At 38.5% G+C, this 123105-nt stretch overlaps 14 protein-coding genes across 14 annotated transcripts; 6 read left to right on the top strand and 8 right to left on the bottom strand.

Annotated features, from left to right (window-relative positions):
• Positions 1-2939: 2939 nt before the first annotated feature.
• Positions 2940-4364, bottom strand: PG986_010444 (hippurate hydrolase; the record flags this gene model as incomplete). The annotated part of the gene is made up of 1 exon (XM_066846666.1): positions 2940-4364. One exon carries the CDS (start codon positions 4362-4364, stop codon positions 2940-2942), a length of 1425 nt encoding a protein of 474 aa, XP_066696157.1.
• An 883-nt stretch (positions 4365-5247) lies between these two features.
• Positions 5248-6117, bottom strand: PG986_010443 (uncharacterized protein; the record flags this gene model as incomplete). The annotated part of the gene is made up of 3 exons (XM_066846665.1): positions 5248-5277; positions 5393-5969; positions 6029-6117. 3 exons carry the CDS (start codon positions 6115-6117, stop codon positions 5248-5250), a joined length of 696 nt encoding a protein of 231 aa, XP_066696156.1.
• Positions 6118-9585: 3468 nt separating this feature from the next.
• Positions 9586-10211, bottom strand: PG986_010442 (uncharacterized protein; the record flags this gene model as incomplete). The annotated part of the gene is made up of 2 exons (XM_066846664.1): positions 9586-9968; positions 10151-10211. The coding sequence occupies 2 exons, from the start codon at positions 10209-10211 to the stop codon at positions 9586-9588; spliced, it is 444 nt and encodes a 147-aa protein (XP_066696155.1).
• A 1345-nt stretch (positions 10212-11556) lies between these two features.
• On the top strand, positions 11557-13320 carry PG986_010441 (uncharacterized protein; the record flags this gene model as incomplete). The annotated part of the gene is made up of 1 exon (XM_066846663.1): positions 11557-13320. One exon carries the CDS (start codon positions 11557-11559, stop codon positions 13318-13320), a length of 1764 nt encoding a protein of 587 aa, XP_066696154.1.
• Positions 13321-16202: 2882 nt separating this feature from the next.
• PG986_010440 (C6 finger domain-containing protein) lies at positions 16203-18081 on the bottom strand (the record flags this gene model as incomplete). The annotated part of the gene is made up of 3 exons (XM_066846662.1): positions 16203-17569; positions 17627-17740; positions 17973-18081. 3 exons carry the CDS (start codon positions 18079-18081, stop codon positions 16203-16205), a joined length of 1590 nt encoding a protein of 529 aa, XP_066696153.1.
• A 3481-nt stretch (positions 18082-21562) lies between these two features.
• PG986_010439 (uncharacterized protein) lies at positions 21563-22122 on the top strand (the record flags this gene model as incomplete). Its single annotated transcript, XM_066846661.1, has 2 exons — positions 21563-21857; positions 21992-22122. The coding sequence occupies 2 exons, from the start codon at positions 21563-21565 to the stop codon at positions 22120-22122; spliced, it is 426 nt and encodes a 141-aa protein (XP_066696152.1).
• A 2791-nt stretch (positions 22123-24913) lies between these two features.
• On the bottom strand, positions 24914-27812 carry PG986_010438 (uncharacterized protein; the record flags this gene model as incomplete). Its single annotated transcript, XM_066846660.1, has 3 exons — positions 27654-27812; positions 27377-27491; positions 24914-26732 (listed from the first exon to the last, which is right to left on the bottom strand). Exons 1-3 carry the CDS (start codon positions 27724-27726, stop codon positions 24914-24916), a joined length of 2007 nt encoding a protein of 668 aa, XP_066696151.1. The 5' UTR covers positions 27727-27812.
• Positions 27813-29379: 1567 nt separating this feature from the next.
• Positions 29380-31048, top strand: PG986_010437 (UBX domain-containing protein; the record flags this gene model as incomplete). The annotated part of the gene is made up of 2 exons (XM_066846659.1): positions 29380-29520; positions 29597-31048. 2 exons carry the CDS (start codon positions 29380-29382, stop codon positions 31046-31048), a joined length of 1593 nt encoding a protein of 530 aa, XP_066696150.1.
• A 688-nt stretch (positions 31049-31736) lies between these two features.
• Positions 31737-33387, bottom strand: PG986_010436 (Pre-mRNA splicing; the record flags this gene model as incomplete). The annotated part of the gene is made up of 2 exons (XM_066846658.1): positions 31737-33284; positions 33322-33387. 2 exons carry the CDS (start codon positions 33385-33387, stop codon positions 31737-31739), a joined length of 1614 nt encoding a protein of 537 aa, XP_066696149.1.
• Positions 33388-34750: 1363 nt separating this feature from the next.
• Positions 34751-37845, top strand: PG986_010435 (Dolichyl-phosphate-mannose--protein mannosyltransferase 1; the record flags this gene model as incomplete). Its single annotated transcript, XM_066846657.1, has 3 exons — positions 34751-34983; positions 35066-37106; positions 37270-37845. 3 exons carry the CDS (start codon positions 34751-34753, stop codon positions 37843-37845), a joined length of 2850 nt encoding a protein of 949 aa, XP_066696148.1.
• Positions 37846-38618: 773 nt separating this feature from the next.
• Positions 38619-39229, bottom strand: PG986_010434 (uncharacterized protein; the record flags this gene model as incomplete). Its single annotated transcript, XM_066846656.1, has 2 exons — positions 38619-38891; positions 38954-39229. The coding sequence occupies 2 exons, from the start codon at positions 39227-39229 to the stop codon at positions 38619-38621; spliced, it is 549 nt and encodes a 182-aa protein (XP_066696147.1).
• Positions 39230-39792: 563 nt separating this feature from the next.
• On the bottom strand, positions 39793-41837 carry PG986_010433 (uncharacterized protein; the record flags this gene model as incomplete). The annotated part of the gene is made up of 5 exons (XM_066846655.1): positions 39793-40360; positions 40426-40548; positions 40624-40876; positions 40969-41579; positions 41671-41837. 5 exons carry the CDS (start codon positions 41835-41837, stop codon positions 39793-39795), a joined length of 1722 nt encoding a protein of 573 aa, XP_066696146.1.
• A 3834-nt stretch (positions 41838-45671) lies between these two features.
• On the top strand, positions 45672-46386 carry PG986_010432 (uncharacterized protein; the record flags this gene model as incomplete). Its single annotated transcript, XM_066846654.1, has 4 exons — positions 45672-45745; positions 45798-45869; positions 45980-46190; positions 46282-46386. The coding sequence occupies 4 exons, from the start codon at positions 45672-45674 to the stop codon at positions 46384-46386; spliced, it is 462 nt and encodes a 153-aa protein (XP_066696145.1).
• Positions 46387-46431: 45 nt separating this feature from the next.
• On the top strand, positions 46432-47083 carry PG986_010431 (uncharacterized protein; the record flags this gene model as incomplete). The annotated part of the gene is made up of 2 exons (XM_066846653.1): positions 46432-46602; positions 46706-47083. 2 exons carry the CDS (start codon positions 46432-46434, stop codon positions 47081-47083), a joined length of 549 nt encoding a protein of 182 aa, XP_066696144.1.
• Positions 47084-123105: the final 76022 nt, after the last annotated feature.

Below are 123105 nucleotides of genomic sequence, written 5' to 3'. Positions count from 1 at the left end.
TTTTCTGCTATATGTCGTGCTACTCTACCAAGCAAGATGGATTTGCGGATTGGGAACGAATGGATGGATTGCAGTGCAGTGCAGTGCAGTGCTTTGCAGCAAGCAGCAGGTAAAGTAGGATCCGGCTGAGGTTCGGGTTCCCAGCCCAGCATCCATCCATCCATCCATCACCACCACATCATCATATTCCGTCACGCCCCTCCCTTCGCCCCCCTTCTCTCGCCCTTCTCCTCTGGCCCTCCCCCTCCTGCTACATGACTGCCGTGAGTGGTTGCCAAACCAGCGGGATGGGGTAGAGTCGCAAAGAGAACTTCAGTATGAGGGATTTCGGACATCCATTCATTCATTCCCTAGGTATCATGATGAACGCGACGACAAGCAACGCTGGGCCCAGCCAGTTCGTTTCCCGTCGCTTGCAGCCGCCGCATGGTTCGTCCACGCGAAACGGAAACTGGTCATCGCTCGGACAAGTGTCGAGGCTAGCGCCAAGCCCGGGGCTGTTGATTCGTGCCCGCAGCTGAAGCCCGGTAAAGCGATCAGCCGGTGAGGAAAGAAGGGCTGCAGCGCAGTTGGTGGTTTCTGTGCTTAGTTCGGCTGCTGCTGCTGCTACTGCTACTGCTACTCCTGCAGCATCACTTTTGGGCGTTTCGTTTTCTTCGCTCTAATACAGTATCTCACCGGCGCCCGCGGGGGTAGAGGGAGGGAGGGATCAGCTTCCTTCCTACCTACTATACAAGCCTCCCTTATGTATTACGATGCAGTCGATGCAGTCGATGCGGTCGATGCGGTCGATGCAGTGGTGGGTGGTGGAGGGGTGGGGGGGGGGGAGGGTATGTATCAGCCATCCAGCCCATGCCCCCGTCAGAGCTAACATTCTGCATGGGAAAGCCCGGAAGAAGCTTGGAAAAGCTTGGTGAAGCTTGTTTCTACACCCACCTGGCGTGTATACATGTATTATCATCTGGTGCGATGTTCCCGGTACCTTTTCGTGCTGTCGTTGCTGATGTCGGAGTTGGTTGGAGGGGCAAGGGAGCGAGCGGGCCTTGTTCCATGGTTGTCATCGCGACAACAGCCAGACAGACAGTCAGCCGCCCGATGCGGCTGTCATGTGTGTACTTGTATCTGCATTCTTTTTCGGGACTGTCAGGTATGCACTTATCCTAACGTCCACCCTGATATGCAACTACCCATCGGTCCATACATACGTGCATACCTCCCGTCTTGTTACACGTGTATTGCACAAACATTGTGGAGAGAGAGACATACACATAAAAGAAAGAAAAGAAAAGAAAAGAAAGGGGGTCTGCGGCCAGCAAGCAGATGCTGCTTCTGCATCGTCGTCGTCGCACGTAACCCACACCCCGATTGTTAGTAGTACCGTCCGCTGTGAAGATATGGCACAGACGCCACGACGCTCGCTCGAACTCCCAATCGTGCATCTACACGTGTGCATCTACGCATCTACACATCTACACGGACGGGATATCCCGTACAGTATGTCCGATTCGGAGGGGGCTGCCGTGCCGGGGCGAGCAACCCCGTGGTCGAGTGAGGGGGCGGTGACTCGCCGATGCTGCGGCCTGATGGATAGCATGCAACAGAAGAAAAAGGAACCGTCGCCGTAAGAACATCTTCGGCCGGGCTGGCCGGGGATCCCCCATTTGTCAAGTGTATTGATTCAGATGCTAGCCCACAACATCATACCTACATTATGCTTGTACCAATTGTCAGCCTCATCTTCTCCAAAAGAAGAAGAAAAACCCCCAAGAGTGAATCAGACGAACGAAACGGCCTTGAAATGTCCGTCAAATGTCCGATCCGTGTGCGTTGGAAGAAAGCTGGTCGGTCTGCCTGCGTCTGAGTGACCCCCAAACTACAAAAAGTGTAATGCCGCCCGTCGGAGACAGCGCATGGCGTTTTCATGGCTTGGCTGCAGTTGTAATGGTCACGCGACTCAATCAAATTTTCCCCCTCGCTTTCGTCGCCCTGCCGCCCCGGGGAGGCTTAAGCCCCTTCCGACCAGCTTCCAGCCAGGCCGGGCCCCCTTATGTCGCTCGCTAGACGCTGCATGCAGTAAAGAAACGGGTTTCTTCAGGCTTGGCGGCAGATTCGATGGGCAGGGCCAGCTTGCATCAATAGCCAGTCGTTTCGCCATGTGCGCGAGCTCGTCTCTATGACTGGACTGGGGGAGCTTCGTCCATGGCTCCCTGACTTCACGATGGCTTCGTCCCATCGCTCTACCGCTCGCTCTTTGCGAACTCTAAAGGGCATCACCGGGCATGGCGACTACGGCGGCGCCGAACAGAACGGGCCAGGTCACAATCGCGGTGCATACTGGGCATTCTTGGCTTGCGTTGGAGTGTCCGGGTGACGATGCAATGTGACAAGAGTGAGAGCGGATGCTGTCGATAAGGGCTTTTTGCGTAGTCGCTCGCGTAAGCCTCACTCGGGGTCTTTCGGGGAAGATGCCTGTGGGGGCGAGCTCTCTGGGATGACGCTGTTCTGTTAACCAGAGCTTCATTCATTCGCAATTTTGCCCATCCTGAAGATGGCGAAGGTAAGAGGGCGATCCCGGCGGCTTGGGCTCATCGACGCCTACCGATGTAGCTGATACCGTTCGCTTGCCTCGACTGTCTAATGCCGCATTCGAAGAACCGGGTCGCGAGCCATTGGGGGGTGTTACTTGATTAGGAGAAGGATATGATGGTAGACTTTAAATATTCCATACATGTACTTTTGCCCTTGGCGGTATAATCATGCCAGAGAAAAGGGGTGTGATATCGAAGCTGAGCTTAATCTACGGGCGATGCGAATGGTGTGTTTGGAGTTTCTCAGGGGCAGTCCAGGCGTTGTTATTCAAGAAAGGTAAAAATCCTAACATAACGTATGCCTGCCTAGCATCCTATCAAGTAATGACAATTTGGCACCCGGTTCTGGTATCAGTTCCCCTTCTTCCCCAGGAACGTCAAGGCAGCCGCCGCGTACCCGTCCAGGCCCACTCGCAGCGTCGGCATGACGGCCGGCGCGAAGAGCGCCGAGTGGTTCGACGGGATGCTCTCCGCCAGTGTCCCCCGAGCCTCGGCCCGGTCCCACGCCTCTCCGTCCACGCCGCCGTACATGAAGAAGCAGTACGGCTTCCCCACCGCCGTCGCCAGGATGCTGAAGTCCTCGCTGGCGGCGAACCGCGGGATATCCCTATCGTACCGACAGCACTCGTGGGCCATGCCCTTCTCCTCCCCTTGCTCCTTCTCGTTTGCCCCTTTTTTGTCCACGACCGTCGGCTGTCCCTTCCCCTCCCCAAAGTGCGCCGCAAACGTCGCCTCCACCCGCGCCGTCACCTCCTCGTCATTGATCGTCAGCGGAAACGCCCGCGTCGTCTCGAACGTCGGCTCCCGCGTCGCCTGCGCGCCCAGGCACTCGGCCCGCACGATCTCGCGGATGCGCCGCAGCGTCCGGTCGCGCGTCCGCTGCGTCACGGCCCGGCTCTCGACCGACAGCCGCGCCTCGTCCGCGATGATGTTCTCGGCGTCCCCCGCGTGCACGCTCGCGACCGTGACGACGGCGCTGTCGGCCGGGTCCGTCTCGCGCGAGACGATGGTCTGCAGCTTCAGGATCGTGCTCGCCGCCATCAGCACCGGGTCCACGGCCGCGTGCGGCATCGAGGCGTGCCCGCCCCGGCCGTGCAGCGTCACGCGCAGGCTGTCGGCCGAGGTCGCCATGAGCCCGCGCCGGGTCCCGACCACGCCCGTCCGCGCGGCGCCCGTGACGTGCGCGCCCAGGACCACGTCCGGGACGGGGACGGCGTGTCGGGCCGGGGAGTACAGGCCGTCGTCCACCATGGCTTGCGCGCCCGTGCCGCGCTCCTCGGCGGGCTGGAACGCGAGGACCAGCGTCCCGCGCCAGAGGGCGCGGCTGGAGACGAGGGTCCGCGCGGCGCCGAGAAGGCTGGTGATGTGCATGTCGTGGCCGCAGGCGTGCATGACGGGCTTCTCGACGCCGTCGAGGACGTCGCGCATGCGCCGCGTGCTGGCGTAGGGCAGGCCCGTCCGCTCGAGCACGGGGAGGGCGTCGATGTCGGCGCGGAGCAGCACCGTCGGACCTCCTTCTCCTTCTCCTTCTCCTCCTCCGTTTTCGTCAACGCCGCCGCCGCCGTTGTTGCGCAGGATGGCCGCGAGGCCGTGGCCGCCTATGCCCATCTTGATGTCGAAGTCGGGCGAGATGTTGCCTAGTTCCGCCGCGATGGCCGCGGCCGTCTCCTTTTCCTGGTTCGAGAGCTCGGGGTGCTCGTGGAAGTGTTTGTAGAGGTCCTGCAAAGGGCCCAGGTCGGGCCGGTGCTGGGCCACTATGGACGATATGGAAGCCATGACGAGAAGTTCTGAGTAGTCTGATATACTAGGCTGGGTCTGTACTTCCAGACAAGATGTGGTAGTTATGTGCGATACACGACTGGCTCTCCGACGCTCCCCGTTTAACCCACTGCTGATGAAAACACGCAACGTCGACCTTCGATGAGCCAGGACTCAACAAGTTCTAATGACTCACCGACGGATCAGCATAAACATCAGCAGTAGAATACATACATGTCGAGTAGACGAAGTGGTTGATGCGAGTATGACCAAGAGGGTATAAGCCGCAAACAGTGGAGTAGATAGATGACTATTAACCTCTCGGTCCATACCGAAGCCGGAAGGTACAGACCCTGCCCGCGTCCGGCTTCGGGGCGGAGGCGAATGATTGGTAGTAACATGGACTTCGGTAGTCAGCTATTTAAACTACGTTTCTGATGTTGATGAGTATCTTCTCTTACGATCAAGTTAATTCGCTGAGACGCAATTATGGCTTTGCCATTACGATGCAGTTAATTGTAGTAATTCTTACATCAACGGAGAGTGGATAGATAACATGTTGGGGGTTCGCAATAACACCTTGTGACGTCCCGAGAAGTCTGTCAGTCATCCGGCCCTGACTTCGGCGGACTTTATCTGACCGGATGGATGGATGCCCGATCATTGATGAGAGGAAGGGAGCCATGTCTTTCGTTGCTTTGTGTGCAAGAAAGAAATGCATTGCTTGAATGAGGTACCACTGAGTTTTCGCCGCGAGTGCAGCTGATCCAGACATCGAGGTGATGTGTCGTAAGGGCTTCTTTGTTGTGAGTATGTCGGAGTAGTGATGGCTCGGACAGACCAAAACCAGATGGGAACACTGACCCATACGCGAATGTATTCACCACATCTCAACGATAGTCTACAGACCTTCGCTTTCAACGCCAAATTGCTATAAATATGTAGCACATTGCCATGTTGCCCCATGAAGGAAAACCCCTGAACACCCAGAACAACAGAAATCCACACACAGAAGCAAACACAAACATATACCACCACAAACTGACCAAGACACCATATCCGAAACCGACACCATGTGCAAATCCTACGTATTCCAAACGCAATGCGTATGCAAGTCCTGCGGTCACCAGACCGAACCCCCCAGCCAACCCATCGTCTTCCCCAACGACCGGTGCGATCAGGTCGCCCCCGGCGTCCCCTCCAAAGAATGCCCCCGTCTCGAGCCGCCAATCATAACCACCCACTACCAGGGCCTCTCCCCGTCGTCGCCCTCGTGCCGGCGCACAGTCGAGATCCAGCTCACGAACGCGGCCCGGGACCTGTCCGCCGCGCTGACGGTCCTCGGCGGTCTCGTCCAATTTGAGGCCCGGGTCGAGTCCGACGAGGTGGCCGCGGCGCGCGGGAGACAGCGGCTCGCGCTCCGGAACCTCAAGGAGGCCTTGGGGGATGACGGCGAGGAGGGCGAGGTGGATCTGCCGCGGGCGAGGAGTCTCCAGGCAGATTTGACTCGGGACGCTATCATCATGAGAGACAGGTCCGAGGCATTCGAGATGGTTCGCGAAGACATCTCGAGGCGCTTGCAAAGCATAATAGACGAGGCACGCGAGGCCAGAGATAGGGCGGCTGCTCTTTTCGAGGGGTGATAATCACTAGGTAGCAAACGAAACCATCAACATGCAGACGGCAATAGTCGGTTGTAGATAGGGGTGATACGAACACCATCAAACTGGCTTGACGTGGTTGGAGAAACCTGGAAACTGTAGTCAGCCATACTCTAAAATAACATACGACTAGGATATGTAGATATGCAATACTATGACCTAGTTCTGAGTCTGTTTCATGTGTGATGTTTGCATTGGACAGATACGACAAGATGTCGAATCCAAGATAACTGCCCCGTAAGCCCAAAGCGGACTCGTAAAAGTTCGATAACTTGGCTCTATATCCCTTTCTCTTCGTGTGGTCTCTATTACTAAAGATTCATACGTAGGCACCCCGGCAGCAGGGGCATTGAAGCCCTCGTTGATCAGTCGTCTGCCCGGGGGCAAGGAGGATGGACGCCCAGACAAGCCATGTGAACTGGTCCGTTCCATTGGGTAATCGAAGATCAGCTCTCTAGTATATCGGAAGCCATCCAGCTGAATACTGGATCTCGTCCATACTAGATCCGTCATGAAGCCACGTCCCTATGAGTTACAGCGGGATTCAACCCTTGCTGAGATTTAGGCCATACCCCTATCCACACTCCCATTAGTGGCACATGCAAGACAAGGAATCGGTATTGCCAAACACATCGTATATCTCCTTCCGTTGCAGGCAGCACACCGTTCGGACAATGAACCAGCTCGGCATGTCTTCGCCTTGTCGGCTACCCACTACGTGGGATCTTTGGTGTCTCCCGGCTCTCGATCCACAGCCATATGACATCGGTGACCATACCAGACCAGACCAGACCCCAGATGAAGTCTATCAAGAGCCAGCATCTGGATGTTGGAGGGATGATCCCGTTCGCACCAGAATCACAGAACAGGGTGCAGTCTCTGCTGGACGCGGAAGGGAAAGCACGCACAACGTCAACTGGTGTACACGAACGGTTAGATGAGCTGAGGTGGAACCACCATTCTTCTCGTTCGTGACATGTGAATCGAATCCTGCTCTACAAGTAACCACAAACCACTGAGGCATTATCGCTGGCTATGTGTTGCCCCTGCGCCGGTCAAGGCAATGGAATGTGATGTGGCCCCCATCAAGAGAGCAAGGCAAGGTACTGCCTCATTGGGAGGTGACTGGTTGTGCGTCTCCTGAGTTTCGCCCAGCTATTCAGAGTATCCATGAGAAGTATACAAAAAGGGGGACTTGTATTCCACTGCAAATCTGGCATAAGGCGCCCCCTATTCTCGGAGGTAGTCGTACTACGCAGTGTCGGTTGCTCCGTATCACGAGAGCTTCAACAATCCCCAGGCGAGCTTCACGAGCTAACTGGGGCCCCAAACAACGTACTTACCGACGTGGTAAACAACAACAGCCTCAACGGCTTGCTACCTCACGGCGCTACCGGCAGCCCCTTTAGTCGAGCGACCAACTAACCGATCGTCCCATGGGGTCGCGCGAAATGAGACGAGAGCCGCATCTACTGGTATGGAACAGGCAGCACCGGTATATTAAACCAAACCAGCATGGCAGATCGGTCACCTGACGACCATCTCCCGCCGATCGAATTATTCTCCTCCTTCGCTCCACGAAATGCCTTGAGCGCGGTTGAACCCCTCTCATGTGCTTTTTCTTCTTACGAACTGCCCACGAGCGATGAGACGGCAAACGGGCTAGCCCCCCATAGTCACGATAAGTAACGTTCTAGAAGGGGGCTAGAAGATGCGGGGCCCCGCGATAGCACCGACAATTTCACACTCGGTCCTTCTACAGCGACGGGCGCCAGTGGGAGGAATGAGCATTACCAAGTCGAGCAGTAGACTCATTCTCTCGCATGCGGCTAACGCTGCGAACTTGTCTTGGTGAGCTCGACGCTATGTTTGATAGCGTGCTCACCGTTCTTTCCGCCCGGGCTTAATACGGTGAAACCCAACGACGACGTATGGAGGGAAGGGAGAGAGGGAGGTACTTTTGTCGCCAGCTTGTCGGACGAGTTCCGTGAGGGAAAAGGGAGGAGAGAGCAGATCGCAAAGTGGATATTCGGAGAGCGCACGCCGCAGAGCCTGACCGAACGAAAGCGCGTCGTTGCGGTGAGCTTGCTTGGAAACACGTCTAGCCTGCGCTGGCTGGGCTGGGCTGGCCAAGCAAGGTGGATACAGGAGTATGCCAACACATCACCTGCATAAGAGATTTTCTTTTTGTCGCTCTCGAAAATTCCTGTCCCCTGGCAAACCGAAGCGAGGGGAAGCCAGCCACCGCATTAGCAACAGTAGTATTGCGGCCAATTTGGAAATCATCGTGAGATCCAAGATGGAAGATGGGGCAACGGGGAAAAAGTGCAAACAAGTGGCTCTCGCTCCACCACGCACACGCGGGGTCGTACTGTAGTTGGCCTACTGGTTGGCAACATGGGAAAGGCGAACACCTTTTCCATAATATATCGTTCGACCGTTTGCATGTCCATCCATACATGGAATATGCACGGAAAAGACGGAGCTGTGGTTGACTACTGTAGAGTTCTCCAATCCTCCCACTCCGCCTCTTGGTTTTGCCTTCCTGATGTATGATGATGCACGTGGCAAAGAGCGAGTCAACATATGTACATTGCTGGCGCGGGTTGATTCACCTCCGCGATCCACGAAGCCAGCGAAGTAGCGCCGAGAGTGAGAGAAGAGAAGCGAGCAGGCGAGGGAGAGATAATGCAGTCGCGCACCCGCACCCAACTCCGACTTTCCGAGGCAGGGATCTGCTGATATCTCGGCTGGAGACTGGGCTCCGCTGTGAGGTGGAAAATGCGAAGGCCAAGTGAAGAGCCTCATGCAATTTCAGGCATCTGATAATCGACGAGAAGAATATCGAGACTCATTGGCAGGATTTGGGGGCGGCCAAGATTTCTCCAACGACCCCACGACCTGGCTGATTCTATTTACCCGTCCTATGCGCAGTCAGCCTGTCCGCAATCGGTTGGAAGAGGGCCCCAGGCCAGGGCCCGAGGGGAATGCGGCCAGGGTCCTTGGGCGGCGCATAGGACCCTGACAGTCTGTTCGTTACTAGTCGGGTAAGGCAAGGATGGGCTAGAAATGCAACTTTTTTTTTGTCGCCCGTGATCCGCGACGATGCGATGACTAAATGTCGACGGATTAGGACGGCCTCCATGATCGAATCAGCATGGCACCCAAGTCATCGGGTTTGAGGCCCGGGGCACACTTCCTTCGGCGCAGAGCAAACCAATTGGGAAATGGGCGAGGATCTGCGGGAGAGAAAAGGGGAATGCAGAGGGCCAGTTGACCCAAATGGGATGCGTCTAATTGGAGGGTCCTCAAACCAGTCTCGCGTCACCAAGGATCAAGGCCGGGGACGTCGAAGCTGAACCCGCGGGCCGTCCCTGTTGCGAAACAGCCCTGCTTGCTTGTTTGGCTGTTCTGTCTGACCTGTAAATTTCCAAAATGCATGTAGATTCAGCTGTAGATAGATAGATAGATAGATAGATGTGAGCACGCATAAAATAATGCGAATTGGCCCGTGGCGGATAGGTGGCCACGCACGCAATCAATTAATCGTGGACGGAAAAGGAAAGGTAAGGAAGGGTCTAAAGATAGGTGAGTTGGGCGTCAGCGCAGCGCAGCAGCAGAGGAAGGACAGGCCGTGGCTCATCTGCTTCGCTCGCTCGCTCGCTAGCAAAGCTGGCAGCTTGCAAGTGGCTGGCTGGCTGGCTGGCTCGAAGGAGGAGGAGGCGCATACCGCCTTGGTCAACAACGTTGTACGTATGGCCAGCAAGCACGACGAGCAGAATGACGGTAAAAAAACCGAGAGGGTCTGCCTGTCTGCCGAAATGGTCCTGGTCCTTTTTCAGCTGCCAGCCAACTTCCTGTCCGACCGACCAACCACAATACTCCCACGATAGAGCCGGTGCAGCCAGACACAATTGACATTCAGGGCACAGGGTTCCGGAGCTGAGGGTGAGCGAGGTTGCTTTGGAGGTCAGTAAGGTTGCAATATATTGGTCTCAAAACCTCCCGACCCCAGTCCGTCACTGACAGACAGGAAAACTTGGGGTAGGGCAATTAAGCAACGTGGCGGATGCCCGGTGGCCTGAAGTAGCGGCCAGGTATCGCCGAGCGCGGCGGCTGGGCGGAAGAGTACCTCCGGTCTACCGCCCCAAAAGCCCAAAGTGGATTGCGAGGGTGTGCAGATGGACGTGTTGCTGTGCCGCATGTTCCCAATTTGGTGAGCAACAGCAGGGGGGTGTGAGGGTGTGAGAGCCAGCGGGTGTGACTGGGCTAGCTGGGCTGGGCGAGCAGGGACCTAAGGACCTAAGGACCTATGTACTGTAAAGACCTAAAGACCTAGGGACCTAGGGACCCTTTTTCCCGCCTGGAGGTCCCAGACGTCAAAAACCCACATCCTGGATTGATCCGTGATGTACGTACAACGGACAGCAGATCACTCCGTCAGTCCCGTCAATAGTAGGCCAACCCGGCCGCTGGTACCTGATCTCACTCCCACCCAAGCCTTGCAGACTCGGTACCTTGCTTTTGGGAGGTGGTAATGGATGGCGGGATTTTGGTCTTCCTTCTGGTCCCTAAGTAACAAACTGGATCATTGATCTATGACCCAACTCCCCCCGTTCCGCTACTGGGCAAGATTCAACATAGATTCATCTCTTTTCTTCTTCTCTCTCTCTCTCTCCCGCTACCCAACTCGCCCAAGTCCAAGTCCAAGTCTGGCTTCTAGCATCTCCAAGTAGCCCGCTGCGCTAGCTAGACAAGCGGGTGAGACTACCTGCTACATTGAATCACCGACACTGAATCATACCAATCACAACCAAGCTTCCAATACTCCCATAGCCGAGGCGCCAGTCCCCTCCGCCGCTGCTCTCGTCTTATTTACTTGACCCAACCTGGTCGCATGTCACAGGTTGACAGCACCCTACCCGATCTTGTCGACAATCCCGCCTGCCCGCCGCCCGCTTCTTCCATCGCTGACATCAGATCCTCGTTGGGAAACGGAATTATACCTACTGCCTGCTTCCAGCCAGACCTCGCCTTGCGGTCAGTTACTTAGACGCCGAGCTGTTGTTACACCGGACAGGCAGACAGCTTTTGCCGAAGCTCCTGGTACCTGGCAGAAGAGACGGCTGTTCCCGCTCTCCGTTGTATTGCACCGTACCATCGACTCCAGCCCAGCCCAGCCCAGCCCAGCCCAGCCCTGGCACATGAAAAGCGCACGGCGAGCCTGACGCAACGCACCCGCACAACATTACCATCCACCCTCGTCACTCGGGCCAACAAAATCACCTGTCAAGGCGCGCCTGCCCTCCCGAAACCTTAACCCTTCCAAGTCCGACCCGGCCTTGGTTTGTTACAAAGAGCTCGGATCCTCACAGTCCTTCCTGCCTCGATTATCCTTCCCGCACAACGGGAAATCTAGGAACAGGAAACCATCAACAACACCTCGTCATCTGCAGGTGACACACTACCAAGCACGCCGCTGCTCTTTTTTCTCCTTCTTCGTTGTTGTGCGGCGACCCTCGTCGCAGCTGCCACAAATGACGCTCACCATGTCGAGGTTACCACTCGATTCCTTCCTGCCGTCAGGCGCCATATCCGACCCCAATGAGTATCCTCTTTCATATGCGAAGCGCGCCAACGGTGTCTCGCCATACTCGGTTATCTCGCCATTGGCTTTGCCGCGTTCCCTTAGCCAGGCATCGTACTTCGACGACGCGCAGCTTACAGCCCAAGCCCTCCATCGCTCGCGCCCAACGGCAACTAACGGCGCTGGTGGCGTTTCCACCCAATTACCTACCTCCCTCCACCACCAACGCCAGTCACGCCCATCCGACCAACAACCTCGCCAGAGCCTCCAGCATCAGCCAGAGCGCTATCTTTCTCCCAACCGCAGCTCGTCTGCTACCAGAGACAGGAATGCCATGAGCCCAAGCCTCGCAGGCCTCAGCCATATTTCCGAAACTGGCTCTGGGCTTATCTCGCCATCTCTCGTGCCCTTCAACGACCTCTCCTTGCCGGAACAGACAACTCTACAGCTGCGCCGCGTGACCGCGCAGAATCGGAGGCTGCTAGAAAACTGGGAAGCCGAGCGCGCACACCTCGAAGCCAACCGCGGACGAGCCGAGGAAATCTACAAAGAAGAGCGTGCCATCATGGACGAGGAGAGACTGGTCTGGGCCGAGATGGAGGCGCAGCTACGAGCTCAAATCCGGCAACTTCAGCAAGAGAACCAAGACCTTCGACGTCAGCTGGAGCAGCAGGACGCGGGCCGAAGTCATCCCGTACCGGACATCAGGGGCGGAGGTTCTGCGTGTTCAGAGAAAATGAGCAGCCCCGCAAATGGCGGCATTCCAGCAGTCAATTTCCCGACATTCTCGGCGGCCGGTTCTCCGAGTTCCTGTCCTCCGGGTCACACAATGCCCGAATCCAACCCTTTCGTGCCTCTCGACCCGCGGTTGCAGAGCATGTCCCCGCAGAATGAATCTGGTGGTTCGGGAACCCCTACTCAGGAGCATGTTCCCTCCATTGATGTCAAGGAGATTCTCCCACACTTGGAAGGTATTCCCCTGAAGACGACAGCGGTTCAAAAGGCCACTTTCACCGACGGGAACAGTTCCAGGAAGGAGTCGCCGACAGGTTCCAACTCGGATTCGCCATCTGGCACCAAGTCCTCTAAAGTGTCCCCGGCCGAAGTCACCCAGAGTGCTCTGCGGGCACCGGAGCAGGCACGCCTCATCATGCATGCTGGCCACACCCCGAACCACTCCATCTCTCTTCTTTCAACCGCTGCGTCCACTGTGGTCCCCAACACTGCCGGTAACACTGCCGGTAGCTCCGGTGCTGCTACTCCTGTACAAGACCGTCCAGATGCCACGCTTCCCGAGTTCCCCAGAGCTCCCCAAGCCTCTACGAACGAGGTCCCTCAGACCGGGGGAGACCAAGATGCCGAGGAAGACCGGCAGCTCTTTGAGCCCAGTGACGAGGACCGCCCGCTGACTGGGCCTCTTATGATCAGGAACATGCCAGCGAAGGACGAGATATTCCTCCAGTGTGTCACGGACAAACTGACTAGCTCCCTCAACGAGAATGGCGCAACCCCGAGTGTTCTGAAAGGAAACCCTATGGAGGACTACGAACCAGAGGAAGCTCAGCCCGGGCTATCAGAGAACGTGCCAGCCGGAAACGTGCCAGCTGAAGGAGGCAATGATTCGAATTCTTTGGGGGATGACGAGCCCTCAGATATACCCCTAAAGCTGAAAAGCACTCGGAACTTCGGCGCCCCACTCGGCTCGATTGGCAACACCGGGTTCTAAAGCACTGCTCACATCACTTGATGCACAGCAGAGGAAGATCATTCCGACCTGTTAACTGGCTGGGCCTCCGATTGGCCACTGCATACAATTCCGCCCTTTTTGGGTTTCGACCCGCTCGATCTTACCTTACCGTACAAACCCACCGTTCCGGCATATCCTGCCGGAGCCTTCATTTCTTTTGTCTCACATGCTTAGCTCTATTGAATCCGGATGCCGGAGAGCTTGGCGGGAGTTGCAGTTTTTTTTAGTTTTTTTTACATGATTTAATCAGGCGATGAACGGGATTGTTTCACAATGAGTTCAGTTGAATACCCCCTTTTTGATACCTTTTGCCCCTTTTTGGCCCCTAGATTGGCCTATCACGGTGTTTGGATTTCGGGTTGATGAGCATGGCATGGTATGGCGTGGCGCACACTATTAGACAAACAAGATACACAAATTCCCCCTCTCGCAGAGAAAGCGATGACTATACTATCATTGACGGCTACACTGCCTATTTTTCTTTTCCCTCCTTCCCCTCATCTCTATTTCTGCATTCTCAACAGGCGCATAAACTCAAACATGGAACAAACGTACTGGTAGATTACCTGTTAAGCAACGGCGACGGTCGGGTCAGGTTCAACAGGGGAAAGCCTTTGTCAGAATGTCTGGAAGGGATGAACGGAAAAGAGTCGGGCCCCGAATCTTCTGAGTGATTGGGGCCACAGCGATTTACTCTGTCGGCTTTTGGAGAAATAGAACCCCCGGGGATGGTTGGGTTCTTGGTGCGTGGATGAACATTACAGAGATCGCTACATCATAACCCCCAATGATATCAATACAACTTTTTGACAATGGCACATGTATATCTCTGACATTCCTTGTATGGTGTAGTTGTGCCCTCTGGTGATGGTTCAGGCTTTACTTACCTGATCTAGTCGACGGTGTTGGTTGGCCCGTCATGTAGAGCTTAGCCACCTGTGCTGTTCTTCCTTGACTTTTTCGCCGTACGAGGCCTACCCTCTTGCATTGATGCAATGATGGATGGGATTCGCCCTGTTTTCGACGGCTGCTTCATGCTTATCCAACCCGCACCAAAAGCGCCTCGCGGTAAGCAAGCAAGTGGCTTCGCAATCCCAAAGTTGGCCACACGGAAGAGCTGGGAGGGCGGGCGGAGCGGGCTTGCACCAATGGCAGTGCACTCAGTTACTTCCCTCTCTCGGCGCTCCCGGCAGCGGCAGCGGTGGAAGCAGTCAGCTTATGTTAATCAATTGGATAGGATGGGTACCTCAACTCTCCCACCACTGGGATTGCTTGTGCTTTTGGAAGCGATGGATGATATGATATGCAGATGCGAAGACGGTGGGAAGGCTGGTTACTGGGGACATGATGGTCCGACGATGCGTATCTACGTTGGACTGGAATCAGAGTGGAAGGGTGACTTCAGGCTTCGGGAGTGAACTGTCGACGAGTTATCGGTTCAAAGTACAATCGAAGATTGAAGCGACATATGTGTGGTCTTGCCGTGTAAAGCCGCCGTTCCGAACAACAATGGCCAGAGAAGCTGGAAGAAAAAAAAAGCCTTCCAAACCCCCAGCGATACGAGCTCATCCGCCGCCAATGAGAAATGCATGATGTATGATGATGATGATGATGATGATGACACCAGGAGCACCCATCTATCTCAAAGGAAGCTTGATACCTCATCGCAGCTCATACGAGCAAAAATATCCATCCCAAGCCATTCAGCAAGGCTATCCAAGCCATCCAAGCATGTCCCCCAAGCAAGCACAGGCAGAAGAACCAGGGCAAACTACAAACAACCGAATGGTCCTCGCATTGTAACGCGTCGTAATGTCCGCGAGTAAATCTTTGTTTCTGGTCACCATCGGTTTTGATCTACGGGAAGCCGACTCAAACCAACCCCGCCCCACCGTCGATCAACGATCCCAGGGCATCCATCGCCAAGGGCGCCCGCTGCAGTGCCGCAGTTGATCCCGTACGTATGTAGCTTCATTTGCTGTTGCCATCTGATATTTATGTAGTTAGAGATCCTCCCCAGGAGGTTTCGCCACCCCCTTTTCTTCCCCCAGTATTTCGTCCGTTTTGGGTGAGATGTCCATCAATGGCACCCAAGAAGGTCTGGTTCATCTATAGTTCGTGGTAGTAGTTCCCTTCTGTAGTAATCGTTCATGAGCACTCACGCTCACCTCACGACGAAGATCCGCATATCCGTTGACAAGCGACGACAAGGAGAGAGATCAATGGCGTCCAAAAGGGGCTAGCTAGTGACCCATCGACATCCGCCTACTCAGCGGAATGAATGGCCCTTCAACATGCTTGCTTACCTCCTTAGAAATCGCAAGACGAAGTCATATGCAAGAGCCCTGAAAGCAGGGAGTTGCGTATATTCAGCCTTTGACGACGTACGCCATTTTAGAAGGATGCCTATCGTGGTACTTCCAGGTATCCATTCAGTCGGTTATTGTCGATAAACATCGGGCAGTTTTCACTCATCTCAACTTTTGCCGACGCAATATGACTTGTCACGGATTAGACGGAGACAATAAACAGCAGGATAGTCGACGATAGAATGAACTGCTGGGAAATAGACACAGTAGGAACTGGTACAGATACCAGATGTCATGAAGAGAATATATTCGAATAATCGGTATTGGGGTACAGCCCCTTTACCCGTAACTCGCACGCTACTGCTTGTAACTATGTTACAATGAATTGTCGACCCTCAGGCCATTGAATAAAGGAACAACATCGCTGTACTCAATCATTATCATCCATCACTACACCTGCCACTGGGGTGTGGACCTATCGGGCAGCGACTGCCTCTACGCCTGTCGAAGCTCCAGCGAGTTGCGCGGCGGTAACAAGGGGCGCAGCAATGACTAGGAGCCGTGCAACACGCCGTCACGCACCGCGGCAGCAGCCTCCGCCGCCGCCGAAGCGGCAGACGCCATGTGGCTCAGCATCGTGTGTTCCCGGGGCGGCCTCTCCGTCTCGACCGTCGGTATCAGTGGTCCCGTGTCCCGCGGGTCAAGGTCGAGATCCATGGACAGGAGACGCGGGCCTCGGGGGCCTTTCCTCCAGATTTCGTCGACGTGGCGGCCTATCGCAATGCGGTTTGTAGATGATGATTTGACGCTAGCCGCCTCTTCGCCGCCGTGAGCGGTAGAAGGCCGAGAAGTGTCGTGTGCCTGAGAGGTATGATTGGAGAGTGTAAGTCCCGAATCCCCCACGATCTCGTCGGATTCCTCGATCCTGTTGCTGTGCTCCCCCTTGAGACGCGCAACCTCGTCGTCAGTGATTTTCTCCCACATGCACCGTGCATGCTTCTTGGTGCAGCCCTGACAGGCCGTCTGGTTCTTGAGACATGGCGTCTTTAGGCGCCGGCATCGATCGCACGGCGGATTAATAGGGTCCCCGCGTCCTACTTTATCTATATGGGCCGTGACAAGTGCTCGGTGTTCCTCATGAATATCGCGATTAAGCGGCTCCGAAGAATAGCTAGGCGACGGCCGGTTACTGCTCATGGGTGGAGGTTGGGGCGCAGAGATTCGAGGTGTGGACGAAGCAGTGGCCAAAGTCCCCGGTGTAGGCGGTAACGATACCCGATGGTTGTGCGGGTGATTAGGATTAATTGGCTGGCCGGGGGCCATGGCCAGATATTGTTGCAACAGGTCCGCGTTGAGATCGTAGCCGGGCGCCGGTGCGGCGGCAGCGCGGACTATGTGGTTCACCGCCTGAAAGCCCGGAGTCGAGGACTGTGGCGAGCGTCTCGCGTTGATGGCGGCCTTGCGTCCACTCAGTTGATAGTTAAGCTGCCGAGCTCTGCGGGCCACCTCGTCAGCCTTCCTATACAGCATCTGCAGGCGCTGCTCCAGGATCTCGAGCGTGGCGAACTCGACATTTTCGTCTTCCTCGAGGGGCTGGGCTGGCACCAGCCTGAACCTGTCCATGGCACCCGACACGATCAGACGCCAGTCATCCTCGGAGATTTCAACGGTAACCCCCTTGAGGCGAAACTGGCAGATCCGGTGCCCGGCGTGCGACAGCGTCAATACGAACTCCGAAGGGTTGGATTTAGCGAACTCGACAATGTCCAGCCATGTAACAGGGTCCTGGGTAAATGCAGTTTGCGGCGGCCTGGTTATGATTGTTCCTTCAAAGACGCCCTCCATGGCCTTGAGCAGGCGTGGCCCGGTGAGCTTCGCTCCGAGATTGGATGCGAGACTTTCCTGTCGATTGAGGACACCTGCAGAAAAAGGATCAACAACTGTAAGAGCAAGATTTGGAAAGTAGCTGCACCAACCTTCGTACTCGCTTATGAGGGTCAAGACGTCGGAAAAAGTGTCTCCATCGCCATGGATTAGCTTGAGCCGCGTGACATTGGTCCTCGAGATATAGCTGATTTGCGCGGCATTGCCTTTGAAACAAGTCAAGTCAGTAGATGCGCGTGCGCAGGTTGTGGCAGGCGGCTCCGTAGCGACACATACGTGTCTGCTAAGGGCAGACCAATTGAATTAAGCGCATACACGGCGTCGTCATTAAAAAGACTCGCGATGGCGGGGTTTACAGTCGGCCGGGCAGGCAGGCAGGCAGGCAGGCAGAGGCGCGCGAGCACACGCACACGCACACGGACACACACACGAACGTACCTAGTTGAGGCGGCGGAGGCTGTGGGATGCGTTCGGGGTGGGCACCTTGGCCAGCGTCATCATCGTTGCGTTTCCTCTTGTGCGGCTCGGAGTCGGAATTGGGAGCCATCGAGGGCGGAAGCAAGCCGGAAAGCGGAAAGCAGAGCGGCGTTTTTATTGTTGCGCGCTCGAGGGGGGGGGGGGTGTTCAGGAAGGGCAGGGCGGGATTTCCAGAAAGCCGATTAGCTGCTCCGAAGTTTGGCAGATGAAGGCCGGATGTACGGTTGGCAAGCCGAGTGGAGAGTCGCCCGACGGAGCGCCGATCGGGATTCGAATGACAGCGAGTGTAACGGCTCGAACAGGGCAAGGCTGGTGTTTTGTATGGCTACCGCAGGCCTGGGTATACGGCGAGGCGTACAAAGATATGTAGATACTGGGTAATGGTGAAGACTCGCCCGTCCTCAGGATGAATGCATCCGGGGGAGACTGGGACGGACTGGGGTGGAAGAAGAGTGGAAATAGCGCCTTAAGTAGCAGCTGGAAGCAGAAGCCGACAACCGTGGAGCACTTGGAGAAATTAAACGAAGGACGGCGTGCTTTCTGCTGCCACACTAATAAAGGTAGGCAAAGGATTCGAGGTGGGTTGGGTTGGGAAAACAGAAGTACATGTAGCGAACAAGTAGCAGCCGCCGGGGGTGGTAGAGGTGGCAGGCAGAGGGTGCAGGTGGGCAGTGAATGTCGCGGTACCTGCTGGCCTGCATTCTCATTCGAATATGGAAGGGTCGGGGTGACGAAGAGAGAGAGAGAGAGAAAGAGAGAGACCTTGGCCTCCTCCTACCCTGTCCTTCTGCCCAGTTCCCGCTTGATCTGTCAGGTCCAGTTCAGTCACAGTCCCGCACGTCTAAATGCAGGTAAGGTCGGCGCGGCGGGTGTTGGGTTCAAGGGAAAAGATGGATGCACATCATTCCCTACTGCTGTACCTCAAATTTGGGCGGGCTCTGCCAAGGCCCTTTTTAGTGGCAGCTTCTGGTACATGTCAGCGTTCCGTCCAAACATCGAAGCTCTAACCTACTACTAAAAGCTCTGGGGTAAGGTTACTGGAAAAGGCCCAAGCTCCTGTCCGTGGCCCTCTTTCCCCATGTCCTACATAAGGTCATCCATCATGTACTTTACTGGTACCAGCGTAGGTAGGTTACCATGGACCGTTGGCAGATTCACAGAAGCAACTGCTTAAGTACCGAGACATCCAGAGTATCCAGAGCAGCCAATCTTCTGTCGCAAGTGAGTCAAACTCGGAGATCCCAACAATCCCGGATCAACCTGATGAATGGATGATGGGGCTTGGGCGTCACCGTGTCAGGGCTAGGGTACGCAGAGCCAGAAGAACAAAGGAAGACAGTCGCCATAGCCAGTCCTTGGCCAGGGGTCACGTCAGTCAGATCCCGTCCCTGAGCTGGTCTTGGTCGTACAACATGTGTAAGAAGAAACCACCGAACAAGAACAAATCATGAATGGACTGGAGGGCTGGTTGCTGGTCGCTGGTCAAGACGGCCATTCACTCTCTTCCAACTGCACTTTTGGGGTCCAGATCTGACCCCTACCTACATGTGTGTGCAGTGCATACATTAGGTATACCTTATGGTAGATATTAAGGCATGAGGTATCATATGATGGGCATGCTACCGTATCCCACCCGGCCAGCCGATACGATATCATCGAGCGTAGCGGAAATCACTGCCAACCCTCCCCCCACCTGCGGGGAGCGGAGATGGCTCCTACGAAATCTCTCCATCCTCTCCCTTGTTGCTCCGCTCTCCCTGCCTGCAGCAGATAGCAGCCGCTCGCTCACTGTCTAACCAAGTAATAACTACTCGGAGAGGGAGCCTGAGAGGCTCCTGCCAAGGACCGGGTTACGGGGCAACTTGTCAGGCAAACTTGATACCAACCTACTTCGGCATTTTCCGAGACTCTGCCCGTCATTGTCTTGCTGGCCTCATTTTTATTTCCTTGGACATGGAGGGTGGAGAGACGTGCCGTGCTGCTGGATCCCTGATGAGTTCGAGGGGATGGGCCGCGAAGGGACAAATTGGATGGCGCCAACGATGTCCGGCCGGCAGATCAAATCAGAAAGATGGGAACCAGACCAGTCCTCTCTCTCTCTCTCTCTCCCTCTCTCTCTCCCTCTCCGTGTCTCTACCTGGGAAGGGAGGGAGGCAAGGAGGGAGGAGCGAGGGGAGGGCTTGCCAGGTTTGCAGCGTCGGTTGGTGTGGCAGCAAGCCGATGATGATCGAGGTTCAAAGTCAGACAATTTCCGAGAGGTTCGTGGGCGTGTGATTGGCTACCGGACCGCGGTCCGAACCGGTATGGCTGCATCATAGTTGGCTGGCATAGCACTGCAGACTGCACCAAAGCAGACAGCTGCATGTGGCATGCCTGCGCCCGCGCCCACGCCCGCGCCCATGCGCAATCCATCCATCCATGGCGTTATCACAGTAGCGGATGCATACCCGTCGCATCCCAAAAAGAAACTGTTACATGCCCTGCGCATCTACCGTTTCCTGGTTCGGCATGGAGGGCGACTTGGCGACATTACAATACGGACGGGCCTACATGCCGCTGATGTTTGGGGGCCTGCCCATCTATAGTACTAGTTACATACGGATGCGATGGCACGAATCGAAGCCAACTTGCCGTGATTGAAATGATATTGATATTGATAAATGCGGTGACCAATCCATCGGGGCTTTCTGGTATTACAGTACTTACATGTGGGGGGTCTTTTTCTTTACTTGGCAACGGATGCCCGGCTAATTCCTAAATTTTGAGCTTCTCAGCCTCGCGTGGGCGTGGACACTGCGGCGGCGGGGGGACGGCACAACCACACAACTGCCCGCCCAGCCAAAGCTCAGCTGCTGGGAGTGGGAGATAGCTGTCTATCTGGCCTACACCCTATGTACACAGCAACGGGAGCACCACGAGGGCCAGGAACAAAGTAGGCCCAAACTCTCGTCCATCTCTCGCAGATATTTCTTCCATTTCGTTTGGTTTTTACTCGACCACGGCACGCGCCACCCAGCGGAACGACGCGCCCGACAGGCCATCTCGATCGTCGTTCGAGTTCCGAAAGAGAGGGCCGCCTCCCCCCCCCACTATCCATCCGCAATTCGCTTCCAGCCTTAGCCCTTCCTGCACGGCGTCCAATTCGTTTTCGGCCTGCCACTGCTGCACCAACATTCAAATCAGCCTGCACCGACCGGTCTGTCGTCATTATTACCGTCACGTTTCATCCCTCCCCCGACACGAGACTTGCCCCCAGGCCCCCAGGCATCCCAAGCAGCCGTTGCCCGCCACCCGGAAAAACATCCCTGTCGCGAAATCCCACCTTCGCTTGGGAGAGGAGAGGAACGAACAGCTAGGCTGAGCTAGAGAGCCAACCACCACCACCACCACATCGCATTTGCGACAGCCAACGCGCCAACCCGACCCAGGAAATCAGGGTTTCCCCCTTTTTTTCTGCCCTGGTAGCCTTGATTTCTACGTGTCACACACGCACGCGCACACGCACACGCATCCGAACCTATTCTACCCGCAAACGCTCGAAACGCAAAATTATGGCCGATAGACCCCACCAGCGCGGCGGTCGTGGCGGCGGAGGCTACCGCGGCCGAGGAGGGGGCGGTGGACGAGGCGGACACGGGGCAGGCGGCCGCGGAGGCCACGGCGCCGGCGCCGAGGGCGGCCAGGAGCGCGAGCGCCCCAAGAAGGAGAACATCCTCGACCTGAGCAAGTACATGGACAAGCGCATCACCGTCAAGTTCAACGGCGGCCGCGAGTGCACCGGAACTCTCAAGGGATACGATGCCTTGATGAACCTGGTGCTCGACGAAGTGCAAGAAGTGGTCCGAGGTGGGTAACCCCCCCCTCCCCCGTCTCCTTCCTCTCCCCTCTCCTCTTGACTGTTACTTTACTTCCCTTGCCTCCCTTGGTAGCAGCGATCGTTCGTTCGGACACAGGCTGACATCCTTTACTTATTTTCACAGATGACGAGGGTAACGAGAGCAGTCGCCCGCTCGGTCTTGTCGTTGCGCGTGGTACACTACTGGTTGTTATTAGCCCGGTGGATGGAAGCGAAGAGATCGAGAACCCTTTCGCTCAGCCTGAAGAGGCCTGAGATGGCAGAACGAGCTACGTTGGGTCATGATTCTCTGCCGGCGAGCCACTCCGATGGGGTCGTAAAATGGGGATATGCCTCCGCCTATGCGAACTTCGCCCCCGCCCCCATGGAGTTAGGATGCAGCAAGTCTAACATGAAACTGCGGTCTCCACGACAGCCTGACCCCAAGACTCTTGTGCAGGTCAGTGGTGGCGATAATGCTATTCAAAATCTTGGGGCACAGGGCCAAAACTATGACTCGGATAAATACCCGGTTTTATGAATAGGGAAGAAAAAGGTATAGTCCATGAACTTGCCAGGCAGAGTTCGTAGAAGAGCTTGTGTTATCCAAATAAGGCAGAAAAGAACCCAGCCATATCAGACGCCAGATGATCAGGCATTTCCTCCTGTATATCTCATCACGTGCATTACAGCATCTGAGCCCCTTTCCGATAGGGTAGCCCATCAATACTTGTGTTACGTCGTGGTGATCTGGTGATCTGGGAAAAGTAGTAGAAAGACATCTTCATAGGGCAACGACGGAATATTTTGCAGGTTGTTGCTAATGGCTATCTCCCACGACCCCGTATTACAACTGTCACTGAAATCAATCTGTGACAAGTACGTACGATCAGGTAGGCCGGAGGAGGTACAGATACATGCAACGAACCTGAAGGCTGCACAAGAGTCCGGAGACGGGTACGTTACCAGCTCGATGGATCCCTCCATTTTCTGCGATACCCTTGAACCCCCTAAAATAATGTACTAGTAAACTTGACATGCCATGATACGGAACTAGGAGGATCTCAGATACATCTGTCGACGTCTATCCCCAAGTAATCGAGAGCCGAACATGGAAAAGGGAAGATCGTCTCCTCTGGGGAACCCAATCAAGGGACATGTGCCGCTATGAAGCCACACCATCCACCGTAACGGTTGACGACGGTATCCCCGGGTTTGAACCGAGGCCGGTGGAAGACCCAAATATCAAGTGGAATAAAAAGGGGATACTCTTGAAAGTAAATTTGGAATGTAGAGAGGGAAATACGTGCAGGTATCTCTCGCACCCTGTATCAGGGCTGGCCTTAAGGTTCTGTTTTTCTTGGGTTTAACTGTTAAAGGCCTCGAATACCCACAGAAACGGGTCTTATATTAGAAAGCGACAGGCCTTGGCATCTGCGATGCTTGTGGGCACGAAAGCTCTCATCATCTTGCTCAGTAGAGATCCCACAGTCAAAGTCTTCACTCTCGCAGGGGAGATGACCCCAGATCACAAACACAGAGGGAATGACACAAGACTTATGGGCAAACTCGTCCCAGAAGGCGACAAATGCGTCGATACCACAATTTATGCATATATTGTGTGTGCAGTGTGCGAAGCAAGCATGTCATGTCCGTTTTAAGTGTTCCTTGGTTGGCCGGCCAGAACGATACAAGCATAATCGTACTCATTCATTCGCTCTAATCCGGGAGCAATAGGCATCGTCAATTGCCATCCCTCCCTCCTCAATATCAAGTTACAGCTGCTCGACAAGATCCATGAACCATTCGAAACCATTGACAATGTCTACTAGACGTAACCGGCCAGCGTGTCGAGTCAGAAGAATCAGCAGTTACGTCCAGAAAAGAAGGACACGGGCGCATCGCTGAGCCCATGTCGTATAAGCTGACTGCTTCCATGGATGCCGGGGATGCCGAAAGGGGGTGGGTGAGAGCCCGCCGCAACCCCCAACATGACCCTTCCACCTGCCCAGCCTCACCGCGGAGCCTTATTGACTGACGATGTACACTTCGTATGGAATGGAAAGCAACGGCGAATCACGCATCACCCTCCAAGTCTACATCTCTCCAGCTCTAGCTAATATTTGGTAACCCACGCGCTTGCCGAATATCAGGTTCGAGCTCCTCAAGTATGGATCATGTGCTTGAACTGCCCGATCCCGTAAATGCGATTGGGCTCGTCTGAGTTTTATCTGAGTTTCGTCTACTAGTAACGTGGCTTAGAAATATCTGGAGTAATCCCTCGATGTAGAAGACGTATACGATTTTTCTCAGGCAGTCAATCCGAAAAAGGGCTGGTTGCGTATTCTCTTACTTACCATTCCCTGGTGTAACTTCGTCGCCGCAAAACGACAACGCATGTAACGACTACATGTGGAACTGTACTTGAACAACACCTGAAATGTATGGCGCATCAAAGTCACTGCGTAGCAGTCGGCATACATGCACAAAGTCATCGAAACTCATCGTGTACCACAAGCGGAATGGGCAGATGGGATCATGATACGAACACTCAAGTCGACAACCCATCAACACTCATCACAGCATACCACAAGGCCCCAGGAGTATGTACGCACAGCACGATAGTGAAACAGGCATGGTCGGTGGGCCATTCGTAATGATTTTTGCTTAGCTGTGTAGTCTATAATCTTCGTCAAGCTCGTGGGCTTCTGGAAGTCCAGAAAGTAGCTCTTCACCCGTGTGTCTTGTTTTCCCCTATTTCTTGTAGCACGCTAAGGGGTTTGCTCGCCTCGTCTCGTCCCCAGGCAAGCCGCTCTCGTCAAATCATCCGCTATGCCGATGAGGTCTCCCATGTCCTCCCTCGGTCTTGGTCTCCTAACGATACCGTATAGTCGGTCTCCTGACGTCTATACGAAAAAAGCTGCTGGCTCCGCTGTAAACTCCAGTAACCGTGCACTCCCATGTTAAGATACGGAGGAGCATAGTTTTAGGCGCTTCGTGACTGTTCTAGATGGTGCATGCCTGGCCGGAGAAATCCCCAGGAGGCAGGGGCTGGTCGTGGAAGTTATTAATAACCGCGAGGCTGCTGCTTGCTCTTTTTGAGCAATTCGCTAAACGCACTAACCACCTGCTTCTTGAGTTCCCTGTAAGTGACGACAAATGCCGTCTGGTGGTCGCGGCTGGTCAAGTATACCCGCTCTTCCGTCCCCGCGTCCAGCCTGTTGAGGCATCTGAGCATATGAGCCATATCCACGACAGGATTGCCATTGGCGTCGACCTGGTGAAAGACGAAGTCGCGGAACAGCTTCAGCTGGTACCGCTCACCGTTCTCAGACCAAGAAGGGTCGTTTTCGAATTCGGGGCGCTCGTTGATCGTACCCAGTTTCATCAACAGCCTCGCAAGCCTGCCATTCTCCAGCTCGCGGTACAAGTTGGAGGTCAGCTCATCGCTAGCGTGCAAAGAGGAATCGAAACTGTCCAATACACGGTCGCTAATCCCCCGAGCCAACTCGTGAACCGTCTTTTGGCTCACTTGCTCAGGGGTTTGTGGGTTGGTGAGAAGCCACATGAGTCGGTCGCGAAGCTCTTGGCTATACATTGCTCCAAACTGGGCCATAGATGCTTGCAGGTTATGCAGAGTCTGCGTGTTGGTGCCGATGCAAAGGATCATCCTCCCGAGCTGCACGAAATCGTCGAGTTGGAGCTCCAGGATGGGCTTTGCTGTCTCATGTTCCAACACGTCCTGAATCGCGCATGCGCTCAGTCGGATGCGATTCTTGTCAGTCAGGATGACCTTGCTCAGGTCGATACATCGCGCTGCAAGATTTTCAGAATGGATTGCCTTCAAGGCGTTGCACATCTGGCAAATATAACTCCAAAGAACGCTCTCGGGGACTGGCTGGGGTCTCACATAACGACCCTGGTTGTTTGCGTGGAAGTGATGCTCAGCCAATGTTTTGGACAACGGATGGTAGTTGTGGATAAAGATCAACGACATGTCGTTGAAGTCTCTTGATGTAAAGCACTCGACGACTGAAACGACGTTGCCGCAGTTGATACGCTTCCACCGGGAAATCACGCTGACAGACTCCTTGGTAATCGAGCGCACACCTTGCAACCGCCTGAGGCAGTAGATGTTTCCGTTCTTCTTAGACTCTGCCTTGTACAGCCATGACAGGCAGTCGCCGAAAATGCTCTTACCGCCCCTCACGCCGTCAAGAGGCACAAGCGAGTGGTAATGAGCAACACTGGGCAGCTGCGAGCCGGGCAGGACCTGTCTAGTTGCCTCTGACTTCTTCTGCATTTCCTCGCGGATGTCTTCGCGCAGGAAGAAATCGTGTGCTTGGCGCTGATAGTTACTCAGATCCGTCCTGTATGGCCCGACTGACGCATATAGATGGTGCTGTAAGGGTTGGATAGGACCCGCATAAGCTCCTTGTGCCGGATAGAACGAAGTACTCCCCCCAGCCATCCCGGTAGGATCTTCCGCATAAGGGTTGAACTGCGCCGTCGGAATAGTCTGATTCATTCCCGACATGGAGAAGGGATCATAGACATTCGAAGAGTCAGTCGCTGTTCCATTGGTGGCGGTAGCCGTGTTGAGGTCGTAGTTTTGGGACTGCGGCGTAAATTCCCTGATAGTAGCAGGGTTGAAGATAGGACCTTCGGCATCTTGCGTAAGGGTCGAAGGAGTGGCTTTTCTACACGTCAGTATCTCGGTTCCGTCTCTCAACGATTCAGAAGCAAACATACAGCTATTGCCCACCGCTTTGGGCGTGAAAGGGGCTGCATTGGCGGCCTGCGAGGAGAAGGTGAACTTCTTGGCCCCGGGTTGCAATTGAGTGGGTGTGAAAGAGGGCGAGTCGACATTGAGTGACTTTTTAGCACTGCTGGCCTTGTTAGTAATCGGGCCAAGAATATCATCACCAGGGCCTGGAAAGTCAGATTGTTCCAGTGCAGGTCCACGATCGTCATTAGGCGGAACATTGGCCGTTTGCAATCCCTGAACACCCTGGTCAAGTGGAAGCCCTATCGGCCACTTCGACCGGGCATTTGCAGCTTCCGAAGGCTGGCGAGGCTGTTGGTTCGGAAGCTCCGTAGGGGGGGATACGGACAGCCTGGGGGGGCTCGACTTTCTCCACGGCCGACGCATCAGAGTTGGAGGCATCCTGTTGTGTGGCTCCGAACCAGTACTTCCTTGGAGGTGCAATGGTACGTTGGCCCAAGGAGGGAAACTCTTCCTTATAGTCTAGTTTCAAACCCCGAGGAGATGGAGATACAGCCGGGTCCTTGGAACTTGCATCACTACACTCGTCGCCGGACATCTTGATATCGGTGTTGTTTTCCTTTTGTACGGGGGAAATGGACCAGGTCGATTAAAGGGCAGAGGAATGGACACTCAAGATAACAATTCTGAAGTGGGCAATGCAAAGTAACGGAGATGGCCAAGGGATGCTCTCCCGTCGTCGTGGACTTTCTGCGCAACCTGGAACAATCACAGGCATTTAAAAGCGGGACAGCAACTGCTTACCTGTCTGCAGAATTCAAGGTGCCCTTATCTTGGTCGTGGTTGAAGGCACAGCCTTGGTCTTCATAGCGGCAGTGGCCGTATATAAGGATGTTGCGACACAGGGTGTCTTTGCTGTCTAGGCAGGAGCGAATAAAGGCAAGTCAGCAAAGCAAGCTTCGGGGTTGGCAGGGGATAGACAGGATCGGTCGATGCCAGTTCTACGGGGGCGAGCATCGACTCGGCAGCACACTCGAACGGCATGGACGACGGTCTCTCCCGGCTACTGCTCCAGACTAACCGCGGGTCTTTGGACGTGGGGAAGCCATTTGTCTCCCTCGCTGGTCGGCGGGGGTGAAGCGCGATGTCGCCATTTGTTGATTTAAATTCGAGATGGGGTCTGTAGTGGCATGCTTCGCGCGACAGTGCAGTCGTCGGGTGGAAGTCGTGACAGCGACGGCGATTGCTTAGATTGCCCAATCAAATTTGCAGCCCCTGCTTGGATAGTTCGCAATTAGCACCCAAGCGTTTGCCTGTGCCTACATGTAGGTAGGAGGTGATCGTGGGACTCGGGGGAGCGGGCATGGAAGAGAAGGCAGGAGGCAGGAGGCAAGGGCAGACAGAGGGCGCAGAGGGCAGGAAGGACAAAAGGCGATGCGCAACTGCCACTATGCAGTGGAGTTTGTCTTGAATGGAAGCAGGAGCCAGGCCTAGTATACGCATGGCTGAGAAGGTAAGAGGCGTGGGAGATGGAGGGGCTTCTTTTCCGACCCAAGACGTGCAAGCAGACCAAGCGTGCTAGCATAGGTAGAGGAGGAGGGGAGAGAGACTTTTAACTTACTCGATCAACCTCTCAAAGGGCTCCCATTCTCTTCCAGCAAAGGGCGAACCCTCGCCCATGGAAATCTTACAGAGGAAGCGATTTATAGGGATGGGCAGTGGGCGGTGGTTCGTGCAAGGCCTGGCGGGAGGAGAAGGGCGGCAGACGCGATGGGCGGGCAGTCGGGCGAGGAGGTTGACGATAAGATCATAAGAGACATGTAGCGAGCAAGCTTTAGACCAGTCGTTGTCTCCCAAGCAAGGACGTTAGTGGGATGGGCCAAGCACAAGTGGTGTGTGTGTGTGTCTGGCGTACACGTACAGTATCAATGCGACGGCCGCCCGCCTTGCCAAGGAGCATTGAGTTGAGTTGGAGTACCAGCAGGAGTACCAGCAGCCAGCAGGAGTTGGGATTGCTGCAGGGCGCGCGGCACACACCACCCACCCACCATGTTGGCTGGCACATTGGGACTCCAGGCAGAGGGAACAGTAGCCAAGGTATCTTTTTCACTGTGGGGGTTGCACTGGTTGGCTGGGTTAGCGCTTGCATTGGCTTGCTCGATCAAGGCTTATTCTTCGCAACGTTCCTCCAGCCTGGTCCTGGTTCATACATGTACCTATGGAAGTAGGCAAGTATTGATTGACCACTCGCTTCCAGTCGATGAAGTACGAATGCAATATGAGCTGCTATTGCTATTGCTACGGTCATAGTCAAATTGATCTACCGTAGCACACAATGTAGAAGTGATCATAGAGACTCTTTTTCTGTCATTCAAGAATAGGTAACGGTGGCCTAGGCCAGGTACGTGTTGCACCTAAATTTAACATTGACACGGCTCCTTCCAGCGAGCCCCACGGACGTCATCCTTCACTTCCACCCCCCGAGCCCGAGGCAGTTTAAGTGATTGCTGCAATGCAAGGCCTCAAAGGTGTTCTTGTCCGCCGGAGCTAGTGTCGATCGACATGTAATAACCAGACTTCGAGGCCACCTTGCTTTCTTATTTGATTTGGCTTTCGTGCCAAACACCTTTAGGCCCAACGGCTTCGACACAAAACCAACGTCTTCCTCTCCCGCCCATTCCTCACACAGCAATCAACCCTGCGGCCACCCTGTCGGCTTTCTCGACCTTGGTTCGCTCCATGGAAAGTCCCGCCACCATCTTCCATCAGCAGCAGCAGCAACCACGGCCCGAACGATAACCTCCGAAATGGCCGCCGACGACGACACCGTCGACATAGCCCAGCTGACGCCGGATCAGCAAGCTGCCCTCGAGCAATTCACGGCTTTCACAGCACAAGAAGTCAAGGACGCCGTGCCGCTTTTGGAGAGATCACAATGGAATGTCCAGGTACGTACCAGGCCACCTTTCCTTGCTGTACATGTACAACCAAACGTAACAACACCGCTGACTGTTGGCCTTCCAGATAGCAATAGCCAAGTTCTTCGACGGCGAGGGCCCCGATCCCCTCGCCGAGGCCATCGCCGCCCAGGACTCCATACCGCCGCCGGCCGCCGCCCGCCATGAGAACCTGCAAGAGTCCCTCCTGGCCGCCTCGTCCCCGTTCCAGCCCGCCCGCGCCAACCGGCCCGACCCCGCGCCCCGGATCGTGCCCCAACCCGAGTCGACCCACCGCCCGCCCTTCCTGCTCTCGCTGCTGCTGACCCCCTTCACCCTCGGCCTGCGCGCCGTCTCGACCTTCTTCCGCACCTTTGCCTACATCCTCGCCTTCCTGCCCGCCCAGATCCGGCCCCGCGCCATCACCGCGAGCGTCACGAGCGGCTGGAAGGGCACCATCGGCCGGCGCATGCTGCTGCCCCGCGACACGGCCGCGCGCTTCAAGCGGGAGTTTGAGGAGGAGTACGGCACCCCCGAGGGCGCCACCGGCCTGCCCTTTGTCGAGTCCGGGTTCGCCCAGGCCCTCGACGCGGCCAAGAAGGACCTCAAGTTCCTGCTGATCGTCCTCATGTCGCCTGAGCACGACGATACCGAGTCCTTCACCCGAGACACGCTCCTGGCACCGGAAGTCAAGGACTTCATCAACGAGCCCTCCAATAACATCCTCCTCTGGGGCGGCAACGTGCTGGACTCGGAGACGTACCAGGTGGCCGCCGAGTACAACGCGACCAAGTTCCCCTTCTCCTGTCTCGTATGCCTGACGCCCAAGGAAGGCAGCACGCGGATGAGCATTGTGAAGCGCCTCGTCGGCCCCGTTTCGTCCTCCACGTTCCTCGCCGAGATCCAGACCGCCATCAACAAGTACAGCCCCGACCTCGCGACCGCCCGAGCCGAGCGAACCGCGCAGGAATTCGCCCGAAATATGCGCGCCGAGCAGGACAGCGCCTACGAGCGCAGTCTGGCCCGGGACCGCGAGCGGGCCCGGCAAAAGAAGGAGGCCGAGGCCGCCGCGCGCGACGCCGAGAAGCGCGCCCTGGAGCAGGCGGCGGCGGCGGAGCGGAAGGCGGCCCTGCGGGAGCAGTGGCGCAAGTGGCGGGCTACGACGATTGCGCCCGAGCCCGACACCGCTGTCAAGGACGCCGTCCGGCTGGCGCTCAAGATGCCCGAGGCTTCGGGCGGCGGGCGAGTGGTGCGGCGGTTCGCGGCGGCTACGACGGTGGAGGAGCTGTATGCTTTTGTGGAGTGCTACGATCTACTACAACAGGAAGATGGCGAGAAGGATGGTGCGGGGGAGAAGCCCAGCGAGGACGAGTACGAGCACGAGTACGCTTTCCGTATTGCCGGCTTGATGCCTCGCATCGTGTACGAACCTAAAGACACGGCGACGCTCGGGGAGCGGATCGGTCGGGGCGGCAATCTGATTGTAGAGGATTTAGTGCCGGAGGTAGACGACGAGGACGAGGATGATGATGATAATTAGTCGGAGCATGGGCAGATAATGATCAATTCAAGAAGCCACTTTCATGGCCCCTATCTTTTCGTATTTGGCATCACTACGTGAACTAACCATCCAATTCTATAAAATGGGATATGGATGTGCTCTTCTCCCTGCTCAAGACACTACAGCAAGGGGTCAATAGACGACCCTGACAGGATCCCCGGGGTTATATTATACTATTACGAAGCCCCTGTGGTGGCTATGATACTTTTACAAGTCCAATCATGGTGTTATACAAATCCCGGGCATGTTTTCTGATCGTTTGAACTCACCCGTCAGGCTATCTTCACATACGTAGCGCATAGTGCGCTGGAGCGCAATAATCAAAACAGGGGTATCACGGGATGCGCTCCACGCTCTACCACGATAACTGGTGGGTGAGGCGTATGAACAGAACTGCATTGGAGTATGAGCATTTTGATATCGTAAAGCAAAGTTTCTTTGGGCTTGTTTCATTACCTTCTGCTGTTTCGCTGGGTCCCTCTGCCTCTCCCATACTGTCTTAGATGACCCTTCGCCTTTCCGGTATGCCAGATTGTCGCTATTTAGGCATGGCCGCCCCCTGAGCCCATCGAGTATCTCAAGAACTCGAGCTTTCTTGGCCTTGGCCATCCGTCACTTCGATCGTACAAATTTCATGATGGGGTTCCCTCGTAAGCTTATCCAGTGTCTACTGGCCATCCTTGTTGGCAAACTTTTGGTGTATCCTCGCAATCTGTTCATCCACGTTGACGCTCTGCATGTGCGACAGGTGCGCCTGGTGTGCCTGGTTCCTAACGCCGTCCGGGTTGCCGTCGTAGCTGTTCAGGGCCGTCCTCTTCCTACGGGCCAGCTCCTCTTCTGTGGTCGGCTGGCCCGTCACTGGGTCAAACAAGTCGGTTCGTTGACTGACAAAACGCTTCAGGTGGTTGGCCGCATCGGCCGAGGCGAGATTGGCGCCAGAATATCGCGACTCCGCCTTGGCTTTCTGCTCCTTCCACCTGGGGTCCAGGAGCTCGATTCGCATGTGTTCCTCGAGCTCGTTCGCGGGGATTTGCTGTTTGCAAATCTGGCAGAGCGCCATGTGCGTGCCTTGCTTGTTCGCCGCGCGAACGGCGGCCCTAGGAACGTAGTTCTCCTTGATCTTCATGGGCGCGCCACCCTTAGCCTCCACTTGAGCTTGGTGCATCCTAGCACGAGCCTCTTCTCTCTCGCGAATCCGCCGTGCCTCGTCGTCTTCTTGCATTCCATTCGGCCTCGTGGGCGGTGCCATGCCATAGGCAGCCTGCGCCGGAGGTTGCATTGGCTGTGCTGGGTATTGGGGCTGGACGCCAGACGCCGCCTGCTGGGCGGGATAGGCGGGGTGTTGAGGGAGGTTGAAGGTCTGCTGGGGCCCAGACGCGTAGCCATTGAAGCTCGCACTGTCTTCTTCTGACGGGAACCCTTCTTCGATGCGCAGGTTGGCATTGACGGATACACGTGCCTTCTGTTCGAGAGAGGCGAATTGCAGGTCGTTGAGGGACGTGGGCGGTGGCAGCTCGGCTTGGTCGTCGGCCTCGGTGAAGACGATGGTTTCGACAACGACAAAGTTATGCCAGTCGATGGAGGCGTATGACAGGCGCTCCTTCTCGGCATCCTCTTCCTTCTTCTGTTTCTCCTCCTCCTGGTATGATAGCCACTCTGCTCGTTGCCTTGCTCGCGCCAAAATATGGTATTTGTCGTCGATATTGCGCTGCAGCTCGGCAACTCGTTCTTGTTGGACTCTGCCACCTTCGCCGTCGATGCCGCCAGCGCGCAGCAGCATGGAGTACTGGTCGATCAGGTGTTGGAAGAAGTTGTGCAGACTGTGGTTGGGTCGCAGGAAATCGAATTGGTAGTTGCCAGCTTCGCGCTGCGAGAGAGCTGTCATAAACTGTCTCCCGTTCTTGGCCACAAACAGGGCTGTGAGCCTGACGACTTCGAGATCCTGGGCACTGATGTTGGGCATGCGGGCGGAGAATTGGAAGTCGGGCGGTTTAGGAGGGCCGACGGGTTTCTGTTCGACGGGGGCGGCGGCCTCGGCAGCACGCCCTGCAGCGACGGCGGTGCCTCGCCCTTCCTTGATCTCGCTGAGGCGCCATAGGTAGTAAGGGTTGTAGGGGTCGGTAGGGTTCAGGAAGCTGAACTTGGGGTTGGTCTTCTCCTTCTCGCGGATGCGCTCCTCGAATGGCAGGCCATTTCGGGCGACGAAGCCAGCAGTCTTTTCTAGGATGGTTCTGAATTCCTTGGGGGAGGACGATGCCCTGCGGCGGCTTGATGTCGTCCAGGACAGCTGCTGCATCTCCGTTAGCCGTCGCGGCCATCGTGACGTATGCAAAGTGATCGAGACCCTTTCAGTGCCAAAATGTGTTGGAACGCGGCAATTCCCAAGGTTGCAGATAATGGATGCCTGCTGGACTCGTGGGTGGCGACTCGTGCTCTTTTTCGTGTTTTGCTGCCAACAAGTCAACGTTGTAATGGCCGTCGCGTAACTCGATCTGTAAAAGAGCCTAACCTAGGATTGATGCGAGGTAAAAGAGGCAGGCAAGCAGCCTTGGAAGCTCCAGTTGCATCAAACCAATCAGCCGACAAGGTTAGATCCGTCAGGTATTGCTAGCGGGAAATTTTCCAGCGCATGGGAGAGACGCTGGCCATGCGGAAGTCAAGTCGGTCGAAGGTTGATCCGACACAGACGGACAAGAGGTCCAAAGAGTTAAGACTGCCTGCACGGACAGGACAGTCAGGTCAATTGGCTTAGGTAATCCGACACACGAGCACACGAGCCAGCTCTAGCCACAGCCACAGCTCAAGCGACCACCCAGCGAGAGGTACTTGTCCAGACACGCCCCACTTGGCAGAGGTACAAGGCCGCTGGGGGGGCTACTTAGCTATCCCTGTCCGTTTCTTTTTCCCCCGAGCGAATGAGGCCAGCTGTTGCTTGGGGGTACATGTTGGAGGGGCGCCTCCCAGAGACAGTGTCCCAAGATAGCACGCGCTAGGGGTGCACAGAGGAGCTGATCTGCCAATTGGGATCTTTGGCCCGTGAATGATTGATTGAACCCAATTGCGTCCAAGTGAATCAATTCCACCCCATGCCCAGCAGAAGCCCAGAACCATGGCCCCTTTCCCTGTGCGCCCTCGCGCCTAGGCTTGCTAGGCTTGTCATCCGAGCTGGCCAGCCCGCTAGGTTAGCCTGAAAATCCATCTGGCCTCAACCTGGCTTCATTCATAGCGACATCAGAGACCCTCCAGAATGCTAGATTACCTCCCAGAGCACACGGCCTGCTGAATTGCATTTCTCCCCAGCTTCGAGACATCAATCAATTCTTCCTCTTCCCTCTTGCAGGATTGTGTCTCTTCATGGACTCCTTGTAATGGGCACGTCTGCTTCTTCTTGACCTTCGTTCATTCTCTTGCCCCGCCTCTTTTTCTTTTCCTTTTCTCTTCATTTATTATCCTATTAAACAGCCCGGTCCGCACGCATGCGATACGAGGTCGCAGTCCAGTCGTAGTTCGGCCACAGCTCCTATTTTAGCGGATCCTCGCAGCTCGACCGACACAGCCAGACAGCGTGTAGCCCCAGAAAAAGAAGCCACGCATCCTTCTTCGATCCCTCCTCGACCTTTTTCACATCACGGCTTCGACACACTGGGATCGTCGGCATAGCATCCCACATCCAACCTCAACATGGCGAAAGCCACCACAGCAAAGCCCAAGGGCGCCGTCCTTACCACGGCCGCCCCCAAGGGCAAGCTCGCTGGGAAGCACAACGACTACACTTCCGAAGGTGTCGACGACAATGACGTTTTCCTCCTGCCACTCTCTGACTACCAGGTCATGACCGTGGTCACCATCCTCGGTGCCATCGTGCGCCTGTTCCGCATCTACCAGCCTACCAGCGTCGTCTTCGACGAGGTGCAGTAAGTTATATCCCAGATAGCTTCCCTTCCGTGTGCTGGTAGTGGTTGTACAGAAGACTAACCAAACGTCTGCACCCAACAGTTTCGGTGGTTTCGCTTCCAAGTATATCAAGGGACGCTTCTTCATGGACGTACATCCCCCGCTGGCCAAGATGCTGATCGCCCTCTTCGGCTGGCTCGCCGGTTTCAACGGAGACTTCGATTTCAAGGACATTGGCAAGGATTACCTCGAGCCCGGCGTCCCCTACGTGGCCATGAGAATGTTCCCTGCTATCTGCGGTATCCTGCTGGTCCCCACCATGTTTTTGACCCTCAAGGCCGTCGGCTGCCGTACGGCCACTGCTGCGTTGGGCTCCTCCTTGATCATCTTCGAGAACGGTCTCCTTACCCAGGCCAGACTGATCCTTCTTGATTCGCCCCTGGTCATTGCCACCGCTTTCACGGCCCTGGCTTTCACCTCGTTCACGAACCAGCACGAGCAGGGCCCTTCCAAGGCCTTCAGCGCAGCCTGGTGGTTCTGGCTCGTCATGACTGGTCTGGGTCTGGGTGTCACCGTCAGCATCAAGTGGGTCGGTCTGTTCACGATCGCTTGGGTTGGATCTCTGACCTTGGTCCAGCTCTGGGTACTCCTGGGCGACAACAAGACCGTGACGATGCGAATCTTTTCCAAGCACTTCATGGCTCGCACTTTCTGCCTCGTCATCATCCCCGTCACCTTCTACATGGCCATGTTTGCCATCCACTTCCTGTGCTTGACGAACCCTGGCGAGGGAGACGGTTTCATGAGCTCCGAGTTCCAGGCAACCCTGAACAACAAGGGCATGCAAGATGTTCCTGTCGACGTGGCCTTTGGCAGTCGGCTGTCCATCCGCCATGTCAACACCCAGGGCGGATATCTGCATTCGCATCCCCTCATGTACCCCACTGGCAGTCAGCAACAGCAAATCACTCTATATCCCCACAAGGATGAGAACAATGTTTGGCTCGTGGAGAACCAAACCCAACCTCTAGACAGCAAGGGTGAGGCTATCAATGGCACAGCTGCCTGGGATAACCTGCCGGAGTTGCCATACATCAAGGACGGTGATGTGATCCGGATGTACCATCTGCAGACTCACAGACGCCTCCACTCTCACGATGTCCGACCCCCGGTTTCTGAGGCTGAGTGGCAGAACGAGGTTTCCGCCTACGGTTACGAAGGCTTCCCCGGCGACGCCAACGATCTGTTCCGAGTCGAAATTGTCAAGAAGCAGTCTTCTGGCGCCCTTGCCAAGGAGAGACTTCGAACCATCCAGACCAAGTTCAGACTTGTCCACGTCATGACCGGCTGTGTGCTGTTTTCGCACAAGGTCAAGCTTCCTGATTGGGCATCGGAGCAACAGGAAGTCACCTGCGCCAAGGGTGGTACCCTGCCCAACAGCGTTTGGTATGTTGAGTATAACGAGCATCCTCAGCTTGGCGCCGATGCCGAGAAGGTCAACTACGAACAGCCTGGTTTCTTCGGCAAGTTCTGGGAGCTTCAGAGAGTCATGTGGAAGACGAACGCTGGTCTGGTCGAATCGCATGCTTGGGACTCCCGCCCTTCGTCGTGGCCCATTCTTCGCCGCGGTATCAACTTCTGGGGCAAGGACCACCGTCAAATCTACCTGGTTGGTAACCCCGTGGTATGGTACACCAGCACTCTTGCCGTCGTGATCTACGTCCTGTTCAAGGGCATTGCAGTGCTCCGATGGCAGCGTAGCTGCGGCGACTACTCCAACTCCACTTTCAAGCGATTTGACTACGAGATTGGTACTGCAGTCCTCGGCTGGGCCTTCCACTACTTCCCCTTCTACCTGATGCAGCGACAGCTCTTCTTGCATCATTACTTCCCCGCGTTGTACTTCGCTGTCATGGCTTTCTGCCAGATTTACGATTTTGCCACTGCCCGTTTTGCCATTCCAGGTGTTCGTGAGAACCCCATCATTAACAAGGCTGGCGCTGTTGCTCTGTTGACCCTAAGTGCGATCGTCTTCGCCCTGCTGTCGCCTCTTGCCTACGGCAATGCTTGGACCAAGAGCGAATGCAACCGTGTAAAGCTGTTCGGCACGTGGGACTGGGACTGCAATACTTTCCTTGATAGCGTAAGTGTTCCCACCCATGGCCTTCCCGTGAGGGGATGAAGTTGAAGGATGAATGTGAGACGAGTGGACTCCACTTGGCGGAAGTGGCTTCTATTTGGATGTCTTGTGTCTGGAGTTGGCAATGATGTTGGATACATGTAGACTAATGACCGCGTTTCAATAGTACGAGGCCTACGACCAGCTTTCCCAGCAGGCTCGTGTCAACACTGCTCAAACGTCGCAACCCGCCGTAGAGAACCAAGCACCACCGGTGCAGCAGCAGCAACCCCCTCAACAGCAGCCGAATTCCCCAAACGGGGGAGAGGGCGCCGCGGGAATCTCCGGGGCGCCCAAGTTCGAGCCCCAGGGCCAGAAAGTAATCGGCCGCGAAGAGAAGATCGAGTACAGGGATCAAGATGGAAATTTGCTGGACGACGAGCAGGTGAAGGCCCTCGAAGGGAAGGTCGAATTCAAAACGCGCTACGAGACGCGGACGCGCGTCGTCGACGCCGCGGGCAACGAGCTTGAGTCCCCTCCTGAGATGGCCGACCAGGGCGTCGCCCCGCCGCACCCGGACGTCGAGGGCGCCGAGAGCAGCACCAAGCAGGTCAAGCAGGACGAACCCATCCCGGCCGAAGAGGTTGTCAAGAGCAAGGACGGCGAGAAGGAGGCCGAAAAGGAGAAGCCCAAGCCGGCCAGCGAGGGCAACGAGGCTACCGCCGCCAGTTCTGAGGCTGCTGCTGCCAGTTCTGAGGCTTAGACAGTATCATGTCGATAAAAATCTGGGTGGTGGGGAGTGAAGTTTTTCCCTATGTATGAGTATTAGCTATGGTCGCTTTTGATCAATTGAAGCCATCTTAAAATAAGCGATATGGGACCAAAGCTGGGAGAAAGAGAGGTACCTCTATAAAAGCCAACTTAGCGTTAAGCATGCTGCCAGTGACGGAGGCGTGTCATAGTGGCTTCGCCCTACTCCTTAATTTCCTTAATGAAAAGTTCTTGTCCTACGTACTGCGTGTTTACTCGAGTGCCTAGATGCTAGATGTTCGTGTTAGAGGGCGTAGAAGTGCCTGAAACCCAGTACAGACTGGGGCATTCTAAAGTGGCAAACCCTACACCATACCCCTGGATAGAACTGAGTAGGGTCACAGTTGTTGCTGGTTTGTTACTAAGCTCATTTCACGATTTGCGAATGCCGAATGTCAACTTGTGTGATGGTCATTGGGCATTTAGTGGTACAGCTATACACGGTTATCCATGAATGTTTGCTCCGGGTCCCGGGCGACACGTACAAGCCTTGCCGGATCCTCCACCTCATCGACGCTGGGACGACCGACCATCGATGCTTCTTGCCGTACTGAGACATATGGAAGGCTTGTGGGCCGAACAAGGGCATTGCCAGCTGTCATCGCGTCACCCGTACCATCTAGATGGTTTGTCTGCTGGTCCGTAGAATCCTGGGGTTTTCTGGCGCTGAGGGGCGGGGAAGTAAAACTTCGTATCCGGAACCGGTGGCTTTCCCTCCTAAAGGTTTTATCGACTCTCGAGCTTGGACAAGACCTGCCCGCGGACGTAGGGCGGCGGGACCTCGCCGACGCCGCCGACCATGAGCTCCTCGCGCGTCTCGACCTGGGCATAGTCCGGCAGGGCGTTGTCCGGGCTGGCCTCGTTCCAGGTGCCCAGGAGGTCCTCGGGCGGCATGCGCAGCTCCTCGGTCAGCTGCGCGAACCGGGCCGAGTACTCGCGCAGCACGTCCTCGCCCTCGCCGAGCCACTCGGTCAGCTGGTCCCGCCGCTGCTGGACCTCCTCCCGGGTCGACGTCGAGCCGTACGCCGTCACCGAGTTGGGGCCGCCCGTGTAGGGGGCACGTCCGAGGCCGAGTAGGCGGGCAGCTCAGGGTCCGCGGCCGTGGTGGCGGTGCTGCCGGAGGGCTGGTCGGCGGAGGCGTAGGGGTCGGCGGGGGTGCGGCTCGTGTGGCCGTACCGCTGCAGCCAGAGGTTGTGCTCGCGCAGGGCGGCGCGCAGCTGGTCCAGTTCGGAGGCCAGGCTCGGGATCAGGCGGCGCAGGTCTTGGTAGGCGGAGCGCGACTCGGACTGGTCGGCGCTCTCGCCGGCGGACGGGGCGTTGGACGGACCTGACGCCATATGAAGGTATGGTTTCCCCTCTTCCGAACTCGGACGCTCTCTCTTTTCTTCCCGGGTCGCAGACTGGTGGGCAAGTGTCTGCAGAAGCTTTCGACCAAGATGGAATCACGAATAATAACAGAAAGTAAATAGTGCGGTCGATGTTGGGTAGGAATCGAGTTTGGGATCGGAAGTAGGTACGCAAGAGTCCAGATAATCCAGCATCACGTGGAAGGAAGTGCCGTAATCAGTAAGCAGTCTGCAGTGGGGCTTGGCAAGTGCCTCCCGAGAGCCAATGCACGCCAACCTTACTACGCCTGCATCGCATCACACCCACCCTTGAGGTAAGCACAATGCACCATGCAAGCCCTGGAATCATGGGCTGCATATTGCAGGAGACACTCATGCGTTGCTACAAAAAAAGGTGAAGCAGCATTGATGTCATGTCTATCTATTACATTACTTGGTTTCTGTACCTTGCACGTTCATTCATCTCTGTACCCAACTCAACCTCTCTCTAGCAACCGCTCCTCATGCAGATCCAAGCACTCGGTTCAACCTCCCCAAACATTCCATTCCCCCTTTTAAAATACGTTGCCCCTCGCCCTCTTCTCGCCCGACTCCATCTTCTTCACGTTGATGTTCTTCCAGATGAGCACAGCCGCAACCAGCAGAGGAATGAGCGAGGCGCCCACAATCACCATGAGTCGCATCACCACGCCATACGCCGCAACGACGGCATCGCGGATCGGGGTCCCGATGGGCTCCGCCATCTGGAGCGTAATGTCTCCGTAGATGGACGCCGCCTGGTCCTTGGCGTAGTCGGGCAGGAACTCGGTCAGCTTGCTCTTGAGCATGTTGGTCCAGATGCCGCCCGCGATGGCGTAGCCGATGCTGGAGCCGACGGCGCCGAACAGGCCGTAGATGGCGATGGCGACGGCCACGTTCTGGTGGCCCACCGACGCCATGAGGGCGAGCTGCGACATCGTGGTCAGCATGCCCGTCGAGAAGCCGACGAGGATTTGGCACATGGTGAGGTAGCCCACGTCGGCCCCCGGCACTCGGAAGTGGATGATCAGAGCGGTTCCGAGCACATAGATGGGGACTGCCGCCATGGCGGGCCACTTCACATGGCCATTGTACCGAATGAACCTATGTCAGAGGATTAGTATGGCCCCGATGGTGCTGGACGTATCAAGATTTGCTCTCAAACTTACAGTGCGATGAAGGGGCCCGTGAAGTAGGATGTGAGCGAGTACGCGTTGAGCACGTAGTTGGAGATGCTGATGCTCAGGTCGTTGACCACCTGGAGGTAGGAGCCATAGTAGGCATCCCAGACACTGCGAACGACAGCACGTCAGTACGCCTACACACAAACAAACGGGGAGCACCGGATGGCAAAGATTATAGCTTACAAGGTGGACAGGAACACGATGAAGTAGGTCATGGAGGCACCGAGGACGGTGCGGTCCTTGAGGAGCTCGAAGGGGAAGAACTGCACGGGCGCGAAGTACTTCTCCCAGACCACGAAAGCCGCGAGCGAGACCACGCCCATGACAATCATGACGATAATGCTGGCGCTCTCCCAGGAGTGGCTGGCGGACGATACGAGACTGAACGGGAGGGTGATCAGGGTGAAACCCGCCGTGATGAGGATCGCACCGAGCACTAGGGACGTGTTAGCCTGATGGCATCGGACGGAGAGTACGTCAAGAGCGATGCTACTGCAATAGCGTGCTCTCAGAGAGTGTCCAACTTACCATCAAAGTCGATGATGTAGAACTTTGCCGACTCCAGTCGCGAGCGACCGGACTTGGGACGGATCAGGCCCAGCTTCTTCGCCTTACGCTCATGGAACCACAAGACGCCGACCACGGGGGCAGAGAAGACAAGCAGGATGATGAGGAACGCGCCGAACGCCCAGCGGAAGTTGGCCTTGTAGTAGAAGAGCTCGGCGATGACGGGGCCGGCGAAGGTGGTGCAGAGGTTGGGCGTCGAGTTGATGGTGAAGATGATCATGCGGTTCCGCAGGGAGGTGATGTCGGCGACGAAGACCTCGATGATGAAGCCGAGGGCGACGTTGCCGACCCAGTAGAAGACCTGGGCGGCCGCGTAGGTCTCGACGTTCTGGCAGGTCGCCTTCATGATCATGCCGACCGTAATCAGGAGGAGGGCGCCGATGAAGCCCTCCATGCGGCCCCGGATGTCGATGATCTTGCCGATGCTGAGCGTCACGACGCCGCCGATGATGCGGGCGGCGATGCTGATGACGGCGAGGAGGCCGTGCTGGTCGAAGGAACTCGTGATGTAGGGGCTCAGGGCGCCTTCGACGGAGCCGAGCATCGCGGCCACGAAGCTGACGAGCCATAACCTGTAGGAGAAAAGGGGCAGATGCCGATCAGTGCATGTTCTAGGAGGGATACCGATTGGTTGCTCTTGCAAACTCGACGGGTTCAACTCACAGAACGAAGGTAGACCACAGGGCCTTCTTGGACCAGACAGCCGTGATGGCTTCGACGCGCTTCACACCCTGGGCATGGGTCGAGCTGTCGTCCGACTCGGACTTCGCATCTGCGCCCTCGTGCACCACGTGCGCCGGGGTTTTGTCTTCGGCGGCGCGCTTTTCCATGTCGTATGGCTCAGGCGAGAAAACGCCAGCAGGGGGGGCATTGTGGTAAGTCCAAGCTACTGTGAGCAAGAAATGGATTGAAGGTAGGGACAGAGCGTGGTGAAGATCGACAAGAGAGGACAGGAACAGGCAAAACCATGGATGCGCAGGACCCGGCCTCTCTATATGTGCTTCATGCAGAGTGCGTGTAGGGGGGCCAAGACCAGCCTCCACCCGAGGTCGGCCAAGACATGCGAAGGGGAGGGGAGGGGAGACGGGAATGCCAAAGGGTCGGGTCGGGTCTGGAGCCCTGAGCAGACCATCCATCATGCATCCATGACTGACTCCCTTGTGCAAATTCTTTCCTTCCTAGCTAATCAATCTTTTGCCGCAGCTGACGAGGTTGGCAGGGTCCCATCCGTCCCGGGTAACCCAGTCCAGGCAAGTTCGCAAAATGAGGGAACGAGTTTTTCGGGCTCCAGAGCTTCAGAGCCCCCCATCCGCCGAGGCCAGGGCCCGCCAAGAGCAGCCAGTCGTGCTCCGGGTGCTGCTGGTTGGAGATGGGCCATCGAATGAGCTGATTTTATCTGATGATCAGATAAGATGGCAGCGGGGACGGTGCATGGACTAGCCCTGCTAGCTCTGACAGGGGTCGGGCATGAATGGTGCGGTTCGCGACCAAGAAGGCTTGGGAGGGTTTTGATTTGGGGGGCTCCATCCTTACGGGACCGACCGGGCTCGCAGTTCGCAGGTTTTCGTGTTCCCCTTCCCGTTTCCTGCGACTGGAGGCCAGGCTAGTGCCACTTGGTGTGAAGCCAGGCTGAGGAAATGTGCCAAATGCTGCCCGAGGGAGGCTTCTCTAGCTCCAAGTTTGCTGACTGTGTAGGTAATAGGGTCGGGCCTGCTTTCCGAAAGTGTCCAGTAGCGTTGCCGTCACCGGCCTTGGCGGGCACGAGCGTCGGATCAGATAACTCAATTGAGATCCCCATCGATCGTAGCGCCGACTGCCTCCTCTCGTCAGTTCATCTTTTCTTTTCTTTCCAGCCGTGTTTAGCCACGAGAAAGTGGTCCCTGCCTCGTCTAACGGTGATGGATTACTTACTTACCGTCGGCTTGAACTGTTTAGCTGCAGTGGTTCGTAGCCAAAGGTTCGTTTTTGGCATCGGTGAGCAAGAGCGTGCAGACTGACCATATGCCCGAGAAACAACGATGAAGGCGGATTCGAAGACTGGTTCACTCTGCCATCGGGGAAACTATTGTCCAAAACGGGAAGGAAGAAAAGGCACTTGCTTATGGGAAGCGCAAGCTCGAACTAACCGTCACACATGTCGGCCTCGCCACTGGGGATATGGAGCGGGCGAAATATAGGCCGATTCTACCTCCGGATAGATCTAGCGCTGCGGGCCGACCGGCAGAGCTCTCCAAGATGTCAAACCATTGGCTAAGTCTAAGTCGGCCGAAGAATAACTTGGCCATAGAGTCTGGGCATTATTTGCATGCTGGCGGGAAGCAAATCGCCCAAAGGAGCTTCAAACACAGGTTCGGGAAGTTGCCGTTGATGAGATAGTCTTCCAGGTCCATGCTGGTGGTATGGATGAGGGCACTGATGTTTCGTATGGTTGGATCCTACAGCGATACTCTATGATCCTGTATACTGTCTTTGCCTAGGGACTGGTTCAGCCGGCTCGACATGACAAGTCCCTCAGAACCGCCCAGCTCTTCGTCATCGCCACATACCAGGATGAACAAGGCTGCAGATCATTGGTGTACCAAAATGTCGCACGCAAAAGTGGAACTCCACTAAAGCGTACGGCAATAGTGGCATATGTACTCAATGCGACACAAAACAAACAGTCTCGGGTAGATTGGTTCATATCTGTCTGCTCGCTTGACGTGACCTCTATTGACAACTTTCACTCCGTGTCACGACACTATCGGTAGACACAGCAATTAATTGCCTTATCACTCTTATTTTGGACGACCTAACGTTCATTCACACTCCATACTTGAGTTACAGGAGTAGATACTTATTTCGAGGAGAGGATTTGAAGTCTACTGTGTTGCCTGACATGCGTGCCTTGAAATCTCACCATCCACACTGCACCCCTTTTCGTCAGGTTCAGGGGTTTCCATGGACGACGACTCCCTGGATCTGGTCGCTACATATGCGAGGAAGATATATGAACTTGTGACATCTTTACTAGAGTTATAAATCTATGTTGGGGGATCTGGTCCAATTTCCGAAACACTGGGTGATGAAGCTCACCACCCGTCTCGCTGACCCCCTGCCTCGCTGACCCCCTTTTCCCCACCAAAATCGTAAAAACTTCATAATATTCAAAAGGTTCTATAAAATTAAATAAAATAGGTAAAATTAATCAGATCTTTATATTTTAAAATAAAAGACAATTTAAAGTTAATATAATTTGAATTTAAAAATATATAAATTTAACGCTATTAATATAACGCTTAAAATGTGAATTTGAAATTTTATATATAAATTACTAAGAAATGTAAAAATTAGGATAAAACTTTAAATAAATATTATTATTTAAGTTTAAAACATTTTACGGTTACAAGATATTATTTAAGAGGTAAATTAAAGAAACGAAGTTTATAAGTAATTTATTTATTTAATTATTAATTTATTTTAAAATTTTAAATTATTTTCTATGTGGAAAAACTAGAGAAAATTTATTTTCTTTAATTAAAAAATGGTTTTATTTTATTTATTTTTTATTTCTAAAATAAAATACTTTATTAAGCTTAAATATAATAAATAATAAAATAATCACGTGATTTATATATAAACTTTATTTTATATTCGTTATAATAATATTTTAAATACCTTAATTTATTCTATTAAATAAAACTGTAAAAAATATAAAATCTTTATATTTACTATTTATTATAGTTAAATTCTAATAAAACGAAAATTCTTCTTTATATTTTAATTAAAATATTTAAAAATAGCCATTAGTCAATGAGAGGGGGAGTCAGTGAGGGGATACGTGAGCTTGATACCTTACATGGATCGAAACGGTACGATTGTCTCTGTTCAAAGTTTAGCCCAGATCTCGAGTGAATGTGTGGGCAGACTGAAACACATGACCTCGGATTTCTCATGCAACTTTTGATTTAAAAAGGCTGGGGGCTTTCTGGGGTTGAGGTCCTACAGAAGGCTGCCAGAGACATTAAGCCTCCTTACGACTCCATCTTGAGAAGCACTCGTAGCTGGAAGCAACCCGTCAGATAAAAATAGAGCTATACAGCCATGGAAGTTTATTTACCGTGGTCATCATCAATAGCATATACAACGAGTCGGCTCCATCCAAGATTGGCAGAGAAAAGGGGGGCCGTTCAGCATAGTCTCGATACCAAATGCCGTGGGAACTGTGCCTATGTCGGCAACCATATCTAGACTAGAACACTGACAAGAGTGTCCACACTGCACGCTCACAAGCTTGGTTGGATCATCCAATATCTCACTCAGCTATCCGAGGCGAGGTCAAGGCAGAGTTCGCAGCTTAGGGCCGTAAGGACCAGTCAGTTTGAACACGGTCTGTATTACCTCATATATCCGGCTTACACGAGACATTCTAACGGGGCTGGACAAGTAGGACTGACTGTAACGGTCAAACCTGGTCCATACCCGGATCTACCTAGTTATTGGCATTGCCCAGGAATCCCATCATCCCAGAGACGGCCGTTGGTTGCACCAATATATCCAAGGACAATCCTGCGGGCTACAAATGGCAACGCAATCGCCTATATGTACCAGCAAGGGATTCTCCCGAATACTACCACGGACGAACCAATCTGCTATTTTTACACCGCTATGATCACCACCATGCAATGCCTCCATTTCAACTCGATGCTATGTTGCAACATGTCATGGCTCAGGACAGCCCCGATGGATGGAAGATGACGTATGTGGATCAATGTGCCTATGTTGACTGCTTGACACTGAAATTTGGCAAGTCTCTGGTCGTCATACACATGTTTTATCACAGGAACACGGGAATGGATCAACCAGCGGTCAGGCATCAGCGGGTGGGTAGACAGGGCAAGGAGCCCAAAACAGTCTGATCTGTGTAGTTTTTATATTGATACAAGATATACATGCTCGCATATATACAGTTTATGTAACAAATCCGCCACAGTAAGAAGTACCAAACAGACATGTATCTACGACATCATCCTGCTGCCGAGACAGTGCTGCTCTTTGTAGTTTTAGTTCTCGGTGTCCCGGCCGGTCAGGCCACCGAGGAGGCTACCAACGCCACCAGGGTGGCCACCCTCTTGTCCGTTGCCCTTGTTGGCGGAGCCGCCGTCGCCAAGAAGGCCGCCGAGAACGCCCCTAAGCGTGTACAGGTTAGACAAGCTGAAATAGAAGCCCGGTATGGGACAGAAAATGAACTCACTGAGGGGTACGCTTCTCGACCCCGGCATCTCTGCCAGTTAGACCACCGAGAAGGCTACCAACACCACCGGGGTGGCTGCCTTGCTCTCCGCTACCCTTGTTGGCGGAGCCGCCATCGCCGAGAAGACCGCCGAGAACGCCCCTTGAGCACGAGTTAGACATGGTGAATCCAAGACCGGCCAAGATGAAATCATGGTTGACTTACTGGGGAGCGCGCTTTTCCACCTCGGCATCTCTGCCAGTGAGGCCGCCCAGAAGGCTTCCAACACCGCCGGGGTGCCCCTCCTGGGCTTGCCCGTTGCCCTTGTTGGCGGAGCCACCATCACCGAGGAGTCCGCCGAGAACACCCCTAGAGCAGGCTATGTAAGCGAGGGTACGATGAGAGAGAGGCAGGGGTTGTACTATTAACTTACTGCGGAGTGCGCTTCTCGACCTCGGCATCGCGGCCAGTCAATCCGCCCACAAGGCTACCGACTCCACCAGGGTGACCCTGCTCCTGTCCGTTACCGCCACTGGGCTTGGAACCGCCGTCTCCGAGGAGACCACCAAGAACACCCTGAGGGCTGCGCTTCTCGACCTCGGCGTCCCGGCCCGTCAGGCCGCCCAGAAGGCTTCCGACACCACCGGGGTGGCTGCTGGAGCCGTTGCCGGCGCCGCTGCCGCCGGAGCCGCCGTCGCCGAGAAGACCGCCGAGGACGCCCTGGGGAGTGCGTCGCTCAAGCGGGGCCGCGTTGACGGTGGTGAAGACGGCCAGGGCCGAGGTCATGACCATGGAGTACTGCATTTTGATAGAGTAAAAAGAATGAGATTGGATATGAGAGTTGTCTTGGATGAAGAAGTGTGAGTAGATGTCGAAGTCTTGTAAAGAGAGACGAGAAAGGTGAATGAAGGACGTTGATGAAAGGTGAGAAAGTGATAGTGGTTGTGGTTGCTGTTGATGATTGTGATGATGAAAAGTGGGAGTTGGGGGAGAGAACGAAGCTCAATATATACATCTCTCGATGGAGAGTGTGTGCATCGCGAGATTGTGCGTCGATACCCAACAGACCCCTGACCAACAGAATGGACTCAACAAGAGCACGTAATACCAGTCTGCTAGCATGCCTTACCAGCATGGCATCTTACTCTATCCGGGACTGCCGGGGGCACCCCCACGTCCCATGGGGTTCGTCTGCAGCCCTACGGTATCAGGTCGAGAGAGCAACGTACACCCGCTCTGCTCCCTTCTGCGTGTGCAAGCGGGAGGGATTCCGCCAACGCATAGTCGTTTAGCAGTGTTGGTAGATTTGCTCAGCCACCTGACGTGTTCCCCATGGTCTTGGTTTGCGTCATCATCGCGCCGCTTGTGTTTTGGCTACCTCTGATGAAGATGCAGAAGGTATGGGATTGTGTTGGCAGAATAGTAGGGGTGGGGGGCTGAGGCAATCCATGCCCTAGCTAACAAGCATGTGTCAAACAGATTGATCGTAGGGCTGGCTAGCCATGGACTAGTTGCGGTGCGCACGCAGCAGATCGTCCGCCCCCGCGTCGTGCTAAGGCGTGTCACCAACAATGCCGTCCGTGTCGGTCAGTCGCTGCGCCCCCCACGCCGCGTGTGGCATTCCACAATCCACTCCCGGCACACGCACGTGGGCATGGGCACCGATTGGCCAAGGAGGAGAGAAACAACTCTAATCTGCCGCCAATCCTAGTGCTTGTCAGTCGATACCGTCGTTGTTTTACGGCATGGCCTAGTGCCAGGCTAGTAGGGGGGGAGGGGGCGGCTGCAGACTACAGTTAGGGGAGATCGGCTGCTACGTAGCCGCATGATTCCCAAAGCGGCTACCCCAGATCCCCTAAACCATAACCACATATCCAGAATATAAACAGTACCTACCTTGGCATATTTGGCATTGTTGATGCTCTCCCCTCCGCAGTATCCGCCGCATCGGGAGGCTCGTCAACTCATTATTCTCTGACGTGGCCGACACTGCCCCAGACGGCGCCAAGACGTCAGTTCGGGCGAGCGGGAGCTACCCAGATCACAAGCGAATCAAAGCATTGATAAACACCAGCCACATGGGCATATTGAACCGACATCGGCAACATGGCATATGGCGAGGCTGCTGCATACGAATGCAATATCCCATTATACCCGTGTCCGTCATCCAAGTCAGGCTGTAGACACGCGTCCATGATACTAACAATACCAACGGAAACCCGCCTGCTTTGATCTCAATCGTGTTCATCGCCCAGCTATTCTCGAGTACTCGGTACGCCTTGTACTCTCAGATCACGAAGACGACGTTCCTCTGATCTAGTAGCCACGACACGGCGAGCTGTGACATTAAGCGGTTCCAATACCCAGGGAGGGCACAATGGTTAGACGCGGGGGCCTGGTTATAGTTATACGGAACCGTCGCAGTATTTCAACCGCGTAGGCATATAGCTTGCCTGAGTTGCCCTCGATTCTATCAGGGCTAACTTGAGCATCGTAGAGCCACAGTCTCATGCCCTTCCTAAAATCGTCCTTTATAGGTTTAAGATATGAGAGGAAAGACCCTCTAAGCCTCTAGAATCCGCTGTAGACTTCGCCCAGGTTTTCAGTTAAGAATAAGGCTTACTTGAGTTTCTAGCTCAGCAGGGATAAACTAGGAATCCTTTACGTTAAATAGCAGTAATAGGTGGTTCGCACGAGATTAATCTATATTACACGGTAAAGAGCGTTAAATAATTTATAAAGTATTAATTAAAAAAAGAAATTAAAAAAGCATTAACGTGGTTTATTACTACGCGACGTATATTACTTAACGACGTACTTTTTTTACCTTTTAACTTTTTATATAAATTAATTTATATTACGGCTTTAAATATTAAGATAAGCCCTCGGCCCTTAACGAACTAACTAGCTTAATGTTATATATAAACGCTCGGAAAGCGTTTTTTCTTAAAAACTTTTACTTTTAATTCCTTATTTTTATAATTTTTTAAACTACGTTTTCGTTTATATAGTTACCGTTATTTTAAAAATTATAATAATAAAACCGATATCGCTTTATTTATTTTAATACTTAATTACTATTTATAATATTATATAATATGGTTTACTACTACGCGACGTATATTACTTAGCGACGTACCTTAATTTAATTTTAATATAATTAAACTTTAACGCGTAATACTTTTATAATTATAATGCCTAATTAATCCTAAAAAAATCGGATAGTTTTAATAATTTAAGCGATACGAAACGGACCGAATTAAATAAATTAAACAGTAATAATAAAAGCTTATAATATACCCGAATTAACTTTACGTTATCGAATTTACGGCCGAACTTTAAAACGCGAAATCCGATTAAAACGACGTAAAATAAATCCAATTAAAAAAGAGGTATTTCGTAAGCATATAATTAATTTAAATATTCGAGGGTTGCCTCCCGATTTCGCTAGTATAAAAAATATAATTAATTTTTTTATTGCGTTACGCGGCGGCGACCGCGTCGGTAAATATTAGGTTAAGCGTTTTATTAACCGTAACCTAGATTTAAAGATTAAAATAAATTATCGGTATAATTATTAAAGGGCTCTTTACGAAAATTCTAAAGTTATTTCTATTTAATTTATACTGGTCGCGAATATAAAAGCGAAATACGGGATCGTTAATAAGGATATTTAGAATTTTAACGAAACCGGCTTTATAATAAATATAATCGGGTTAATACTTATTATAATACGCGCTAAGCGGCGTAAAAAAGCGAAATCGGTTTAGTTTAATAATCGGGAATAGATAACGGCGATTAAATATATTAATTCGTAGGGCTAATATATTCCGCCGTTTTTAATCGTTTAAAATTAATATTACCTCGCGAACTAATCCTGTGAAATCGATTTACCGGGCGATTAAATAATTAAGCCGACTTTTAATGGCTAAACTAATAATAAAATAAGCTTAAATTGGATTAAACATTTCGATAAATATATTAAATTGTAAACGAAGGGTCGCTATCGTTTCCTAATTCTCAACGGCTACGAGAGCTACATTTCGGCCGAATTCGAAGTATATTATTAAAATAACGATATTATTACTATTAATATACCTCTTTATTTATTATACTTACTTTAACCTTTCGATATAATACTTTATTCGCTTTTAAAACGTATTTATTCGAAAGAAATCGAGTTATTTATTAAGGTTTTTATAAATTATATTATTAAGTTCGAGTTTTTTATCGCTTTTAAAACCGCGTATTTTACTATTTTTACGGAAACTAATGTTAAATTTAAATTTAACGTATTTAATTTAATACCTTATAACCCTAACGAGGTAATTAATAAGCTAAATATACGTCTCCGGACGCCTATACTTAACTTATCCCGTTTAAGGACAGCTAGTATTTATAACCCTTAAACGCTATTTAACCCCTAATAAATAATTAAGCACTTTATTTATATTAAAAAAAGGGTGTCTACCTATTAAGGAAGCTCTTCGACGCCGATTTTAAATATAATAAACTAAATAGTAAAAAGTATAATTAAAATAGCTTATAAAATAACCCTTATACGTAATAAAATATATATATTAAAGGAGGCTAATTTAACACTTTCTAAGCGCCGGATAGTTAAAAAATCGCGAGTTTAGTTTAAAAAGCCTTTATTATTAAGAAATCTTAATAATTATAAGATAAAAAGGTAAAAGGGAAGCATTTAACGTTTAATAAAAGTAAAAATAGGGGTTCGTTAAAACGAAGGGCGACCGATAAAAGGCGCTGTGGTGTTTACGGCGAAATAGGTTATAATATGTAAATATATAAAAAGGATATAAAATTAAGCGAGGAATCGAATAATAAATAATTTTAATTAATTTTAAACGTTATAATTAAACTAATTTATATAAAAGGGTCGAGAAGTAAAAAAGGTGCGTCACTAAGTGATATGCGTCGCGTAGTGGTAAATTACGTTAGCTTTTTTTTATAAATATTACGATTTATTACTGTAATAATTACTTAGTTTAACGTTCTCGTAAACGTTTATATTCTCGACGCGTTTAAAAACGTAATTATATTTAATTCGAAGGTTTAATTTCGATATAACCTTAGCTTTTACGATTATATTAACGGGTTAAAAATTAAATTAAGTTCGGTAAGGTTTTAACTCGTAAATATATACATTTAGCTCGTAAATACGTAAATTCGGTTCGCTTAAAAATAAACTATTATAATAGTAATATAGTGCGTTAACTTATGCGCTAATTAATATAGAGACTCTACACTAGCCCTATTACCCTATTATTAAAACTAACCTACCGTATCGGCCCTAGCTCGATTTTTTTTCCTTTTTCTTTATCGTAAATTCTATTTATTTAAGACTTATTTATAGCCTCGTTTTATTAAAACTTAATAGCGTAATTATTTACGACCGCTTTTTTTATTATTTAATAATAGAATATTTTATTTATTTATTCGAATTAATCAGTATTACTTTTATCGTTACGCGATAAAGAAATAGATTTTAATTAATCGACGTTAAAAACTTTTAGCGTTTAACGATTCACTTTAAAATAAATACGTTATAACGCGTAACGAGAACGACCGTGCTTTTTAAGCCGAGGTTAAACGATATATATAATTTAATTAAAATGTTTTCGTAAAGCTTATTAATAAACTTAAGGAATTTAATAAAAAGTTAACTCGCTTTTTTCGCCGCTTTTTTAACCGATATAGTTTATTAATTAACCCGGAGACCGAGCTAACGTAAACTATTTAAAATAACCCTGATAACGTAGAAAACGAATAAAGCTTTTATATTTTTACCGATTTCGAACAATTATAAAAAGAGGCTTAGTTTTCGCGATACGATACTATTATTAATAATTTAAATAGTAAAGATTTATAGGCCCGATTAAACGCTTTATCCGACCGATATATTCGCGACGGTAGTAAAGCTGTTTTTTTTTCGTTTTATAAATTAAGGTTAAAGAAATTAAGTGATTTTTTAAAAACGGACTCGTAATTATCGATAAGTTTAAAAATTTATGTAATAATTTAAACGAGTTATTTTAAGAAGTACGCCTCGTTTTTTTTATTAAGTCACGCTTATACGGTAAAAGTATTTAATTTTTATATTAAGGCCCGCCGAGCGGACTTTTAATTAAATATAATTACTATTGAAGTTAAATACTTAGCTTTTTTTATTCGATTACTACGATATTTTTAAGGGCGAGAATTTAATAAAAGAATAGTTTAAGATTAATGGATTAAATAGTAAACTCGATTTATTAAAGTTTACTTTAAAGGAATTAATTAAGGCTTATAACGAGGCTATTACCGCTCGAGAGTCCGTAAAGGCGACCGTAAACGATTTAACTATCGATTTTATAAAAACTAATATTAAATCGGCGAACCGATTAAAATAGCTATATAATATTTAAGTCGCCGTTATTTAATTAATTATAAATAAACGTAATAGTATTTTTTTATTATAATTAGCGACGAAGGCACCCGTTATAAAAAAAATCGTAAAGTAGAAATCGACGATTTTTATAGCGATAAAGATAAAAATAAGGTTTTTTTCGAGGTTTAATTTTATTAAATTAAAGATATGCGAATTAAAAACGCCGATTATTTTATTTTTAACAGTTAAGTGTTTAGCGCTATCCGTAATTATATAAAAAAAGAGGCCGCTTATAAGCTATTATTTTTTTTCGTGATTATTATTTTAATTATATTATTATTATCGATAAACTTTTCGATTATTTATAAAAGCGTTATTTCGATTATACCTTTCGCGAAAAGGTTAAAAAAGAGTACGATTAATTAGAAATAATTTTTTAACCGGATATTAAAAGTTTTTATCCGACTTCGTTTAATTAATCGAAGAAAAAGAACTCCCCCGTATTTTTTAAAAAGAAAGTTTTTACGATAAGTTTATACCTCGCGTTATAATTATTACCATTACGATATATTTCGACGAAATCGTCGATTTTAATACGTATATTAAATATTATAAATAAATAGTTTAAAGCTTTATAAACGCGAACGAAAAAAAAGCGGTCCAATAAATTTATTTTTTCGTTAACCGCTAAAAATAACTTTAGTAATAAAAACGAAAAAGCCGGCGGTTTTAAAACCGTTATTTTTACGAAGTTTATTTTATTAATAAGTATTTTTTTCGATTAAAACTTACCCTTTTTTTATTATTATTAAAGAAACTTAAAAGCTGGTAAAAAAAGGACGCTATTTTAATTATTATTAGATTAGTTATCGGAAAACTAATAATTTTTTAGAGTAGTATAATACCGGAGGACGTAAACCTGTCGATATTAACGAGATTTATTAAAAGTATAGAGGATTTTCGCTTAGTTTTTTTTAATAATTATAAGCTTAATTAAGCTTTCGCCGAGCCGAAGGGATTAAAAAATTAATTTTAAGGAATAAGGATTTTTTGTTTAAAATAAGTGTTAATTACCGTTAAAAATAATTTAATAATAATACTATTTAATTTTTTATAGAAATTAATTAAAGGATCCTTTTTAATTTTTAAATATATTATAAATAGTAATAGATTATTATTGTTTATTATTATAGCGTTCGTTAATACGAGAGTAGCCAGTTATTTATTTATAAGCGTAAATTTCGTTAATAAAGTAATTAAATAACTAGACGTAAAACGAGTAACGTAGTTTATTACTACGCGACGTATATCACTTAACGACGTACCTTTTCTACTTCTCGACCTTTTTATATAAATTAATTTAATTATAACGCTTAAAGTTAATTAAAACTATTCGTTATTCGATTCCTCGTTTAATTTTATACTTTTTTTATATATTCGCGTATTATAACCTATTTCGCCGTAAATACTATAGCGTTTTTTACCGGTCGCCCTCCGTTTTAACGAACCCTTATTTTTATTTTTATCGGGCGTTAAACGTTTCCTTTTTACCTTTTCGTTTTATAATTATTAAGATTCCTTAATAATAAGGGCTTTTTTAAGCTAAACTCGCGATTTTTTAGCTCTCCGGCGCTTAAAAAATGTTAAATTAATGTAACGATGCTTATTAAAGGTTTAATAGAAACCTAGTAGAACGTACGCGGGTTTATATTAGTTTATACGAGAAAGTATTTAAACGGGTAATAATATTACACTATTAATAAAGTAATAAAGTAATTAAGTTTTAAATAAGTGTTAAAGCGTAGCTTATAATATTATAATAGGTTATTAAGGTATACATTTTATTAATAAATAAAGATTAATGCTTAGATTAATTACTAAGTAAACGAGAGTATTTAGGAAACTATATAAAAAAATGCTTATTTTATACTTAACTTCGCTCCCTTATTAATAGTTAACTCGTTAACTTATTCGCTATCTTAGAATAAGTTTTTAAGCTTTAAATTAAAGGTTTATTTATTACTTAAGAATAAGCCCTTAATCCGTTAATTTACCTAGATTAATAATACCCCTTTATAATTTAAATAATCCGTTACGTAATTTATAGTTAATGTTTATAGCAGTTCTTATTTAGAGATTTTAATCTTTTTAGCGGGGTATCGTACTTTCGTGGCTGCTTATACTTCGTTTTTAGCCGTATAAATAGGTTAAGTCGTAATATTATCCCCTCTCTCCTTAGGCCTTTATCCTTAAAACGCTAAGTTTTATAAATATCCCTTATTACCTTCTATTAATTTTTATAAGTTTTTTTCCTCCTTTTTTTATAATTTTTTATAATATATATTTATTATATCTAGTCGTATTAAGAAATTTTTTATCGAAGGTAAACGTACTAATAAAAAAAGGTAAATAAAAAAAGCATGGATTAAGCTCGTTCCACTCGCTGGACGAGCGAGTCTAATCTATTAACTAGCAAGCCAGTGTAGGGTTTATTAACCTCGTAATTAGACCTTATACCTCCCCTTTCTTAAAAAAAATTTAGAATAAATCTATCTTTAAATTAACGTATATCTCCTTATCGTATAAATAGTTCTTCTCTTAAATAAAAGCGATTATGTATCCGTAATAATTTATCGGTCGTTTACCCCTTTTCGTTTATTAGTCCCTCGTTCGGGCTTATTTTTTTTAATACTAGTAAACATGCCTTTCTCGCTCGCCGATTATACGAATGCTTATTTAGCCTTCTTTCCGCGTCCGCTACTAAGCGTACCGTAGGGATCGAATAGCGTTTTAACCTTACGCTTTTTAGAGCCGCTTATTTTTAGTTCTTTAATTCTTTGCAGCTCGTTTTCGTCGTCGTTAGGAAGGTTTCTTTCGACGGATTCGATTTATCGGGTTAAGCTTCGAATAGAAATAATTATTCCGTTAACGATTTTTTTTATAGCTTCGCTTTAAGCTTTTATCGTGTCCAGCTCGGTACGTATCTTCGTTAAGCTTTCGTCTTATCGTTTTACTTCGTTCGCTAGCTTATTTAAATCCGTTGTTTTTAATTTATCGATATCCTTACGCTAATTCTTAATAACGGCCTTAGTTTCGTTAATCTTGGTTTTAACGCCCCTCTCTTTAAATACCTCCTTATTTAATTTATTAATTCGGCGAGCGGCCGAATTAACTCTTTTAACCAGGCTATTTATCGTTATTTTAAGTTCGAAGGGGTTGTTACTCGATTCGATAGACTCGTTATTTAACTCGGGCTCGTTAAATTCGTTTCCCGGTTTAACCTCCGGCTTATCCTGTTCATTATTTTATTCGTTTTTTAAGCCGTTTTTGTTTAACTCGAACGTAAGAATTTTAACGATTATCGATCGCTTTCCGGTAATTAAGGTTCCTATTATTAACTTTTTAAAGCGACCACGTCCTCGGGCTTATTTAATATTAAAGCTTATTATTATTTTTTTTACTTATATTTCCCACTTTTTATCGTCCTTTATTAAATTTTTTTTATAAAAGTAAAAAATGTCGTACTAATTGTTCTTTTTTTCGCTATTTTTTAGTAATATAACGTATTTTTTAAACTACGCGTACTAGAATTAAAGGATTAGCTAGTTCGTCGGGTTTTTTATAAGCTATAATAAGCGGCTTTTAACGAATAGTTTATAAATAGTTCCCGGTATCGCTCCGAAGCCCTTTTCGACGTCTCCGTTAATTCGCAAAGCTTCCAGGTCACCGACTTCCGGAAAATAGATATCTTTTATCGTTTTAACTTATAACCAGTCCGATTTTTTACCCTTTTTAATGATATCCTCCAGCTATTTCTTAACGAGTCGGTATAAACGGTTATTAAATACGGGCTATACGGGAACGAATTTTTAGATTAGCGTGTTAACGACTTATTCCTTATCGATCTAGTTTTAAATCCGTTGCGATTAAAAAAATTACGAACCAGTACTGCTTCTCGTTCACGGTATCTTTAACTATTACCGTATTATCGTAGTCGTATTATAAAGTAGTTTTAAATTCGCGCTGGTTTACGTTAATAGTTTTTTGTTTAACTCGTTCGTCGGGAATACCCTTAATAATTCGTTTTATTTCTACCTCGTTTCGTACCGGGAAGCTCTCGATTTAAAGTATAACTCTCGGTATATTAAATTAACGTATTAATTTAATTATTCTTAGTTATTATATTAGATATTTAGGATTATTTAGTTATATAAATAATTAACTCGTGGCGCTAGACATTTCCTATTTAATTAATAATTTATGCGAGTTTGCCTACACTCGTCGGAATTCCTTTTATCGTTATTAATTTAAATAGTCGGGCTAGTTTCGCGGCGGTGGCGTGTCCGATTTAATCCTAATCGGGTTATTACTAGTCGTTTTTCGTTGCCTGGCCGCTTTTCGCCGTTTTATTAAACGTAAAATGCTAATTAAGAACTCTTTTTTTCTTATAATTAAATTAATGAAAGTTTGCCTTATCGGGCCGATAGGTGTAGGCGTTATAAAGCTTATATTTCGTCCCGTTTCGATTAATTATGTAATATTGTTATTTATAGCGGCTTATTAATTTCGAAATGTTTAGGTTTGCTTAGAATGAACGTTTATTACGATAGTGAATAAAGGGTGTAGTGGCTTAATCGTATATTATTTATTATTAATAATTATTAAGGGCTATTATTCTTAAAATCGTACTAAAACATTTATTGTTTTACTTACGAAACAATTATAGTTTTTTTTTAGCCTGCCTCTTTTTCGAATAATAATATCGCTTTTATTCGAAATATCGAAATCTTCGCTTACCTTAATTAAATCCTTATTTATAAATTATTGTAATTCCCGGCCTTAAAGTTCGTCGAGAAACAATTTATAATTTTTATCGTATTCGTTCACTAATTATAATACGTTCTTTATTAATATTTCTCGTAAGTACTATTAGTCGAACGACGCGTTATAACCTTTCTAGTATACGAAATATTTGAGTCTTAGCTTACCGCCTATCTTATTTATTCGTTATTCGATTAACTTTTTGATTTCGTATAACTACTATATCTCGTTATCGCCCTCCACGATAACCCTCGTTAATTAAAGCTTCGTTCTTTTAAACGGATTACCTTCGCTAGGTATTAAGTATAAATAAACTATTAAAACTATTTTATAAACTCTCTACGAATATAAAAAATTTAGTTTATATACTAAGTCCCCTACTCGCTTAACCACCGTAAACGGACCGATACGCTACTATAATTACTTAAGTAGTTTATTACCGGGTAATTTATAGCCCTTATTAAAATAAAAGTAGACTTCGTTATTAACATAAAATCGGTAATACCTCTTAGTTTTATCGTATCTTAACTTTATCGTGTCCGCCGCGAAGTTTATAACTACTTTAATTTTTTATTAATGAAGTCTCCGCATTATGTTAAAATTTAACTGTTTCGCTAGAACCTTTATAATAAATAATATACCCCTAAGTTTAAACCCGTAAACGACTTCGTTTAACGATTTTCCTAAAACCGTAAATAATAAGTTATTTAAGTTAAATTATAAGGCCGGGAATATATTCGTCCAGGGTATATTTAATATTATAATATAAAAACGAATCGCTACGTTAATCTCTAAATTCGTTCGTTTACTCTATCTATCTATTTATCCGTACCATACGGTACTTACGGCCAATCTCGTGCCGAGCCTTGTTTATAAAGTCTTTTAAAATATCGACGTAAACTTCGGGTTTCGGTTTAAAATTACTTTTTTCGGGACTCTCTAGTTTAATAATAATAAAGATATAACTATTAAATTCGCCTATATTTCAGCGTCGAATCTAGTATTCCCGGGAATAAATATTTTCTTTTTTAATGATTAATATATAATCGTTAATATCGAGTCCGCGAATTAATAACCGGGGACCTATTACGCAATATTCGCGATTACCGCCTTAGGTAAAGCGATAATAAAATTTTACGTAATATTTTCGAACGGTTATTTTAATCGTTTTATTAGCTATAATAAACTTATTTTCTTTTAATTATTTCGTTAATTATTTTAATATTCGAAGCAATATTCTAAATACATATACACTAATCTTTTTAATCTTTTAATTACGAACCCGCGTAGTTCGTAAATTATTCTCTTTATTTTGAAATAGTGTTTCGAATCGTATACCTTTACTAATAGCTACGCTATATAAATCCTAAATACGTATAAGCGTTGTTCTCCCGATATTTCTCGTAAGTATAATAATCCGTTTATTAATTCGTAGCGGAAACCCGGTTTATCGGGGCTTTTAAATCGTTAGCCCTTCTTTCGAGACTCCTTTTTTTTATTCTAAGCCTAAATCTCTTTAACAAGTCTTCTCTATTTCTTATCCTCTTAATAACTAACGACGAACTTATCCCTCTATTCGTCGTTTATCACTACCTCGGTAAAAGCGACGTATATAAAATCATTAATAACGTCGTTTAATATCGAAATCTTTTCGTCCCGCGCCGTTTCGTCGTCTACCTACAACGGGCGCGTTAACAGTTACAATAAAGCGTCCGGGACCACGTTCGTCCGGCCAGGTATATATCTTACGTCCAGCCTATACTATAAAAAGTATAACGAGGCCGTTATAAGGCGAAGGTTATTCTTAACCAAGTTCACCGACTTAAGAAAAAATTATTCGATAACTCCTTTCGTAGATCTATAGTCTATTAACACGATCACCGGTTATACACAAGATTATAATTCGATCCTCTTCTTTCGACAAACCCAGACTAGGCAGGACACCTCTAGTTCCGTCGCTTAGTATCTCAACTCGGCCTTCGTTAATATCTTACTTATATATATAATAAGTCTCAAGTTATCGATTAAAATTATTCTCCCGTCCTAATTGCCTAATAAATAAAAAATAACTATTCCGTATCCTCGTTCTTTAAATGTGTTGAATTTAATAAACATAAGTTCGTTCAGGTTTTAATATATTAAGTAATATATCTTTATAAGTTAATTCTATAGTATATTAAAAACTTATTACTCTTCGTTTATCGGTTAAAACGAAACTATCGTCGTCTATTTCTTCCTTCTTACTGCTATTTTAAACGTTCGGCCTTCGTTTTTACCTTTAATTAACAACTTTATTTTCTTTTTTATAAAAACTAAACCTTTTAAGAGTACCATAGAATAGATTTTTAAAAGAATTTTGTTATACCGATATAGTTTTTCAGTTTATCCAGTCTATCTAGGCATTAAATCTTCGCTATAGCGTTTATTTAATCGTCCGATATCGATATACCGTTTCCGTTAACGATAAATCCTAATAACCGAATTACTAGATATTCGACGAACGATTTCGTAAGTAAAAAAGCTATCTTAATCTCTCGAAATCTCTCGAAGACTTATCGTAAATAGTTTAAATACTATTCGGCCGTATCACTAAAAATAATAATATCGTTAATATATACCTTAATAAATAAAAGGTCGGCAATCTTTTAATTTAAAAATCGTTACGTAAAAGCCGGCGAATTCTTAAATCTTATAAACACGACGTTTAATATTTCTAGGCCCCTTAACAAAATAATTAATATTTGGTCCCTATATTTAACCGCTATAAACAATTAATAGAAATATTTTAAGCTATTCACAAATACGACGAATCGTTTACCCCGAATAAATACGATTACCTCGTCCGCCGTCGGGAATAAATACGAGTCTAGCACCGCGATTTAATTAATAAGTCTCAGGTTAATAACCACTCGTCCTTTACGTTTCCCGTTAACGATACGCTAAATAACGAACACAGGGCATTTAAAAAATGTCGACCGCTTTATTTATTCGAGTCGTCCCGTCTCATATATCGTATTAAAAGTTTTATCCAGCAGTTTCCTATCCTTAATACCTAAAAAGTATTTCGTCGCTGCCACTTTTTACGTTTACTATCCGTCGACTAAATCGATCGTTATTTTATTCTCCTTATTCATTTAAATAATACCTCTATCCGTTTATAATTCGCCGAACTTTTCGTATATATTTACGGCTTAACGTATAAACAATCGGTTCGTCGCTACTATATAAACGCCGTGTTTTATTTTTATCGACGAGAAGTTTTTAAGCTTTTTTACCCCTAGCTACGATACCTTATCGCTTAGGTTTACTTTATTATCTTTAAAAGCAGCCTATACTTCGTCCGCTATTAAATCTCTTTTATTTAGTATAATATAAACTTCTTTTAACGAATCGAATTTTAACTATAACTAATAAAAGTTATTATCGCTTTTATCGGAACCCTTTATTTCGTTTAATATAGCCGCCACTTTAATAATATTAACTTATTCCTAGGATACTCGGTTACAACCTTTATTTAATAAGTTAGTTATTCTCCTAACCTTCGTATTTCGTTTTAAAACGACTTTTTTATCGATATTATTAATAAGAGCTATAATTTTTAAAAAGTCTAATAAAACGAACGCGTTTACTACGTATAGGGCTTCCGCGTAGAATAAAAAATTCCGCGGCTTACTTTCGTCCGTTTTAAGTAAGCTTATATAGTTAATTAATACGAATATAAATAACCTCGATAGAATTATAATCCTCGTCCGGAGCTTAACTCGTTTTAATACTAAAACTCTTTTCCGAACGAACTCCACTAATATTATAAAATTATCCGCCGCTTCGAGTATTAATCGTTTTCGTAAATAATTAATTATAATTCCTATACCTTCTAATTATAAGGTACCCATTAAAATATTAGGCGTTAAATAATTAACGATCTACACGTCGTTAATAAATTCGACTACTTTCCTATTCCCGTGCTTATTAAAACCGGCCGCTTATAAGGTAATACGAGTTTTTTCGGTATACCTTATTATTCCTCCGATTCCTAAATAAAGAATTAATTCATCGGTCGTAATAATATAATCGCTTACCACGTTATCTAAGAATTCGCGACTCGCTAGTAAAATAAACGCTCCTAAATCGATATATATTTACGATATACCTTTAAGCGTAAACACTTCTATCTTCGTATATATATATCGGCCTATATCGGAAATAAATATTTAGTCCTATAGATTTAAATGGACAACTTCCAATCGCTGTAATCGATTAAACTCGTTCCGCGCTACCGTTAATATATCCGTTAATAAGATTAGGTTAAAATCCTCCGTAAACGCCACGTCTTTATTTAATTTCGTTAAAAATTCTTATTTATTAACATCCGTCTCGGTAAACTAACCCGACTCGTCCTATTTTAACGCACTATATAAACCCTAGCCCCGCGGCTTAATATCCGTATACTTATTTAAAAAACGTACTTAAATATCCTCGTTTTCGAGTTAAACGTTTCTCCGTATTTCTTACAGTTATACCGATTTTCCGGCGTTTTTACAGTATTATTTATATAATCTAATAAATAAACGGAAACTTCGTTATTATTCTCCATATTAATAAATACTTTATCCTCTCCCTCTTTGACTACCTTATTCGCTAAAATATATCCGTCGTTAATAAGCTCTTTTTCGTACTTTTCGATATCCGAGTCGTCGCGATTAATAAAAACCTTTTCCTTATCCGCGGCGTATACTATTTAACGATTAAATTAACGCACCCATTAATAATAAATTCGTCGCTACGATCTATATTCTCGTTTAAATCGTTCTTATTCGTAACCTCGATAATTAATGCCTCGTTTTTAAGGTTTAAAACCGCACCCGCGCGGTAGGCAATCGTTTCGGTTACGGTTTTAATCCCGATTATCGTAATCTCGTCCGGAGTAATTTAAATTAAATCCTCTATTAGTGTAGCCCCCGCCGCTAAACTATCTTCCTATTTAGCCTCGTGGTTAACCGCCTCGTTCGTCGTTATGGGTACGGCTATTCTAATAGCCGCCCGCCGAGCCTTCGTCGTTTACGACGTTAATTATTGGTGCTAAAAGTGCCTTGGGTTATAGCGGGGCGTCGATCGCTAAACGATTAAACGTTTCGCGTACTAGTTATAGGGTTAACGATCGAGGCTTAAAAAACGAAGCCCCGTTCGTTTATTTATATAATAAGTATTCCTTATAGGTTATAACTTTCTTTTTTAAATAATCGAGGAATTCGTTTAGTTTTAATTTAAAGGTTAATTTAATAACTAATTATTAAAAGTTAAAATATAACTTATTTTAACGTGTTTTACCACTACGCGACGTATATTATTTAACGACGCACTTTTTCCACTTCTCGACCTTTTTATATAAATTAATTTAATTATAACGCTTAAAATTAATTAAAACTACTCGTTATCTAATTTCTCGCTTAATTTTATATTTTTTTATATGTTCGCGTATTGTGACCTGTCTCGCCGTAAATACTATAGCGTTTTCCACCGGTCGCCTTCCGTTTCGACGAACCTTTATTTTTATTTTTATCGGGCGCTGAACGCTTTTTTTTTGCCTTTTCGTTCTGTAGTTGCTGAGATTCCTTAATAGTAAGGGCTTTTTTAAGCTGGACTCGCGATTTTTTAGCTTTTCGGCGTTTAAAAAAGTGTTAAATTAGTTTTTTTTAATATATATATTTTATTGCGTATAAGGGTTATTTTATAGGCTATTTTAGTTATACCCTTCGCTATTTAGTTTATCGTATTTAAAATCGGCGTCGGAGAGCTTTTTTTAATAGGTAGATATCCTTTTTTAATATAAGTAGAGTGCTTAGTTGTTTATTAGGGGTTAAACGGCGTTTAAGGGTCGTAAGTACTGGCTGTCCCTAGACGGGATAGGTTAGTTGTAAGCGTCCGGAAACGCATATTTAGCTTATTAATTACCTCGTTAGGGTTATAAGGTATTAAATTAAATGCGTTGAATCTAAATTTAATATTAGTTTCCGTAAAAATAGTAAAATGCGCGGCTTTAAAAGCGATAAAGAACTCGAGCTTAATAATATAGTTTATAGAAGCCTTAATAAATAGCTCGATTTTTTTTAAATAAGCACGCTTTAAAGGCGAATAAAGTACTATATCGAGAGTTTAGAGTAAATGCGATAAATGGGGAGGTATATTAATAGTAATAATATCGTTATTCTAGTAATATACCTCGAATTCGGCCGAAATATAGCTTTCGTAGCCGTCGAGAATTAGGAGGCGGTAGCGATTTTTCGTTTATGATTTGGTATGTTTATCGAAGTGTTTAATTTAGTTTAAGCTTGTTTCGTTATTAGTTTAATTATTAGAAATCGGTTTAATTATTTAGTCGCTCGGTAAATAGGTTTCGCGGGATTAGTTCGCGAGGTAATATTAGTTTTAAACGATTAAAAACGGCGGAATATATTAGCTTTGCGAATTAATATATTTAATCGCCGTTGTTTATTCCCGATTATTAGGTTAGACCGATTTCGCTTTTTTACGCCGCTCGGCGCGTGTTACGACGAGTGTTGACTCGATTATGCCTATTATAAAGCTGGTTTCGTTAAAATTTTAGATGTTTTCGTTGACGATCCCGTATTTCGCCTTTATATTCGCGATTAGTGTAAACCAGGTAAAAATAATTTTGGAATCCTCGTAAAGAGTTTTTTAGTAATCGTACCGACGATTTATTTTAATTTTTAAGTCCGGGTTACGGTTAATAAAACGCCTAACCCAGTGTTTACCGACGCGGTCGCCGCCGCGCGACGCGGTAAAGAGATTAGCTATATTTTTTATATTAGCGAGATCGGAAAGTATCCCTCGGATATTTAGATTAATTATATATTTACGAAGTACTTTTTTTAGTTGGATTTATTTTACGTCGTTTCGGTCGGATTTCGCGTTTTAAAGTTCGGCCGTGGATTCGATGGCGTAAAGTTAATTCGGGTATATTATAAGTTTTTGCTGCTGCTTTTTAGCTTATTTAATTCGGTCCGTTTCGTGTCGCTTGAATTATTAAAACTATCCGATTTTTTTAGGATTAATTAGGTATTATGGTTATGGAGGTATTACGCGTTAAAGTTTAATTGTATTGGAATTAAATTAAGGTGCGTCGCGTAGTGGTAAACTACGTTAAATCTAATTAATAAATTAAATATACTTATCTATTTAAGCCGCCTTATAATTACGAACGATCTCGAGTACCCACGAATAAACGGTTTATCCGCCAGTTATTATTATAGCCGTATATCCGGCTTCGTTTAAGTTCCGAAGTGCCTCCGCTTTCGAAATTTTAAATCTCATCTCGAACTTCGTTAAATAAAATCGAAGGTCGTACTTTATCTATATTTTAATTATATTATCGAGGGAGTTATATTATACTTAAACGTTTCCCTTTAATAATTATTAAAAGTTAACGAAGAATACTTATTCTCGTTAATCGTCCTAATTAATATTATTACGAACTACGGCCGTAAACGAGTATATATTACGCTAATAAACGTTTAATCCAATAATTATGTAATCTTTTTATCCGTATTAAATATCGACGTTTAACATAAAATAATTAATAGTTATAATTTTCTAATTATGGTTTAATTGTTTAAAGTTTTAAACTTACTATACTAACTAAGCCGTTATCGTTATTATATAAAAAGAATTCCCTAACACTCCGTCCGGTACATTAACTACTATTATTACTACCGTTATTATCTCGTTAATACGTTTTATCGAGTCTTCGTCGAAAAAAGGACGGCCTCGTTCGTCGCCTCCTCCCTCGTTAACTCTAAGCATTATACTTCGTTAGCCTTTATTAAGTAATTAGGCTTTAAGTAAGTTTTCTTCGGGGCTCTCGCTTAAATCCTTATTAAAATCTCGTTACTCTATATCCCGTCGATACTCGACGGGGTAATCCTCATTAATTACCCCTTTTTTTTACGGATCTAATTCCGGTTCGATTTCTAGGTTCTCTTCGAATAGCGACGAGTCTTTCAATTATTCTTTACGAATTTTTATCGGATTAGGCACTAAAATTTATTAGCTCGTTACTCTTCAATTTAATTAAAGTTTCAAAATACCAAGCCTTCTCGACGGGGTAATAACGATTAAATCGTCGGACGACGTTAACGAGCTATTAACGTCGTCGATCCGAGTATCCCTATTTTTTTAACTAATTATCTACGTTTCAAAGTTATTCTATTTCTTTTTATAAACGAAAAGTTAAAAAATATGTTTTAAATAAACGTATACTTTAATAATAATGGTAAGGGAATACTATAGAACTATAATTATAATACGGAATTATTATTAATATAAAAAAGTACCGTTCATAATATTACTCGAAACGAGTACTCGTTTTATAGCCAGGCTTCGGGGTAAACAACGAGTTTATCCGATACCCGAACTATATATCTAATATTTAAAAGTTCTCTATATATATTTACGGCGAATTAAACGATTTTAATTCGTTTAACCGAAGAAATAATTATAAAGAATAATATATTAAAGTTATCGGTCAAAAAGTCGGCTACCTAGTAAACCTACTTTAGGTTATATTTATAAAAAATTATACCGGCCGATATAAAATATTATTAAAATTAACTTCTAAATTTAACTAGGGTTTAAAACGCCTAGTCCGTGCATTATAAACTGGATTTAATAATACACTATAAGAAATGCATAAAGTGTAAGTGCTTTACGTATATTAACGACCGTCGTTTATATTAATAATCGAACGACCGCTACTTATTAATAGTCTATAGTTTCTCCGGATCGATTACCTTATCGAAAAATAAGAAACTAAGTCACAGTCGTTAATTATTAGGGGCTATGACGCCTAGAAATACGGGAGCGCGGTTAATAGAGGGTTTATTAAACGGCCCTGCGGCTTTTTTACCGACGGCCTTATTTACGCGGGTTTATTTAGGGTATTACTAAGCGTATAATATTAGATCGTTATGGCCCTTAATAAACACCAAAGATATTACTATATATCGAGGGCAAACGTACTGGTAAAAAAAGGTAAATAAAAAAAATATAAATTAAGTGTTACGACCTGGCCTAACCATGCGGCCCAGAACCCACCCTACGGCACGGCCTTACGATACCCCGAAACCCTGCATAAAGACCCAGTAATATTTTAAGCTACACTAGTTAGCGAAGCCCCACCAGTTAGTAAAGCCCTATTAATTATTGCGACCCTACTAGTTAATAAAGACCTATAACGATTAAGTTACGACGATAATTAATACCAACGACGACAGGTAATACTCGACGTAGCCACCCTAGGATAACACGAGTTAAATAGCACGAGTTGGACAGCACGGACTAAACAGCTAAGGAAGGACAGTAGAATAATACTGGTCACGTAAAAATAAAATAGGGATATATTAAATCGCGGATATCTAGTACGAGTTAAAATAAAATATATTAAATCACGGATATTCAATAAAACTTAAAGGAATTAGTAAAGGAGAGATTAAATATATAACGATAAACGTTCCCTATATATTTTAAATAAACACTCTCTACTTTAATAATTAATTTAAGTATTAATTTAACCCATTAGTAAAGCAAATAGCCTTAATAACCCTATTATAAATACCTTTAAGTCTACGTACCTTAGTTATTTTTATTCTTACGGCTATTGCACATTATATCGATAAAAGTGGACTTCTATCGCACGTTTAGATACTCTCTCGTATTACTAAACATAAAACCTTAGTACGTTTTACTAGGTTTTTTTTAGAACCCAGATAGCGTTCGTTACATTTTAATTACTCTTATTCTTACGAATCACTACTTAAACCCTTGAGCAATAGTACCTATAGGAACCATATCTGCACCTAAACCCAGTAACACCCCTCGCTACGGGAAGGCCCCTGCTACTACTATAAGCACCTTTTATCGAAACCCCGCGATAGAGGTAAATAGTAACGATAGCGACGATAGCCCTACCCGATAAGCGTTAGCTAAACAAATTAAGGAATTTAAGTAAGAGAGCGCTAATTATTAGCATTATTACGTTAAGCTCGAAAAGGAACGTAACGAACTCCTAGCTAAGAGCACCCTAGGATAGACACTAGACATCGACGAACTACGTAAAGAAATACGCCTCCTCCGTACCGCCGCTAATATTATTTAGACCCCTGTTACTCCTAAGGGAGGTATAAAGATTAACACCCCAGCAGCCTTCAACGGGACCAGTGGAAACCTCCGCGGATTCCTTGTCTAAATTAAGGCCTACCAACGGTTCTATGAAAGAACGTTCCAGGACGCCACTTAACGAATTGTCCACGCCGCCTCGTTTTTTAAAGACAAAGCACTCGCCTGGTTTGAACCCTACCTGAACAAACTAGTAAAAAATGACTGGCAAGTTAAGCTATGCCGCGCAAAAGCATAACGAATTTTCGAAAGCTATGATAGCTTCGAATAAGCTTTTAAGTTACTTTTCCAGGACCCCGACGAAAAGCGATAAGCAGAAAAAGAATTAGAAACTCTTAAACAAAAAAGGTTAACCGCCTCTTATACCGCCGAGTTCTAACGTATTATAGTTCGATTAAACTATACCGAAGCCACGAAGATTATAATATACTACCGGGGGTTAAAAAAGACGTTAAAAACGAACTCAGCCGGTTTAATACCCCCTAATAATTTCTTTTCGTATATAAAGCTCACCATCAAAATCGACACTCGCATATACGAACGACGCCGCGAAAAACAGGGCGGACAATAACGGTAAACCAGTCGAATCTAAGCTAACACAGGCCGACCGCGTTACCACCACAGTATACCATTAAAGAGCAGTACAGCGCATAGCTATCATAGTAAACCTATAAACCTCGACGCTACTAAATATAATAAACACGATAAAAAACAGGGCGTCACCTGCTATAATTATTAAAAACAGAAACATTTCGCCCGAAACTATCGATCCCCAAAAAAAAACTTCTAAAGAATCCCGGATGGACGATAAGTTAATATTACCAGTAGTCGACCAACCCCTACAGCTATTAAGGGAAACAGCGCCAACAGTACAATAAACGTGCCCTACGGCAGCCTATCCTGGACAGCCTGTTACGACAATAATTACCACGACCACTTAGTAAATAAGGAAGGAACGGGATGGTTCTTTAAAACCCCTAAACGGCAAAGTATTACACACACCCTCGTAATAGTATAACAATAAACCCTCCATAATAACGAAAACAGCGAGGGCAGCAGCGAAAATAAAAACCCGAGAAATAACTTAGTCCGCGCCGAGCGCCGATTAAAGGATCCTAAACGGCTTATTAAATTACTTGTACCCGAACTCGCCGTAAAAATAGCAAAACCCCGAAACTTAAACATCGACGGATAATTAACGATCCCAGGAGTTACACTTCCTAAATTACGAAAACTGCGGTAAATATTTATTATGCACGGATTTAAATAAAGAGTAAAAAAAATTACGCTATCGGCGACGATTCCAGAATCTCGCCAACACACGATAACCACTTCTTACTCGCTTAGATCGGCTATATCCACAATGGTTGCACCGAGCACTTAGCAGAAAAGCTTAAAAAGGGATAGTTCCCTCGAAGGATTAGTAAGCACCCAATCAGGTAACCACACCGCGACCACCTCATCGGGAAGGTTAAAATAACCATACCTGACCCCCGACGAGCCTACCTCCTAATTAAAAGACTCCATAGTGGCCCCGAGAATGCCACCTGGAGAGACAGGACTAAAGGGACTATATTAACGACGAGTGCCTACAGTACGCTTAAGAGAAGTTACGAGTTTATTAAACGCTTAAAAAAAGCGCACGATATTTCCAGGATACCCAAAACTCTTAGGTTAAAAGACTTACTATAATAATAAAATCCTAAACACCGCCACCACCGTACGACCACGAAACACCGTACGCACAGATCCGTCGTTACTAACGAATGGCCGACGAACGAAACCTACTATAACGGTTAAAAAACAATTCCCGCCGGTTATAAAAAAACGACACCCGACGGGACACGATAGATCCCTATATTTAATAACGGATAACTAGGATATCTACGACTATATCGTATTAATAGTCGAAATTAAAAGAGTTACTATCCGAGCGCTATTAAATAACGGAGCGTAAAATAATTATATTTCACTATGAATCGTTAATAGCCTAGCTTTGGAATAACAGAAAAAAAACGCCCTATACCGATTTAAAACCGTTAATAGAGGACTTATAACGTACGATAATGGAAACGTATAAAGGGAAATCGCGAACCTTTTAATTAATATCGGAGGACGTTATAAACGAATCACGTGTAATATTACGGACATCGCAGGATACGATATAATTTTAAGGATATCCTAGTTACGGGTAAGTAATCCTAGAGTTAATTAAAGAATAGGCTAATTTTAATAGGATACACCAGGAAGAGGTTTAATCGATAAGCAGCGGTCTAAGAAATAACCCCTTAGTAAACCTAAAGTCCTTAGGGTATATATTATTACTAAAGAGCCTAAGCCGAATGTTACAACGATTGTATTAAAAGAGTACCGGCAATTCGAAGCTTTTTTTAATAAAAAACTAGAGACAGGCTTACCGCTTTACATACAGTGGGATTATAAGATACCCCTTAAGGATAAGAAAAAACCCCTATTTATGCTTATATATAAACTTAATTAAGAGCATAAATAAGCCTTAAAGGAGTATATTACGGAAAATCTCGAAAAAGGAGTTATACGACCATCCACGTCACCAATAGGCTTCCCTATACTTTTCGTTCCAAAGAAAAGTAAGGACGGGAAACCTAAGTGGCGTATATGTATCGATTACCGGAAGCTCAACGAAATCACCATTAAAAACCGGTACCCTTTACCCTTGATCAGCGATTTACGAAACAAGCTGCTACACGCTAAAATCTTTACAGTACTTAACCTCCCTAATGCATATAACCTAATCCGTATCAAAGAAGGAGAGGAATAAAAAACCGCGTTTCGAACTAAATACGGATATTTCGAGTACTAAGCTATGCCGTTTAGTTTAACTAACGTACTAACTAGTTTTTAGGTAATAATTAACCACGTTTTATAGGAATACTTCGATAAGTTTATTATAATATACCTCGATAACATTCTAATTTACTCCGAGGACGATAAACAGTACCGAGAGTACGTAAAATTAGTACTCCGGAAACTGTAAGACGTTAACTTATTAGTTAACCTAAAAAAAAGCGAGTTTCACTAACGATCCATTATATTTATAGGATACGTGATATCCCTTAGAGAAATCTGAATAAAACCTTTTAAAATTTTAACAGTCAAAGAGTGGCCCACGCCTATAAACGCTACAGAAGTTAAATCCTTCTTAGGACTAATTAACTACTACCGGATATTTATCCCCGGATTTAATAGGTTAGCGACATTTCTAATAAACCTAACGAAAAAGGACGAACTATTCCGATAGATAAAGAAGGAAGACTAAGCCTTCCACAATATTAAAAAGCGAATCCTTAGCGAACCAGTGCTTCGCGTAGCAGATCCTGCTAAGCCTTTTAAAGTCGAAACCGACGTATCGAATTATGCGATTAAAAGGTAACTTAATCAACGGAACGATAACGGAAAGTCGCACCCTATCGCATTCTTCTCGAAAAAGCTTAATAAACTAGAACTTAACTATCAGATCCATAATAAGGAACTAATGGCTATCATTAAAACTTATAAAGAATAGCGATATTACTTTAGCGAAACGGTAAAACCAGTTAAGGTTTATACCGACTATAAAAACCTTACTACGTTCACTACGATAAAGGAGCTAAATAAACGATAAGTACGATAGTTTAAATTCCTCTTAAGATTTAACCTTATTATTATCTACCGCAAGGGTAACGAGAACGGTCGTATCGACGTACTAAGCCGACGATTAAACCATTAAGAAAAAATCCTACTTAAAACACGGATTATTTTAACCTATAATTAGGATGGTAACCTTACGCCGTTACGATAACTAAGTACCACGAGTTCCGTATAGTATAATAACGATTGGGTTTCTAAATTCCGACAATTAAAATAAACCCCGGATTTTACTAATTACACCAAGGATCGCTTCGAGAAACGAGACAACCTCGTTTTTTACCGAAATAAGATTTATATCCCCGAGCAGTACCGTGAGAGCTTTATTAAAGAATTCCACGAGCACCCCGCGCACGGATACCAAAAAGTATTTAAGACCTGGAAACGGATTACCAGGTAATTCGATTACGGAAACCTTAAGCTAACTATAATTAAAGTAATTAGCGAGTACAACCTTTATAATAAAGCTAAGGCCGCCCGATATCGATTATACGGAGAATTATAGCCGATCCCACCGTTAAATAGGGCGTGGAAAATAATCGCACTTAACTTTATAATTAAGCTGCCTCTATTAAAGGAACCCTTAATTAAGGTTAACTACGATAGCATCCTGGTAATTACGGATAAACTTATAAAGTACACTTATTTCCTACCGTATAAAAAATCTAGTAATATTAGCGACTTAGCTTACACGTTTTTACGAATAATCGTCAGCTAGTATAGGCTGCCTAAGACGATTATCTCCGACCGAGACAAGCTGTTCACCGCTAAGTTTTAGAAATCGCTCATAGCGTAACTCGGCGTAAAACACAAGTTATTTACGGCTTATCACCCCTAAACGGACGGGCAGACCGAACGAATAAACCAGACCTTAGAGCAGTACTTGCGCTGCTACGTTAACTATGAACAGGATAACTGGGTACAGTTATTACCTATGGTACAGTTCGTTTATAATAGCGTAAATAACGAAGCTACCCGTATATCACTATTTCGGGCAAACTACGGGTATAACCTAGAAGTTATTAGAACACCTTTAGAAAGAGAACTAGCACCTGTCGCGACTATATAAATCGAAAAACTAAAAGAACTGCAAATAGCATTACAGCAAAACCTTACCTTCCTCCAATAACGAATAAAGCAGTACGCCGACCGAACTAGGTTAAAGGGACTAACTTTAGAAGAGGGAGGAAAAGTTTACCTCCTGCGACGAAACATTAAAACTAAACGACTAAGCGAAAAACTAGACTTTAAAAAAATCGGACTATTTAAAATCGTAAAAGTTATTTCAAAAACTAACTACCGATTATCGCTACCCAAGACAATACGGATACACCCTATATTTTATATTTTATTACTTGAACCAGCCCCTAAAAATGTAAAAACCGAGATATAGCTAGAGGTCGAAACGGATCAGTACGAGTATAAAATCGAAACGATCCTCGACAAAAAACAGGTCGGGAAGGGATGGAAGTACCTCGTCAAGTAAAAAGATTACCCAACAAAAAACAATACCTAGGAACCTAGGAAACACTTAAAGAACGCCGCTAAGGAGCTTTAGAAGTTCGAGGGACGACCCTAAACTCCGCTAGCAACGACGGCTCCAGCAGCACGTCAAAATACACAGCGTTCCAGTCAAACGAGAAGTCGAAAAGTAATATCGAAACCTCCTCGGGAGCCAATTCGGATATAGCTTTACGACGAGCCTCTTTATTAACCTCTTCGCGCTTAACGCGTTCGAGCTCCTTGACATTATTAATATTACGACGAACCGCCCGCATTATTTTTTCGAACCAGAGTTTCTTTTGTTTTCGAAAGCGAAAAACCTTTTCTTCCGTAACTTAGAGCTTATCCTCCAGTTTTTAATATTACTCGGCGATTTTTCGTAACTTAGTAGGAGTAATACTTTAAACGTCGCAACGAGACCGATTTTAACGAACGCACTCAGCATAACGGGACGAATCCTGCACCGAAACCTCGTAAAAAAAAAAGCCACGGCTTTCGTAATAAAAACACAACGGCATAGTAACGAAATACTATAAAATAGTAAATAATAAAGCGTCGCGTTATTTAGTTTTTTTAAAGCGAGATTTACGTTTTTTAACGCGATTAAACGATATAATAAGTATATATTATAATAAAAAGCAGGAAGGAAAAAACTTACGAAAAATCCTAATATAACAGTAAACCCGTGGGTATTTATAGCGACTAAAACTGCTTTAAGAACAAAGTAAACAGGAGGGAGGGAATAGTGTTACGACCTGGCCTAACCATGCGGCCCAAAACCTACCCTACGGCACGGCCCTACGATACCCCGAAACCCTGCACAAAAACCTAGCAACATTCCAAGCTACACCAATCAGCGAAGCCCCACCAGTCAGTAAAGCCCCACTAGTTATCGCGACCCTACTAGTTAACAAAAACCTACGACGATCAAGCTACGACGATAACTAACACTAACGACGATAAACAGTACCCAACGCAGTTACCTTAAAACAGCACGAGTTAAATAGCACGAGTTGGATAGTACGGACTAGATAGCTAGGGAAGGACAGCAAAATAATATTAGTTACGTAAAGATAAAATAAGGATATATTAGATCGCGGATATCTAGTATAAGCCAGGACAAAATATATTAGATCGCGGATATCTAATAAAACTTAAAAGAATTAATAAAGGAGAAATTAAATATATAACGATAGACGCTCTTTATATATTTTAAATAGATATTTTTTACTTTAATGATTAATCTAAGTATTAATTTAACTTATTAGTGAGGTAAATAGCCTTAATAACCCTATTATGAATACCCTTAAGTTTACGCACCTCAGTCATCTTTATTCCTATAGTTATTATATATTATATCGATAAAAGTGGACTTTTATCGCACGTTTAGATATTTTCTCGTATTGCTAAACATAAAACCCCAGTACGTCTTACTAGGTTTCCTTTGGAACCCAGATAGCGTTCGTTACATTAAGCTCGTTCCACTCGTTAAACAAGCGAGTCTAATCTATTAACTAGTAAGCCAGTGTAGGGTCTATTAACCTCGTAGTTAAACCCCACATTTTTCGTTTTAAATCGAAGAAAATAAAATAACGTTATAACCTTATTATACTTATTAACGAATTCGAAATCGAAATTATACCGTGTTTTTTATATTTATCGCGTAATAAACGTATAAAATAATAGAAGGTGTTTTACGTTACCGCGAGTGCGTTCGTTTAGGTTTATCCTGTAATGGTTCGGGAATATCGGTTTCGGCGGTTTTTTAAATTATAGATGAATCGAAACGTTTTCGTATTACTAAGTAAGAGATTAACGATTCTTTTTATTAAGCTAATAAAGCTTTAAAGAAAGCCTATTATAACGTTTAAAAGGCTTTTTTTCGTTTAGAGCGGATTTATATTTAGCGGGAATTTTTAATGTTTCGTGGATTAGAAATAATTAAACGTGGATTCCGCTTCCTTAACGAGTTAAAGATTTTAGAGCGTGTTAAGGCGGATACGGTAATCGACGTTTATTTTTATAGTGTTTTTAGTGTTATTAATTGATTTAGTGTTAACGTTAATTTTTCGCTTTTTTAAATTTTTAAAGCTTTTTAAAGGCGTTTTTTAAATGTTTTTTTAGGTTCCTAAGTGTTTTTTTTAAGTGGGTAGTCTTTTTACTGGATAAGGTATTTCTATTCGCGTTTTATGCGCTTTTTATCGAGTATTTTTTTAATTTGATATTCGTATTGATTTATTTCGATTTTTAGCTGTGTTTTAAGTTTAATGTTTTTTAGTGTTAGTTTAAGTAGGGAGATATGGAATGTAGGATATATTTTTATAGTTTTTAATAACGATAGTCGATAGTTAGTTTTTAAGATAATTTCTACGATTTTAAATGGTTCGATTTTTTTAAAGTTTAGTTTCTCGTTTAATCGCTTAGTTTTAATGTTTCATTATAAGAGGTAAACTTTTTTCCCTTTTTAAAGGTTAGTCCTTTTAATTTTATTTTATCGGCGTGTTTTTTTATCCTTTTTTAGAGAAAGGTAAGGTTTTTTTATAGCGATGCCTATAATTCTTTTAGTTTTTCGATTTAAATGGTCGCTATCGGTATTAACTCTCTTTTTAAGGGGCTTTTCGTGATATTAGGGTTAAACCTGTAGTTTACTTTAAATAGTGATATACGTGTTGTTTTATTATTTATATTATTATATATAAATTATATTATTAATAATAGTTGTACTTAATTGTTTTATTTATAGTTAACGTAGTATCGAAGGTAATATTTTAATGTCTAATTTATTCGTTCGGTTTAACAGTTTATTTACGAATAGTAAGCTATGAATAATTTATATTTAACACCGAGTTATGCTATAAGTGACTTTTAAAACTTAGATATAAGTAGCTTATTTCTGTTCGAGATAATAGTTTTCGGCAGCCTATATTAGCTAGCGATTATCTTAAAGAAAGTGTACGTTAAGTCCTCGGCGGTACTAGTTTTTTTATATAGTAAGAAGTAGGTATATTTCGTGAGTTTATTCGTAATAATTAAGATGTTATTATATATAATTTTAGTTAATAGTTTTTTTAACGGTGGTAACTTAACGATTTAATTTAAGGCAATAGTTTTTTAAGCCTTATTAAATGATGGGATTAATTATAGTTCTCCGTAGGGTTAATGCTTAACTATTTTATTTTATTATAAAGGTTAACGTGGTTTATCACTACGCGACGTATATTACTTAGCGACGCACCTTTTCTATTTCTTAACCTTTTTATATAAATTAATTTAACTATAACGTTTAAAATTAATTAAAACTACTCGTTATTCGATTTTTCGTTTAATTCTATATTTTTTTTATATATTCGCGTATTATAACCTATCTCGCCGTAGATACTACAGGGCTTTTTACCGGTCGCCCTCCGCTTCGACGAACCCTTATTTTTACTTTTATCGGGCGTTAAACGCTTCCCTTTTACCTTTTTATCCTGTAATTATTAAGATTTTTTAATAATAAGGGCTCCTTTAAGTTAAACTCGTAACTTTTTAGCTCTCCGGCGCTTAAAAAGTATTAAATTAGCCTCTTTTAATATATATATTTTATCGCGTATAAGGGTTATTTTATAAGCTATTTTAATTATACTTTTCGCTATCTAGTTTACTGTATCTAAAATTGACGTCGGGGAGCTTCTTTAATAGGTAGATATCCTTTTTTTAATATAAGTAGAGTGTTTAGTTATTTATTAAGGGTTGGACGGCGTTTAAAGGTCGTAGGTACTGGCCGTCCCTAAACGGAATAGGTTAAGTATAAGCGTTTAGACACGTATATTTAGCTTGTTAATTACCTCGTTAATGTTATAAGGTATTAAACTAGATACGTTAAATCTAGATTTAATATTAATTTCCGTAAAAACAGTAAAATGCACGGCTTTAAAGGTAATAAAAAACTCGAGTTTAATAATATAATTTATAAAAGCCTTAATAAATAACTCGATTTCTTTTAAATAAACACGCTTTAAAGGCGAATAAAATACTATATCGAGAGGTTAAAGTAAATATAATAAATAGGGAGGTATACTAATAGTAATAATATCGTTATCCTAGTAATATACCTCGAATTCGGCTAAAATATAGCTTTTATAACCGTTAAGAATTAGGAGGCGGTAGGGACCCTTTATCTACGATCTAGTATATTTATCGAAGTGCTTAATTTAATCTAGGCCTATCTCGTTATTAGTCTAGCCATTAAAAGTCGGCTTAATTACTTAATCGCTTAATAAATCGGTTTCGCGGGATTAATTCGCGAGGTAATATTAGCCTTAAACGATTAAGAATAGCGGAATATATTAACCCTATAAATTAATATATTTAATCGCCGTTGCTTATTCCTAATTACTAAATTAAATCGATTTCGCCTTTTTACGCCGCTGGGCGTGTATTATAACGAGTATTAACCCGATTATATTTATTATAAAGCCGGTCTCGTCGAAATTTTAAATATCTTCGTTAATAATCCTATATTTCGCCTTTATATTCGCGACTAGCGTAAACTAAATAAAAATAACTTTAAAATCCTTATAAAAAGCCCTTTAATAATTGTACCAACGATTTATTTTAATTTTCAAATCCGGGTTACAGTCGATAAAGCGCTTAACTTAATACTTACCAACGCGGTCGCCGCCGCGCGACGCGGTAAAAAGATTAGCTATATCTTTTATATTAACGAAATCGGGAGGTATCCTTTAAATATTTAGATTAATTATATATTTACTAAGTACCACCTTTTTAATTAAATTTAGTTTACGTCGTTTTAATTAGATTTCGCGTTTTAAAGTTCGGCCGTAGATTCGATAGCGTAAAATTAATTCGGGTATATTATAAGCTTTTACTGCTGCTTTTTAATTTATTTAATTCGATCCGTTTCGTGTCGCTTAAATTATTAAAATTATTCGATCTTTTTAGGATTAATTAAATATTATAATTATAGAGGTATTACGCGTTAAAGTTTAATTATATTAGAATTAAATTAGGGTGCGTCGCTAAGTAATATACGTCGCGTAGTGGTAAACTACGTTATATTCTTTTATAACTTTAACGATTTAATTTTTATGTTTTTTATAGTTATATAGTTTAGTGATTCGTTTCTAGGTTTTATAGATTTTTTAGTGATTATATACGGGGTGCTTATAAAATTCCTTAATGAACTTTTATTTATATTATTTTAAGATATATAGCTTACCGTGGTAGTATACTAGGCCGGTTTTCAAGCTGGCTTTTAATAGCGTAAGCTGTATAGTATTTATTTATTCGTGATACGTCCGGAACTTTACGGTCTATTTATTATTATATATTATATTATTAATTACATTAATTTATCGGGATAATACGAGGTTACTATTCTAGTCTTATGTAAAAATAGTTCGGGTTTCGGCTGGAACTTTTTCTTAGTAGTTTAATTAACGGTTAAGTGCGTCGGCTCGTTCGTTTTTATTACCCTTTCGGTAGATAATAGTAAAGTTAAATTCCGATAGGAATTCTGCCTATTATATTTATCGTTTATTTAACTCTTTACTAATAGTAAACGATGTAAGATTTTTATAGTTTATATAAACCTTTACTGGCACTTTTATTCCGTTTAAATAATGCCTTTATTTTTCGAAAGCTTTAATAATAGCTATTAGCTTTTTATTATAAATTTAATAGTTAAGCTCTAGTTTATTTAATTTCTTTAAAAAGAATGTTACTAAGTGTAGTTTTCCGTTATTATCCCGTTGGTTAAATTACCCTTCGATTGTATAGTCCGATGTGTCGGTCTTGATTTCGAATAGTTTAATAGGATTTACTATGCGAAGCACCGGTTCGCTGGCGATTTTCTTTTTAAGATTTTAAAAGGCCGACTTTTTCGTTTTTATCTATTAAAATAGTTCGTTTTTCCGGGTTAAGTTTATTAGGGGTATCGTTATTTTATTAAACCTAAGGATAAAAATCCTGTAGTAATTAATTAATTTAAAGAACGATCGGATTTTTATAACGCTTATAGGCGTAAGTTACTTTTTAACTATTAATACTTTAAAAGATTCTATTCGGATTTCTTTTAGGGATACTACGTATCCCACAAAGGTAATTAATTATTTATAGAACTCGCTCTTTTTAAGGTTAATTAATAAATTAGCGTTTTATAGTTTTTAAAGTATTAATTTTACGTACTCTTTATATTATTCCTCGTTTTCCGAGTAAATAAAGATATCGTCGAGGTAGACAATAACGAACTTATTAATATATTCTTATAATATATAGTTAATTATACTCTAGAAACTAGCTGGGGTGTTGATTAAATTAAAAGATATAATAAGATATTTAAAATACTTATACTTAATTCGGAATATAGTTTTTTATTCCTCTCCTTTCTTAATTCTAATAAGCCCGTAAGTATTTAGTAAGTTTAAAGCCGTAAAGATTTTAACTCGGTATAACTTATTTCGCAAATCGCTAATTAAAGGTAAAGGATATCGGTTTTTAATGATAATATTATTAAGCTTACAATAATCGATATATATTCGCTATTTAAGTTTCCTATTTTTATTTTTCTTCGGTACGAAGAGTATAGGATATTTTATTAGTAACGTAGATAGTTATATATATTTTTTAACGAGGTTTTCTTCGATGTAATCTTTTAAGGTTTATTCGTGCTCTTAGTTTAATCGATATATCGGTATAAAGTGAGGTTCCTTTCTTTTTTTAAGGGGTATTTCGTAATCCTATTATATGTATTTTAATAGTCCTATTTTTAGTTCTTTATTAAACAGGTCGCTAATTTTTTTATAGTTATCCGGTATCCGTATAGTAACGTTTAGTTTTAACTTTTTAGCTATAACGTAAGCTCTAAGTATTATTAATTTATTTAAAAGTTCCTTTTATAAACGCTGCTTAGGGGCTAAGTTTTTTCCTAGTATATCCTATTAAAAACGGCTAATTCTTTAATTAATTTTAAGATTACTTACCCGTAGTTAGGGTATCCCTAGGATTATATTATATCTTAATATTTTCGTGATATTACACGTAATTCGTTTATGTCGTTACCCGATGGTAATAAGAAAGTTCGCGATTTCCTTCCGTATCTCTTTACTTTTATACGTTATAAGTTCTTTATTAACGGTTTTAAATTAATATAAAGCGTTTTTTTTTTACCATTTTAATTTTAAGCTATTAACGATTTTTAATGAAATATAGTTTCTTTACGTTTCGCTGTTAAGTAGCGCGTTAACGCAGCCTTTTTTATTTTTATTATTAGTATAATATACTCGTAAATATTTTAATTTTTCGTTATATAGCATAAGGACTTAATTTATTCCGCTTAATATCGTTTTTTTATAATCGGCGGCTTTTATTTTTCGATTACTATTTTTTGCGACCAAGGTCTCCTTTTATACTTTTTTACTGGTATAGAATCGCTTATTAATTAAATGCAAGCGTAGGTATAAGGGTATAATTTAATAGTAGTAACGTCCCGTGGTATCGTTTTATAGTTCGTGGGTTAGTTTTTTTAGGTTTTATAAATCGTAGCTGGTAAATAAGTTTAATAATGTTATTATTTTAGTATTATTAGGTTATAAAAGTATTACCGTTTACTAATAGCCGATTAATTCGTTTTATAATTTTAATAGTTTCTTTTTTTATTATTAGAAAGAATCGTTATCGTAAAGCGTTATTAATTAATAGTGGCGCGTTATAAGTTCTATAGCGGATTATTTTTAATAATCTTAGTTTTATTACTAATTACGTTTCGGCCGTCGTGTTTTTATATATTTACTACAATACCGTAGCTTTATTATAGGCGTATACTATATACTATAATTAGTTATATTAATCCTATAGCTATTCCTTTAGATAGCATTTTTTAAGTTACTTACGGTCTTTTTTTATTAATAGGTAAGCTTTCCGGGGGTTAGGTATAAGCGTTTTAACCTTCCCGATTAAATGGATTAAATATAAGCGTATAATAAATGTTTACTTAATTTATTAAGGAAACTACTCATTCGTAATTTTTCTTTAAAATACTTTATATATTTATAATATATACACGAAATTTAAAAAAGTTTAAAATATATATTATTAACGGGCGAGATCTAAAAGTCGTTTTCGACGGTATAATTAACGTAAATTCTTTAACTAAACCTTTTTATAATAAGTTATTATCGTTCTATTTTCGATTCCGGGTAAAATATTTTTAAAATAGCGATTTATTTATCGTTATCGTGGTCCCGAAATTTAAGTAATTCGGTTACAAGGTTATTTAAAAGTATCCCGATAAATTATTTAAAGTTTACCCGTTATCCCTCGGTATTATTAATATTCGAGTCGAAGTCACTAAGGTTTATTTCGTGCGTTCGGCGTATTATAATTACGATTCTATGCTTTTAATTTCCTTTTCGTAACCTTTTAAGGAACTATTCGATTCCTTCTTTATTTATTAAATAAGTAGTGCAGTTATCGTTATAATAAACTATTTAAGAGAGGTTATTATATAATGCTTCTTTATTTTTATTAATAACTATTATAGCCGGGTTTTTTTAATAGCGTTAATATATCGTTCTTCGGGTATTAGTCTAAATACCTTTTATTTCGGTAATTCCTAGCGTAATATCTTTTTTTTAATAATTATAATAAATAACGTTCTATTTTTTATCGTTTTTATTATATTAAGTTACGTTAAGGTTTATAAGTTCGCTATAGTAGTTAAAGAAAGTTTTTTTAATGCCTATCGTTAGATAAATCGTTTATTATTAACCTTTAATTTATTATTACTAGCTTAAAATCCTTAGTATCCTCGTCGCTCGAGTTATCGTTCGTATAATCGGTTATTAATTTTAATAATCTTTTCGACGTAATTATCGAAGTTATCCGGTTTATCCTCCAGATTTATTTCGTCCTTTATTTCTTTTCGCAGCTCGGCGTAAAAGAGTGTTATTAAAGCGTTATTATCGTTCTATTTTATTTTAAAAGAGATTTATTTAAACTTAGCGGCGTATTAGGATACCGATCCCTTCTATTTAAGCTGTATAAGTATTCGTTTTATAGTCTGGATTTTATCGGGATTTCTAAAAATAGCCTTTAGTTTTTTTTTAAACCCGGTGTAGCTATAAAAGAGTCTCTTAATATTATTTTTTTAATTATCTTTATCGGGGTTATCTAGGTAGTCGCGTATAATAGGTTCGAATTATATAAGTACGTCTCTTTTAAGGAATTTTACGGCGTATAGGACTTTGTTTTATTTAATAATAATAGTGTAGGCATAGAAGCGTAAGTAAGCTTTAACCTACGTAAAGAAACCTTAGACGTTTCTTTTCTTATTATTATAGGTCTGTAAGGGCGTAAGCTTAAACTTACCGTGTCTTAAGGTCGGGATAGGTATAGCAGTAATCTATTCGACGAGCTGGGTGTTTTTATTTTTTATTTATTTAAACTATGTTTATAAGTGTCGGATTATTACGAGAATATTAGGTCTTCTTATAGGGTTATTAACGGTGCTTTCGGTTAGGGTTTAAGGTGCTATAATATTAAATATTACTTTAAGTTTAAGTAGTGACTTATAAAAATAAGAGTGATTAAAATATAACGATGTTTATTAAGGGTTTAATAGAAACCTAGTAGAATATACGCGGGTTTATATTAGCTTATACGAGAAAGTATTTAAACGGGTGATAATATTATACTATTAGTAAAGTAATAGAGTAATTAAGTTTTAAATAAGTGCTAAAGCGTAATTTATAATATTATAATAGGTCGTTCAAGTATATACCTTATTAATAGGTGAAAATTAAGGCTTAGATTAATTATTAAATAAATAAGAGTATTTAAGAAACTATGTAAAGAAATACTTATTTTATACTTAATTTCGCTCTTTTATTAATGATTAACTCGTTAGTTTATTTATTGTTTTAAAATAAGCTTTTAAGCTTTAAATTAAAGGTTTATTCGTTACCTAAGAATAAGCCCTTAATCCATTAGTTTATTTAGATTAATGGCTGCCCCTTTATGATTTAAATAATTAGTTACGTAATTTATAGTTAATATTTATAGTAGTTTTTATTTAGAGTCCTTAATCTTTTTAGTGGGATACCGCACTTCCGTGGCTGCCTATGCTTCGTTCTTAGCCGCACGAGTAGGTTAGGTCGTAATAATTAATCTTTTTAATATATATATTCTATTACGTATAAAGGTTATTTATCGAGGGTAAACGTGCTAATAGAGTAAGGTAGATAAAAGAAGTATAGATTAAGCTCGTTTTACTCGTTAAACGAGCGAGTTTAATTTATTAACTAATAGACCAGTGTGGGGTCTATTAACCTAGTAATTAAACCCTATACCTCCCCTTCCTTAAAAGGAGATTTAAAATAAATTTATCTTTAAATTAATATGTGTTTCTTTATTATATAAATAGTTCTTTTTTTAAGTAAAAGCGATTATATATTAGTAATAACTTATCGATCGTTTACCCTTTTTCGTTTATTAATTCCTCGTTTAGGCTTATTTTTTTTAATATTAACGAATATATCCTTCTTATCTATCGATCGTACGAATGCTTATTTAGCTTTCTTTCCACGTCCGTTACTAAGCGTGCTATAAGGATTAAATAGCGCCTTAACTTTACGCTTTTTAGAGCCGTTTATTTTTAATTCTTTAATTCCTTATAGCTTATCCTCGTTATCGCTGGGAAGGTTCCTTTTAACGGATTCGATTTATCGGGTTAAGCTTCGAATTAAAACGATTATTCCGTCGATAATTTTTTTCGTAGTTTCGCCTTAAGCTTTTATTATATTTAACTCGATACGTATCTTCGTTAAGCTTTCGTTTTATCGCTTTACTTCGTTCGCTAGTTTATTTAAATCCGTTGCTTTTAATTTATCGATATCTTTATATTAATTCTCGATAACGGCCTTAGTCTCGTTAATTTTAATTTTAATGCCCCCCTCTTTAAGTACCTCTTTATTTAATTTATTAATTCGGCGAGCGGTCGAGTTAGCTCTTTTAACTAGACTGTTTACCGTTGTTTTAAATTCGGGGGGTTATCGCTCGATTTGATAGATTTATTATTCAACTCGGGTTTATTAAATTTATTTCCCGGTTTAACCTCTAGCTTATCCTATTCATTATTTTATTTATCTTCTAGGCCGCTTTTGTTCGATTTAAACGTAAAAACTTTAACGATTATTAATTACTTTCCGGTAGTTAAGGTTCTTATTATTAATTTCTTAAGGCGATTATATCCTTAGGTTTGTTTAATATTAAAACTTATTATTATCTTCTTTGTTTATATTTCCTATTTTTTATCGTCCTTTATTAAGAGTCCTTTATAAAGGTGGAAAATATCGTATTAATCGTCCCTCTTTTTATTATCTTTTAATGATATAATATATTTTTTAAATTACTCGTATTAAAATTAAAAGATTAATTAATTCATTGGGTTTTTTATAAGTTATAATAAGTGGTTTTTAATGAGTAATTTATAAATAGTTCCCGGTATCGCTCCGAAACCCTTCTCGGCGTTTCCGTTAATTTGTAAAGCCTTTAAGTTATCGACTTCCGAAAAATAAACGTCCTCTATTGCTTTAATTTATAATTAGTCCGATTTCTTGCCCTTTTTAATAATATCTTTTAGCTATCTCTTAACAAGTTAATATAAACGGTTATTAAATATAGGTTATACGGGAATGAACTTTTAAATTAACGTGTTAACGATTTATTCTTTATCGATTTAATCTTAAATCCGTTACGATTAAAGAATTGTGAATTAATATTATTTTTTATTTGCGATATCCTCGACTATTACTGTATTATTATAGCCGTATTATAAGGTGGTTTTAAATTTATATTAGTTCGCGTTAATAATCTTTCGTTTAATTTATTCGTCGGGAATACCTTTAATAATTCGTTTAATTTTTACTTTATCTCGTACTGAGAGGCTTCGATTTAAAGTGTAATTTTTAGTATATTGGGTTAATGTGTTAATTTAATTGTTTTTAGTTATTATGTTAAATGTTTAAGATTATTTGATTATATAAGTAATTAACTTATAGTATTAAATATTTCTTACTTAATTAGTGATTTATACGAGTTTATTTATACTCGTTGAAACTCCCTTTATTATTATTAATTTAAGTAATCGGGCTAGTTTCGCGGCGGTGGTGTATTTGATTTAATCTTAATCGGGTTATTATTAATCGTTCCTTATTACCTGGCCGCTTTTCGCTATTCTATTAAACGTAGAATGTTAATTACGAATTCCCTTTTTCCTATAATTGGATTGATAAAAGGTTGCTTTATCGGGCTGATAAGTATGGACGTTATAGGGCTTATATTTCGTCCCATTTCGATTGATTATGTGATGCTATTATTTATAGCGGCTTATTAGTCTCGAAATGCTTAGGTTTGTTTAAAACGATCGTTAATTACTTTATTAATTATTTAATATATGTAATTTCTAACCGTGCTAGCTTAATTCCTTTATTTATAATAGTAAATAAAGGGTATAATGGTTTAATTATATATTATTTATTGTTAATAATCATTAAGGGTTATTATTCTTAAAATCGTGTTGAAACATTTATTACTTTATTTATAAAGTAATTATAGCTTTTTTTTAACCTACCTCTTTTTTAGATAATGATATCGCTTTTATTCGAGATATTAAAGTCCTCGCTTGCCTCGATTAAATCTTTATTTATAGATCATTATAGTTCCCGGCTTTAAAGTTTATTAAGGGATAATTTATAATTTTTATTATATTCGTTTATTAATTATAATGCGTTGTTTATTAGTACCTCTTATAGGTATTATTAGTTACACGACGCGTTATAACTTTTTTAATATATGAGATATTCGAGTTTTAACTTACTGCTTGTTTTATTTACTCGTTGTCTAATCAGTTTTTCGATTTCGTATAATTATTATATTTTATCGTCGCCCTTTATAACGACCAGGGTTGGCATTTAGTCAGAGTTTTTAGAATTTAGTCAAAATTTAGTCAGACTAAATTAGTCAGTGAGGTGACTAAATTCATATATTTTGAGTCACTGACTAAATTTAGTCAGACTAAATTAGTCACTATAGTGATTAAATTCTTTTTACTCTTAGTCAGTGAGTTTTTTAGTCGACTAAAAACTCACTTTTTAGTCAATAAATTTAAATAAATTTTATTTTATTATATGTTTATTATCTATATTATTTTATTAAATTATATTATTTCATATAAATTAAATATAATAACACGTATTTTAAAGCCTTTTTAAATAAAAGAATATTTTTAAAAGTATTAATAAATATTTTAGTATTATATTTAAAAAATATTATAAAATATATTTGATATTAAGTTTATTCTATATTATTATTATCATTTATTTTATATTAATATTAAAAAGTTAATAATTTATTAATTAATAATTTTAAAAGTTAAATATAAAGATTTAATAGCATAAAATGTTTTTAAATAGTAAATATACTTTATTTAACTATTTAAAAAATTTATTTTTTTATTCCTCTTCACTTTCTACCTCGATTAATTGATTTAAATCGGTAATTTTCCAGCTCTTTAAAAGGATAATCCATCTTACTACTTCTGAATCTAATCTATTTCTGGATTTACTAATAATATTACCAGAAATAGAAAAAGAACGCTCGGTAGGTGCAGTAGTAGCTGGAATACTTAAATACTTTTTCGCTAAATTCGATAAAATTGGAAATCGAATTTTATTCGATAACCAAAATAATAAATATTAAATATTAAGGTAAGTGAAAAAAAGGAATTTTAATTTTAATTTTAATAAGTTAAAATAATGGAATAGATAAAATTTAAAAATAAAATTATAAACTAAAATAAATATTTTAAAAATAACTTTTTATATTAAAAAGAATATATTAAGTTTAAATTTATTAAAGTGAAATTATAGAATTATTACCTAGTTTTATAGTAGAAATATTAATATTTTATAAAAATAAAATAATTCTAAATTATAATGTATCGAAATATGAATTCTTTAATAAAATCAATTTTAAATTAAATCCTTTAACCGTAAATAATATTATAAAATTTTATAACTTTTATATAAAGTATATAAAAATAAAACTTATTTAATAGTGAAAAAAAGAAAGAGAAATAATTAATAATAATTTAAATATAATTAAATTTTATTATAATAAAAATTATAATTAATAAAATAAAGAAATAGTTTTATAATAAAAATAAAATTAAAATTAATATTAAAATATGTTTTAAAAATTTAATATAAATGACTAAAAATAGAGTTTTTAGTCGACTAAAAACTCACCCCTTTAGTTTTAGTCTTAGTCACTTACTTGAATTTAGTCAGTGTAATTTAGTCACTGACTAAATTAGTCAGAGTTTTTTAGTCACTACCCTGACTAAATTAAGAATTTAGTCTTAGTTAAGAACTCTTAGTTAGTTTTGCTAACCCTGCGTTTTAAAGGTTTATAAACTATACTTTAAGGTCCTATTTAAACTAATTCTACACCACGTACTTAAATAATATCTTAATTTATCATAGAACGCGAAAAAAAACATATTAAACATATCCGGAAAATCCTATAAGTTTTAAAGAAATTAAGGCTGTTCGTTAAACTAAGAAAGTACGAATTCGTAGTCTAAGAAACGATATTTTTAGGGATAATCGTAAACGTTAAAAAGATCTGAATAAATCCCGAAAAAATTAAAACAATTAAAATTTAAGTTACGCCGACCTACTTAATTAATATATAAGTTTTTATTAAGTTTAAAAACTTTTATCGAAAATTTATACGCGATTTTTTTTAAGATTATCGCATTAATAATAAACTTACCGAGGAAAGGTTAACTTTTCTAATAAACTAATAACTATAAAAACATTTTTTAAAGATTAAAAAAAACATTTACCGAAGCATTAATATTAATACTCAGGGTTGGCAATTAGTCAGTGATTTTTTTAGTCGACTTTTAGTCACTAAATTAATCATTGATTTCTTTAGTCAAAATCACCTTAGTGATTAATTTAGTCATGATTAAATTAGTCAATAATCTTTTTTAATTAAAATCAATTCGGTGATTTAACTAAGATTAATTTAGTGATTAATTTAGTCGACTAATTAGTCACTTTTAATCACTTACATTAAAATATAAATTCTTTAAATAGAATATTTACAGTAATATTTAATATTCCACTATTTAATATAAATGAATTATTTCAATAATAAGAAACAAATTTAGTTTTAATTTTTTTACAAAAAACTTTAATTTTAAATATTTATCTTAAAAGTATGAATAATGTATTTAATAAAATGGTTTTTAAATTACCTTTTTAAAATTAAATTAAGCTTTATTTTTAAATTTCTATATATAAAGGTATTTGCATCAAGGTATTCACTATAATTAAAATAAAAGTATTTTTATAAAACTATTAAATTTAATAGATTATTGTTAAAGGTTTTAAATATTTTAATATACATTAATATTTTATTGAATAAAACAGTTCTTAAAATAACTTTTTGATATAAAACTTAACAATATTTTTCAAGGAAATAGAAATTAACATACTACAGAAGAATATAATTTTTATTTAATAGAAGCTTTAATGCTACAACAAGCAAGTTTTCTTCTATTTTAATCAAATATTCTATTTTATAAAATAGATTATTTTATGAAAACATTTTCTTTCAATAAAACATTTTTTAAAATAAAATATATTTTCCTAAATATAATTCCTTCATTTTAATTAAACTAATTTTTTTTATTTTATAGTCCGATCCTTTAGAATATTGGAATTCGAATAAAATTCGATTTCCTAATTTAGCTCTTTTAGCGAGAAAATATTTAGCTATTTTAGCAACATCGGCGCTAACAGAACGATCTTTTTCTACTTCTGGTAATATTATTACAAAAGGGCGTAATAAATTAAATCCTGATGCAGTTAAATGGTTAGTTTTATTAAAAAGCTGGAAAATCGCAGATGTAATCGATTTTGATTTTTAGAAAGCGAAGGGGATTAATTACTATTTAATTCTGATTTTAAAATATATTTAAAATATATTTTAATAAAGAATTAAAAGTAAAATATTAAATTTAAGTTAATTTTATTTACTAATAAAAATCAGTAAATAGATACCTGGATATGTTTATTTTTATAAATTCATTATATATTTTATGCTAGTAAAATATTAGTATAGCGATTTTTAAATCGACTAAAATGAATAATTTAGTCATAGTGATTTGACTAAATTAATTAAAATCACTAAAGTGATTAAATTAGTCATGACTAATTTAGTTCGTGATTTTTTTCATTAATTAAAATCAGTGACTTGATTTTTTTAGTTTGACTAAAAAAATCAAAATGACTAAAAAATCAGACTAATTACTAACCCAGATAAGAACTAATTATGAATTAACGAAAAAACAGCTTAACGGTTTTCATCTTTTAATTAAAAGCTTATCCCGACGATTTAAATTTATAAAAAAAATTAAATAGCGATAACGAAAACTAGCTTTGAAAAATTAAAAAACGATAAATAAATAACTTTAAAAAACGTAAAGCTAAAGCCGCACTATTTAACCTTTACGGTATACCTAGCGGCGGCCGCGATAAAAAAACTAAACATACGGTCGTGCCATTATTAAGTAAAAAACTATATTTATAAACATTAAGAAAAATAAACTTAAATAAAAAATTAACGAATAAGAAAAACAAACGATTAAAAAAAATTTAAGTACCGATAAAAATAATCGTTTTTATTAAAAAAAAGTTCATAGAATAAAAAAATATATATAATAATTAAAACGTAAATTTATCTTAAATCTCTTTTGAAGAAAAGGGAAATATAAAATATTTCACTATTAAATTAAAACGACCCGCAGCTATACACGTTAACTAATAGTTTTAAGTTTTTTATTAAGCTCGTTTAACGGGCTTAATCTATACTTTTCTTATTTATTTCATTTAACCCTTTTATTTATACCTCGATAATTAAATTCGATTTATAAAAGATTGATAACATCGTTTTTAACGCCACCGTAAAAATTTAATAACCGATTATTTTTAAAATATACGGTTTTAAATCGTGGATTTAAAACTATGCTTAAAATATACGGCTTAAAATCTTTAATAGTGGCGTTATTTAATCGACGTAGAAAATATTTATTTAATTTCAATTTCCCGTTATGAACGGCTAAAATTAAATTAGAATATTTAGTTAAATATAAAAATATTAGTTGTTAGTTTGATATAAAGAAACATAAATATGTAAAGGGAAAAAATAAAAGGAAATAAAAAATAAAGGAAAAGAATATATGAATACTATATTTAAATTTTAGGTTCTGTTTCTGCGAAATTTTAAAATAAACGCATTTAATTTATTATGTACTTTATAATTCTATAATAAAGTAGTTAGCAAAGTGGTGTATTTCTCACCTTATAATTTAATCGAAGGTCTAACGAATATTTCGAAAGTCCGCTCAATTTTATATAATAATAAGTAATTTAAAACGGTTAGAAAAAGCGATTCAAATCCGTTATTTTCAATATTTCGAAAAATATAAATTAAAACTGATTTAAATTTGCGAAATGCTAAGATCATATAATAAGTCGAATTCAAGCGCGTTAAATTATTTGAAATAAATATTAGTAATAAAAAAAACATTATATAAAAAAGGTATAAAGTAGGTTAAAAAAGTATATATTAAGGGGGATTTTTCTTTTTTTCTTATTAAATTATTAAACGTGATGCCGATTTTAAATAATTCTTTAATATTAATAATATATCGAGTTAAATCAATTATTCTCAGCACTCGATTTAATAAATCTAATTAAATAAAATATTAATTAAATATTAAAATAAACGTAATAAAATAGATTTAACTTGGCTATTTTCTCTTCTGCTTCTTCTTCGTTTAAATCGTTATTTATATATTAAAATAAATCAACTAATGATTTTTCCGATAAAATATAGTATTTTAATATTTCCTGCACTACTAAATTTATAATATATGCAACGCAGCGAATATCATTATTATAATATTTATGCGTTTTAGTGTAATAAAACGCCTTAATATTATTAATAAAAGTATATTAAATATTAACTTATTCTGTTATTTTATTAAATGTATATGTAAAGAAAAGGGGTAAACTTACCTTATATAAATGCATTTAACTCGTCGATATTTATTAGGTTTAATCGGTAATAAAGAACGTTTAAATAAATTATTTTTTATCACATAAACCGTAGACAGGGTTAGTAAAAATAACTAAGAGTTTTTAACTAAGACTAAATTCTTAATTTAGTTAGTGACTAAATTAAGGTGACTAAATTCAAGTAAGTGATTAAGATTAAGACTAAAGGGGTGAGCTTTTAATCGACTAAAAACTTTATTTTTAATTATATATATTAAAGTTTTTAAAAATGTTTTATTTAATAGTTATAATAAAAACCTTTATTTAAATTTTAATTTTAAATCTATATTTAATTTTAAAAATAAGTTTTTTATAGAGTTATTTTGCTTTATTTAAAATACTAAATAAAAACCTATAATTTAGATTGAAAACATTTAGTACGTAAAATCTTTATATTTAACTTTAAAAGTATTAATTTATAGGTCACCAATTTTTTTAATGTTAATAAAATATTTATTAATATTTAAAACATCATAGATAAGTTTTAAATTAAAATCGTCGAACTAGACTTTAACTATTTTAATATTTTAATTATTTATAAAATTGATAGAAACATAATATATTTTAATATCTTTTTAAATATAATAACAAAATAAATTCTAATTTATTAAATAAGTAAGTTATTACGTTTTCAATGAAATTAGTTGAGTATTTATATTAATTTTCAAAAATAAATTTTATTTGAAAATTAAAATCGTTGAATTAGATTTTCAATATTTCTATATTTCAAATATTTATAATAATTATATCAGTGTATTTTATCGGTACAATATCTTATAAGAAATAATAATATAAAGTAAACTTATTATAAAAAATGACCCGTAGTATTTTTAAATAGAACATTAAAATGTTTATTAATGTTTTTAAAAATGAGTTTCATTTTAAAATTAAATTCTTTTTTTTAAGTTTCTTATATGTTTATAGTTGTTAAATTCAAAATACTTTTTATATTTATTACATCTTTATATAATAGTAAATCAAACTGTATTTTATTTTGAAATCTTTAAATTATTAAATATAAAATAATAATAAAGTAAAGATTAATTTAATATATTTTTAATTAAAGCATAAATATATATAAACGTAAGCATAAATTATATAAGGCTTTTATTTTCTTATTTAAAAACGTTTTAAAAACGTTTTTATTGTTTTTAATTTTATATTAAACAGTATAGTTTAGTGAAATAATATATATAATAATAATATAATAAAATAAAATTTATTTTAATTTACTGATTAAAAAGTGAGTTTTTAGTCAGTTAAAAAACTTATTAACTAGAACTAAAAAGTATTTAGTTACTATAGTAACTAATTTAGCTTAACTAAATCTAGTTAGTGACTAAAAATATATGAATTTAGCCACCTCACTAACTAATTTAATTTGACTAAACTTTGACTAAATTTTAAAAACTCTGACTAAATGCTAACCCTGTCGTCGTTTAATCGCGACAAGCGTATTAATAGTCGTAATAAAGCGTTTAGGATTACGTTTATTCGGTTAATTATATATTTTACGTTTTATTTATATTTTGAGAGATATGCCGAGGTAGTTATAAAGCGCGGGTTATTTTTTATTAAGTTTATCGATTTAAATAAAGATTATTTAACGACCTTTTTCATCGATTTATAATTTATTAATATAGTTATTAATTAAATATATAACTATATTCCGATTTTTTATAGTAAATTTAAACGAGATATATTACTTTTAGTTTTATTATTTAATATTTCGATTTTATTTTCGTTGATATTTTATTTATATAAGAAATAGGTTTTAAATAATTAAGTAAGGTTATTCGTTCGTTTTAATTATTTAATAAATAAAAAGTAATTACTCCGTACCTTCGCTTTTTAAATATATCGAGCTTAATGAATATAAGCTCGTTTAGGTTTTAATATAGTAAATAGTATATTTTATTAAGTTAATTCTATAATATTTTAAAGGTTTATTACTTTTTTTCGTAGGTTAAAACGTAACTATTATTGTCTACTTTTTCTTCTACTACTATTTTAAATATTCGGCCCTCGTTTTTACTTTAAACTAATAACTTTGTTTTTTTCTTTAATAAAGGCTAGATTTTTAAAGAGTACTATAGAGTAAACCTTTAAAGGAATCTTATTATGTCGATATAGATTCTTAGTCTATTTAATTTATATAAGTATTAAATCTTCCCTATAACTTTTATTTAATCGTTTGGCGTCGACGTCCTATTCACATCAATTATAAATCTTTATAACCGAACTACTAGGTATTTAATGAATAATTTTTCGGGTAAAAGTATTATCCCGATATTTCGGAACTTTTCGAAGATTTATTATAAAAATCTAACGTAATCCACGGTCTAATTAAACACACGGTCTAATTAAACACTTTCTTTTAATTCTATATAACTTATATTTTATACCTTATACTTCTACTACCCACGATAGTAAATTAATAAAAAGAGAATAATATATAATTAACGCTTTAAACGCTTTAAAAAGACCTTAAATTACGTGTATAAACCGTAGCGCGAATATATAATATCCCTTATATAACCTTACGTTATCGGCATTACGGTGGTATTTTACGACGAAATATACAGTCGTTAATATAAAAGCTTATAAATTCCGAAGAGTAATTAATCGTATAATATATAATTAATTTAAATTCGCGATTATTTCCGTTTTAAATAAATAGTGTTAAAAATATAGCGAATTAATTATTTAATATATGCGACGTAGGACGCGTTAGCGTTAATTAAGCTTTTAATTTCGTACGACGATAATTAGATTTCCGGACATGTTTTTACCGAAGAATCGATTATTATAGAGGCTTTTATAAAAATTTTAACGTATATTACGTATAGTTTACTTTTATATAGAATATAATTAATAAATATAAAATTTAAAAAGAGGATATATATAATTTCGACAAAACCGGGTTTCTTATAGGTTAAATCTCGTCCGAAATAATTATAACCATTTCCGATTAACGCGGAAAGCTTTAAGTAATATAATAAAGGAATTAGGAATAGGTTATAATAATTTAGAGTATGAAATTATATAGTTACGCTATCTCTCCGTATATTATTTTTATTGGGAAAACGTAGTTTTTTTCTTAGTATAAAAATACTTTATTATCGAAAGACTGGGTAATTATAATCATTAAAAATAGCTGGATTATAATTGAAACAGGCGAGGATTGGATTCGATATTTCGATGAATATACGAAGTTTTATATAAAAGGTGTTTATCGCCTGTTAATCTTTAACGGTTATAAGAGTTATTATTCGATAGCTTTCGAGTTTTATAAAGGGAACTCGATTATTATATTTTATATACCTTTTTATTCGTTATATAAGTTTTAGCTTTTTAATATCGATTGATTTCGTGCGTTAAAAAGGGCGTATAAAAAATTAAAGGTTTTATACGGGCGTATATTATTTATATTTTAAAAGAGGATTTTTTTATCAGCGTTTTTAAAAGCGTTTTAAGCGATTTTTATCGTTTTAAATATATAAGGAGGCTTTCGAGGGATAGGATTCGTTTGTATGATTCAAAATATATTATTTTATAGTTAAATATAAAGCTATATCTTTTAATACCTTTAGGGATATTTTCCGGCTTACTTATTTTTTAAGAATTAAAGACTTTAAATAACCAGATTAAGGCTTAATCTTAAACCGAATACGTTCGAAATTATAGCGTATCGTATTAAAATAGCTTTCCGACGTCGATCTTAATTAGATCTAATTAAATTGCGAAACGTATAAGGTAGGTAATGTATCGGCTGGTTTTTTTAGAGGGTAAAGTAATTATATTATAAAAGGTAAATAAAATATTTAGCCGGCGCCGTTATATAAAAAAGAAACGGTTATAGGATAAAGGATTACTTTATATATAAACTAGAGAAAACTTATAATTTTAAAAGGACGTTAATAAATAATTATAGGATAAATCGCGCCGAAGTAGTGGTCGTACGAAAAAGCTTGAGACGCGCCCGCGACGCTATAAAATCTACGAAGAGCCCGGGTATAATGCGCGTACTTACTAGAATAATATAAAAGTATTTAAAGAGGAGGATTTTAATTGATTTTAATATATTAAATGCGTTATAGTGGAATTGATTTATATTTCGTTATACGAGGCCTTGGAAAGTGTTTAATTAGACCGTGTGTTTAATTAAACCGTGGATTACGTTAAGTATTACTTTATTATATTATTAAAGATAATAATATTATTAATATAAATTCTAATAGCTAAAAAGTCCGTTATTTTTTAATTTAAGAATCGTTACGCGAAAACCGGCGAATTTTAAATCTTATAAGTATAACGTTCGATATTTCTAAGCCATTTAATAAAATAATCGATATTCGATCCTTATATTTTACTATTATAAGGAATTAATAAGAATATTTTAATCTATTCACGAATACGATAAATTACTTACTTTAAATAAATGCGATTATTTCGTTTATTATTAAAAGTAAGTATAAGTTTAATACCGCGATTTTATTAATAGGTTATAAGTTAATAATTATTCGTTTTTTACGTTTTTTATTAACGATACGTTAAATAACGAAAACGGGGTATTTAAAAAGCGTCGGCCGTTTTATTTATTCGAGTTATCCTATTTAATATATAGTGTCGAAAATTTCGTTTAATAACTTTTTATCCTTAATATTTAAAGGGTATTTCGTTACTATTATTTTTTATAACTATTATTTATAGATTAAATCGGTCATTATTTTATTTTATTTATTTATTTAAATAAAACCTCTATTTATTTATAACTCGCTGAACTCTTTATATATTTTTACGGTTTATTACGCGAATAACCGGTTCGTTATTACTCTATAAACGCCGTGTTTTATCTTTATTAATAAAATATCTTTAGGTTTTTTCATTTTTAATCACGATACGTTATTGCTTAAATTTATTTTATTATCGTTAAAAACACCCTATACTTCGTTTATTATTAAGTTTCCTCTATTAAATATAATATAAACCTTTTTTAACAAGTCGAATTCCGTTTATAGTTAATATAGGTTATCGTGGCTTTCGTCGAGGCTTTTTACGTTATTTAATATAACTATTATTTTAATTATATTAACTTATTTTTGGAATGATCCATTATATTACTTATTTAATAAATCGGTTATTCTTTCGACTTTTATATTTTATTTTAAGATAACTTTTTTATTAATATTATTAATAAAGGCTATAATTTTTAAAGAGTTTAATAAAACGAACGTATTCGCTACGTATAAAGCTTTTATATAAAAAGAAAGTTTCTCGGCTTATTATTTTGTATGTTAAATAAGCTTATATAATTTACCGGTATAAGTATAAACGACTTCGGTAAAACGACGGTTTTTATTCGGAGTTTAACTTATTTCATCACTAGTGTTTTTTTAACGAACTTGATTAATATTATAAAATCATTCGCTATTTCGAGTATTAATTATTATTGTTATATTTTTTAATTACAAGGTACTTATTAAAATATTAAGCGTTAAATAATTAGCGATTTATATTTCGTTAATAAATTTAATTGCCTTCTTATTTTTATATTTATTAAAACCGGCCGCTTATAAGATAACGTATATTCTTTCGGTATACTTCGTCGTTTTTTAATTTTTAAATAAAGGGTTAATTCGTTAATTATTACAATATAATCGCCGATTATATTAATTAAAAAATTCCGATTCGTTAATAAAATAAACCCTTTTAAGTTAATATATATTTACGATATTTCTTTAAGCGTAAATACGTTTATTTATATATATATATATATTAATTTATATTAAAAATAAGTGTTTAAATTTATGGGTTTAAGTGTATTATTTTTACTTATTATAATTAGTTTAGTTCGTTTTATATTACTATTAATGTATTTATTAATAAGATTAAGTTAAGGTTTTTCGTAGGGATTACGTTATTATTTAATTTCGTTACAGATTTTTATTCGTTAGCGTTTATTTCGGTAATTTAATTAAACTCGTTTTTTTAACGTATTATGTGGGTTTTACTTACGCGGCTTAATATTTATATACTTATTTATATAAACGTGTTCGAATATTTTTATTTCTAAATTAAACGTTATATTATTTTTCTTATAATTATGCCGATTTTCCGGCGGTTTTACGGTGTTATTTATGCGATTTAATAGATAAGCAGGAATTTCGTTATTATTTTTTCTATTAATAAATATTTTATTTTTTCCTTTTTTAATTATTCTATTCGTTAAAGTATATTCTTTATTAATAAACCCTTTCGCGTATTTCTTTATCATTCGGGTTATTACGATTAACGAAAACATTTCCTTTATTTACGGCGTATATTATTTAACGATTAAATCGACGTATTTATTAATAATAAAATCGTCGCTATAATTTATACTCCTATTTAAATCGTTTACGTTTATAACTACGATAATTATTATTTTATCCCCGAAGTCCGAAACCGCGTTTACGCGATAAACGATTATTTCGATAGCGGTTTTAATCCCGATTATTATAATTTCGTTTAAAGTAATTCGGGTTATATCCTCGATTAATATGATTTTCGTTATCAAATTACCTTTTTAATTAGTTGTAAGGTTACTATTTTTATTCGCCGTTACGAGTACGGTTATTTTAATAATTGTTTAACGAGTCGCCGTTATTTATAACGTTAATTATTAACGCCGGGAGTATTTTAAGTTATAACGGGGCGTTATTTATTAAACGATTAAACGTTCCGCGTATTAATTCTTAAGCTAACGAACTTAGTTTAAAGAATAAAGCTTTATTTATTTATTTATATAGTAAATGCTTTTTTATAAGCGGTAACCTTTTTTTAAGTAGTTTAAAAATTTATTTAGCTTTAAATCGGGATTTAATTTAACGATTAGTTATTAAAGGTTTAAGTATAGTTTATTCTCGATTTAATCTGTAAATTAAATGTATTTATTTATTTATACTATTTTATAGTTATAAATCATATTAAACGCTTATATACGAACCGCTTATTCGTTGATTACTATTACGGCCGTATATTTAGCGTCGCTTAAATTACCAAGTGCCTTTGTTTTCGAAATTTTAAATTTTAAATCGAGTTTAATTAAATAAAACCGGAAATTAAATTTCATCCGGGTTTTAATTACGTTATCGAGGGAATTATACTACGTTCAAGCGTTTTTTTAATAATTAACGGATATTAATAAGGAATACTTATTTTTATTATTCGTTATAGTTAATATTATCACGTATTATAGTTATAAACGAGTATATATTACGCTAATAAACGTTTAAAAAACTTATAATTAACCGCTTAAAACGAAACGTATAAATAATAAGCCTAGTCGGCTAAGGTTATAATTAAAGCGCCGTTATAAGTATTAAATAATTAAATACGATAAAATACGACGGCTATAATTATAAAAAAAGTATTTTAAAAGTTATAATAAAATTTAAAATGCGGAAATATAAAAATATTTAAAAAAACCACGGCGTTAATAATTATAAAAACAATTATAATTATTATTATAAAAAAAGTAACGGGCGCGGATTCGGAAACTTTACTAGTTTATTTATATTTAAATAAGCACCTTAAATATAAACGTTTTAGCGCCCCGCGCTTTTTATTTATTTTTTTCTTTATACATTATAATTTTATCATTTACTACGAATATTCTTTATTATTTAAGCCTTAATTAAAGCCCGTACGAACCGTATAAATAAAGCCGCCTATATAATTAAAACGCTTATTTAAAAAAAGGAATAATTATAATAGGGATAAAAAAACGAGGTACTTACGTACCGGTTCCGGCTTTACTTAATCGCCTTATATATATAAAGACTTATGCCCTTTGAAAATATTATAGGATAAGCGTTAGCTTTATTTTTTTGTTACCCTTTACTTACCGTTACCACTTAAATTCGTACACTTTTTACACTCTCTTTTTTTTCTTTTTCGTATAAAGGGGTTTAATTAGCTTAGGCTTTTATTAAATACCGCCTTTTAAGTTAATATTCCCGGGTTTAATTAATATATTCTTAATTCGCCTATAAGCCTTAATAGCGAAAAATAGGATCTCATTTAAAAATACGCCTTTTAACTTTACGTTAATATTATAATTAAATTTAAATATACTTATTAAAATCGAAAAGGGTTATTTTATAACGTGGTTTACTACTACGCGACGTATATTACTTAGCGACGCACCTTTTTATTCCTTGACTTTTTTATATAATTTAATTATAACGCTTAAATTAATTAAAACTACTTGCTATCCGATTTTTCGTTTAATTTTATATTTTTCTTATATATTCGAGTATTATAGCTTATTTCGCCGTAAATTTTATAGCGCTTGCCGCCCGTCGCGCGCTTTTTCCAGGAACCCTTATTTTCGCTTTTATTAAGCGTTAAACGCTTTTCTTTGCTTTTTTATTCTATAGTTACTAAAATTCCTTGATAGTAAAGGTTCTTTCGAACTAGACTCGTTTTTTTAGCTCTCCGGCGTTTCGAAAAAGCTATATTAATTATTTTTAATATACGCACCCTTATACGTAAAATGATAATATTGTACGTTAATTTCTTTGCATATTTAACTAGTTTAATTATAATATTATAAATTAGCGTCGAAGAGCTTTTTTAATAGTTAAAAATCTTATTTTTAAAAAAAATAAAGTGTTTTTTGATTTATTAAGGGTTAAAAGGCGTTTTAGGGTCGTAGTTACTAAAGGAACTTAAACGTAATAGAAAAAGTGTAAGCGTACAAAAATATATATTTAACTTATTAATTATTTTATTAAGATTATAAAGGATTAAATTAAAAATGTTAAATCCAGATTTAATGTTATTTTTTTATAAAAATAATAGAATTCGCGGCTTTAAAAGCGAGAAAGAACTAGAGCTTTATAATATAATTTATTAAAGCTTTAATAAACAGTTCGATCTTTTCTAAATAGGTACGCTTTAAATCCGAACAAAGTATTATATTAAGTAGTTAAAGCAAATAAAATCAATAGAGAGGTATATTAAATATAATATTATTATTATTTTAGTAATATACGTCGAATTCGGCTAAAATATAGCTTTCGTAGTTCTTATACTTTAATGTATTTATTAAAATACTTAATTTAATTTAAACTTGTTTCGTTATTAATTTAATTATTAAAAGTCCACTTAATCATTTAATCACTCGGTAAATTGGTTTCGTAAGACTAATTCGTAAAGTAATATTAATTTTAAACGATTACAAAAGGTGGAATATCTTACCTTTACGAATTAATATATTTAATCGCCGTTATTTATTCCCGATTTTTAAATTAAACCGATTTCATTTTTTACGCCGTTTAGCGTGTATTATAACGAATATTAACCCGATTATATTTATTATAAAGCCGGTTGCGTTAGAATTTAAATATTCTCGTTAACGATCCCGTATTTCGCTTTTATATTTACGATTAGCGTAAATTAACCAGAAATAATTTTAAAACTTCCGCAAAAAACCTTTTAGTAATCGTACTAACGATTTATTTTAGTTTTCAAATCCGGGTTATAATTAATAAAACGCTTAATTTAATACTTATTAACGCGGTTACCGCCGCGCGACGCGGTAAAGAAATAAACTATATTTTTATATTAACGTAATCGGGAGGTATCTTTTAAATATTTAAATTAATTATATATTTACGAAATACTTTTTTTTAATTAGATTTAATTTACGCTATTTCGGTCGGATTTCGCGTTTTAAAGTTCGGCCGTAAATTCGATAACGTAAAGTTAATTCGGGTATATTATAAGCTTTTATTATTACTGTTTAGTTTATTTAATTCGGTCCGTTTCGTATCGCTTAAATTATTAAAACTATCCGATTTTTTTAGGATTAATTAGGCATTATAATTATAAAAGTATTACGCGTTAAAGTTTAATTATATTAGGATTAAATTTAAATGCGTCACTAAATAATATACGTTGCGTAGTGGTAAACCACGTTAATTATATTTAAAATTATAATCCTCGTATATTAAAACTTAATTAGTTTATCTCGCCGCGTACTTTTATTATAAGTCGATTAATTTTATTATCGATCCCTGTAATCCGTAATTATAATTCCTCTTAATCGGCTTTTATAGCCGTATTACTCACTATTATTTATAACTAGTTTAATTCGTTTTTAATTAAAACTAACTTTCTTTTAACAACATTATTTATTTATTTTATAATTAAAGTTTCGAATACTATAAACTTATTATTAAAAACTAATAATTAAATTACCTTCTTTTTATTTAATTCTTCCTCGATCCTAATAATTACGTCGTTCTTCGTAATAATATTTATAATATCCCTTAATATTATATTAAATATCGCCGTTAATATTATAATTTTTAAACGCCTGTTTATATCGCTAATATCTTACGCTACAAGAAAACTAAGTATTTATACTAGTCTCGATTTTTTACCTTATAATTAACGCGTCGACACTCGCGGTATATTTATAAGCTTAACTATTATCATTAGATAAAAATTATTTGATTTCGAAATTTATACTCTATCGGCTTTTTTTACTAGTTTTCCGATTATATTAATCTCTTTTATTACGTACTTAAAATCTTTCTTTAATAACGGTAATATTAAACTATAAACGTCCCGGTTTTTTCTCTTTTCGAAATTTCTAATATATATTAAATAATAAGTTATTCGTTAAACCGGTAATATATTTTTATTATATAGGTTATAACTTAAAGATTTTAAGCTAATTACGCTTAATAGTTTCTAAATTAATTATAATATCTTATTAAATCTTTTCGCCGTTTAATTATTTAATTTTACGGTTTTAATATCGTATAAATATAATAATATAAATCCTTCAAGGTTTAATAGGCTCTTATATTCTTTATAGCCGAATATTATATCGATATATTCTAATCAATTTCGTACGCGACGGTAAGTCTTTACGTTCGAAATTTAGTCGAATAATATAACGTTTTATATTAATTATTATATAACATTCTTTTAATTATAGTAGCGTTTAATTAAGTGTTTATAGAAAAACTTTAATTTATAGCGCTTTTAAGGTATTATATCGTAAAACTAAAGTATTATTATTTATATTTATATATTATACGTTCGGTACTATATATTTACGCTTATTAATTAAATTAGTTTTTATAGTGAATTTCGTTTTTAAAATCGCCGTTATAATTAAAATTATTATATTACGTCGTGCTTAGTCGCTACTTATACGTCGGTAATCCTTTTTGCGATATTTACTAATTTAAATAAATCGAATTCTTCGAACCGGTTTTTATTTAAATCGAGTTTTATTAACTTCTTAATATTTAAAGTAGTTATTTTTAACCGATTATAATATTTATTATATCGTTTTATCGGGGCGATTCCGGATTACTATTTTATTACGACAATATTTTTAATTAATTATAGTTACTCGTTTTCTCGTCGTTTAATTCCTTTTTTAATTATTTTAGCCTTTCTCGGATTTTACGGTCCCACTCGTTTAAATTCGGTAAAATATTATTTAGGTTTATAAATAAATCTTTTACGTTACGTTTAAATTTTTATATTACAGGTTTTTATAGTTTTGGCGTTAATATAAATAACGGGGATAGTATAATTATATCCTCGATTTTAATTAAATATATTACGGCTTCCTTAATCTATAATATTAATCACGTTTAACTGGTTAACTTAAAAAATACGTTTTCGAAAAAATTATCGTAACTTATTTTCGTTTATAAAGCTTACCCTTTCTTATATAACTTCGGCTTTTTAATTCATTAATTTTATAGCGGTTTATTAAAAAATTTACTTTAATTATTATTTACTACTCCTTTTTCGGCTTTAATTAAATTATACGATTATTTCGTTTTATATTCGATTATACGCCTTTAATTATTATTTTTATTTTAAGCTTAGTTTAGTACGGGTTTATTTTTATTATTTATTTTTATTTTATACTTTAAATTATTTTTCAAGTATTATCATTACTATCATAATACGTTTTATTTAAAACTTTACCACTTTTAATTACGTATCGACTAGTTCCTTTTTTTCTTATATACCCCCGTTAATTAATATTATAATCGTTTAAAAATATTAATTATTTCCGTCTTTATTCACTTACCTCTTTACACTTTTAATATTTTAATATCGCTATTTTTATTATCGTTATTTCTATTATTATTATTTCGTATAAAATTATTAGTTATTAAAATCGTAAAACTATTTTATTATAAAATTAAAAGTTTAAACTTACCCTTTTTTTAAACATTAACACGTTTTTATCGATATTAGCTCGATTATTACGCCCTAGTTTTTATTCGGTTTAAAACCCTTTTACGGTAACTTATCCTTTTTTTAATATTAACTCTACTTTATATTACTAATAGTAATAATAATAAGAGTTAATTTAAACTCTGCTTTAAAGCCTAGGCTTTATATAGACTTTAATATTATACTAGCTATTATAGTATATTATAGCGGCGCTTTAATAGCGCGCTTTAGCGCCCTTTTATTAAACCGTTTATTAAAAAGCTTTAACTCCCTTTTTTTACTAGCCTTTACCACCGTTAAAAAAACAGTGTGTGATTCCCCGCGCGTTAACGCGTTTTTAATCTTCTACGCTTTTTTTTTTAATTTATAAGGTAATTACGTATAGGTATTTAAATTCCTCGTAAAACGTTTAATAATAAAAAAGGAAAAAAGGGAGCGTATCGTTAAATTCGAGGCGTTTACTGTTACAAGGTAAATATAAGGTAAGTTTTAAAGTAATAGGGGCCGACGTATCGGTAATAGTCGTCGTTTTAATAAATAGAGAGTATTATAAGTATCGCCGTAAACTATTACGGTTGAATTATAATAATTAAAGTTAATAACATAAGTGACTATTTTAAGGTTATGTATTTAAAATTAAGGCTATATACCATAAAAATAAAGTTTTAACACCGAAGGAGGATTTATTAATATATTAATAACGTGGTTTACTACTACGGGATATATATCACTTAGCAACGCACCTTAATTCAATTCTAATACAATTAAACTTTAACGTATAATACCTCTATAACTATAATACTTAATTAATCCTAAAAAGATCGGATAGTTTTAATAATTTAAGCAATACGAAACGGACCGAATTAAATAAGCTAAAAAGTAATAGTAAAAGCTTATAATATACCCGAATTAACTTTACGCTATCGAATTTATAGCTGAATTTTAAAATATAAAATCCAACCGAAACGACGTAAAATAAATCTAATTAAAAAAGAGGTATTTCGTAAATATATAATTAATCTAAATATTTAAGGGATACCTCCCGATTTCGCTAGTATAAAAAATATAACTAATCTCTTTACCGCGTTACGCGGCGGCGACCGCGTCGGTAAGCATTAAGTTAAGCGCTTTATCGACTATAACCCGAACCTAAAAATTAAAAGAAATCGTTAGTATAATTATTAAAAGGCTTTTTATAAAGATTCTAAAATTATTTCTGCTTAATTTATATTAATCGCGAATATAAAAGCGAAATATAGGATCGTTAACGAAAATATCTAGAATTTTAATAAGGCCGGCTTTATAATAAATATAATCGAATTAATATTTATCGTAATACGCGCCGAGCGGCGTAAAAAAGTGAAGTTAATCTAGCTTAATAATCGGGAATAAGCAACAGCCATTAAATATATTAATTCGCAGGGTTAGTATATTTCGCCATTTTTAATCGTTTAAAGTTAATATTACCTTATAAACTAATGCCGCGAAACCGATTTATTAGGCGACTAAGTAATTAAGCCGATTTTTAATAGTTGAACTAATAACGAGATAGGCTTAAACTAAATTAAGTATTTCGATAAATATATTAAATTATAAACGAAAGGTTGCTACCGCCTTTTAATTTTTAACGGTTACGAAAGCTATATTTCGGCCGAATTTAAAGTATATTACTAGGATAACGATATTATTACTATTAATATACCTCCCTATTTATTATATTTACTTTAACCTCTCGATATAGTACTTTATTTACCTTTAAAACGTACTTATTTAAAAACAATTAAGCTATTTATTAAAGCTTTTATAAACTATATTACTAAGCTCGAGTTCTTTATCACCTTTAAAGCCACGCATTTTATTGTTTTTACGGAAACTAATATTAAATTTAAATTTAACGTATCTAGTTTAGTACCTTATAACCCTAACGAGGTAATTAGTAAGCTAAATATATATTTCTAAACGCCTATACTTAACTTATCCCGTTTAGGGACGGCCAGTACCTATAACCCTTAAATGCCGTTTAACCCCTAATAAATAACTAAGTACTCTATTTATATTAAAAAAATGGTGTCTACTTATTAAAAAAGCTCTCCGACATTAATTTTAAATACGATAAACTAAATAGCGAAAAGTATAATTAAAATAGCCTATAAAATAACTTTTATACGTAATAGAATATATATACTAAAAGAAGCTAATTTAGCATTTTTTAAGCGCCGGAGAGCTAAAAAATCGCGAGTTTAGCTTAAAAAGCCCTTACTATTAAAGAATCTTAGTAATTATAAAACGAAAAGGTAAAAGGGAAGCGTTTAACGCCCGATAAAAGTAAAAATAGAGATTCGTCGAAACGGAGGGCGACCGGTAAAAGGCGCTATAGTATTTACGGCGAGACAGGTCACAATACGCGAATATATAAAAAGGATATAAAACTAAGCGAGGAATCGAATAGCGAATAGTTTTAATTAATTTTAAGCGTTGTAATTAAATTAATTTATATAAAAAAGTCGAGAAATAAAAAAGGTACGTCGCTAAATAATATACGTCGCGTAGTGGTAAACCACGTTATATATATTAATTAATAGTTTAAGCTCGTTTATTAAACTTATTAAACGAGTTTAATTCATACTTTTTCTATTCATTTTATTTAAACTTTAGTTTATAATTTAGTTTATAATAATATTTTTAATATATATTAAAAGCCGTAACAATATAATATAATACTTTATTAAGATTATAAATTAAATAGTTTATAATACAACCGCTAATAAATAGCTATAAAGTAAATTCACGAATTCTTTAATAATTTATACCTTTTTATTTTAAGTCATTTATATTTTAATTATTAATAATTATAATTTATTTCTTTAATAATTAAGCTTAATACGTTTTACACTTTTAATAAGTTAATCTTTTATTTATTAAATTAAATAACGATCGTTAAAATTATATACTTAAAATGCTTATTTATATCTTAAATAACCTCGTAGAGTGCGTTTATTAAAATAGGTTTATAATATACTAATTAAGCGCTTTAAGTTTTAAATAAACCTAAAGTTTAATTTCGGTAATATTTTATATCGGCTGATATAAACTTTTATAAATATAACTTAAAATAAGCTTATTAAGTAACCGACTTTTAAATAAATAATTTAAATATACTATTCTTTATAGTTATTTCCTTATTTAAATAAGTAAAAACTATTTAATTCGCTATAAATATATAATGTGGCTTACCACTAAGTTAGTTATATTACTTCGCTGATTACCAGCTTAATTAACACTCTCTATTAAACTTTAATACGTTTTATTTCTATAATTATAATACCAAGTTTTTTATTAATAAATAGGCTCGAATTAATAATTTAAGCGACGCGAAACCCTTATAAAACCTATTAATTAAAAGGCTACCGTGAAGGTTTTCAGCGTTTTATAATCGACGATTAATAATCGATTAAACGGCTAAATCCCACGACGTAAGATTTGATACTTATAACGAAAATTAACGTGAATTAAAGAAGAGTTACTTCGAAATTATATAATTAACCTAAATATTTAAAGAATACTTTTTAATATTACTAGAATAGAAAATATAAATAATCTCTTTATTATATTGCGCGATAACGAGCGTATTAATAAATACCAAGTTAAACGCTTTATTAACAGTAACCCGGACTTTAAAACCCTAATAAACCGTTAATATAATTATTAAAAGGTTTTTTATGAAAATTTAAGTATTTTTCCGGTTAATTTACGTTAATCGCGAAGATTAAAACTAGATATAGTATCGTAAATAAAGATATATAAAATTTTAACGAAACCGGCTTTATAATAAATATAGTCGGGTTAATATTTATAATAATACGTATTAATTAGCGTAAAAAGGCGAAATCGGTTTAATTAGATAATCGGGAATAAACGACGGTAATTAAATATATTAATTTATAAGGCTAATATATTTCGCTATTCTTAATCGTTTAAGGTTAATATTACTTTATAAATTAATCTCGCGAATTTAACTTACCGGATAATTAAATAATTAAACCGACTTTTAACGGTTAAACCGATAACGAACTAAACTTAGATTAAATTCGGCACTTCGATAAATATACGAAAGAGCGAATAAAGGGTACGTATTACCTTTTAATTTTAAACGATTATAAGAGTTATATTTCGGTCGAATTTAAAGAAGATTATAAGAATAATAATATTATTACGTTTAATATATTTTCCTATTTCTCTTACTTACTTTACCTTTTAGATATAACACTTTATTTACCGTTATTAATTAAAAATAAGATTAAAAGTTAAGATTAAATTTTTAGGAATAATTCACTTAAATAAGCTTTTACTAGCTTAAAAGCTCAGTTATTAAATCTCTTAGGCCACCGTAATACGCCGAGCTATTTTATAGTTTAACGCGTCGCCGGCGTAATCCGTAATAGTTAAATTACCGGTTTTAAACGGTACTTTAAAACTTATAGCGGGCGCTAACGCGTTTAAAACCGCTGGCGCACTTAAATAAACTTTAAAATATTTACCCGTATAGCCGGTTTTGAATGAAACTATTATTAATATTACGGTATACGTATATTAATTAAAAAAAGATATCGTTAACTTTTAATAAATTATTAAAAGCCGACAAAAAACTATAATATACCGTTAACGCGTTTACTACCTTTTTATAGCTCGACGAAAGCCTTATTAAAAAGGTTTTTCGCTTAATTAAAAGTTTAAATTAAAAAAACCTACTTAAATACGATCACCGTTATTTAATAATAGTAAATTAAATAAATTAAAGACTTAACGGTAATTATTAAAGTAACTACCGCTTTAATATTATCGATTAATAATAGTTAATTACCGGAAAAACTGCTAGGTAATTTTTAAAGTAATTTATAAAATAAACGGAATTAAATAAAAATAGCGGCTAAAATTATAAAGCCTCTATTAACTGTTAAGAAATTTATTTATAAGTCTCGGCTACCGGTATTACTTATAAAAAATATTTAATTATATTATAAAAAAGGAATCATTATAAAATTATATAACTCGTTTAAAATTAACGAGAAAGCCGTTAAATTTTAATTTTAAAATACACTCGATAATAACTTTAAAGCTTTAATTAAACATATTAATAGCGCTATATATTACGCAGCCTCTAAGTAATTACTTTCGAAAAACGTAGAAATAACCGGCACCGTTAATATTATTATAGCCTTTAAATCGTTTACCGGTATCTATGTTTATAATATAATATTCCTTAAATCGGGGAATATTTAAGTATATACGTATTTCGTACGGTAAATATAGCTTGTTATTAAATATATAGATTAATAAATAAAATACGTAAGTATTAAAACGATAATAATTACCTTTACGTACGAGATAATTATTTACGCTATTTTTATTACTTTATTTAACTCGAACCGTTAATAAAACATAATACCATAATTATAAATCTTAAATTTTAACTTAATTTAAAACGATAAAATCTTTTATATAAGCTAGCTTACGAAAAAAAGCTTAAAACCCTATAAAATCTCTCGTCGTAAAATTTAATTACCTTAAACCGGCGAACCGCCTTATTTACGCCGGCTACCTTTAATTAAACGAAACGTACACCGTTAAACGTTATAATCGAAATTATAGAATTAAATAATACCTTCGTTATTAAAAATACGGTTATATTATTACTTAATATAACGTGGTTTACCACTACGCGACGTATATCACTTAGCGACGCACCTTTTCTACTTCTCGACCTTTTTATATAAATTAATTTAATTATAACGCTTAAAATTAATTCAAATTACTCGCTATTCGATTCTTTACTTAATTTTATAACCTTTTTATATATTCGCGTATTATAATCTATCTCGCCGTAAATACTATAACGCTTTTTACCGATCGCCCTCCGCTTTAACGAACCCTTATTTTTACTTTTATTAAGCGTTAAACGTTTCTTTTTTTATTTTTTTATCTTATAACTATTAAAATTCCTTAATAATAAAGGCTTTTTTAAATTAGACTCGCGACTTTTTAGCTCTCCGGCGCTTAAAAAATATTAAATTAACCTCTTTTAATATATATATTTTATCGTGTATAAGGGTTATTTTATAGGCTATTTTAATTATATTTCTCGCTATTTAGTTTATCGTATTTAAAATTAGCGTCGAAGAGCTTCCTTAATAAGTAAACACTCTTTTTTAATATAAATAGAGTACTTAATTATTCATTAGGGGTTAAACGGCATTTAAGGGTCGTAAGTACTGGCCGTCCTTAAACGGAATAGGTTAAATATAGGCGTCCGGAAATATACATTCAGCTTATTAATTTCCTCGTTAAGGTTATGAAGTATTAAACTAAATACGTTAAATCTAGATTTAATGTTAATTTTCATAAAAATAATAAAATACGTAGCTTTAAAAGCGATAAAAAACTCGAGCTTAATAATATAGTTTATAAAAACTTTAATAAATAGCTTAATTTTTTTCGAAAAAATATACTTTAAAAGCGAATAAAGTACTATATCGAAAAGTTAAAGTAGATACGATAAATAGAGAAGTATATTAATAATAATAATATCGTTATCCTAGCAATATACCTTAAATTCAGCCGAAATAAAGCTCTCGTAACCGTCGAGAATTAAAAGGCGGTACCGACCTTTCTTTTACGATTTAATATATTTATTAATGTACTTAATTTAATTTAGGCTTATTTCGTTATTAATCTAGCTATTAAAAGTCGGCTTAATTACTTAATCGCCCGATAAATCGGTTTCGCGGGATTAATTCGCGAGGTAATATTAATTTTAAACGATTAAAAACGATAGAATATATTAGCCCTATGAATTAATATATTTAATCGCTATTGCTTATTCCCGATTATTAGGTTAAACCGATTTCGTTTTTTTACACTGCTCGGTACGTATTATAATAAGTATTAATTCGATTATATTTATTATAAAGCCGGTCTCGTCGAAATTCTAGATATCTTTGTCGATAATCCCGTATTTCGCCTTTATATTCGCGACCAGTATAAACTAAATAAAAATAACTTTAGAATCCTCGTAAAAAGCTTTTTAATAATCGTACCGACGATTTATTTTAGTTTTTAAGTTCGGGTTGCGGTCGATAAAACGTTTAACTTAATATTTACCGACGCGGTTACCGCCGCGCGACGCGGTAAAGAAATTAGCTATATTTTTTATATTAACGAGATCGGGATGCATTCCTCGGATATTTAAATTAATTATATATTTATAAAGTACCTCTTTTTTAATTAAATTTATTTTACGTCGTTTCGGTTAAATTTCGCGTTTTAAAGTTCGGCTGCAAATTCGATAGCGTAAAGTTAATTCGGGTTTATTATAAGCTTTTATTATTACTCTTTAACTTATTTAATTCGGTTCGTTGCGTATCGCTTAAATTATTAAAACTGTCCGATTTTTTAGGATTAATTAAGTATTATAGTTATAAAAGTATTAAGCGTTAAAGTTTAATTATATCAGAATTAAATTAAGGTACGTCGCTAAGTAATATACGTCACGTAGTAATAAACCACGTTAAGTTTTTAACCTAATAATTAAACCTTATAACTATTAAATAAAAAATTATGAAGATAATATAGTAATTTAGATTAAAATACTTTATTTATTAAAAAAACTATAACGTAATTTATAATTAATAATATTTACATAAAAGTTTGATAAAGCATATTTTGAATTTTATTAATAAATATAATAAATAATACAAATTTTCGTTAAAATTATAAAAGCGAGAAATATAGCTATTAAAAATAAAAAAAGTCGAAAGAAATTAAGATTTCGGTATTATAAATGAACTATAAATTAAAACTAAAAAATAACTATTATAAAAAACGATCGAGGCTTTTTATAATTATTAAAATAAAATTAGGATTAAAATTAATCGAAATATAAATATTTTTATATATTATTATATTATATAAATAAATAAATAATATCGAACAAAATATTAAATATAATAAATAAAAGCTTAAATAAATTGGTAGTAATTATATAATTAAACCTCGTTAAGGTCGATGCACGTAGTTTAATTAGTCGGTGTTATTAAAGCTTTATTAAGGTTAATTAATTAATTGCTCGATACGGTGCCTTATAAGTTATTACTTTATTTTTCGTATTATATTAAAGTTAACCTTCCTTTTTTTCCTTCCTTTTTCTTTTTAACTTAATATATTTTAATTTCACTTAAGTAGTTAATTTTGTATATATTACCGATAGCGCTATGTAATTATATTAAGCTCTTTTAATTACTAATCCAAGGGTAAAGATTTTATTATTAAAGGCGGTGTTAATTAATATTAAAAATATTATATAAATCGACTTTATTACTATATATTAATTTAATGGGAAAATAAAGTATTTGCTTTATTAATAAAAGCTTTTTATCCGACTTATTTTATAATTTAATAATACGTATCTCTCGTTAATAAATCGGCGGAAAATTACGTTGCCGAATCTTATTAATCGGGGAATTCGATTTGATACTTTTTTATTATAAAGGAGTACTTAATTTAATAACCTTTTTAGGTTTATTATAACTGAATTTACAGCTTTATCTTATTTCCCTTGTTTTAATTAAACCGAGACGGTTATTTTCTTTATTTACTTATAAATTTATTAAAAAAATAAAGCTATCTCTTTAAAGCGTAAGCCGTTATAGTCGTTTTAAAAATCTACGCGATTTATTTATAAACCGAACCTTAAAACCGGTGATGCCGATGTGTATAGCGCTGCCTCATCCATCAATTTTTATTACTATCGAACCGATTTAAGCGTTATAGTTTAATAATATTTATAAACCCTAAGAAACTTTAATAATTAACGCACCGGCCGATTATACCTTTTTAAGCTACTTAGCGCCGTTTTACACTATTTTGTACTTATTAAATTAATTATTAACCGATTTTTTTATAATTAATTTATTATAATTATAGTAATTCGAGAGGTAAGGCTATAAATTATTGCTTTATTTTAGAAAACCGAAAAAGATAGGGAAAGAAAGAAAAGGTCTAGTTTTACCGGGACGATTTCCTTATTTAAATAGGTAGAGAAAAGTTAAGTAGCGCTCGAGCTATTTCTCGTACGCCCTGCTTTATTTTAGTTAGTAAGGCTATTAAAGGCCTGTTTTTAAGGTGCGCTATAATATTACCCCTTTTTTTAAAATGGCTCGCTCCGAAATATATTAAGTAAAAGAATAAGATTATAACTATCTAAACTTATTTTTTTATTTAAATTATTATTTTTTCGACCTTTTCGTTATACCGTTCTCTTTTCGAGAGCCGCTAGTTTATTATTATTTTCGTATAGCTCGTTAAACGTATCGTTTTCGGCCGTTTATAATTAATATTATAAACGTATCGGGGGATTAAAAGCTTCGAGATTTTATTCGTAATAAGTTTATAATTATTTAGCCGTATTTTTAAAGTTCTTTGCGGGATATTAAATTAAGTCGGTTTTTTTTATTCGATTTAATATTATATTTTTCGATAATAAATTCTTAAATTAATAATACGGTATACTTTTTTATTTTGTTTTCTCGCCTAGTTCGATTATTTCGCCGTTAAAGTTCCGTGCCGCTTATTCAATTAAGAGGTTATTGAAGTGTTTTTTAAGTCGGTTTATATAAAAAACTTTAGAACTTACCTATCTTTTTAAAACTTTTAATAGATACGAGTAACCGATTTTTTATTCGATTTCATAATATTATCGAGTTAAAAAATAATTAAGCTTATCGGTAAGCTTTATAAAAAACTAGGTTTTTTTAATAATAAATACTCGATCCTCGATATCGAAATCCGGTTATCGTCGCTGTTTATTTTTTTAATTATATATTTTTATTAAGCTTTGGCTATATTCTTTTTAGCTATTTTATAATAATTAACGATTCGTTTTATCTAGTTTTATACGGTTATTCGGTTAAGCTTTTGGCGTTCCTTTAAATTCGTTATGTTTTTAGTCTTAGCTTTTTAATCCTAGGTAAATTTTATAAGGAACTTTATTTCGATCTGGTAGAGGGAGTATTTTATTAAATTTTAAAGTAACGTAGCCTAGGCGGTATTTATAACCGGTAAAATTTCGGTTTAATCGTTTTAAAAATGGTTAATAAATACTCGCAGTTTTTATTCGAGGTATTAAATCGCTATTTCAGTTTATCTCGTCGTTTAAGAGTAATTTACCGAGGATAGTTTTATTTAATTTCTAAGATTTTCAAGACCTTGTTTATAAAGGCGAAGGTAAACTGCGGTCCTTAATTTAAAGTTATTATTAAAGGGTAATTATATATCCGGTATAGCTTTTTATAATATAGTCGGGCTATTTCGGTTACGGTAATAGTTATTCGGTAAACAATACTTTATATTCGTTTTCCTAATTTATCGACTATTAATATAATATTATCGTTCCTTTTTTTTATTTTTAGGTATTATTTTAAAGTTTATTACGATAACGTTTTAAGGTTAACGTGGTTTGCCACTACGCGACGCATATTATTTAGCGACGCACCTTAATTTAATTCTAATATAATTAAACTTTAACGTATAATACCTTTATAATTATAATGCTTAATTAATTGTAAAAAGATCGGATAGTTTTAATAATTTAAGCGATACGAAATAGACCGAATTAAATAAACTAAAGAGCAGTAGTAAAGGTTTACAATATACCCGAATTAACTTTATACTATCGAATCTACGGCTAAACTTTAAAACACGAAATCCGACCGAAACGATATAAAATAAATTTAATTAAAAAAGAGGTACTTCGTAAATATATAATTAATCTAAATATCCGAGGGATACTTCCCGATCTCGTTAATATAAAAAATATAGTTAATCTCCTTACCGCGTTACACGACGGCGACCGCGTCGGTAAGTATTAAATTAGGCGCTTTATCGACCGTAACCCAGACTTAAAAATTAAAATAAATCGTCGATATAATTATTAAAGGGCTTTTTATAAAACTTTTAAAGTTATTTCTATTTAATTTACGTTAATCGCGAATATAAAGGCGAAATACAGGATCGTCGACGAAAATATTTAAAATTTCGATAAAACCGGCTTTATAATAAATATAATCGGGTTAACACTCGTTATAATACGCGCCGAGCGGCATAAAAAGGCGAAATCAATTAGCCTAGTAATCAGGAATAGGTAACGGCGATTAAATATATTAATTCGTAAGGCTAATGTATTTCACCGTTCTTAATCGTTTAAAGCTAATATTACCTCGTAAACTAATCCCGCGAAATCGATTTACCGGGCGATTAAGTAATTAAGCCGACTTCTAATAATTAAATTAATAATAAGATAAGCCTAAACTAGATTAAGTATTTTAATAAATATACTAGATTATAAATAAAAGGTCGCTACCGCCTCTTAATTCTCGACGCCTATAAGAGCTATATTTCGGCCGAATTTAAAGTATATTACTAGGATAACGATATTATTATTAATAATATACCTCCCTATTTATTACATTTACTCTAACTTTTTAATATAGTACTTTATTCGCCTTTAAAGCGTACTTATTCGAAAAAAATCGAGTTATTTATTAAAGCTTTTATAAACTATATTATTAAGCTCGAATTCTTTATTGCTTTTATAGCCGCGTATTTTATTGTTTTTATAGAAGTTAATATTAAATTTAGATTTAACGTATTTAATTTAATACCTTATAACCTTAACGAGGTAATTTGTAAGCTAAATATACGTCTCCGGACGCTTATACTTAACCTATCCCGTCTAGGGACGGCTAGTACCTTCGACCCTTAAACGCCGTTTAACCCTTAATAAATAATTAAACACTCTATTTATATTAAAAAGAGGGTGTTTACCTATTAAAGAAACTCTTTAACGCCGATTTTAAATGTAATAGACTAAATAGCGAAAAGTATAACTAAAATAGTTTATAAAATAACCCTTATATACAATAAAATATATATATTAAAAGTGGTTAATTTAGTATTTTTTAAGCGCCGAAGAGCTAAAAAGTCGCAAATCTAATTTAAAAATGTCCTTATTATTAAAAAATCTTAGCAGCTATATGACGAAAAAATAAAAAAAAGCGTTTAACGCTTAATAAAAATAAAAATAAGGGTTCGTTAAAACGGAAAACGATTAGTAAAAAGCGTTATAATATTTACGGCGAAATAGGTTATAATACGCGAATATATAAAAAAGATATAAAATTAAGCGAGGGATCGAATAGTAAATAGTTTTAATTAATTTTAAGCGTTATAATTAAATTAATTTATATAAAAGGGTCGAGAAATAAAAAAGGTGCGTCGCTAAGTGATATACGTCGCGTAGTGGTAAACCACGTTATAGTAAAATTAATAATAAATATAAGAAGCCTAGTGTTTTATCGCGCGGAACTTTACTCGGCCTATATTTTATATAGTTAATTACGAATATATTATAATTTTTATTTAATCCTGGCCACTAATATTTTATTTATATTACCCGCCTAGTTTTATTTTTTCCTGGGTATATTATAAGAGTCTAAGAGTAAAGTTTATTAATTATACGGGTTCGAAGGTCGCCTTTATTAGGTATAATAAAGCGGTTTTAAAATAAAATAAACCGTCAGTTAATAGTTTATTCTTATATTTTATTTTTTCGGGCTTTTTATTTACATATCTCTAACCCCATATATATAGTATTTTTATATAAGAGGGTATTAATAAGTTTATATTTAAAGCGTTTATGTAGCTTTTTAATTAAGTATAGTTAAGAGTTCGTTTTTTTTAATTAGGTAACGCGTTTCCTCGAAAGCTTAAATAATGTCTAAAAAGGCTAGCTTAAATAAGGCTATAGTTCGTTAGGCGTCTTTTTTATTTTTTTAAGTTTAAAGATCACCCGCTTTTTTAAAAAGTGCGTTAACGAGAACGTTTTTTTCCCTTAGTTTATAAGTAATTATAAAATTATATCATAATAACGTATCGGCCTAAGCCGTTTATTTTACATTAAATAATCGTTTAATGCCGCAATATTAAAGTGTTTCGTAATTAATAATTACGAAAAATAGTTAAAATCGTTATAATCCTATTACTTCCGCTTTTTAATATTTAAACGCTTTTGTTATTACTAGTATTTTTTATTTTAAATACAGTAGTTATACTCGGCTCTTTATATCGTTTCGGAGTAAAAGTATACGGGATACCATCCATCGTTAAATCCTTTCCTTTAAAATAAAACGTTAACTAAAACACTACCCGATATATCGGTTTTAACTCGGGTTTTTTTATCGTAAAAAAAGTATGCCAATACGAGCGCTTTTAAAAATAACTTCTTTAGCCTCTCGAATACTTCTTAACATTCGTCGATTTACGCGAAAATAGAACTTTTCCTAATTAAGTTCGTTAAAGGCTTAATAATACGGCTATATTTATATATAAAACGTCGGTAATAATTATAAAATTTAAAAGAAAACAAAACGGCTTTAATATTAATAAAGCCGTTTTAATCCTTAACGGCCTTAATCTTTTTAAGGTCGATTTCCACGCCGTTTATACTTATTATAAAACCGAAATATTTAATTTTAATAACGTAAAGCTCGCATTTCTTTATATTAATTTAGAAGCTTCTTTCCTTTAATTTTTATAATACTTTTTTAATATACTCTACGTACTCTTCCTCGCTTTTCGAATAAATTAAAATATCGTCGAAGTAGACGCTATACAATAAATCTAAGTACTCTATTAAAATCTCGTTAATAAACCGTTAAAACGTTACGGGGCCATTAATAAATTTAAAAAAGAAAACTTAATATTTAAAAAACTTATACCTAATCCGAAATATCGTTAAATTTTAATCTCAAAATTCTATATAAATCTTATAGAATACTTAGCGAATATTAATTTTAATATATATTTTAGCCTTAATTATTTTACTAAGGGTCTCGTTAATTAATAATAGCAGATACCGGTCTTTCTCAATAAATATATTTAGTTTATAATAATTAATATAGAAACGGAGTCCTTTATTAGCCTTCCGTATAAATAAAATAAACGCTGTTTACGAAGTAATATTATTAATAATAAAACCCTTTGTTAAAGCGGCGATAATATATTCCTTATAAACCTTAAATTTTTCGAGGGATATCTTATAAAGTAAGCTAAACTTTAAATCTTCGGGGCTTTTTTTTAAAAATCTATTCGATAATTGCTTACGTTTCCCCGATACGGCGTAATAATATCGAACTAGGTTTTATTAAAAACATCGTAATATTTATAATAATCGGGGGGCATAACTTTTTTAACTTTTTATTTTAAAGTTTCCTCGTTATTTAATAAGAAATCGCTTTTAAAATTAATAACTCGGTTAATATCGCTTTAGTATACGATTTTTATAACGTCGAAACCGATATCGCTAAAAAATCTGTTTACGTTTAAAATTTATACCTCGACGAGTTTTAATTTATACTATTTTACACCGTTTCGTTTTAGCCCGTAAAAAAGGTCTTTCGAGGAACGACCCTTTTTAGGTAAAAGGTTTTTAATTAAACGCGGGCGTGGTAATTTATCGAGTTAACGGTTTATTTTAAAGATTTCGGAATTTTTAAACCGGTCCCTCGAAAGCGTGTTTAATATAACATAGCGAAGTGATATCGGTTCTTTTATTATTTAATTTTAGTTATCTGTTTTTTGTTTTTTAATAAACTATTTAATACGTTATCGAACTGCTTTTATAGTAGCTTAAAAAACCACCTCCGGTTTTTTAAGTTAATTTAGGGACGGGTTATCGCTCGGGGTTTCCGGTTTATTTATTATAGTTAGCTGTTAATAATCGGATTCAGGCTTCGGAAAAAAAAACTTTATCCCGCTTTCGTTTATTTTCGATAAACATTTTTTTTTACTTTTAAATAACGTTTTAATTATATTCGGGTTTTTTTTAAAAAAAAAAAACTATCCTACCTCCGTAATATCGATATTTCGGGTTTAGGCTTCTTACTAATCCTTTAAAAAAATTAGCCGCTTTCTTTAATAGTTTATTATAACGTCGTATTCTTTAAACTATTTTTATCCGATGATAAGGTCGTACTTTATATTCATTATAAAAGAGTATAAGTGTTTTATATCCTTATATTTTAAAGTTTTAAAAAAGGCGACATTAATTAATTAAAGAATCTTACCGTCGTGTCCTCGGATAATTTTAAATTAGAACTTAATTAATTATCGAAAGTTTAGTCGCTTTATTACTTTACGAACTAATTTTACGCTTATAAATAGCTTTTCGTTAATTCCCGTGTCCGCGAGTATATTAATAGTAGTAATAAATAATCTATTATTTACTATAGGATAAGTAAAAGTAAAAAGGTCCCTTTTAAAATAGGTTTATAAAGAATTAAAAAATATATCTTATATAGTTAACTTAGATAATATTCTTAGGAAAGAATTAAGATTCCTTAAGGTACTTAGTTTTCCGAGTTATCGAAATTTCTTTTTAAACGAATAAAGCTAAACGGAATAGTCGATTTAAAATTAATAAAGTTATATTTTATCAAAGCTATTAATCCGTTAATTCGCTTAATACGCTATTAATCGAGAGTTTTTTTATTAGAACAATTCCGAGAAAAATATTTAGTGTTTTTATAATTAAAACATACTTTTTTAATTAAAACCTTTTTTATCTTAACGGTAAAGATACGACGGAAAATGTCGGTTTATTTAAATAATCCGGTAGTAAAGCTACCGACGGAATTAGTTTTAAAGGCAGTATTTCATTTAGTACTTTTTCCGGTAATTCTAGTATTATTATTTTTTATACCGTTACGCTAAACGTAATTACGATTTTATTAATAATCGTATCGGAAAATAATAAAATAAAACTTATTAAACAAAATATTATCGTTATAATAATCGATAATTACTTTCTCGTTTAATTAAACGGGTAATTTATTTTTAAGCTTCCGTTTTAATCGTTTTTTTAACGCGGGTATATCCGGTTAATTTAATGAATTCGAATTAAAAAGTTTAAAAGTTATTATTAAGCTTTATAGTTAAGTTTCGAAAGGTTTTACGGGCTTTTTTATAAGTATTAGGGTTATAATATTATTTGTATAAGTAATTTAAGAGGTTTTTAAAAGTTTTAATTAAAAGTTTATCTTATTTATTAATAACGAAAGGGTATAAATGCTTAACGGCTTTACTATTAACTCGGTTAATAATATAAGTATATTTATTTCTATTAGTAAAATAATAATTAATATTCGCTTTTAATTTACCTTTTAAAGTTATAAACTAATAATCCACTTAACTTTTAAATCTTTTTTATTAATAAATAAAGGGGGGTCGAATATTTTAATATTTCGTTTAAAGCTATTAAGTAACGTAACGCCGATGCGAGTCGTTTTTTTATTTAAACCGAAACTCCTCGGTTTCGAATTAAAAGATTAACGATATATTAATTTAATTATTAAATTTCCTCGTCTCTTTTTATAACGACCAGTATAAAATCCTTTTCTTTTTCGGTAAACTTACCGTTTTTATTTAATCCTTTATTTTAATTATTATTTTAATTAACGTCGTTATTTAGATCTTTTTCGCTAAAGACGGCAATTTATATATAGCTCTCTTTTAAGCCGGTATTAAGGTTTTTAAAGATTTTTATTAAATTAAAAGCTTAATCCTTAAAGTTTATTATAAAGAAAGTTCGTAGCTTAAACTCTTCTTAAATAACGGTCGGCTTTTCCTTATATATCTTATCGAAATATCCTTTAACGATTAAACCTTCGCGTTTAAACTATTAAGTTTTTACGGTCTCGGTAAAGGTTACGAAAAATATCGCGAAAGTATTATAGTAAAAATTATATATAATAATTAATCGTTTAATATTTTTTAATATTTTTATTTATAACGTCAAGGAAATTATCGAAAAAAAGCTTTCGCAGTTTAAGTTTAGCTTTAACCTAGTATAATTAATAAAATAATTCGGGGGCGGTAAATTTTTATTTTAAGTCGCTTTTAATATTAAATAGTAAATCTTTACTTTCTCGCCCGGTAATAACGTTTTAATTATCCACGTTTATTAGGCTTACGTTAAGATAAACGAAGAACGCGCGTTTAATTAATAAAAAATCTCGCGCGGTACGCTTTTTAGCTCGCGAAAAAGCGGTCGATATTATTAATACTAAAACATACCGATTTACGGGCCTGTTTTATGCGCGTATCGCGCTCTTTTAAGCCGGCGGCTATCTTAATTAATTATTTTATTTAATCGAAATTAATTTAAATTCTAATTTTTAAAAAGGTAAGATATTTATAAAGCCTTCTTAAGCTTAATAAACTAAATCTTTTTCGGTAATATTACAATTATAGTAATTCGAGAGGTAAAGCTATAAATTATTACTTTATTATAAAAATCCGAAAAAATAAGGAAAGAAAGAAAAGGTCCAGCCTTGCCGGGACGATTTCCTTATTTAAATAGGTGGGGAAAAATCAGGTGGCGCTCGGGTTATCTCTCGTACGCCCTGTCCCACTTTAGTTAGTAAGGCCACTAAAGGCCTCTTCTTAAAGTGCGCCGTAACATAATTAATTAATTACTAAAGACTTTAAACTTCACTAATTTAAATTAATTAACCCCTAAATTGAAACACCTTTTCTTTACTTTATATATATATTAATTTTAAGCTAACTTATTTATTACTTATCGAAATATTTATTTTATTATTAAAATCGATTTATTTAATAAATTAACACCGGTAAATTCTACGATTTAACCTTAAAAAGTAAAGTTTTTATATAAAAACTTATTATAGTTTTATTTTAACTTATTATTATATATTACTTTTTACCTTTTTAATTACATACGAGCCGATTTTAATTACTAAGGTAATAAAAAGGCACTTATTAATTAATTAACGCATTAAACTTACGAGTTAAGTTAATTACCTTAATTTTAATCGATTACATATTAATTTTATACTAATTCTCGAAGTGTTAATAAGTTTAATCCTTACTTTCTTTAATCGATTTATCGTAAAATATTTACTTTATTAATAAAATAATTACTATAAAATATAGCAAATTTACTTATTATAACCTACTTTTAATTTAAGCTCGAATTATATTAAAAATAGCTTTAATTAAATAATTTACATCGTATTAATAACTTAGTTATTTGTATTAAACCGGTCACCATTATTTATAATAAACGAGCTAATTTAATAAGTTATTAACTTACGAGCTTATTTTTTTATATTATTAAATAAAAAGAAATATCAAGACGACGACTTAATTAAATTACAATAAATATTAATACGTTAATTAAAAAATTAAAATAACGCTAGTATAAGTCCGTGAAATTTAATTAATCAAAGATAACTTTAAATTATTTAATAAAAGTAAATAATAAAGTTTAAATTAAAAGCTTAAGGCGCGCTTTTTATTATAGTTATAATAATTCGAGTGGTAAGGTTATAAATTATTATTCTATTATAGAAAACCGAAAAAAATAGGGAAAAAAAGGTCTAGCTTTATTATAACGATTTCCTTATTTAAATAAGCAGGAAAAGGTTAAGTAACGCTCTGGTTATTTTTTCGTATACTTTACTTTATTTTAATTAATAAAGCTATTAAGGGCTTTTTTAAAAAGCGTTATAATATTAGGCCCCTTTTTAAAATAGCTCGTCTTAAAATATATTAAATAAAAAAGTTAATACTATAATTAACTATTCCCCGTTTAAATTACCGTCTCTTTCTGCTTTTTTATTATATTATTCTTTTCTCGAGAACGGTTAATTTATTATTCCTCGTATAGTTTATTAAACGTATCGTTTTTAATAGTTTATAATTAATATTATAAACGTATCGAGGGATCGAAAGCCTCGAGGTTTTATGCGTAATAAGTTTATAGTTATTTAGCCGCGTTTTTAAAGTTTTCGGCGGTATATTAAATTAATTTAAAATTTTCTCTTTTTTATTTAATTTAATACTATGATTTTTAATAATCGATCTTTAAGTTAATAATACGGTATATTTTTTATTTCTTTTCTTAGCTTAGTTTAACTATTTCGCTATTAAAGTTTTTAGCGGCTTATTTAATTAAAAGGTTATTCGAGCACTTTTTAAGTCGGTTTATATAAAAGATTTTAAAACTTATTTATTCTTTCGAAACCTTTAATAGGTATAAGTGCCCCATTTTTTATTTAATTTCGTAATGTTATCGAGTTAAAAAATAATCGAGTTTATCGGTAAGTTTTATAAAAAACCCGGTTTTTTTCATAATAAATACTCGGTCCTCGACGTTAAAATCGAGTTATCGCCGGTGTTTATTTTCCTAGTCGTATATTTTTTATTAAGCTTTAATTATATGTCTTTTAACTATTTTATAATAATTAACGATATACTTTATTTAGTTTTATATAGTTATTTAATTAAGCTTTCCGCGTTCTTTTAGATTCGTTATATCTTTAGTTCTCGCTTTTTAATTTTAAGTAAATTTTATAAGAAGTTTTATTTTAATCTCGTAAAGGGAGTATTTTATTAAGTTTTAAATAGCTTATACGGCATTTATAGTTAATAGGGCGTTATTTTAATTATTTTAAAAATAGTTAGTAAATACTCGTAACTTTTATTTAAGGTATTAAATTACTACCCCGGCTTATCCCGCCGTTTAAAAGTAACTTATTAAAAATAGTTTTTATTTAATTTTTAAGATTTTTAAAAACCTCGTTTATAATAGCGGAGGTAAATTACGGTCTTCGGTTTAAGGTTATTATTAAGGGGTAATTATACGTTTAATATAGTTTTTTATAATATAATCAAGCTATTTTAATTACGGTAACGGTTATTTAATAAGCGATGCTTTATATTCG

Source organism: Apiospora aurea (genome assembly GCF_038362705.1).
Source record: "Apiospora aurea strain CBS 24483 chromosome Unknown utg000007l_segment0_segment0, whole genome shotgun sequence".
In the NCBI taxonomy this organism is placed as follows: Eukaryota; Fungi; Ascomycota; class Sordariomycetes; order Amphisphaeriales; family Apiosporaceae; genus Apiospora; species Apiospora aurea.
Note: the sequence above shows the minus strand (reverse complement) of the source record. Positions and strands in the feature narration are given on the sequence as shown.